Consider the following 144,179-nt stretch of genomic DNA (forward strand, 5'->3'; position numbering starts at 1 on the left):
GCAGCGAACGGGGCTTGACACTTCAGTTGATAAACTCGTTACATGGATGACTGTTACCCTTAAACTCTTAACGGTAGCTCAGAAATGACATCAAAAGCCTTTGCTGTCAGTAAGGCATATTTAAAGGTAGGAATGGAGTACTTTACAATAAAGTTTATTCTAAGAGATAAAGTCATCCAGAAAGAAACAAGCTCCTTAGTCTATTTTCCTGCCAGCCTAAGGCCATATTGTCGAAAGGCATTACTTCCAAGGGAGCCATAGAAAAGTAGTCATGGATAATACACATCCAGTGTACACATCTTTCCAGACAGCTACACAGATAAACACAAGACGGGCCCCCTATGGGACGCAGAACAAAAAGACTGAGTAAAATGAGGAATCAGATTTCACTCTGACATCTCTTTGGGAATGCCAGCCTACAGACCTCGATGTGACAATAATTAACTTTGGGCATCAGGAAAAAGATAATAACCAACTTCCATTATCTGATTTGGAAGTTATCTTTTTTTTTACCTACCACTAATTATCTTTAAAAGAATAATCTCCTACAAGCTTTGTCTTCGTTAATAATCAATAAATATGAGAAAGAATCTGTTTCTCCTACCTTTGTAACTGTACACAAAGATGTATTCCAGCACGGAAATCACTGTTTGGTTTATATTCTAAGAGGAGAAAGGTCAGTAAGAAAAATATTTGCTCCTGCATGTACCATTCTACAGAAAGTAAACATTAAAAATATGGAAACATGCCAAATTATTATTATTCGGGGAGTCAGGACTAACAGCCCTTTCACAAACTAAAACCAAGCAAGCTAAAATCCAAGTCCCAAGTCTGCAAATAGTTTATTTGTATAGTAATATTAAGGACATGAGGAGTTTTATTAATTTCAGTGGGATAGTTCACACGCTTGCAGTTACACATTGTGGGATACGTCTGTCAAAGAGACTTGGAGGTTGGCAGAATTTACCTAGAACAGCTTACTCTCTTAGCAGGTTTTAACTTATTTTATATGACCAAGGAAATTCTTAGAACTCTAAAGAGAAATAAAATAGTATGCTCTCTTCTCCAGTAAATAGCCTGGAGTTTGCACTGACTGAAATTCTGATTTATACTTTTGAGCAAAAGCGAAATCATAGGAAACGAGGACAGGCAGGAAGCCTTCTCTGAGTTTTGAAATACAAGTGGCAGAGCTTGCAAAGAAATAAATCTCATGTATGCTTCCCCCTTGCATTGTTATTTAGGATTTACCTATTCCAGGAAAGAATCATCATCTTCACAAAACTGTGAGTGACTTGGTATATTTGGACGGGATCAAACTTGTCAATCAAAAAGTAAATACCTGCTACCGACCTTTACTGAATTGTACAGATATGCTATTTACCTTGGAATATCTGAGACATATAAATTCTTAAATTTAATAGGATCGCAACAGACATATTTGAAGGACAGAGTGCATAAATCTCAAGGATCCTAAAAAAGTTTGGGTTTTTTTAATATATTTGTTATTTGTCTTCCAGGCGGCTACACCAATGAACTTCATTTAAAAGAAATTCAGTAAAAGTAAATTAGCGTTTTACTTTGGTAGCGTTACCACTGGATTACCCAATCTAACTGCCTTTTTATTATTTCTGATGAATAAAGATTAACAGACTTACAAAAAGGTTACGATGCTTCTGGTAAGAACTGATTACAGTGAATCCTTCAGTCTATCTAAAATTCTAAGCATATGCCTGTGTATTAAATTAGGGATTCAGATTAAAATGAATATAAATGTTTGTAAGAATTTATATGGTGATTGATGTAACGCAGATATTAAGGTAGACATGCACACACTGGTATTCTAATGAGTACAGTGAGTTATAAATTTCAGTAGTATTAGACAAATTATATTAAGCATGCTCACTCTGTTCAATATTCTCAATGTTTAATGGGTGTAATTTGAAGTGGTAAGCAGTATTGCAATATTTGGATTTACATTCCAATTTGCCAGTGAATGCTCAAGTTTATTTAACCTAGAAGAAAACTAAGAATGCATTTTCCCCTACCTGGGGCTAGAACCATTGTTCTCATCTTGGATTAGTTACACATAAACACAGAAAGACCACTATTTTAGTATCAAATAAGAATGCTGTGGATTGAGTATTTGTGCTAAACGTTTTAACATAATACTAGAATGTTGTATATTAAATGTTAATGTTGAATGTTGCAATAATTAAACACACTGATTTGGTTGGTTTTGCACTTCATCAATGTGGGAAGACTATGAAAATGACTTAACAAGTGATGGAAAAACCAGCCTCTGACATATCCATTCCAGCTCTCAGAGGGGCATTATGAAACTTGAGGAAACTAAAGCCGTGTGGGTGAGAAATTCATCAGCTGAAGAGGGATCAGCCTCGAAGAGCAACGCTGCTGGAAGAGGGAATACGGACCGATGGACGGAGGAGTCCCAGGAGGCGCACGGTCCGGCTGGTGCCTCTGCGGACAGAAGCATTTTATTCACCCTTCTCTTTTCTTCACCTCGGGAAGCTGCCGGCAGGCCACAGCGAGAGAGATGCCTCACGCCTGATTTTACAGCAAAAGGACGCCGGTTACGTGTGGAAAGCCGAGCTGCGAAAGCCCGTACTGCTGCGGGAAGCGCGGGCAGGGCAGCGGGGCTCCGTGGGCTTCGGGCACCAGGCTGCCGTGAGGCCGAGCCCCGCGCAAGGAGCGAGAAGGCAGCCAGCCCTCGCCCTGACCGCTGCTCGCCGCTCGCCGCTCCTGTACCGACCCCGCCAAGCAGACGCCTGGAGGGCCCCCAGCAACCCGCGAGCCGGGGCCTTTTCCCGCGGGCAGCGCGGACTCCCGCGGAGCCCCGCTGCCACCGGCTGCCTCAGGCGGGCAAAATGGCGGCGCAGGCCGAGAGGAGGGAAGAGGGGGCGGTGCGGGGAGGGGGCCGCCGCGGCACTACCGGGCCTCACTGCCGCCGTTAGCCACCGCCTCCTCCCCTCTCGCCGCCGTCCGCAGTAGCAGCAGCAGCAGCAGCAGCAGCGCCGCGGCGGAGGGGGCACGGCCGTGGGGAGGAGCGCCCGGCTGCGGCCTGCGCCGCTCATACTTCCTCAGGACAGCCGTGGGGCGGAGGGGAGCGTTCCGCCATTCTTTCTCCCGCCGCAGGCTCAGCCTAATAGCTCATCTTTCCCCGCCCCGCAAAGCCCCTGACCTGCTCAGAGCCCGGGCCCGAGGTAGGTGCCCGCCGCGCAGAGGCTCTTTACCGCAGCTGCCTCTCGCCGGCTCCGGCGGTTCGCCGTAGGGGTGCAGGCACTCGCTTCTGCCCGGAACGGCAGGAGCCGGGGTGCCGCGGGGCCCTTCACTGGAGCAGGCAAAGGCGGCAGGGCCTCCCCGAACTGCGGAGATCGTGGTGCGGGGACAGCCGGGGGCCGGTCGGGGGAAGCAACCCGTCCCGTCTGGCGTTGCCCGCTCCCGGGGTTGCCCACCGACCATGCCTCGGCGGGCCCGGTGGCGGCCTGCCTTCGCCTCCGGAGTTGACAATAGCAGAGGCTTTATTTCTGGTAGCTTGGTTGATTACTTTGATTTCCTGGGTGGGAAGCGCAGTGGCTCCGGTGGGAGCCCCTCTAGCCAGGTGCAGAGGTGTCTCGGCAAGGAGGTGGTCTGCCGCCCTTCTCAAACGCGGCTGTGGGATGCTCTTCCCAGAACCGGAGGGAGCGTGTTGGCCTAAAACTTTACATCCCTGGGGGATGGCATCAATGCCATGAGGAGGGGCCCCAGCCTGCTCTGTCTGGCTCCTGGGTTGGGAGCCGGCCTGCGGGACCTCTGAATCTTTAACCATGGAGCGGAGATGCGAGTGTCTGGCGCGCAGGTGGGCATGGGGTGCACCAGAGTTTGTCTGGCCCGGGCTCCCCTATGCTTCCCACACTGGTGTTCCTCCCTCCCATGCTAGCAGGTGGTTTATAACCGTTACTTAGTGTTGCATGAAAAGACCTGAAGACCACCGAGGTAAGTATTTTTAAGCCTTATGTGCTTCAGCAGCTTAGATGGCTGAGAGCTGTACACGTGCTCTGTAATCAGCTTGAAATCAAACCAAACTGCACTGAGCTGATCCACCATCAGTGGATATGAGAGATGATGTTTGTTTAGACAAAAATTCATGCCCTCGTGTGAATTTCTGCATGAATTTGAGCAAGATTTGCTTTGTTTCCTTTTGCGATGAGGACATATAGAGGATATTAGAGGGGGGAACTTGTTAAATTATGTTACGGTATTAAGTCCTTTTACCATCATTGTTACGATAGTATCTAAGTCACAGGGATCCCTGGTGGTGATGACAAACTGTTGTGCAGATTGTTTGGGTAACCAGGCAAGTTGTCAAAGTCAGGCCAGGCCTGTATGTTAGGAATGTATATTGAAGCCAGGCCCTGCAAACGCTCACCAAGTGCAGAGTCTTGTTGCTAGGGCTTTGCACAGAAACAATGAGACACTCAGGAGTGCGTCTTTGATGTCCTACCTGATTATTTGGAAGCCAGGATAGTCGAGGGTATCGTTTCCATAGTTTGTGAACTTCAGTCTTGGGATTTTCATTTATAAATAAACGCAGTTCTTTTTATGGCTTGCTTTGGAACATAGCCAAGAAGAACTGTATTGTTTACGTGCGTAGCTTTTTGTGTCTCACACAAAGATGTCTATTGTTTACACAGAAACTGTAAGACGAATGTTTTGTTAACTTTTTGTTAGCAATATAAATTGACAAACACAAATGCAGACTAGAACTTGAAACAAAAATAGTCCTTCCTAGAGCAGAAAAACACAGCTGCCAGAAAACTGTTTTTCAAGAAAAACTGTGCACCTACTGATTCTGTTTCTTTTAAAACTTGGCTTCTAGTGTTTACGCACCTACAGATCTACTGCATGTAACTTTTGCAGCAACTTATTTTAATGCCTAATACACCCCTCTAAACAGTGTTTATTTTTCTAAACAAGATGGGCTGAATTATGGTGGGGTTTTTTTTTAATTGCATTTGAAATTTGGTTTTAGTTGGGTGTGTCCCTGTTACATTTTCAAATTCCTGAGATGACTGTGATGAATTCCTCTCTCCATTGTCAACATGTGCCTTTTCCATTAAGACTGAGCCGCTTCTCTTTCTCTTAGGAAACTTTCAATGGCCTTTTATAGTATGAAACCTTCAGTGTTTTCAATATTCCATGTTCAATATTCTATGTGTAAAAATTCCAAAATGGAATGGAATTCCAAAATGGAAATAGAAAATTCACAGCCTACAAGGAGAGACATTACATAGCCCATGGGGCCCTGCTTTCCATTGTGCAGTGTATTGACTTAGTGGACCCTGAATGCAAATTTCCAGTCGTGATAATGCATATGAATGGCCTTTAATCTCTCTTGTGCTGTTTTTTAACTTAGTCCTGTGATGACCAGTATCTACCTTCAGTCAAGTGACTGATACCTGCTTAAATGTAAGGAGCAAGTTGTTCTTGGGAGCACCTAAATGCATTTGGTATTGTAGAAAGAAGCGATCACAGTAGTTTCAAAGCTCCATGGCAGCTGCATGTTTCATTTTTAATACCTCAGCAATTATGTCTAGTGGGTGTTCATCAGATTATACATGTCCAATAGAAGAAAGTCAGAATTTCAGTATTTGCGCATCTCCTACTGCATCCCAACATCTCTTTTTTTAGAAGTATTGTTGGAGTGCTTTAGCACTGTGTTTTTGTGCTGTTTTTTCAACCCATTTTTTAGTTTGACTATTTCTATCTGTCATTCATGGATTCTTGCTTTTGTTACTAGGAGAATAAAATTATATTTGAATATCATAGTTACCATTTGTATTCATTATTTCTACATTGCCTGATCCTCTAAATGAGTATTCATATCTGCTTTCTATTTGATGATTCATTGTAAATGGCTACACGTATCTTTTTTTTTCCCTTTTTTCAGCTTTCTCCATTGCCATATAGAAGAATATATGCTGATTCTGCTACAATTCACAAGTATTGTGTTTATTTTTTTATTTTATATGTTTTAGGAAGTGGAAAGTAAACAGTTTATTTTATGTTTTGTGTAGTACTTAGTACAGTGAGATCCTGTTCTGCAGCTAGGCTGTGTAAGGAGGACAGTAAAAATGCTGATGTGGAAAACAATTTTTAATGCTTCTACTAATATTTTGGGGTTTTTTTAGTTTATTTCGTAAGGCTTTGCTTTTTAGAGGGACCTCAGTGTGGCTGTATCCTTACACTCACGTGGCTATTCACTGAAATCACTGATTCTTCTGTTTGTATATGTAGATCCTTACCAGGATTGATTGGAATTAGAGGTCTGTGGCAAGATGCGATTAGAACTGGAGCAGACAGAAGAAAATTTCATTTTTAGGAAGGTGGTCTGGTGTGGAGATGAGTTTGTTTTATCATCTCCGAAGAACAGATTATATGGTTTATTTGTTACCTGAAACCAGATTAAAGCATATGTTCACCTTTTAAAATAGATAGTCTTTTTCCAGTTTCGGTGTTTGCTTTGTAGTTGTATTGTAGCAGATTCTATGGGTGCTTTAGGATGGTGTGTAACACTAACATGTCAGAATTCCACTATAACTTGGTAAATGAAGATAGGACAAAATAATTCCCTGGTTAAGTTCTGAGTTCCAGATTCAGTAATATTTCCTTCTTTTTCCTTCTGTTCTCTTACAGGAAAAATGATATTCATCCAGCATTCCTGAGTAAGAAGAATGGGTCCAGATGTACCTCTGCTGAATGATTACAAACAGGAGTTCTTCTTGAAGCGCTTTCCACAGACTGTGCTGGGAGGTCCCCGGTTTAAATTAGGCTATTGTGCCCCTCCTTACATATATGTGAATCAGATTATTCTTTTCTTGATACCATGGGTTTTGGGAGGAGTAGGAACACTTTTGTACCAATTAGGCATTATGAAAGACTACTGTACCGCAGCACTTTCAGGAGGACTGATGTTTGTTACTGCGCTTATTCTTCAGATGACAAATCTATATGCAAAGCAGAAAACAGTGACAGTAGAAAGAATGCAAATTCAGAATACCCTAACAGATGAAGATGAGTTTGAATTTTCCAGCTGTATAGGTTCAGAGACAGTAAAATTTATTATTCCTGGCAAGAAGTATATAATCAACACCGTATTTCATTCCTTTCTGGCAGGGATATTGTGTGGGTTGGGAACTTGGTATTTGCTGCCAAACAGAATAACCTTGCTGTATAGCAACATTGGAGGAACTGTTATGATCTTTGTATTTGGATGGGTCACTATATGTATAGGAGAGTATTCATTAATCATAAATACAGCTACTGAAACAGCTACTTTCCAAGCACTGGATACTTATGAAATCACTGCTCTGATGAGACCTTTCTACATTTTTGTCTTTATTGCAGTGGATCTTGCACACAGGTAAACTTAATGCAGCATTTAGCTAATTAGAGTATTCCATGTATTTTTGGCGAGAAAAATTAAATTATTCTTCTGAGGAAAATTTATTTTGGTATTTTCATCAACTGTAGGAACTCCAAAGAAAGAAGCAAGGAGAGTACATGGTAAAAATTGAGGCATTACACTGTGCATGAGAAGTGGTTCTTTTTGTAGCATTCTGTGTAAATTAGGAAGAGTGGTTAGAGCAGTTTCTAAGTAAGGGACAACTAAAATTGTATTCTACTGTGTCAGTTTCAGTATTTTTGTACCAGAGCATTTGCATAAACATGCTTTTAAAGCATGTGTTCTAAAAACACATGTTGCTGACCTGAAATCATAGATCTGAACACCACAAACTTCAGGACTACTGGATTTTTATCCAGATTTCGTCCTGGAATATTTTCTAATTTAATCTCTGCAAAGTGATTGCAGAGGCTTTTAAACTACAGGCAAAAAGGAGCGTGAATTTGGTTTCAATGAATGGATAAGCAAATGTGAACATTGCTGTATCTTTGTTATATGGATTTTGAACTTGGATTTTTAAATGTTTTTGTAATACACAAGAACTATGTAAGTCTACAAATAGGAGACTTTTATATTTCCACTTCTCAGATGAGTGTCTTAGATGACATATTTGTAGAATCTCTTAAAGCAAAATGCTTTTAGATTTACTCTTGGATTCTTTCTCTCTGTCAGGTGATATTTATATCACTTTGTCATATGCATACTTTATGGTTGGGGTACTTCAAATGCATGTGGAAAAAAAAAGCATGTTTGATTTTACTTGTCTTGCATTCAGAGATGTCTTTGTTAATGGTTTACCCTAGTTGCCTCTTCAGTTATAGTCTGAGAAGTATACCCATGGCCTTGGACCCCAAATTCTTCTATCTAATTTCCTGAGGAGAAAATCCAGACATTATTGAAATTCATGGCAAAATTCCTTTGAGGCTTGCTTATTTATTTATTAAGAAGTGGAGAGAAACCAAATATCTTACTTTTAACTTAATTAGCTAGCTGGTAAACTATGTATGACAGAATTTATGCAGATTTGTAATACTGATCTTTGTATTTCTACAGGAAGATTCTAATACTTTGATGCAGAAAATAACATTTTGTATTCCAAAAGAGAGTTTATCCCTTGATGTACAGGCAACATGTCAGTTCTTTCAGCTTTAAGGCGTACCTCTTGGATCTTGGACTTGTATAAAGTTTCACTTTTGTAATTCTGAAAAAAATACTTACAATTTTTTGTTAAATGTTTGAGGTCTTGGAGCCTTTTTGCACAAGTATTTCTTGAGTGTATTATCACAACCGTATCAAAACAATTATGATACTTATATCAGGTTATGCAGATGAGTTAAGTGAAGGCTTCAGATATTTTGAATGAAAAATTAGCCTGTGTTCTGGTATTCTAATTGGCATCTTACTGCCCCAAGCATAAACGTATGTCCTTATTTTTGCTTGTAAAAGATAATGAGGTTTTGTAGATTGAATATGCAATGTTTATACTTCTGGATTTGCTGTAGTACTTAATCAAAAAGTCTTCCCACACATCGGTTATCTTTTCTTCACAGAAGTCAAATACATTTCTTCTTTTATCCAGGTTTGCTGTCAACGCACCCATTCTAGAACAGACAAACCAGATTTTGCACATTGTATTTCTCTTTCTGCCATTCTTATGGGCAATGGGAATTCTGCCCCCACTTGATGCACTTTTTCTATGGGGAATGGAACAACTGTTGGCGTTTGGACTAGGAGGTTCACCTATGTCAAGTAACACAAAGTAAATGTTTATATAATTGTAAAATATATCAAGATTGTTTATAACCTTTTTCTTTTCAAGCAAATCTTTTTTATTTTCTCCTTCACAGGTTATTAGTAATGTTTCTCATTTCTGCTGGAACAGCAATAGCATCGTATTTCATTCCCAGCACTCTCGGTGTGATCCTCTTCATGACTGGATTTGGGTTCATACTGAGTCTTAACCTAAGCGAGATTGGTTTTGCCTTCAAACACACCATGATCAGCCATTTAGCCTCCAGCAAATCTAAAAATATGCACAGAGGTCTTAGAATACAATTTGGGTGGAGGGAATTTATTTTTTATTTGACTGTGTTGACTTTTGCTCTCGTAGAAGCTAGCCTGCTCCATCAGTTTGCAGGCTTTTCATCATTTTCCAAAGGCAGTCCTCAGGCGATAGCAAGTTACATTCTTATCGTATTACTTATAATTATGTGGATTCTTAGAGAGATTCAGAGAGTGTACTTGTTTGGAGTCTTCCGAAACCCCTGTTATCCAAAGGATGTCAGGACTGTGACTGTGTTCATGGAGAAGCAAAGAAGGCTAATGAAAGTTGGTGTTGTCAGGAGGATTTTGCTAACACTAGGTAGGAATACGCACTGTCTGTTGTTTGTTAGATGATGCTTGTAGGAAGATTGAAACAACGCTAGAATTACTGTATGTGCAAGATTCTATGAATGAACTGAGAAAAAACAAGTAGATGGAAATATTTGTTGATGTTTTGCTAAATTGTGCATTGAGGTCAAAATTACTGGCTCAGAATATTTAAAAGTGATCAGTGATATTATTTATTCCTTTTTTCAAGGGTAAGCCTAAAAACTTGAGCTTTTAAAAAGTCCAGCTCAGAAACCAAGGCCTTTTAAAGGGTTTTAGTTATAAATGACATCAGTACTCACTTTTGAAAAAATGGCTCTTGTAGATCTTTTTAAAGGCACTTGGAAACAAGTGAGTTGAGAATCTTCAAGGTGACTGAAGACTTGGTTCTTACAACTTACTAGTAAAAAGAACGGTCTTCTTTCTGGTAGGTTAGGGACAAACGTATCTACATTGGGGAACCCAGGTTTGATCTGAATCATGTAATTTCATAAAGAAGCACCAGTTTGGGGAAGTGGATTGGCGAGTGCTGTTCCCATGTTTGTTGTTTTTTACTTGTTCAAGTCTTCCCATTCTCTTGGGGAAACAAACAACAACAAAAAAGTAATAGCAAGTAACATCTAAGCATCAATGTAAATCTTTGCCATCTCGGGCCATTAGTGCAAATACCCTGTTTGATATCCTTAAAGTGTAATACAAAGAGGAGTTTGTAATAATGGAGGGAACGGTCCTCTTTTTTATGCTAATATTTCCTTTCTGCAATAAGACTGCTTACCTCTGTATTCTTTAATTATGTTTTTGAAAGGAAATCAATGATTGTTTTATTTCAATTACAGTGTCTCCGTTTGCTATGATAGCATTCCTGGCACTAGACCGCTCGCTACAAAATCTTCATTCTGTGTCTGTTTGCATTGGATTCACAAGAATATTTAGGATGGTAATTTGAATTTTAAATATGTTAGCCTAAGAAATTGTATTGTATGTGATTTAAGTATTAGGGTGACCTGGAAGAAATATTCCAGGTCATGAAAGCAGAGATAGATAAATACATTTTTAAATGTATGTCTAATGTATCTCTATTTAGGTCTGGCAGAATACAGAAAATGCCCTAATGGACATAGTGATCGTGTCAGTAACACAAATGGTGGTGTTTAATCCAGACCTCTGGTGGAACAGGAGCCTTGATACAGGAATCAGACTCTTGCTGGTAATTGTCATAATGTAAATTTGAGCTGATAGTTGTCACTTACAGCCTTTGTTTCCTTGTCCTCCCCCATTAGAGAATTACAAAACCTAGCAAACAGAAGCTAAAAACCTGTGTCCTGTAAACTCTAACACCAGTCAGTGATAATCATGCTTCGTTTTCTTAAAACTATTGTAGATAAGGCAGCTTTGGCAATGCTGAATACATTATGATACAGGATACAAATAAACATGCTTATTGTATATATCTTGCAGGTTGGCATCCTACGGGATCGACTGCTCCAGTTTGTCTCAAAATTGCAGTTTGCTATTGCTATTCTTTTGACATCGTGGACGGAGAAAAAACAACGCCGTAAATCTACCGCCACCTTAATCACACTCAATGTTGTTTTCTTCCCAATCCTCCTGACCTTCATCGCCATCTCTGCACTCCTTTCTTCTCCCCTGCTGCCGCTCTTCACGCTACCAGTATTTTTGATCGGGTTTCCCAGGCCTATCAGAAGCTGGCCGGGACCTGTGGGCGCTACAGCGTGTGTTTGCTCCGATACCGTGTACTACCAGCAGATGGTTCCAGGTCTGGCAGTTGCTCTGCAGTCTGCGCTAGCAGCCGGCAGCCTAGGTAGGTACACTAGCAACACTGTGAAGGAGTGTAGCTGAATGTTTTAGGAAACAATTTTGCTGGAGACCAGGAGAATCATAGCATCTGATTTAAACCATGTTTCACAGCATAGGTTAAAGCTGATATTCAGAGTTTTTTCAATTGAGGAAAAAGTGATTACTTTCATCCTTCTCGTATATCTCTGTTACATTCGTTAGAAAAAAATAATTCTAGTTTATCGTTAAAATAAGGAGAAATTAAGTGGTGATGAAACAGTATCAATCATAATTATTTTATACAGAACAAAAAAGAATAGTAGGTATTCATCCCACCTCATTGGAGGGAATAAATCGACTTCTGTTGACCCGAGAACCAGGATGTTAAGCCTAGAGAAAAGGCGGCTCAGGGGAGACTTTATCACCATGTTCCTCTGTTTAAAGGGTGGCTACAAAGAAGATGGAGACTCCCTTTTTACAAGGAGTCACATGGAAAAGACAAGGTGTAATGGACATTCCTAGGTGTAAAGTTACTCCCAGGGAGATTTGATTTGACACTAGAGGAAAAATTTTCACAATGAGAAGAATCAGCCATTGGGATCATCTCCCCAGGGCAGTGGTGGATTCCCCAACACTGGACATTTTAAGATTTGGCTGGGCAGGGTGCTGGGACATCTAGTCTAGGTCATGCTTTGCCCAGAAAGGTTGGACCAGATGATCCTTGACATCCCTTCCAACCTGGTATTCTAGGATTCTGATTCTTAGACAAGGAGCAAATATCTACATAAGCCTCTTAGAAAATGGCCCATGACTAGAAAAATGGATTAATACTTGAAGGCAGTGGAAGTTACCCTTAATGACATCTTTCTGAAGACTACCAGTGTAGAGAAAGGTGTTAAAAAATAAAGCTAAGAAGCTCTTTTTCCTCTAAAGAAGAGGGACACTTCAGTTTGTCTACTGCATTGGCCTATGTATGGTTTTTACATATATACATTATGTATCTGTTTTATCTATACATATTTTTAATATATACTTTTTTTAATATGTATATCCCCATTGCCATCATGACTGTGGTGGCACGTATGCCTCAGATTAAATAATTTAGAACACTAGTCTTGAGGGGGTGAAAGTCTTTTCTTTAATGGGAAAATCTGTGAATTAATGTCTTCAAGCAAGAAAAAATGTGGTGTTCTCAGATGAGCTCAAAATGAAGAGGTACCACTTTGTGTGTGTCTAATTTAAAACCATCCTTTTTTCTGTGTAAAGGAGTTTTAGTAGCTTTAACAGCTAGCAAGAAAAGAATTAAAATCTTTGCAAAATCTTAGCAAGAAAATGCACTTCATTAGCTCAGTGGGATAGAAAAAGTTACTTAAATTTTAACTATAGCTTAATGGTTGGTTTCACTGATTTCATCTTACAACATTCTAAATCTAAAATTCTCTGTGCAAGTGAGTGATCACTTGGACGTGAGAGACAGCAGAAGCAGGTCATAAACTGGCAGCAAATGTCATGCTTAAGAGCAGCACCATTGTACTGGAGAAGCTGACAGTAGGCTATAACTTAAGAAATACAGTATAACCAGCAGTTGCCAGGAAGTTTGGCATTACACTTCTTATTGAAATAGGTAGAAAAATTAAAAAGTACCATTTTTTTGACATGTCGGCTGATTTTTACAGTAAGAGCCAGGTTTTGGGGGTTTTGAGTACTAATTACTTTGATGTGTGATGTGAAGTTGTTCAGGACTTGATTGTCAAATTCCAGTTTATTTTGCATGGCTGTACTTTCAGTAATGTCAAACAATACAGTGGCATCAGATATATTCCCACACACAGAGGTATTTCAGAAAGACTACAGATGATTTCTGCTGTATCTACTGTTACTGTTCTATGTGTATGCTACTGATTCACACGTCTTCAAAGATGAGCAGGTGCTCTTGCTCTGCTGCTATTTATGTGTCCATAAAATGGGTGTTATATTGTGTCATTGGTAAGCTGACACTTGAAAAGAATAATTTACACTCTGGATTTCACATCCTAAGGGATATTTTCATTCTAGAATACAGACAAGTCAATTTAGGAACTGGTAGTGTAGGTAACAAATCCCTTTGAGTTGCATTTTTATTTCTGCCATAACAAATAAACTTCATGCTCCACAGCAAATAGGACCGTTAAGGTACTCGTGCCAGATGATGATTCTTTAATGTATTTGATGGTCATAAGAATTTTAGATCTCTAGGTGACATCAGTGGGAACCGCGCAGTTGGAAATGCAACCAAAGATGATCTTTAATGATTAAAGCTGTCTCTACAAAGGGGCCTGAGGGTGGGCTGACCTAACCCCAGTCCAGTATGAATATTGTAGTCCTGCAGTTCGGGGGGGTTCCCAGTTTTCCACAGCTTTTTCAAAGATAGCACTGCAATTGCAAGCTCGAGCTTTGCAGGTATTTTCTTTAAGATTCCAGGGTACTAGTTAGCCAGTTTGAACTGATTTTGGTGGTGATGCAGAAGTATTTTGTGTTTGAATTCTTCAGTTGGCCTGTAGAAAAGTTTTCATCACTATACTACCAGTAATGCCATAGGTTTTGAGTTGTTCTCTTTCCTTGTCTAGGTCTCTCTCTACCTGGATCACATTACTTGTGCCGCTTTCAGGATAGACTGATGTGGATATTGGTGCTAGAAAAAGGCTTCACTTACTGTGGTGTTAACATTAAGGTAACTGCATGCTGAGGACTGACATTAATGTTTCTGAATCATACAGATGTTTTGCTGTATAACATGTCAGCAATGTAACTAATTAACCTGATGTTAAAGTTAATTGTTTAAGATGTGGGTTATTGCTATATTAACTAGTCTTGCAACTGACATATGCTTAGCAGATATGAGGTTTTTTATTATCTAGTTTGTGACACATCATCCTTAATAAGCTGGCTAATAAGATCTGTTTGAGGAAAAGATTTATTTATTTTTAGATATTGAGCTGTGTCTATTGTAGTGAGTGCTTTGCTATTACTATTATCTCTAGTTAGATTTGTAGGTTCAATTGTGGAAATACTGACAATGGAATTTTATATATTTTATATGGAGTTGTATATTTATTTGTTCGGAAAAATTTTGCTGCAAGAAGCCAGCTTGCTAGCATTTAAGGATGTGAACTGGTGAAGGCTAAAACCAAATCAGTTTTGTTTATGCTTTAGGGACTAGAATTGCAGGAAACATCCTGTCATGCAGCTGAAGCTCACAGAGTAGATGAAATTTTTGAAATGGCCTTTGAACATCAGGAGCACACGAAGATCCTCTCTCCTAATCACCATTTTGGACACATTTTGACTCCTTGTACTGTTCTACCTGTGCGGCTGTATTCTGATGCCAGAAATGTGTTATCTGGAATAATTGACTCTCATGAGAATTTAAAGCATCTGAAAGATGATTTCATTAAGGTGCTTGTATGGATGCTTGTCCAGTATTGTTATAAAAAATCAAAAACATGGGAAAGCCCAGGCAGTGCCGACAAGAGCAAAAAAGGATCATTTTCAGAAAACCAGCGCAGAGGTGCAGTAGAAAGATCCAGGCCTCTGAGGGAAGAAGATAGCTTTAGCGTTGATACAATTGAGGACTGGACTGATGATAGTGACATTTTTGATCTTGAACCCAGCAGCAGAATGAAGGACAGAAAAGAACCTGGGCCGTTGGGAGATACACCAAAAGTACATCTGTCTATTCCAGGATCTGTAGAAACACAGGGCCGAGGTGTCCCACAGGAAATGTCACCAGAAGATAAACTATACAGGGCTGTTGTGCTTGGGCTTCCTGCTGTAGACAAAGGGAAACAGCAAGAAGTTTTACCTCGGGTTGAATTTAGTTGCTCTTACTCAGAGCTATTGAGCATCCCTGAAGAATGGAGAACAGCCCCGGTGCCACCTTCCAAAGTCAATGAAATGAGGCAGAGGTTTCCAGAAGAATGGTACCACTTCATTTTGAGTCAACTTGACTTCTTTCATCTGAAAGAAAAGCCTTACAACTTACCTGAAGCCCTTATGAAAGATAAAGCTTTGAAAGACTTATACATTCATGGAGTATTGTCATGTTGTTTTGGTCTGTTTGGACTGGATAACACCGTGCCTGCCCCGAGCCATGTGTTCAGAGCATATACTGGGGGTATTCCATGGTCTGTTGGTTTGGACTGGCTAACCGGCAAACCAGAGCTCTTCCAACTTGCGTTGAAAGCATTCAGGTAAAAGAAAACATTCCCTCAGATTATAAAAATTATACAGAGAGTTCTGTGCTCTGAAAGTAAATAGTGCTTCACTAAGAGTAGTTCATGTTAAAACCCTATTATTTAAATACATTTGTAGCTTCTTCCTACATAAATACTGCCTGTAGCCCCAGGCACTGAGGAGAGGAATATGGAGATTCTTTCCTTCCTCCCTTCCCCACAGAAGCTGCCTCCAGCACTGGAAATCTGCTGTGTTAAGTGGGGAAAAAACAACCCATTTTCATTCTCCCCATAATCTAAGAGAATTGTGATGGAGTTAGATGTTTGGCACTTTCCATTATCAGGCAGCGGGAACAGCATTTGAGGTGAATGAAAGATGTTTGAGCTTAATGTGTTTTACATCTGGGTGAGCTTAAAAGCATACCTGTACCAAGTTCCAGTGACTCAGCTGACAAGCAGTAACTGACAAAGTTGCTAGTGCTTGGTAACATTTGATGGTGCCTCTCTGCCTTCTGTAGCCCGAAGAGGCTTTCTTCCTCCTGTCTTTTGCTGTGCTACTTACTATATGACTTCCTGTACCTTTCAGATACACTTTTAAGCTGATGGTTGACAAAGCAAGCCTGGGTCCAACTGAGAACTTCAAAGAGCTGGTTAACTATTTGGAAGAATATGAGAATGATTGGTACATTGGACTGGTATCAGATCTGGAGTGGCAGCAAGCAGTTCTTCAGGAAAAGCCATACCTTTTTTCACTGGGGCATGACCCAAACATGGTAAGCAGAAAAATGACTAGTAAGCAAGGTCAAAGTTGGGTTTTGTTTTCCACTGCTTTTGTGTTTTTTCTTGTGCGTTCCAAAACATGAAGGCTGAGCAAAGAAAGTTCAAGTTTGTACTGGAGAGGAGCTCCTATCGCTGCTGTTGAAAGTTCACACCACTTTGTTCTTCAGATGCAGCAATATTTCCTGATTATCTTCCTAGGCAGAAGAACTGAAGTGAGGAGACTGGTTTACACGCTTTGCCATTTTTAAAGGGATGATATTCATAGTATGTAGCCCTAAAGCTTCATTTAGTGCTTTGGAACCAAAATGTTTGGAGAATGTACTGAATGCTGAATGTTTTGATCTGTTTGTTCTTACAGGGAATTTACACTGGGCGAGTCCTCACGCTTCAGGAACTGTTAGTACAAGTGGGAAAACTTAATGACGAAGCCGTCCGAGGTCAGTGGGCAAATCTGTCCTGGGAGCTGCTGTATGCTACAAACGATGATGAAGAGCGGTACAGCATCCAGGCACACCCTGTTCTCCTGCGAAACCTGACTGTGCAAGCTGCAGACCCACCTCTTGGCTACCCCGTGTATTCCTCTGAACTTCTGCATCTGCCTTTGTTCTAGAATGTCAGTAGCACTTTCTTTTTTAATTGTTATTTTGTATTTTCCATCTGCATGTTGAGAATCCAGTGTTTGTGTAACATTTATACACTGCTCTCACAGTGGCGCTGGGTGGCGGTGCCAAGCCAGTGTACATGATTTGCACAGAAGTGGTGCTAGCCAGGACCTTCGGCAGGCAGGGAATTTTGGACGGTTTTCTGGCTGCTGGAACATATGAGACACCAATGCCTGTGTGGCTGATGAGCCAGGAGATGCTGGCATTCTCTTCTCCAGTTTAGAGAAGAGCAGCATAATTCTGATCATTAACTATTTTTGGTGCATTCTGATGTATTTTTATTTCTTCTTCTCAAGACAGGTGACTTGCACTGACAGTCAGGTTACAGCTCGCTGTAGTACTGTCAACCGCAGAGTTGGTAACCAAGTTGTACATACAACTATTTATATGATTTTTTTTTTTTTTTTTTATTCTTGCCATTTTGTATTGGACTGAGTTCAGTTTTAGCATTTGTTATAATATATGACTTCAGCTGATCTTCCTTGGCTGCAGTAAGCTACCGCTGTGCTTTAACAAAGTGAGTTGTGAGGGATGATTTGTACCAAAGTACTTGTTTTGGGCGCAAAGAGAATTTATGTATTAATGTATTGGAATGCACACTGTGTTAACCTGTGTGACCTACTGATGAAGTAAACCTATAATTAGGGGAGGGAAGGAATTTAAGTCCAAATGCATTAACTTTATCTCCTTCTTCCAATATCCATGTATTTTATATATATGTAGGTGGGTGGGTGTATATGTTGCTTGCAGCCGACATCCACAGCACTAACCAGTCTTCCACAAACACTGGGAGCGTTTGATAATGGGGGGCAGGATGGAAATGCAGCTATCTGTGCCAGAAGTAATTTAATTTTTTTAACCTTACCACAGGTTAGAACAGCATCTGGCAGTTGGTTTGTAACATTACAGGGCTCATTGAAAACAGGTCTGGGTCATCTCTCCAGTGGCTCATTTATCCTGTTTGTTACTACCAATCATTAGCACGTGTTTTCTCCATAGATCGGTAGTTACAGTGTATTTACTGCTGCATGTGCTGCAGGTCATTGTCTGTCTTTAACCTGTAGAATCAATTTAAATCAGATCTGCTCCGTAACTGAACTAGTACTGGTTTAGAACACCCAGCATTGTATTATCTGGAGCATGTTTATGACTTTTACTCCTCACCTTTAAGATGTTTTTGTATCAGATAACATGTGTCACAGGGCTGTGTACTCGGCTGTTTGCTGCTCTTTAGATCAGTGACCATAAATGATTTTTTTTAAAACATGCAGACGGTGCAGTGGACTTCAGAGGCGGTAAGGAAACGCCTGTCAAACTCCATGGTATAGCGCTTTGAGGTACGGTATGAAATCCACACCAAACATTAGTGGAAGCAGGTTTTAGAAGGTGATTGGCATACAGGAGTGTAAATAACAAAGTGCTGGTAACCTAAAATCACCTTGCTTGGCCATGAACTGTATCTAGAAATAGAGACTTATGGAAGCTGATGTGGAAGGGCTTTTAGAAAGCCCCCGTTTCAGCTCCAACTCAGAAGGAGCTACTCTTGGCAAATGTTTAATCGGATTTAGAACTTCCAATACCAGGAGCATCATGAACTCGTCAAGTAGTTCGCTCCAGTTCTTTGCTGCTGTTCTTGCAGCACTTGGGCTTTTGCTAAGTCTAATTTAACCTCCCTGCCTCTCTGTAAGCCGTTTACTACTTGTCTTCTGTATGGTCACGGAAAATTTCATTACCTTTTTTTCTTTGCATCAGCACCAGCAGTCTGTTATTAGAAGATGGCTGTATTTCTGCCCTCATTCTTTCTCTTCTGTAAACTGAATAAACTAACTGAGAAAAAACTGGAGTGCACTGTGATCCTTTCCTCTTGCTTTCCTCTGGTTCTCGCCATCTGGTACCCAGACTACTTGAAAAGCATTGCTGGTAGCTGGCCCTGGTGTTCCAGCAGAGATCCCGGTTGGTACCAGATGGAGGAACAGACTTAGCAATGTGCAGAATTCCTGTTTGTGCACGGGAATGTGGCGACGGGCTCCAGCACAGTGTAACATCCTGGCCCCTGCTGTCCCAGGCAGCGTGTCCAGTTTGTATGTTCCAGTGTGTTTTGCAACAGTATGACCCCGACTGACATTATGATTGTCTGGAACCCTCTTCAGATTCTTTATTTTGGCAGAAACACAAGTTACAGCCTCTTGTTCTGTATCACAGATTTGCGCAGCCAAGTGCCCCTGCTAAGCATGTTTTCTTGTTTGTGTGCTCTTGAATTGTTTCTGGTTTGTTCTGGAGCATTTATTTGTCAGGAATTTACAGCATCTTCAAACCTGGCTTTGTCTCTCATACATGCTGCTCTTCGGATTACCAACACAGTACTAGTGCTGGACTCAGTGTCTAGGACCAAGCTGACAACAGCCCACCCCACCGTTCTCCTGTGCAATCACCGAGAACTGCTGTTTTCTACTGAGGTTTGTGCATCAGCTTTACTTAATTCTTGTCAACACCTACTTGCTTTACAGGTTGCAATGTCCATCACACAAAGATAAGGAGAAGACAACTTCATCCTGGCTTTTTAAAGAGTTTAAAATCCTTACTAAAGGATTGTCACCCCCTTTTTTGAGCCTTTACCAAAAACATTAAGTCCTGGCGACTGCTTCTGTCCCATTCGTGTACCATAAAGCAACAGGAATCAGTTGAATGGCATGAAGTGTTAGGGAAGTGGCATTCGCAAATTGCACATGCTTTGTCCTTTTTGGAAAGTTTCTGCTTTGGCATTTTCCTTCACATCAGCTTCCTCTCTGACGGGTAATTTTGTTACGCCCTGATCCTCATCATCTCTGTTCTCAGACTGGTGGTGGCCACAGCATGGTCTGTGACAGCAGGTCTGTGCTTACATGTCCAGCACCTGGCTTCTGCTCAGGCACAAGAAGCAAGCTCCTCTCCGGGCATAAAGGCTGATGCTATTTGGGAAAAGAAAAGTGGAAACTGCGTGTGTAAACTGCGAGCGAGCCTTCTGTAGGGTGCAGTGCTGTCAAATCTTCTGTGGATTAGGAGATGGAAACTAAAGCATCCCATGAACATATCTGCATGTGTGTTGTAGTAAAAGTCACTGCATTTTGTCATGTAGACTTGCTACTGCCTCTTTAGCATGTTCCACAAACCACAGCACAGGAGCTGGTGTCAGCAAGTGAAGCAAACCTTCCCCTTTCCCAGAAGGGCATGGGACCAGATCCTTGTCACTTCATTAGTCTTTAGTTTTGTCCCTAGACAGTTGTTTCCATGCTTGTCAAATGTCACATTGAAGACATCGCTTTTGGCTTACTCTTTGCTGTAGTTGGAAAGTGTCAAAAATTTCTAAACGGGTGGTGGTTGTTTTAGTATCAATGATAGAAGTAAGAATTTTTCTTGCCTAGATAGTGCGTGGCCTGAGGTATGTCCAAACATTATTGAGGACTCTGTCAGCAGCAAGATCACCAAGCTTGTAGGTACAGGTGAGTTACCGTTACAGAGGTACTCCTTGCTGACAGGTGAACTGGGTGTCAGTGGGATGGTAAATCTTTTAAAAGCAGAGTCCTCAGTTCCTCCTGGCTGTTGCTGTCCAGGATACTGTTGGGATTGGCTTCTGCCCTGTGTACAAGGACCTGTTTCTGGGAATTTGGCTTCTATTTCATGCTTAAATTGCCTGTAATGCGATGTCTGCCCTAACTGGGCTCTGACCATAGCACTGGTGTCTTAGCTGTTAGTAGTAGTCTGCTGTGAAAAGGGGCTGCTCCTTAGTACTGTGCCCACTCTCAGCTGGAAACTGTTCTGCAGGAACATCCCCAGCTCCTCTCTCCTGCTGTCCTATAGATGTTAAGATGGGCCAGATTCAGAGCAAGGCCGAGCACTGCCTAAGGAGGGCTTATGCTTACACACCTGCACTCTTGCCCTTTCCCCTGCAGCTCTGTACACTGCCCATCCTTAGCCTTTACAGAGCCACCAGAAGACTGTGGACACTACAGTGGTGCTAAGAGATCTAAATGTTGTGCCAGAAGTTAAGGGATTTAGTCCTAACTATGCATTTTGCTCTCAGCAAAGAGGAAACACAGTCTCCGTTTCCCAAAGGAACCCTTCAGACACAGACTGCACATCCTCACCTTTTGTACCGCAAGCTTTTACCTGTAGGTTGTTTTTTCTTTCCTCCGTGTCCATTAGAAATGAAAGTGACAGAAACGGGATCCTGGGGCCATAGAATTTTTAGCCTGCACAGCAAGTATTTGCCAATGTCATAGCAGCAGAAAAACAAAATAATACTGCCTGGCCTTTTCCGCCTCTGTTCTTATAAGCTTAAAAATTCACCTTGTGGTAGTTTGACATGAAACAGGTATGTTTAGAAAGATTTTTATTTAGTCAAGTGTGTATACAGCTTGATAGATTTGTCGGGTTACATGATGACAAAGGTACAACAGATTAAAAAAGAAAAAAAAGCTGCTGTTTGCAGTCACACAATATGAAAATAGTTTCTCCACTTTAGCACAAGAGCAACAGGGTTTTGTACACGCTTCTCCTTACTTCTTCTTTCTTGAATATGAGGCATCGGCATCCTGCAGTGGCAGTACATCCAGTCAGTATTTCCCACCCTGCTTGCTTCAGCAGTTCAGTCCTCGCCCACAGTGTTATTTTGCTTGAAATGGCTTGTGACAATGGGCAGTTACAGCGTGGAAGCAGGAAGTCTTAAGCTGCATGTGCCACCCTTATTTTTGCATTTCCTACTTTTGAAGTACTTGAACATGGGGTTTTGTACCAAGCTCAACTAGACCACAGTAAGAATAAATACCAATTCTGTTCTGAAAGAACAGAGCCCTGCACTGCATATCTGTCTTTGGGGAGGATGATGTGAGTGAAGAGCCCCAACAGGCAGGGGTATCACTTAATGTACACCTGGGAGGTGCTCAGATTACATGCCTTATATAAAAAGTAGCTACAACCAGGGAGCTGTTTTCAATGGTCTTAATTCCAGGTTGCATTCAATAGTTTATGCTGGTGCCTTATAGCTCAGCTCTGCATTAATGGTGAGCTCTGAACGTGCAGATCGTGTGAGGAAGATCAGAGCAAGATGTTCTGACTTGGCTGTGCGCTGCCCATGCTGCAGTAACTCTAGACTAGCAGGCATGCAGCAATGGAGTCTGGCCTGGCATGAGCTGCTGAGGAAGCGAGGAGTGAAAAGAGAAACTGATCCAAAATGGAATCCCAACATTCCCATGGCTAAAGAGTCTGTCAGCAGAGTAAAAAAGAAAAATAAGCAAGGAGAGAAGAGAGGAATAAACTTACCACTCCGCTCTTAAAGTTCTGTATCCTCCTCTTGCCCATTTTGTTCATCAGCCACCATGCCCACGTGGGCGCGTACTGCCAGAGGTAGCAAACAGCCAGGTAGGGGTGGTCACTGATCCAAGCCTCCTTCAGGTCATTGGCTGTGCTCACCAGGATGAGCCGGACGCAGCGGTCGGTCGGCATCTTGTGGGACTGATCACCGCTGTTCTCTATGGACTGGAGGGGAGAGAGCGAGGAGGGATTAGGCCTGTATCTCTGTGAGCGACAGAGGGAGAGGAAGGGCCGAGCTCTGTGCCACAGATACACTCCTCCCAGTTTCTCCACTTGGCACAAGTAGAATAATCCAGCCAGTACAGCAGAGACTGGCACTGGGGAACCCAGCCCTCACTATCCTCTGGTTTTCATTATATGCTGCAAGTTGCTCAGTAAACAGGTTAGCAGATGAGACCATGTTCCCCATTATCTTAAATATTCCTGCCAGCTCTGCTGTGCAGGCAGCCACCTCAAAAAAAAGCAAAGCAACAGGCTTATTCAGTGACAGGGGTGTCTTAGTTGAAGTCCTGTGTATGTGTATCACTTAGTGGACTTAAGCCACAACCACATAATTCATGTACATATCACTCCAGTAATAACAGACTGCTCTAGCAATCCGTTCTTCTATTTCCCAGAGCAAAAGCAATTCTGGTCTAGATTTGGTCTTCTTCCTAGTGCTTTTGCCATGCTGAAATCTGAGGAATTTGTTTTGCAAGCTTTCCAGATTGCTCAAGAAGTACATCTTGTCTTTCACAGATGTATGAAGTTTTGCAAGCCAAAAAATCCTTTCAGAACTCAATTCACAATGGGAGATTTCCCCCACCCCTGCCCCCCCTCACTGGTGGGTTATCCCAAGCTTTAAGTTGATTGCACTTACGATATTACATTTTGATATATCATAGTAGCTATTTTGCCAGCTGTTTTCTTAGGTAAAAAATTAAATTGCTTATTAAAATCAACTGTGCAGTTGGAAGGTTTGGCTTTTTCTCCTAGAACAATAACTAACAGGAAAGGAATGCACGCCTTGCCCCAGCTGACTGCAGTGGCTTTGCCAACAGCAGTGTCAACCAAGCAGGGCACATCAGGACTAGGGCAAACAAAAAGCCACCTGGGCAGGAAGGGCAGTATTCTGCACACAGAACTGTGTCTAGAAAATCCTGGCTTTTCCCCTAGAACAGCAGCAGGGTGGCTGAATGGCAATTTTTACCAGACTGGGATTGTGTGTTTTGGAAGAGAGAAGGCAGAACAGTCTTCAAACTTTATTTTCATTTGATATGGACTTGATACCGCAAATAATTCAAGACCATACATAGTTCTGCACCAACCAAAGCATTTCTTGGTAAGAAGGTGAGGTCAGTCTATGCTAGGAGGAGAAAAAGAAAAGAAAACCATGGAAGGATCACAGATCCTGAAGCAAAAGTCAGGTTTATCTCAACAGAATTAGGTCCTTACCTTTGCAAGATTCTCCGTAAAGACATTTTGTATAATCTTGGACTGTACAGGCCCTGGGCATATGTTGATAATACTGATATTGGGGTAGTCGGTCAGCTCAGTCCGAAGACAATTAAAAAAGCCCTAGAAGAAAAGACTAAGATGTAATCCAGCTTTGCCATGTTTCCACACGTAGCAAGGCTTAACTGACTATGTTTTTACATAGTAACTCTATGCTGTAAAGGTAATTGTATTCCCTTAAAAGCAATTCCTAACACTTTCTTTGGCTTTTCACATTCAGTGGCTAATACCTGCAATTACAGACGCTGATATGTGTCACTGACCTCTCAAATACACAGTAGTTTCTCTGAACTACAGCCACATGCTGCTGTCCCTGTACCGAGGCCGACCCCAACAGTCTTGGTAGTGGAAGTGCCACCAATCGCAAGAACTGCAATATTGTGGAAATTACCTTTTGCTTTTTGTGGTGAGATTAAAGATTTTCAATTGTTTCTATCGAGGAAGTGGCACTAGTTCTATGTAAGAGGAGGAAAACTTTTCAGCATATTAAGTCAAAGATGCATCCTGCTATTTTTAGGGGGTAATTCTACACTGCTGAATTCACTGCAGAGATTAAAATTTGCATTCACGTAGATATAAATCTTATTTCAGCTCAGGAATACGCTACCAGTGTATCTAAGTTAAACTGTAATTACAAAAGCTGCAAGTATTTCTTTCCTTTAAGCTAACAGGATAAAAGTTTTCCTAATCTCTGTAGCAATTCACATTTAGACAGCAACTATTATAGACAATGTGACCAATTCAGGAAGGTGCTTCCTACCAAAGCTGCTGGTCAAGCACTGCAGAGCTATGATTCAGTAAATACCACACTGTGTCTTATCTTTGACCTGGGTAATAACAGTTCCCTGTTTATTCTAACACACAATTTTGTGTCATAAGAAAGCCAGCACAGGCTGATAAACTTCTCCCACTGTGGTAAAAAAGTGTAATTTGTTGTCCCATCCAGCTCGGGAAGAGGGCTGGCTGACCCAGAGCCCTTCAGAAATTGCAACACAGGGCTAACATCAGCCAGAAACACTCCTGTGGTGACACAGAAGTCATCAGCTGGGGTAATCCACTAAAGCCAGGCCCCAAGTTGCACACTGGTGCACACATATGATCAAGAACACCGGCTCTAGTTTCCCAGTTGCTGGTGACTAATTCCAGCTGACAGACTGCATAAATGGTCAGCTTCTTTCCAGTGTGTATTTAAAGTTATAAGTACCTGCAGGTTCCAATTCTGATATCGGATCTTCACAGTATGTTATCAAAGCCTAGATATGTGTAACTTCCAGAGGACTAAATTCTAACATTAAGACACATATGCCCAGGAGCCTGCTTCTGAACATATGGAAAAGCATCTTAGATCTGCCAACCACCCAGCTGTCTTGGATTAAAAACCTAGGCCCTACCCTAGACTGCCTCCTGCCCCGAAAGAAAGGAGCCTCCTCCAGCCCTGGTGCATGCCTTCAGACATGACACCAATACACTGGGCTCCATCCCCCGCTCCAGGCTAATGCTGCAGCCCCAACCTGCACTCTCCACATCCCCTTCATTCCATGAGGGGTCCTGGGCCCACTTATCTCAGAAAAGGCCCTGAAGCCGCCAAGTCATGGCACAACTTCTGTGACAGGACTGCGCCAGTTTTGCTGAGGAAAACTTAACAAGTATAAAGACACCAGACCCCAAAGGGGAGAGGGAGGCAGTTTGTGTCACGAGCATGGCCACATGGGCAAGAGGAAGATGTGGTGCTGCTCCTTGTTCACGAGTGCTTTGTATCCTACTCACCCCAGCAGTGACAGGAAGCCCAGGCTCTCCTAGAAACACAGCCTAAACAGTGGCCTACGCAGCCGTCCTCCCTCCTTTGGGCAATCGTTAGCTAATGAGCAGGATTGAGTGAGAGCTCTCCCAGCCCACAGCCCCTTGTCATACCCTGTGGATTTGGGGTGATGAGAAACAGAACTGAGTCCCATTTTGCCTGAAGGAGACAAACTCAAGATGTACTTCCAGAAGTTGAAAGGGTTTGTGTTTGGCAATGCTGTGATAGAAAGGAAGCCAGAAGCATTGCTCGGTCACTTGTGACAAAGCACTACATGGGCTCAAATACTGGCAGGCTTCTGGGATCCAAGTTCTACCTAAGAACAGCTGTCTGGAGTGCTGAGTAGCCACCAAAGGCACACAGCGCTGCAGGCAACCTCAGACACTCTCCTGCAGAGGGCACTGGCGGCAGCACACACCACCCACATCGCTGCCTCTCTCTCAGTATTCCAAAGGGAGCCCTGCTGACCTGAGCAAGTTGCAAGGTACCAAAAGCTGAGCATTGGTTCAGTGACCTATGTTATCTCTGGAGATTACCTTCACAGCAGCTGAGCACACAGGGCTGCCGAGGCTTTTTTCAGGGTGCTGTTTGAGTTGCACTGTCAAAGTCACTGCTATTTCATCATACAGGTGCACAGCCAGTAAACATGCAATGCAGGTAGCTAGAGATCACAGCTAGCTCCTGTTTCTGCTCTGTGGCCATTCTGCTATTCCCCTCCATTTCGAGGGGTTTGTGTGCCCCCTCTTTCCCCTGGGCCTTTCCAGCTTTGTAACCAAATCCTAGGAGATGCTGAAGGCAGCAAAGCTAAGCCAACTTCTACCATGACAGAAACATTCAGAAACGATCCCCTAATGACCAGAAAACAAAGAGAGTGGTGGCTGCTGCTCAGTGCAGTCCATGTGCTTATTAGACAAGTTCCTGATTAAGGAATATTTTGAAGGCCGCCGTTTCTGATCCACCCCACATGCCTCCAATTACATGAATTACAACTAGATGAATGGCACATGATCTCCATGAGCATCATCACACCAGGAGAGAAGCTGCACCAGTCACATGCAGACTCCCATGGCCTCAACTCAGAGCTCTCCCAGAACTGAAATAAAGGGTAATTTAATCAGTAGAACACTGTCATGAAGAATTCCAGTTGGCATGAATCAAAGCATGATAGTATCAAGCACAAATTTTAATTCTTAACAGAATTCCTTCCTTCCTCCTCCAACTGTCATTTAAAAGAAATTAAAAAAACAACAAAAAAACCCAAAAACCACAACCAAAACCGAACGAAAGGAAAAAAGAAGGGACTTTTTCATAAAAGGCACGAGTAAGATTGTATAAGATTGCAGCATTAACTGTGTCAGCTGTGGTAGACTCCACAGCATGAATTAAAAAAACCCCAAAACCGTAATAGATGAATTCATGTCAGATAGGCTTGAGTATTTAATAAGTGGTGGCCAAAATGCAATCTTCATTTCAAGATGTTAGAATATGGGTTGATCCATGCTGAGGAAACACAACAGGAAAAGCATCACTTTATGCTTTGTCATATCTTTCCCCTACCCTCTCTCTAGACATTTCTTCTTGGTCATTGTCAGAGCTGGGCTATGGGCTACTGGAGAGGCCTGCTATTCTGACAGATTTCCCTGCCCTGAACTTACTGGTGAAGTTTGATATTTAAAAAAAGTTTTTCTAGTTTTTAGGGGTTTCATGCCCACATCTAGCCATGACTCCAGACTGATCAGAGACTCTCAGACAGAGCCTTTCTGAAATCTACATTGCAAATCACATGTATTAACACCTGCAATTCTTCACAGCAGAACTGCTGTGAAACAAAAAGAAGAAAGGAAGGTTGAGGCCTGGCCAGGTTACTGAGCTAACAAAGAGACAAGCAGTTCAGTTACCTTATTTTAATTAAGCCAGAAACTATCTCCTTTAAAGCTTTGTCCATGTTTCCACCTTAACACGAGACTCAGAGTTCTGAGATTTTTTTAAAGCACCACATGAATTCCTTGTGCTCTGCAACTAATCAGCCATGCTTGGACCAACCGCACCACACCCAAAAGATAATTCAACTGGAAGAACACTTAATGAATAAAGGAGCATAAGGGGAATTCATGCTTCTGCTCCTTGCATTCTTCTAATTTAAATCTACTAGACTTAACCCAAAAGCTGGCCTCTAATGGGTAATTTCACTGCTGGCACTCAAATGTAGAGCAGCAGATCTCTCCCTATCACTAACTGAAAAGCGTTTATTAGCAGAGACCTGTCACTTTTACATCTTCATTCTTTCAAGTGTCTGGTGGCTTTGCAGCATCAGCTACTTGTTACATTTTTGTTGTTAGACAAACCATCAAAAGACATTGATCCCGTAGCTCAAGCAAAGTTCTTTACTCTGATTATGTGCTTAAACCCAGCAGGGAATAAAAAGGTGCTGGTTTTTCAAACCTGAGCACAGCAAAAGTTTATTCTACTGAGATCAAAACATACATTAGCCAAAAGTCAAACAGTGCTGAAAGACACGTGTCTGAACAAATCTGCTGTTTAAATAAGCGATTCTTCTAAGATACAAGCAGTCTTTCTTCCCCCATATACTTTTTTGAGCTCTGTGTTTTTCTACACAAGTGAGACTCCTGTCAAAAACTCTCTCCAAGCAGCACTGAAAGCTAAGTGCTATGCAGAGGATAACTCCCTAAGACACAGTGAGCTGCTGGTTCTTCACACCACAGCAAGATTCAGAACTGTTGGGAAGACTTGTTCAGATGTTCCCCACCAGATCAAGAATTCTCATCTCTGAGTAGTCTGCTTTACCACTCACCATTCTCGCTTTACTGTCCTAAAGACGGCCAGTAGTCTTAAAACTCTCACCAGTGACTTTTCTTTCTCCCTAACAGAATTAACATGAGAACATTAGGGTTTCTATATGCAACAGAATAATCCACTGATTTAGGTATTCCTTCATCTGAAGGCCAGAGGGCTTGTGTTTCTCATTGGTATTTAACTATGTAGTGGTTAAGCCCAACTAAGATGACATTTGAATTTTAGTTAGGAAAATAAAACTATACTGGGAACAGACATATTTCACATTTCAGAGCAAACAAATTCCAAAGGACTTTCAAAACCTGAAGAAGTTACATAATGTTGTGTGCAATTTCAGGTGACACTTCTGTTTTCTCTGCAGAACAAAGTCCTTTGCTATGGCACTAGCTGATGCTGGTCTATTACCAGTTATTACTGGTAATAATTTAAAACACAAGAAGATAATAATAAAACACAAGAAGATTTAGTTAACCTCAGAAATTTAACTTACCTGCAGAGCATGTTTGCTGGCACCGTACCCAGAGGCAAGGGGAGCTCCCATGATACCCATCACACTGCTCACAGTAACAATCCTTCCTTTTTTCCTTTGGATCATGTGATTCAGGACATGTTTTGTTAAAGAGATTGTACCCAGGTAGTTGAGTTCCATTATGGCACTGTAGACATCCAGGTTTGTATCCACAAACAAGGAGCGCTGGGAACGTCCACCGTTGTTGACCAAAACATCAATCTCAGGAAAGATACAATGATAAATTAATAGAACACACCTCCTTTAATACCTGTGCTTCCTCAGGCACTTGTTACGTGGCTATTCCCTTCCCTCTAGTGTCATCTCTGCCATACACCAATAAGATGTATCAGCTGCTGAAGAAGTTTCAGCAGTTGCTCCCCCCCCACTTGGCATCCCCTTTGAATTGAGGGCTGGCTCATTTTGGGCTGAGTCAACAAGCCAGGAATAGTGTTTGACGCCAAACAAGGTTAACTCCTAGTACAAGAACACTGGCAGCTGAAAACTTGTTTTCCACATAACATTTTTTTTAACCTTACTGCACTGCAGCAAATAATGCTTGGGTGCTGCAAGGTGACCTCCGAAAACAAGTTTTGTGCAAAACCAGAAACCAACTGAAGTAGAGAACAGAAGAAATCAATCTGGTACCACTAATTTCAGTGTGAAATCAAGTGGTCTATAGGCTTAGCTTGAAGTTTTGCACATTGTTTTTAATACTGGCTAGATCTGACTGCGACGGCCTTAACTCTGTACCCTGGGTTAGCAATCAAGAAAACTGCATCGAAGAAGGCAAATGACCTTCTTTGACAACCAGTTTTGCTCCACATGGTTCTGAGCCCAAATTACATGCCTTACTGAAATTACAGAATAAATGTTCTGACTTTCACACAGTTTTAAGCTCTAAATTGCTCCAGTTGGCCCAGAAATTCAGTGATATCAAGCAAGTGAATTTTTAGTTCTTGGCAATGACCAATAATTATTTGTTCATTGCTGCATCTCTGCAAAGCCTGCTGAAACCCAGGAACAAGCAACAGAAGGGATGAAAATTCAGGTACTTTTTGGCAAATGAATTTAGCATATGACAGAATAGAAGTGAAACATGAAGAGAAATGCAAGTATAGGATACAGGGGAAAAAAAGAAGTTTAACCCCAGAAGCACACCTTACCTTGCCAAAATGCTTAAGAACACTGTTGGTTGCAGCTTCATGAGAGCTTCTATCAGTCAAGTCAAGACGCAGAACAAGGATGTCTTTTTCATCCAAGCTGCTTATCTCTAAAAACAACCATAAAGTAAATGGGAACCAGTAAGACTGCTAATGTAACAATTGTGGGAAATGTAATGAGCTTTTAAACACTGCATTTTCACTAAAAAGAACCCAAGAAACCACAGTATTAAGTCAGAAATAAAATGCTTGCTTTGTTTTCATTTTGGTCTCCACATAGAATCCATCTGTTCCTCCTAAGTCTTTCTTTTCTCATCATTATGTTTTTGCTTGTGAAAAGCTTGACTTTGTGTAGCTTTTCACTCAACTCAATTCCCCAAATAAATTACAATTTCTGCGAGTAACATGCAACTGAAATTTTTCACTGAGCCATTCAGAAGCACAGCGTATTGGCACTTTGTTTGTATGTTACCTGGTTAAGCATGTTTATTTATGAGTAGCTATGAGGCAGAGTCCAGAGAAGTTAGACTGTTGAAGAGTTACGGGAGGAGGTAGAAGGAGAAGGGTTTTGTTTAACTGACAGCTTTTAATATATCCATCTCCAGAAATAAAAGTCAGCTGTCATCAAGCCTTCATGCTGAGCGTTTTTACCACTGTCCCTTCAGAACAACTGACCTTTTCCACAGAAAATACTTCCTGAGCAGTGATTTGTGACCCTGGGGTTTTGGGGCAGATGACTCACAAAAATAAAATCTTCAAGGTTTATCTTTTCAGGGTTTTTTTAACTACATATAACATGATTTTATTTTTTCTACTTTTTTTATGTTAGTTTGATAGTGCTACTTTTGTTTATAAATTGATTCCTAGCCACAACTAAGTGTACCTGCTCCCTTTTAACCAGCTGCCCTCCTTAGTGAGCCAAAGGCTCTGACTTTTTGATTACTACTTCTCACATACACAGGTAAGGTTGAACTTTGTCTTTACAGTGATGTACAAATAAGGCGGTTAGTTAAATCTGTAAGCTGCCTCCATTCAAAGGTCATTAGTATTTAGGCTACTTGTTAAAATAAACCCATCTGTCTGGTTTACAGCTACCAGTATTTCCATTTATTGCTCCCTCCAACCACTCCCTGTGCATTTTCCCCTCCACTTCTTCCAGAAATACACCAGTAAAATCCACGTAGTTTAACTCCCTCTCTGAGAAACACAGCTCTACCTCATGCTCCCTCAAGCAGACTTGCACAGTTGAAACCTACTGAGATAGGGCACGTTTCTGCCTTGGATTAACAAGACCACAGGGTCAACCCAGCCAAGAAAGTTTTACAGGGAGGGGAGGAAAGAGCAGAGGAAGAGACAGAGACTGCTGATGAGGAATGAAATGCTCTTTTACATGATGTAAGAAACTTCAGGAAATACCAAACCAGAAGCATAGTTCTTGTTTTGGAGCAATCTGCAGTCCAATCTGACTTCCACCCCCAACACACTCAGACTTGTACATCTCTACCAGCTTCCTTAGTTCTTGTCTAGGGTGAGGAATCCTTGCTCTAGTCATGCCTCATAGGCAGCTTTTACGAAACTTCTGACATTCTTGTTATCCTTTTTCTATACTTCTACTGCCCGCTCATCCTGTTGTTTTTCTGGCAGATGACCTGAACCATGCACAGTGTTGAAGGCACATACATATCCCAATTCATACGTTGCCAAAATGATGTTCTCCTTTCCTTTTACTAGTAACCCCTAATATTCCACTTCCTTTTCTGCCTGCTACCAAACTGATGTTTTTAAGGGATCAATTACAATAACCCAGAAAAACACTTGCTCCTGAGTGGGAGACCTTAGTTTATAGTTCATCATTTTATACAAATGCTAACATACTTCAGCAAACACCCTTTAGTGATGTGTTTCAGCTGCAGCGTCAACTGCACACGGCCACCAGCTCTCAGGTGCAACATACCTGAAACTGGGCACTCAAAGCTCAGTCTACCCAGAACAATGGCCACTTTCACTCAGCTGTGAAACAGCTTTATGTTTCCTGGAGGTCCTTTAAAGTCTCTTTATGTAGCAGTTCTACACTAGATGGCTTCCGGTTGGGATCAAACTGCCCAACCACCAAGCAGCGGGTGTTCTGACTGACATTCTCCTATTAAGCAGTTAGAGGCTGCCTCTTGCCTGCTTATGGTCCATTAAGTTTTGGTTACTTTTTAACTAAAACATGGTTATAATCACCCAAAGCCAACTTGTTTTTCAAAAGATAGCTGCGTAAGTAATGTTGACTTAGAATAGCATTTTGTTACAACATCAAGTGTATACCTCCTTCCCCTAGAATCCCCTAGAGGTAGATTAACAATTTTTTTCAATACATGTTAATCCAGGTCAGCAGTTCCTTGTAACATGATAAACAGTATTACTTAGCATATGGCCTTTATTTTCCAGCTCTTCAGCATCTCCTCTTCTACCTTTTATTTCTATCTTCTATAATGGCCTTTAACAGATCATGAGCTTTTAGCAGAGGCTGAACAACATAACCTCATGAGGTCCATTCCAACCTCAATTACTATGTAATTCCACAACTTACAGACTGTCTGTCATTCACTTGGCCTATCCATATTTACATCCTATTTGAGCTTTGTCAAACCAAGAAACATCACCCCACCTACTTTTTTACTTTTTAGGGCTTTTGAGAGAAAACAGCCTGCAACATTACTGGTGAAATTCAACTCATGCTGCAGAGAGTGGTTGGGGGAAACAGAGAAGCCACTTGCAGGAACCATGTAAGCTACAGAAGCTGTTTTCTTTCCCTCCTGCAGAAGCGCAATGAAGTGTTAAATTGGCATATGCATGACTCAACAGGTATTACCATAGCTTTTACGGTATGTTCCTTCTCTCTCTCTCTCCTTCAGCTTTTAAGCAGTGTAGAACACATAAACATGTATCACAGGGTGGTGTCTCTAAATTGTGAGCAAGATGTATGTGCTGGTTTCTGACATTAATATACAAACCACCTAGTTACATTGCTGCTGCACATAGCACCTACAGCAGGCATGTTAAAGCCCATTAGCTCCAATCATGCCTCATAATTCAGCCAAATTCAAATTGATGTTACATGCTGCAGCTCAATCTTAATCCATTCTGCACTACTCAAACCTTACAGAATACTCTTGAACTCAGTTCCAAAAAGAAGACATGCAGGTGGAAGCAGGCACAAGCCACTCAGGAAGCACAAGGACCCACTGCCCAAGATGCAGGGATGGGATCAGGAAGATCAATTCTCAGACAGAGCTGAAAATGGTGAAACTGAAAGGCAACAAGGGCTTACAGGTACAGCACCAACAAAAGGAAGACAGAAGGAAGAGTGAGCTCATTGCTGAATCGGAATGGTGAGGAAGTGACAAAGGGCACAGAAAACCATGAGGTGCTCATTGCCTTCTTTGCCTTAGCCTTCGCTGGCAAGATCTCCTCTCAGGTCTCCTGCACTCCTGAGGCTAGACTCTGGAGGAAAGAAATACTACCAATGTCAGAGGAAGACCAAGTTAGGGACAAACCGCACATATAAGCAGGGCAATATATACATCCAAGATTCACAAGAGCTGACCAATGTCACTCATCTTTGGAAGGTACTTGGTAAGTCAAGTAGCTCCCCAGTAACTGAAGAAAACCAAGTGTCACACAGCCTAACCTCAGCCCTTGGCAAAATTATGTGGCAATTCCTCCTGAAAGCAATTTCCAAGTACATGAAGGACAAGAAGGTGACTGGGAAAAGCCAGCGTAGATTTAGCATGGGCATATAATGCCTGACCAACTTAATTGCTTTTTGTGATGAGTGACTCTGGGGATAAGCGGAGAGCAGTGGAGGTTCTTTACCGTGACTAAGTAGCTTTCTATGTGGTCTACCATAGCATCCTGGAAGCTATACTGGGGAAATATCAGGGTTCTAGGTGAGTGGATTACAACGCCAGTGAAAAACAGGCTGGATCACCAGAGCAAAAAAAATAGTAACCAACCATTCAAAGTCTAACTGGTGGCCAGTGGTATCCCTCCATGATCAGTATCTTTTAATGTCTTCATTAATGACCCAGACGATGGAACAAAACACAGGTTTTCAGCAAACTTTCAGTTAACATCAAGTTCAAAGGAGCAGTTGCTGTGCTGGAGGGTAGGACTGTCATTTCAGGGGCATGTTAACAAGCTGGAAGAACAGTCTGACAAACCTCATTAAGCTCAATAAGTCAAATGCAAAATTTCACACCTGGGACAGAGTAATGCTACGCAGTACCGCAGGCCAACGCCCAAATGGCTACCTACCAGCTCTCCAAACAAGACCTGATGTCCTGATGGAAGGACAACAGCAAGTTGAATGTAAGTCAGCAATTAGCTCCGGCAATTACGGATGTTAGTGGGCTGCACTAGCGAGAGCAGACTGAGGGAATTGATTTTTAAGTGCCTCTACACAGTATTCTAAGGCTGCATCTAGAGTATTGTGTCCAATTTTGGATCCCACTAGTTCAGGACAAATACTGATAAACTGGAGATAGTGTACGGGGCCACTAAGATGGCTGGGGGGGCTAATGCACATAATAATCAAAGAAAGGGGCTGAAGCTGGGTTTACATAGTCTTGAGAAGAGAAGGATAAGAGGGGAAGTGGGCCCAATTACTCTCTTTCACTACTTAAAGGCTGGCTATAGAAAATATGGAATAACTATGCCACTGAAGACTTTCAATATACCTAATCTGACCTATAGTTAAAGTTCAGTAGCATATACTTGCAAAACACATGGTTATGTAAGACTATAAAGCCAGTACATACCACAGCTAAGACATTTCATAGGGTCACTTAAAAGTCGGCAGAGGCAGAAATCATCTTAGATAAATTGGTTCACATGCATTTAAATACTATTCCTGAGTATTCGTTAGCACATCGCACTCTCATACAAGTGTTGCCTGAAAATGCATAGCCATGATTATGGCTCCTGCCAGCCTGCCTAGTGGGTTTTTAAAATGTCAAAAACAGCCACAGGCACAAATGTACTTGTGTACTTCTACTGACCACTAAACATTGTGCCATATAGCATTGGAATTTTGCCCTGACTAACTACCACTTAACCACACTGTCGCCTTACGTCCCATGCTCCTTTCTGAAGATAACTACTTGAGTGTTTTTTGTGAGCATCAGAAAATAGAACTAAGGAGCTGCACATTTTTGAGAGCTCCCTGACAGATTTTTGGAGTATGCCAACTTTTAGACTTCTAGAAATACTGAGATGCTAATCCAAGACAAACACTTCATTATTCACTAGCATACATTCCAAGTAGACTGTGGACATTCTATCAACATTACCAGGAATGAACTATGATAATATACTCAGTATAAAACACTGCATACTGAGCTATGGAGGATAAATACATTGATAAAGGTATGTTAATCACATTCAAAACCTCTGTTTATCAGCGTGAATTAACTGTCTCTTTCACTGTTGAGCAGAAAAACAGAAAGGAAAAAGAGAGATTGGAGAAATGAAAGCCTACTGACTCAGCAGGCATATGAAAGATAACTGGAATAGTTCAACATTCTGCTTTACGTTTGTTCCTCTCGATCTACAGGCAATCCTTTCCTACACTTGCTCAGAACAACTTTTTCTGAACATTTCTATGGATTCCTTTTCCAAAGAGGAAAGTCAGTTGCCAGTCTGCCTGTAACATGCACAAACCTGAAGAAAGGAGACTTCTTAGTAGCATGCAGCCATACAGCTTGGTTCTTAATAGGACGATACCCCTCAGACTGTTTTCTCCATTCCCCACAGTATTTATTCCTTTTCTTAATCTAGTATCTTACAAAACCACTTGCAACTGATCATGAGATATTTAGGTAACACTGGCTTATGAAGGAACTCATAATGCAAGTCTGTACAAGGGCTTCTCACAAAAAGAAAACACCAGCTTCAAATGTACAGCGAAGCTACGTATAAAGTTTACTTTCATGGTTAAATTTATTCCTGCAATATGTGGATTAGTATCTCTGCAGCAACTCTATGAGGCCAAGAGCAGAACTGCCCACAAGAAGTAGTAAGTTGTACTTACGAAGGCATTTCTTCTTCACTCTTTCCAGCTCATCCTCTCTTCTTGCTGAGATGGCAAGCAAGGCTCCTATCTTTGACAGCTGGTAAGCCAGTTCTTCTCCTATTCCACTCGAAGCTCCTGTCACCCAGACAACCTTGCCACGCAGTTCATTTTCTAACAAAAGAATCAAGACAGCAGTTCACACACTGCCAATGCTAGGATAAACATGAAGTCACTGCAGGGGTATAATCTGATAATGCTTTTAAGAAACATGTTTTTTTGGAGGGACTATTACAAAATCCTGACTTCTTTATGTTTTGGTCACATGCACTTGTGAAATTGTTCACAGGTGTTCTGTTGCCACTTGAACTTTGTTCCAAGGCTAATCTGAATAAACACTGCTTATCGACCTGACAGTAGCACAGCATTTCTGCAAGCCACCCACATACAGCAATTTCACTAACCTCATCAAAAAGAGCTTCAGAGGAAAAGGGACAAGAGAATTCTTGGAAATGACAGGAAACAGTTACTGTATTGCAAATCCAAACATAAGCCTATGCAAACCTTTCCCAATAGTGTTCTACCTCAAAAATGTTCCCAAGTAATTGCCGACAGAATAGAACTCTCTGAACAAAGACAGCTAATCGTAACAAACCAAATGGGTGTTCATCCACTTCGGTTTGTATCTGATGCAGGTTAATTCCTGCATTGGACGGAGCACAGTACACAGAGTTCCCAAGGTGTAAGCTCATGCGTGAATTTTCCATGTACTCATAGTCTCTGCCCAGGCATGCTTTTTCGACTGGTAGTAAAAATTACTCCTTTTACTCCTCTGCTTATATGCCTGTTCCCCTTGTTTGCAATCTTCCCCACTTCATGATACACCTGAGACCTGGGAAAAGGCTTAGCTTTCCAGACACACATCCAAAATAATCAAATACAACAGATGCCCGAAAAACACCCATTTAACTCTAGAATGTGATTTAAGGATCTGTTGATGTCCCGTTCCTGGAAGTGTTCAAGGCAGGGCTTTGGGTAACCTGGTCTAGTGGAAGGTGTTCCTGCCTATGGAAGGAGAGTTGGAACTATATGATCTTTAATGTCCCTTCCAACCCAAACCATTCAATGATTCTATGATGAATGATCACTGATATCAGAGCACTTTCCAGAACACATCATTGCCTAACACTTGTATGTGTTCAAGACTAGTAAATGTTAGTTTTACTGAAAATCTGACTCACGTACTCAAAGCACTGCTGACAGGAGCTCTTCCTTCTATTTCACAAGTTTGTAGAGAAGAGTATTCCAACAATATTACACCAAGAAAGTTTTCATGGTATCATTCAAACAGCAGAGCCAAATACAGTTCCTGAGAATTAAAGCCAGCTGTATTCTTAAAAAAAGCCAGAATAGCATTTCTCAGCTCACTGAAATTTACCCACTCTTAAGTTAGCGAAAGTACTTCTTCACTGCAGCCACAGGCTGGAAGTGCTTTTACTTCCTGCTTACCTCAGTAATTAGTTCCTGGTTCTTTCTACAACACACTGTGTTTCAAATTTCTACTTTCAGAGTCTTAATGACATAAATCCCATGAAGAGACCAGCACCAAAATGTTCTACCCTTCTGACAAGAGCAGAGAGCACTCAAGACTGACTATCAGAGCTCAGCTGGAGTTTGTGGGACTGACAGTGAGTATTGTTCATCTCTTTTTAAGCTGACTGTATTTTAGCCAAAGAAAAACCCCTCCTAAAACCAAGCTTTGATGGTTTGGGGTTGTTCAGGGTCTCCCCCTTCCCTCCCCCAAAAACAATAGCAGCAACAACAATCACTTTCTAAGTGAGAGATGTATTCTAAGGTTATGAACCTGGGAAGTGGAAAGGGGTGCTGCTGAAGTTGTAGGAATGCTCACATTATTAATCATTATACCAAATGGCTGCTCTCTACAAAGCCTATTCACACTCTTTCCTACAGTTTTATTCCAATACATTACAAATTATAGAATCATAGAATCGTAAGGGTTGGAAAGGACCTTAAGATCATCTAGTTCCAACCCCCCTGCCATGGGCAGGGACACCTTGCCCTAAACCACGTGGCTCAAGGCTCTGTCCAACCTGGCCTTGAACACCACCAGGGATGGAGCATCCACAACCTCCCTGGGCAACCCATTCCAGTGCTTCACCACCCTCACTATAAAGAACTTCTTCCTTATATCTAGTCTAAACTTCCCCTGTTGAAGTTTGAACCCATTACCCCTTGTCCTACCACTACAGTCCCTAAGGAAGAGTCCCTCCCCAGCATCCTTGTAGACCCCCTTCAGATACTGGAAGGCTGCTATGAGGTCTCCACGCAGCCTTCTCTTCTCCAGGCTGAACAGCCCCAACTCTCTCAGCCTGTCTTCATATGGGAGGTGCTCCAGCCCTCTTATCATCCTCGTGGCCCTCCTCTGGACTCACTCCAACAGCTCCATGTCCTTTTTATGTTGAGGACACCAGAACTGTACACAGTACTCCAAGTGAGGTCTCACGAGAGCAGAGTAGAGGGGCAGGATCACCTCCTTCGACCTGCTGGTCACGCTTCTTTTGATGCAGCCCAGGATACGGTTGGCTTTCTGGGCTGCAAGCGCACACTGCCGGCTCATGTTAAGCTTCTCATCAACCAACACCCCCAAGTCCTTTTCTGCAGGGCTGCTCTGAATTAACCACAAGAAACATGGGGGTTCATCTCTCCTGTTACTTTTTCGTCAGAAAACCCATGTAGACAACCACTACATGAACAAAACAACACATGGACATACTTTCGACGCTGCTTACCACACTCATCTATCTCCTCTTGCTACTGAAAACAAACCCACTTCTCCCTACCACTTAGTTTTGCTGTTCCCAACCTGTCTGGGGCAGCTTCACTGCAGTTATTCAGGATCTTGTTCTGTGGATGGAATAATTAACTGAGCTAAGGAAAGTTTTCCACTGATTCCCCAGTGGTGACAGTTATTAAGCACTGAGCTACTTGGAGTTAACATAATGGAAAACCTAGCTCAAATGACAATGTAGAACAAGTATCAAACCACCAGCTTGCTTCACAACAAATGTCCTGTTGCTACTGGAAATAAGTTTAAAAATTAACCTTGCCAAATTAAAAAATAAAAGCAGATTATGACTAACCATTAACTACTGTGTTACAAGGGATAGCACACAAGAGGTTGAACAGAGTAGTATCGCAAATAATCCAGGCAATGCTTTTGTAGCTCTATTTAGGGGGGTTTTTTCCAACATTTTATAGCTCCTGTAGCACAAGGTTGCCATGTCCTTTCATTTATGAAAAAAATTTGGGGTGGGGAGGTTTAAAGGAGAACATCCTCCCCACAGCCCTAAAGAATCATACCATTATTCCCAGCTTTAGGAGCTGGCTTTCAGATATGTAAGCTTTCATAGGTAAGAGGATCCTCCTTAGCTTGATAATATTTCTCTGCCTGTGAAAAGCACACCGTTTAGAGCAACTGCTGTTCAGCTAATGAAACACACAATACACCAGGAAAGTCACCCAGCACACAGAAACCCTTGCCTCCCATCCACACAAGTGTTTAGAAGATGGGAAGCAATCCAGCACCTGCCAGTGACACAATCCAAAACTGAATTCTCCCTATAGAATTGAATGATTAAAATAGAACCAGTCTAACCTATATTAAGACCTTTCTCCATAATTACAGTTTACACCACAAGAGAAAGAATCATAGAACCACAGAATGGTTTGGGTTGGAAGGGACCTTAGAGATCACCTAGTTCCAACCCCCTGCCATGGGCAGGGACACCTTCCACTAGACCAGGTTGCTCAAAGTCCCGTCCAACCTGTCCTTGAACACTGCCAGGGATGGAACAGCCACAGCTTCTCTGGGCAACCTGTGCCAGTGTCTCACCACCCTCACAGTAAAGAGCTTCTTTCTTATATGTAATCTAAATCTACCCTCTTTCAGTTTAAAGCCATTACCCTCATCCTATTGTTGTCCAAAAAACAGATTCATGCCCAGCATGCAGTAAACCAATTCCACACGCTCAGGAGAGATACTATTTATTCAGGCCTGAGTGCTGCATGGACTGTTCCACAAATCAAGCACACCAATGCTGGCTTTCTTCTGTACATTTATACACAAAAGCTACTACAAAAGTTACACATCCAGTTACAGTGATTGTTTGTAATCTACATATAATTGTAGTATTTGCTGTAATACTTCAAGTTCCTACTCATGCTCACGGGAAGGGTCTCCACTGGGGCCATGGTCTTTCTGAGCTGTGGGTGTGATTTTTAGTACTATAATGAAGACAGGACACTCAGGCAATTCGAAATGTTAGTTCTCTTGTCAAACTAGTTAATGGAACGGTCACTTTGCCAAGCTGCCAAATAACATCCTTTTGGCGCCACCAGTCCTGGATGTTCTCCTTTGATCCTTCAAACATAACCAGAATCTGGTTGTGCCCATAAGTTCCTCATTGTTTTAAAAGGGTCACTTGCTCCCAGGACCAAGATGCAGTAACTGTGACTATGGCTACCAACTGCAGGTGCACAACGCAGCAAGCAACGTATCTTATCACTATTACTACAGGCCCTTGTAAAAAGCATCCTCTTCTCTTATCAGCCCTACCTTCGACACTGTCCCTGAATCACATGCTCGCCAGGCAGCCTCAGTTCCTGCGCATGCTGATGCCAGAACTGGATATCTGCCCAGAAACAGTACAAAACAAGCCTTTTGGGGCCAAACAAGCCAGCCCTCACCACAGATCTGCTGGAGCTCACTCCTGCTGTCAAGCTGCTTTTAGAACTGCTTTATTGGCATGATGGGCACTGCACACCTTGCTGGGTAAGGGCAGGAAAATTATGCTTTGGGGGTTATTTTTACAGACGAGCCCTTGGGGCAGCTGCTGAGGATTGGTTCTGCCGAGCTTGAGGCGACTTCATCCCCATCCCTGGGGACCTCTCTCCTCCCCTCCCCACACGCTGCCACCCCCTCTTCCCTCACGGGGCGCCCCAAACCCGCCACCGCGCCCCGCCCCAGGCCACCGCCACCCTCCCGGCGGCTGCTGGTGGGCGGCTTTACCTGGCTTCTTGCCCCGCCACTCGGCCCACAGCAGCGTGAGGTCGCCATCGGCCCGCAGCCAGCGCAGTACCTGCACCAGCAGGGCCAGGACCGCGCCGCCCGCCAGCGCCAGGTACAGCGAGCAGCCCCACGCCATGGCCGACACCGCCGGACCGCCCGCGGGGCCGCTTTATCAGGGCTGCGACGCGTCGGGAGCCGCCCCGCTGCCTGGAGCCAGTGCCTGCCCCACGGCAGCGCCGGCCTCCTCCCCGCCTCCCGCTTCCCCTTTCACCCCGTTTCCGGGCCAGGCAGGGCGGGCGGGTCCGCTCCTCATGCGGCGTCGGGCCCGACGCGACCCGGGCCGGCTGGTAGCTCTGCGCGGGGGCTGGCGCAGTCAAGGCTGCGGAGATAAGCGCGGGGTGTGTAGGGGAGAGGCCACACGTGTGACAGCCGTGAAGGTCGCTTCCGGGGAGCAGAGCACTCTGACTTTCCCTGGACGTGGCCCCGAGGGGAGAGGAGGGTCGCCCAGCCTTTCTCTGCTCGTAAACAACGCTGGCCGCTGCACGACTGCGGGCGGCGTTCAGAGATCAAGCCGTGATGTTTAGAGATCAAAAGCCAGTGCCCGCCTTACTGAGGAAAGCTTCACGGCTGACCTTTGGGGACTGCAGCGATTCTGCTCGCCCCGGAGCTCCGCGGCGGCACCCAGCCCAGCTGCAGCACCCCCCTACCCGGACAGAGGCCGTCCCTTCCGCAGTGTGGACGCCTTCCCCTCCCCGGGTTCCTGCAGCAACCCTGTCATTGGACAGCCTCCCGCGGCGCCGCCTGCCGAGGCACACCTGGTTCTGACATGCACCCACTCTGGCCAACGTTTCAGATCTTGGGTTTAAACCCTGGGCTCCAACATTCGTGGTGCTGGATACCCACAAGTGCAAAAAACGCAGGGACTGCGGCATTTCTGGGCATCATGTCACTCACCTACAGCTCTTCACCACTGCATTGCTAGTGCTTATGTGCAGGGGAGAAAAACTCTGTTCCAATTACCTGGATGTTTAAAAGTCTTTCACATCAAGGGGTACAAATACAAAAGGGGAACCCATAATAATTCCTGCCTCCTTGCCAGACACTCAACATAAATGCATGCAGAACTTATGCAGAATATGCAGACTTACATTAGATACTAGGAAGTTCTTCCCTGTAAGGGTGGTGAGGCACTGGCACAGGTTGCCCAGAGAAGCTGTGGCTGCCCCGTCCCTGGCAGTGTTCAAGAGCAGGTTGGACGGGGCTTTGGGCAACCTGATCTAGTGGAAGGTGTCCTTGCCTGTGGCAGGGACATTGGAACTAGATGATCTTCTAGTGCATTTGTACACTGCGCAGTTGCCATCAGTGGGGATTTTGCTGCCTACCCCCAAGACCGCACGCATGGTCTTGAAGTGCCTGCTCAGTGCATGAAGGTATGCTCAGTGTGAGATTCAGCATGGAAATGAGAGAACTGGAAAAAGTCACAAGGTCCTGTACAAGGTAATGTCCATTCTTGCTGTTTTCCCACTTATAAATAGTAAATGTGCTCATCTCATTAGTATTATCTTAATGATAAATATACTTCAGGAATTTTCTTAATTATACACACCCAAGTCTATTAAAAGATCTCTTGTGATCCCCACCATCTAGAACAGTAAAGCCACCACAGGCTGCAGCTGTAAACCATCCAAATCATGCTGGACTGTGAGATTTCTTCTCAACCTCAAAGCAATTGGCGAAAGATTGACGGGAGTCCAGGACTGCCACTTCCAGTCTAACCTTTATTGCCAGCAGTGCTCTGACTTTCCTTCCTGGAAGTACACCTTTGACTATTGACATACACTTTGACTCTGACCTTTGACATACACTCTTTTTGGTGTTTCAGAGCCAGCAACTACTTAAAGAAGAGCTGTTTGATCAAGAACCAATGCATAGTGAAACATCTCTTAAAGGATCACGTTGTAATGAAGCACTTGGATTTGACTGACATCTGAATTCCCAAGGAAAACCAAAAATATGCCTCTTTCTAATGCCTGAACTCAGTTTCCACATGAGAAGCTCATTTTCACTTTCTGAGGAGGCCATAACTAACAGTTTTTAGAAGTCAACCAAAGTCAACCTGAACATCAACAAAATGAATGACAGTTCTGTTGCACTTTGTCCTGTGATTGATGCAGACAGCACTTCGGCGTTCAGTAAACATACTCTGATATCCATACAAAGCACTTAACTGCAGTTGTGAAGTACAAGAGCCAATGTAAAGCTGAAGTACAAAGCTCTGGGGAAAAAAATATCAGGAAGAGTTACCAATGTGGCACGTCACAGTCTTGCTCCACAATCCTGCTGTGAACCTTGCTGTGGTTCCCTGTGTTGACTCTGTGGCAGCAGATAACAGATCAATTAAACTCGGTGCGTAAAATTATAACATGCCTTATTCTTAAGAGTTACACAAATTATATTGACACACTCAATGTAAATAAAAGGAAGATAAGCTGCCTTCTGTCTCCAAAGCAATAAGGCAGAAATAAATGTTTGATTAGATTGCTGTTTCTGTATTTTTTTGTCCAGTTGTGCAGTATTGAGAAGACCTTGTGCAATGGCACAGTGGAACTGAGTGATGAATGGATTGAGAGCTGTCCTGCAGAGAAAGACCTGGGGATACCGGTGGATGAAAAATTGGGCATGAGCCAGCACTGTGCACGTGTAGCCCACATTCTGCCTCCCACCCCTTGAAGTGCTGTGTCCAGCTCTGGGGCCCCCAGCACAAAAAGGCATGGGCCTCTTGGAGTGATCCCAGAAGAGGCCACAAAAACGGTCAGAGGGCTGGAGCATCTCTCCTATGGAGACAGACTGAGAAAGTTGGGGTTGTTCAGCCTGGAGAAGAGGAGGGTCTGGGGACACCTTATATAAAGGAGGCTTATAAGAAACACAGAGACAGACTTTTTATGAGGGTATGTAGTGATAGGACAGTTTTAAACTTAAAGAGGATAGATTTAGATTACATATAAGAAAGAAGCTCTTCACTGTGAGGGTGCTGAGGCGCTGGCACAGGTTGCCCAGAGAAGCTGTGGCTGCCTCATCCCTGGCAGTGCTCAAGAACAGGTTGGATGGGACTTTGAGCAACCTGGTCTAGTGGAAGGTGTCCTCGCCTGTGGCAGGAGGGTTGGCACTAGATGATCTTTAAGGTCCCTTCCAACCCAAACCATTCTATAGTTCTGTAAAATGAGTACATTTTCAGAGATTTATGGGTGAAGTGCTTCCTCTTCGAACATTCACAAGGGGGCCTCAGATGACTTGATGCCAGCTCTGGTAATAATACTGCGAGAGCACGAGTGTGAATATTTCCACAGTACCACCATGCAATTTCTTTGATCTATGCTAGAGTAAATAAAGCCCCAGAGCAATTACCTGAGATTATTTCAGTGTCTGTGTAGAATAGATTTGAAAAATGTTCTTAGTTCACTAAATTATTTATATGGGTACAATAACATTAAAAAGAATAGCAGTAAGTACAGCAGCACTATATTCCCTTTTCCTGTATTTCCTCTTCCACTGTGAGGAAAACAGTACAGCTTCTAAGGAGAAAAGCTCTTTGCTTTGTTTAGGAAAACAAAACTTTAGGGAGAACCCATCATAAAATGAGTGTAAGTAAAGTAAGGCTGTTTGCTTCAGAATGTTACCTATGCCATATGGTTTAGTGTTGGTAGAAGAGGAGACAAACAAACTTACATCCAGGCAAAGACAGTCCCACATAAATGTAACAGAGTGCCAAAAATGCTGCCTACATAAATCTGTCTGATTGGACAGTAGATAAGTACCTTCTTTCTATAGTTTTTGTTTTATATCTGGTTTAACCACAAATTATTATTTAAGAAAATGTTGACTCTTTTGTAATAACATTTACTGAAAACTGAAAAAATCATCTTAGGTAAGGGACAGTTATTTGGGGAAAATAATCTTAAGTCAGGGACAGTCATTCTTTAAATGCAAGAATCATTTTGATCGACGCTGGTGTGAGATACAATTCTGCTGTCACTATGTCAGCGACATGTTTCCATGTTGCTTACAAAGAGCACAAGCTGTCTGTTTTCAGCGTTACCTTCCTGAGTTCAAGTCCCTGAGTTTTTGTGTGCTTAAGTCTCTGCATTCCTACCTACCCTTATCTCTCATTTCAGCTTTTAGCATATTGCTCCATCTTCATGGTTTTTCCCTCCTCCCTCCCCCCCGCACCCAGGCTACTTACAGAGACTTGAAGGAAGTAACTTCCATCTTTTCTATGTTCAAATCTCTCCTTAATCTTACTTATGTATTGCATCCTTTTCATTTCAGTCTGTTTAGTTAATGTCTTGTGTGTGAGCTCCCATTAATTTAAAACCTGAAGTCTAGTTCTAATTAGGGCAAGTTGAACTACCATGTCTGCTATCCATTTTTAAAACAAGTAAATGAAGCTGTTGGTGCTGCCTTCCTGACCACTGCATTACAGTTCAGTACAACCTCTTCCCAAGCAATAGAAAGTAAGCCAGAAAAATCACTTTTTTGCCAGAGTAAGCTACATCTATACCAGTAAATGAAACAGGGCTAAGGCAAGGAGTCACACAGTGGCACAGCTGATCATCCATACTTTTAAACAGTTATTGTGGTTCATGGTATGGCTTTGCCCACAAACACTGTCCCAAGGAAGGTGGTATATGTCTGAGCAGCATCAGCTACAGACACGAGCCAGGGCAGGCCAGTTAGTCTCAGGACTAGAAAGTCCAAAGATTGTTTTACTAGCAAAGACGTAGCAAAGATGGTTACACAAGTCTTTGCAACTGTTAAGCAAACACCAAGTTAAAGTGGTGTAACTGTGAGTAAATGATTCTTTCCTCCTCTTCCCTCCCTACATCTCACGGTTTCCTCCCTCAGAAAACCATAGTAAAACATCTCCTAACAACAGAGCATCACAGAAAAATACAAAATAGTAATATAAAAATACAGTGGCAAGACCATTCTTATTCAGACAGCCAGGACAAATACAGGAAACATCTTCAGACACAGAAGTAGATGATTCCTAATTGTTAGTCAGTGACTTTCTGTGGCATCCCCTGGGAAGGATTTCCTCATGAGAGCCATTTCCTATCCTCTACCCGGTGTGACACTTGTGTTTGAAGCTGTAGAACTCCACAGTAATCCCAGCCACCTGCAGTGACACTCAGCCCTGCCCTTCTTCTGTATTTCAAATCCATGACTTTCCAATTAGATTATAAACTGCTTGGCTTCATTTTTCATTTGCAAGTGCTCCACAAGCTTTTACTGACACTGCATTAACTGTATCTGCTTAAAAGGGGCATGTTACTTTTTAAAGGATGTTTACCTCCAGACAAAGAGCTCCTGGGCATCAAGCCTCCCTCACTAACCTAACTGGGTATTTCAATGTGACTTAAGTGTTCCAGATTCCTCCTTCACAGAAGGGTGAATTCTATTCAGGTCTGCCTGCCTGAGCTCTGCTCATTCCTCTAGACCACACTACTTTGACTTCTCTTTCTATTTATTGAGATTAAAAGCACTTTTATGCAGAGAAATAATAAGAGAAACTCCAGAAAAACTCCAGTCTTTGCTGCAAGAGATGGGCCATTTATATGAAGATAAGATTTGTTGAGCACAATGGGACAGTGATGGAACCCAGATTCCTTGACTAGTATTATCCATTTCCTTTTCATAACATACTTTCTTTAGTTTACATTAAAGGGTGTGACTGCATCACCTGTGTTTATATAAATAACAGAAATACAGAACATGTTCGGGTGGGTTGAACAAAATTCCATTTGCTGATAACGCCACTGTGTGACATTACTTCTACATAATGCTGCATGATTATTCAATCAAATGAAATATTAGGAGTCATCAAGATGCAAATATATAAGGACTTTTCCTCTAGAGGAATAGCTATAGGTAAGGCTAGAACATAGCTGAACAAACCATGTTAGATGAATCTTAGGTGGATAACTGAGGGAAAGGAAGTATTTAATGTTTCTCTTTTTAAAAAAAAAAAGCTTTCTTGCTTTCTTCATGTAGAACAAACCTCTTCTGATGGTGAAGAAGAGGCAGACTTTATCACTGATATGTACATTCTGATTCTTAGATCCCTGTTCTGCATCTATCCTCCCGGGCTAAGAGTTGCAGGTCATGAAAGTCAATAGAAAGATTTGAATCCCCTTTCCACATCTGGAATTTTCCAGTTACATATATAGATATGTGTCGTGGTTTGAGCCCAGCCGGTAACTCAGAACCACACAGCCGCTCGCTCACTCCCCCCCCCCCCCCCTTCTTCCTCCCCCCGCTCCCGGAGGGATGGGGAGGAGAATGGGAAGAATGCAACTCCCACGGGTTGAGATAAGAGCAGTCCCGCAACTAAGGTATAACACAAAACCACTACTGCTACCACCAATGATAATAACGATTAGTGAAATAACAAGGGGAGAGGATACAATTGCTCACCACCCGCCGACCGATACCCAGCCCGACCCGAGCAGTGATCTGGGCCTTCCGGGTAACTCCCCCCGGTTTATATACTGGGCATGACGTGCTGTGGTATGGAATACCCCTTTGGCTAGTTTGGGTCAGGTGTCCTGTCTCTGCTTCCTCCCGGCTTCCCCTCCTCCCTGGCAAAGCATGAGACTGAGAAAGTCCTTGGTTGGAATAAACATTACTTAGCAACAACTAAAAACATCGGTGTTATCAGCGTTGTTCCCAGGCTGAAAGTTAAAAAACACAGCACTGCACCAGCTACTAAGCAGGAGAAAAATGACTGCTATAGCTGAACCCAGGACAATATGTAAAACAGTATTTATTCAATTTAAATATATTGTGATGAATCTATAAATGTTTCTTTCTGCATGGGCTCTCTGCACTGGTACTGAAAAGACTACTCATGAAAGGAACTACCAAAAACTTTCTCTCTTGCAACATTTAATATTAAGTGAGGGACAAGAGAAGGAGAAGGTGGTGTCCAAATGACTGATTCTGCTGAGTTTTGTCTCCCTGAGCACCCACTATACTCAGCAGAAACTAACTTCATTGTCGGGTGGCTAGGGAACATAAATTAGGAACCTGCTGTAAATCCTGCACTGAAAGATTTTCTCTTGCTCTGTCCCCTTACACAGAGGTAGCTTACAGAGTAGCTTATGGAGGGAATGTCTTCCCAAACACAGGGAACCAGTCCTTTCGTAGCTGTTAGCCAATGACAGAATCAGATAACTCAAATTCCTTTCCTAGTCTCCAAATACTTTTTCTCATCATTATTAGCACTACTTTTTAGGTTTGTAGTAGTGCAGATTTCCTAAGACAGTTAGTTTCTCTGCATTTTCAGGAATGTACTCCTCTTTGGTTTTAATAGAGAAGGAAATTAAAGTTTATTTCCTTTTTTACACTCACATTGTTATCAATTCCAGCACAAATCTAGGACAGGGTTTGCTCTCTAGTTCAGGCACCCTCTGCTGGTCCTACCAAAGCAGAACACAAAATAACAGAGAATGATCACTGCCAACATTTTAAAGAGAAAAATCCAGATTTCTGTTTCTTAACTTTTTACTATCAGAATATAAATTATGAGGAAGATCAGTTTTGGGCCTGTAAACTGAGCATGGGGAGAGATTTTTAATGAATTCAAGAAAATAATTGCATAATCAAGCATGTGAACCCGTGGAATTTCTCAGGCAAAAAGTTCAAAAGTGAACATGGCCTAAAAAGCTGATTACAGCCTGACCTGGCTCTTAGCAGAACCCTGTGATCGGCATTTTAATGACGATGTTCTGTAAGGAGCCCTAGAAGCATACGCTACTTGGGATGGGTTTTTTCCCTGTGTATCTTAGCAAAAGTCACGGGCAGTAGTCCTGCTTAGATAGTACATATTTTAAGGAGGCAGAGATAAGGAAATACAGTGGCTAAATTTTAGTTTCCATTCCAGCAACACAATAAAACAGAAAGCTGATGTAATTATTCATCTCAGAAAATCCCTGAGTGTCAGAGAAGTAAATTAGAACCCAGTGCTTTCTTAATCAGCTGAAGGGTAGGACATGCTGATGTTGGGAGAGGGCAAGTTCGGTGCACCTGGTACTCCAACAGTTCCTTTCTGGTACCAAAACCAAGAAAAGGCAGCTTTAAGACCACTCTCAATACTACCAACATCTAAGCAAGCCTCTCGCACTGCACAGGATCAGGCAGATGTGGGTCTGTCAGGAGGATGGCCCTGTTCCTCTTCAAGGTGTGTAGGATGGTATGCTGCAAGAAGTTTTGTTTAAAACCTACAGGAACACAAACCCAATATGTGTACATGATTTGATGAGCATTTCACCTATTCCACTTTCTGAAGCCAACTTCTACTTGACATTAAGCCTCAGTGAAAGCAACCTTTGTTGAAGATCCATCAGCTTTCTGTGTATGGTAGCATAGGTGTCAACACAGAGAAGTTCAGGAGAGTCACAAAACATAGTAATGTTTTATTTTGCATAGCTGAGTTTAAAAAGCATGTTATATGTCACAGCAAAAGGCAAAATACTAGCCACAGGTATTTAAATCAAAGCTATTTAAGCAGTCTCCTGGTACCTTTCCTGGGTAAGTAGATTCTTCAACATACTGGAGACAGACACCAAGATGAAGAGAGACTTGGAGAACCATCTTTGTTGAGCTGTAAGAAAAGAAGGAAAAGGGAAGATTTTAATTGCTGACTTCAAATGCAGACTCTTCAGAGGTGCGTAGTGATAAGAAAAGAGACAACAGACACAAATGGCAACGCAGGAAGTTCTGACTGGAAACAGAAACAGGTGCCCAGAGAGGTGGTATTTCCATTCTCAAAGATATTAAAAACTCAGCTGGACAAAGACTTAAGTAACTCCATCTCATTGGACCTGCCTTGAGCCAGGCTAGATGACCTCTAGAAGTCCCTTCCAACCAAAATTATTGTATGATTTTATGAAAAGTGACTACTGTATCATTACTCCAGCTTAAACTGATGAAAGTTATTTTGACAGTAGTAATGCTTCCCTGAGCAAGTAAGAAATTTAAACCCAATCCAGACTCGCTGACATCAGTGGGAATCTTGAGTTTACTTGACAGGCTCTGGAACAACTTCAACACTTCTAGGATTCATGTTCAGAAAAGATCCTAAACTTTATTTTTGTCAGCAACACCAGAAATTGCATTAGGATGGCGTTGGTTTTTAGTGTGGGTTTCTTTGCAGGTTACTTTCACAGCAAGATGAGAACGAGGCATTGCACATCAGCTATTTTTGAGTATTCACAATTTCTGCCTAGAGAGCAGCAGAAGGAAGTGTCTGCTTAGTGCTTTGCAGGTATGCAACTTTGCTCTTCAGTTTGCACTTGCAGGAAAATTCCTGTTTGCTAACTGTTACTGGTCATGAGCTTCTCATGTAACTTGGGTTCAGTTCAGGTCAACTGCTACTTTTGTGTTGAGACACTGTCTATATTAATTGAAATTTATGTCATAAAATGGCAATCTTGTGACCTCTGTAGAGTGCGCTAATGATTCAATCCTGTTTTCAGCAGGCTGCTGTGAATTAACATCACCACTGCTTTCCCTTTTTTACTTCATCATTTTTCTCATGGTTTTAAGACAAGCTTTTTTCCTCTTCCTCATCTTGTCTCTAACAAGGTATTATATTATTTATTTTGGACATAAAATAGAGCCTAAAACATCACAAGGGAGTAATGAGAATGCGACATAATAAATGTCAAGTACTAGCCAAATATTTTGATTATTCCTATAAAGGTTAAAAAATGCAAAAAAGAAATGTGTTTGTAAAAATATAATGTATGCCTTTACACACACAAATATAATGGAAACACAAATTTATCTTCATAAATACATAAGTGATATACAATAAATTGAAACAATCAAGAAAACATATTTCAAATCTTTAAAAGAAAACACATTCCCAAACCTCTCAAAAAGTAGCTGGCCTCCTAATCCACTGGATTAACTGAAATTTCCCAAGAAGGAAGGATACCTTTCTGTTTAGGCTGGAGACTTGGATCATCTCTAAGTAGCATCCATGGTTTGAATAATACTCTGAGACAAAGCTGTATCACATGACTTGCACTTAAATGTTCTACAAAATAACATATGCTAAAGTGACCTGCAATTCATCTTCCTTTCCCAATAGGTTCCTCCTTCTGAAACTCTGAGCTTGACCTGCACAACAAGCATATTCTTTTCACAGCGGTAATGCTTTGCTAGTATTTTGTTCTGCACCATCCCTAAAGAAACACACCATCATGGGTTGTCACAAAAATGCTAAAAATCCAAGTTATACTTGTTTTGCTTGCCTAAGAAAACCATCAAATATAGCTTGTGATCTCATATCCCTTTTTATCATGTCCCTTATGCCAGCAAACATGACACAATGTCTTTACTTTTGACAGTCATACCACATCAGCTCCTATGTAATGAAACTAAATTTAAACTTCAGTTATGTTGTCAACTAAAAAAAAGATGTAAGTGAAGTGGTAAAATCCAGCTCCAGGACAGGATTATCCTTTAAATCCTGGACTCTCCAGAATCCTTGGCACTGTGGAAAACTTTTTTTGAAAAATACTACGCAATGTTCAGATTTCAAATATCTCCACATCTTGGCTGTTTGATTCTGACATGTTGCTTTTAGTGTACTTTAAATGTTTAACTCACACACACACACACACACAGAATTATCTCCTCAGCTGTGTCCCAGCTAACAGGCTTGTTACGAGACACAATTGATTTGACAGATTTATATGAAAGACTATAGCAAAAAGTAAGTTGTGTTTGGGTGTACAAAGAAGGCAAATAGATCCAGCTATTTAAAAAAAAGGACTAGTAATACAAAAAAATTGAGTTTAAAGAATATAAATTTTATCATCTCATCAGAGCATCCTTCACATCTGGAAATTCCAGTCTTTTATCAAATTTCAGGATCTCTTGCTTGAATGTTAATAATTATAAGACTCTAAGAGCATCACAAGACTCTTGATGACTCAGTATGAAGTATTCTTATGCATCAACAGTCTGACATGTAATTTTAGCTGTGATTGCTAAGCTAATTTTTAGGTTAAACAACTGACAATTGTAGGCAGGTCCATTAAAATTGGCTGGGATAACAGCTATTTTTACAATATGCTAATGACTAAGGGTTTGATCCTGCAACACTGAGGTCAATGGAAGCTTTGTCCCTGACTTCAGTGAGGATACAGGCCTTCATGCACAGACTACTAATAGCAAATGAAAACAGCAACTTGCATTTACCCTCACATTTTCAAAACAGAAGAACCATCTAGTGAACGGAACGGGCTAAAGCCTAGCTGATAAAATATTCTGGTTGTTTTCTACTTCACAGCTCATCCTATAGCAAAAGAAGATCCTGCCAAGAAAATTAAACTTTCAGCAATTGAACACTAAGATGTTGTAAGCATTGACCACTGACAGATGAAAATGCAACAAGGTGTATCCCCTTCAGCTTGGAAAGAACCGCAGAAAAGTACCTATGCTGGAGTCCTGTCATGCGTCAATTCAACCCAGCCCTTAGAGTACTTCAACGTCTGGTTTTTACTGATGTTGCTTTAAGCTGGTTGATGGTTTCTGCACTGAAGAGCAATGCAGACAATCCCAACAAGACCATTTACATAGTACCATCATGAATATGGTAGATGCACAGCAGCCAAAATGAACTGGCTTACTCTGGCAGGCCATGCCAGCACTTCTTCAGGCATCAAACATGTTATATAAAAAGGGGCAAACCAGATTAGTTCAGGACAAACAGGCTTTCTAGCAAGACCTTTGGAGAGACATCAATTTGATAAATGGACCACTCAGTGGATAAAGAACTGGCTCGACGGCCGGACGCGAAGAGTTGTGGTAAATGGCTCGATGTCCAGTTGGAAAACAGTAGCGAGTGGTGTCCCTCAGGGATCGGTGTTGGGACCAGTCCTGTTCAACATCTTTGTCGGCGACATGGACAGTGGGATTGAGTGTGCCCTCAGCAAGTTTGCTGATGACACCAAGCTGTGTGGTTCAGTTGATACGCTGGAGGGAAGGGATGCCATCCAGAGGGACCTTGACACGCTTGTGAGGTGGGCCGATGCCAACCTTATGAAGTTTAACCAAGCCAAGTGCAAGGTCCTACACCTGGGTCGAGGCAATCCCAGGCACTGCTACAGGTTGGGTGGAGAAGAGATTCAGAGCAGCCCTGCAGAGAAGGACTTGGGGGTGTTGGCTGATGAGAAGCTTAACATGAGCCAGCACTGTGCGCTCACAGCCCAGAAAGCCAACCGTATCCTGGGCTGCATCAAAAGAAGCGTGACCAGCAGGTCGAAGGAGGTGATCCTGCCCCTCTACTCTGCTCTCATGAGACCTCACTTGGAGTATTGCGTACAGTTCTGGTGTCCTCAACATAAAAAGGACATGGAGCTGTTGGAGCGAGTCCAGAGGAGGGCCACGAGGATGATAAAAGGGCTGGAGCACCTCCCGTATGAAGACAGGCTGAGAGAGTTGGGGCTGTTCAGCCTGGAGAAGAGAAGGCTGCGTGGTGACCTCATAGCAGCCTTCCAGTATCTGAAGGGGGCCTATAAGGATGCTGGGGAGGGACTCTTCCTTAGGGACTGTAGTGGTAGGACAAGGGGTAATGGCTTCAAACTTAAACAGAGGAAGTTTAGATTAGATACAAGGAAGAAGTTCTTTACAGTGAGGGTCGTGAAGCACTGGAATGGGTTGCCCAGGGAGGTTGTGGATGCTCCATCCCTGGCGGTGTTCAAGGCCAGGTTGGACAGAGCCTTGGGCGACATGGTTTAGTGCTAGTTGTCCCTGCCCATAGCAGGGGGGTTGGAACTAGATGATCTTAAGGTCCTTTCCAACTCTTAACTATTCTATGATTCTATTTCAACTACTGAGGTAGCTGAGATTCTGGGGAAGGGGAGGGGGACTCAATATTTAAATGGTTCTCTTTTTTCCCTCATTTTTCATTTTCTTTAAAGTGCTTGTAGACTATATTGACATGGTTTTTTAATTTTGCCATTTCACATGAAAAGCAAATTTTCCTGGCCACTGGGTCTTCAGTAACATTTTGCTACACATAGAACGAAGCATGTGAAATGCAGGCGATTTGCAGATGAGCTCTGAGAACCCAGACAAACCACAGTTATCTTCCTGAGCTGCCTGTATTTTTGTCATCTTACTGGACATTTTTGCAGAAAATTTTGAAGAAATTGGAAGGTGCCATGTTTTTCCCATATTTCACATAGAAAACTGGAAGAGAAAAATGGAGGGACAAAAATAATAGCAATATTCTAGAATAAAACTTTATATTAATTTTCAGCATAAAAGGATTCCCCTCTATTCTATTTCTTACTGGAAAAATAAAACTCATAACCAAGAATTGCTTTCTTTCTCTCACAGCTAGAATAAGAAAACCATGTTGCAATGCCCTAATAATTTTGTACCTAATTTTGTAGATTGAAAATTACTAGCATTTGTTTTTTGACAAATGTGCTAATGGTTTGAAACTCATTTTAAAACAAGTTTCTCCTGCTCTATCAGGAGAGCATAGATTTTGTCTTGGAAGGGCCAAAGTGTGGCAGTTCGCACAGCACTTTCCAAGACTTCAGCAGAAAGCGAACTGTATCAGAACTGCTGCACTTCAAGAATGTGGGATGTTTGCATATGATGTTCTTCAAAAGACCAAAGTTTTCGTGCCATCTCTCAGGTAAATTCAGTTTGGTTACAGGATACACCCTAGGTGTGTGCTTTAGATGATTTAAACATCATGTGATTATTAATCATAGCTACAGTACTGGCATTTTATGGAGTTTCCAACGGCACGGCTGCCTTCCCAGGTACCTATGCATGTCAACACACCACGGTGTTGCAGGAATAGTACCAAGAAGACATAAAGCCTGCACCAATAGTCATCCAGCTGGCACTGAGATTCCAAAAGCCGGAACAGCACGCTGGAGAAAAGATGGGGCAGGGCATCAGTATTTCACAAGCCAAGTATAAATTTCTGGCAAGTTCATGATCACACTATGACAGGCCCTGCATATTATTAATATTAAGATTTCTATTAGATAACCTCTAAGCACCACAGGTAAGCCACCTAAATTTTAGCCACCTAAAAATTAAGGGTCTAGTCTAGGTGGTCATCTCAGAATCTTCAGTAGTCACAGAAAGCATAGGAGAGAAAATTCACCTTCAGAAGGCAACTCATCCAACCTGCTTCAGACACCAGTGTAAGCACTGCAGTAACAACCATGTGAAGGTGCCTGTGTCCTTTCACTGGACCACAACAGCCTGGACAACAGCTTAATTATAATCTAATATTTAGATAAGTATTGTTAGGTGATACAAATCCTATTCCATGCAAAACAAAACCCCACAGTCTACCAGCTCTTTAGGGTGCAGAGTAACTTCAAATATATTATTTCCCACCTATATCAGACAATATAGAGAGGGGAAACTGGGACGATAAGTAAGGGAAGCTGAAACCTAAAGGTTCTGCTTTTTCTGACCTTTTGAATGAACTACATGTGAAACACTGAAAGAAGCACAGCTTTTTCACTTAGGGATCAAGAAATCTAAATCTTGCAACTTCACCTGGAGTACTGCATCCAGCTTTGGAGTCCTCAGTACAGGAAAGATATGGATCTGTTGGAAAAGGTCCAGGGGAGGGCCACAAAAATGATCAAGGGGATGGAACACATCTATGACAAAAGGCTGAGAGAGTCAGGGTTGTTCAGCATGAAAAAGAAAAGACTCTGGGGAGACCTTATTGCAGCCTTTCAGTTCTTAAAAGGGACCTATAAGAAAGATGGAAAGAGACTTTTTAGCAAGGCCTGTTGCAACAGGATGAGGGGTAATGGTTTTAAACTGAAAGAAGGGAGATTCAGGTTGGATGTGAAGAAGAAATTTTTTAAAATGAGGGTGGTAAAATACTGGCACATGTTGCCCAGAGAGGTGGTGGAATGCAACCATACCTGGAGATATACAAGGCCAGGCTGGATGTGGTTCTGGGCAACCTGATCTAGTTGAGGATGTCACTGCTCATTGCAGGGGGGTTGGACAAATGACCTTTGAAGGTCCCCTCCAACTCAAACTATTCCATGATTCTATGACAGTTAATATTTGTACTAAATGTCCCCTGTTTAAAGAACATACAGTCAAAATTCCCATACCTTGTGATATGCCTTGTAATAAAAGAAGTTTAATCAACTGGTATTAAAACCTAAAGAGTTAAAAGGAGCTTTGGGCAATACCAACATGCAAAGATTACAGCAGACTCAGACAGAATATGGCCTTTGCAATGGAAACTGATTCCACACTGGAATTAAATTGCCATGTGATCTCAGTAACAACTGCAGTCCCATATTCTTTTTTGATGGTAAGTGATGCTATCAGGAACAGCTTCATCAGGAAAAGTGCGATATTTTCTAAATTGAGAGTTTTAATGAATTCATTGGACAAAATCATCCTGCTGCCTGCAATAACCAAGAGAGCATAAATATCCATTTATTTAGATACATAGGTTTTGTTTAGAAATACTCTTGGCAAATACCATCCATCTACAGACATTTCTAAAGCTGTAACAGGAAGTGGAAAAAAAAACCCTCTAAAAATATTCTCTAAAAATATACCATGGAACGGCAGGTCATTTTAAATATACCTTACTGTGCTAATAGGGTTTTCTTGTTCCAAACAGTGTAATATGAATCTTTGATAATTCAGTTATGGTTTATGATGCAGTGCTGAAAGTTTCAATACCGGTTGAAACAGTGGTTCTTGTTACTGCTTCATTGACTGTAATAAGTCTAGTGACCACAGGTTCCAACCATCTGTATCCCATCTTGATCTACAGCTAAGGAGAAAATACAGAGTTGTATGTTGCGATATGTAGTCTCATCAGCTACAAAGATGCATATTAGAGGCATACATTATACACAGCTGTTGTATCCTAATTAAACGTGATGTTTGAATTTCTTGTAAATATTTATTCTCATTGTCAGTACAATGGGACAAGCAAAACCAACAAACTAAAATAAAAGTTACACTTTAAGAAAATACTGTGGTAATTTGACTCCATCCAATTTCCCAAGAAAAACGTAAATAGAAAATGACAGCAGCAAACTCTCTGCTGTCATTACATTCCAGTAGCTTAAAACTAGGGCATCACAAAAAAAACCTGGGCCATGTTCTCGTTCACTTTCACTTAAAAAAAAAGCAAATCACACAAAATCACAGCTGTAGGTAACAGAATCTAAATGAAATCCACAATTGTATATAATTCAAAGTGTTCGGAGAGACTTATTAAAGTGGAAAAAGAGGGTGAAAACTTAAGTGCAGAGGTCAAAGAAGTGCCTGCAGGAACAATCCTGCGTAACCTCTGCCTTGTCTGTACATTGTAGAAAGGGGATTTTGGGGGGGGTGAGGGAGAAAATGCAGTTTTTAAAATCTGAACTGCATCAAAATTGTAACCAATTGTCTTTGGATACCAAGAGAGGTTCAAAATTGCATTGATGAAGATTACGGTAATTACTTAATCGTGACCTTCCAAAGTCTCCCTCTTCTTGTAGAATACGCTGCATACATTCTGCTCTCCCACAATGGATTTTCATAGTCTTTTACATTTAAATCTCCCGAAAGGTTTGTTTCCGCTAACAAGTTTTGCTGCATTTAACTAGAATTCAAAGGTCTGGAACACCTGACACAACATCGGGCACTACTGAGCGGCGTTCAGTACCACGCTAACAAACACCATCGGGATATCGACATACCGTTCCGTCAGAGTCAGCAATGGAAACTGGAGAATTTGTCATCACACCAAAACATAGTTGATTTATCTGTTAGAGGAAAGCCCTACAAGGATGAGAGTTTGTTATATTTGTTACAGCTTTTTTAGCTATCTCCGGGAATGGCTTTGCTGTTTTTGTAGCCTTATCTGCACAAGAGCCCTCGATTAACTGCCTGCAGCCGGTGGCACACTCGGGATGAAGCTGCACCGATTGTTATCTCCAGTGGCTAAGGGAACATAACCAGCAATTTGGGGCTTTCCAGACATTCCGTTTAGGGAAACCTTAACACAGGGCTGTTTACTCTATTTGCTGTTAACGATGGAAACTACTTAAAGCAGACAACCTTTCCGATTCTTTAGCTAAGTACCCACGTCACCTCCGGAGTCCTCTTCAGTATCTCTCCCTCTGTAGTTCTTTCTTCACAGCCTCAAAAACTACCATGCATTCCCAATCCTCCCTTTAAAAGCACTCCTCCTCGCATCCACTCCTTCTCAAAAAGCCCCAGACCCGTGATTTAACCCTGGCATGATGGAATTAGCCGCACGGAGCGTGTAGTTCCCCCTCCCCTCCCCCGACCCACCCCTCTCACAGCCTCCTTGAGTATCCTTTCCCATAGCCCAACATTCATCGTCGTGGTGTGTCGTCCCCCCCCCCCCCCCAAAATAGAAGCTTGCGTAACAGCTTCTCCTCTAAATTTGTTCTCTGCGGACTGGAGAGGGGAGTCGCTCCCTGAACATACTCCTGCCCCTTTTGTCAACAGGCCAGCCTTCATCAAAGGGTAACGCATGGGATTATTAAATCCATTATGCGTTCATTACTGGTAATCCGCTGCTGATTTTGCCAGCGGTTGTGCTTCCAGCGGGGCAGCCTGCAGGGATCTGGTTTAGGCAGCTAAGAGGATATCCCAGCGCATCCCTGCGGCGGTGCGCCCGCCCGCGGCTTCGGGAACCGGACACGAGCAGGGCGGCTTCTCCACAGCCCGTCCCCGCCGAGAAGCAAGAAGCGCTGCTCCTCGCGTCCGCTGCCTCCTCAAGGAGACGAGACACGCCACTGCGGCCGATACCGCCTGGGCTTCGGCCTGGGCCCCGCTGCCTGCCTGCCTGCCTCCTCCCTCGGCCGTAGGCGAGCAGCGACTGTGAAATGCTGCTGCCACCGCCAGGGGACCGGGACCGGGACCGGGACCGGGACCGGGTCCAGGTCCAGGCGCGTACACTGCCCGCACTCGCCTCAGCCTCTCCCCCCGGGGCAGGGGGCGGTCCCGCTACCACCTTCGCCCCTTACCCCGCCCGAGCTCGCGCCTCTCCTCGGCGCATGCTCGGTGCGGCGCAGCTCGGAGGGGCACGGGGCGGAGGGTGATGTAATACCTGTAACGGCCCCGCCGCTACCCCCCCCCGCGCCTTTGCAGCCCTCCCGGCCCTCACATCCGGGTACCCCGCCCGCTGCGCCAGAGGCGGGTTTTTGCCCTGCAAAACGGTGCTTGACGCGTTTTGGTGTTGGTTTGGGTTTCGCTAACGGGGGGGGGGGGTCGGGGGGGAAGCCGGCGCGTGCGCACGCGCCCCCACGGCGAGGAGCGAAAGGGCGAAGGGGCGCGCGTGCGCGCGCACTCGCTCCCGCCTCCCCTCCCCTGCGGCGCGCGCGCGGCGGCTCTCGGCGCGCCTGCGCAGAGGGAGGAGGCAGAGGCGGTGCAGTGTGTGCGCGCGCGCGCGCGTGTGTGTGTCCGTCCGCGGGGGGCGGAGGACGCTCCGCGGCGGTGCGCGAGTAGGAGCGGAGCTCGGGCGGCGGGAGGGGGCCGCGGAGGGGGGGCCGGCGGCGGCCGAGCGGCGGCGAGCGAGGAGGGGGGGGGAGAGGAGCGGAGGCGAGATGAGCGCTGGGCTCCCCCTGGGCACAGAGCCGCCCTCGACAGCCGCCGCTTGTGAATGAACTGAGGCGAGGCCGCCCGCCGGGTGCCCCCCTCCCCTCCTCCTTCTTCCCCTCCTTCCCCTTCTCCCCCGGCCTGCCCGCCCGCCGCCGGCCCCACCGCGGCCGTCCCCACCGCGGCCGTCCCCGCCTGCCCCCGGCCTCCCTGCCCCCACGCACCTTCGGGAGCGCGGCCCTGCCCGCCACAGCCGGCGCCGTCCACCGCGGCCGGGGGGTAAGTGGCGCTGCGCAGTGCGGGGCCTCCGGCGAGCCGGGCTGAGGCGGGTGAGGGGCGGCGGCGGGGCCGGACGACGCTGGAGGGGGCCGTGTCCACCGCCGACTGGGCCGTGGGGCCTGTAAACAAGCGGGGGCGGATGCGGCGGGAGGGGGCAGGCCCGGAGCGGGTGGGGGGCTCCTCGGTAGCGCTGGTGAGGAGGGCGGCGCCATCCCCGGCCGCAGCAGCCGGTACCGGGTCGGGCCGGCGAGAGGGAGGGAAATTGAAGGGGGGCGGTGCGGTTGCGAGCCTGATGTGGGATGCTGCTGCCAGGGGCCATTATACACACACTCCCCCTTCACCAGGGCCAAAGGTGGCCTGGCCGCGCTGCGCAGCCCCTGCATTGCAGGCGGCTTGACCGAAGGGCGGGGGATGGCACGGCAGCCCCTCGGGGCTGAACAGGGGCAGAGCAGAGGAGGAGGAGGGTGAGCAGAGGGTTTTGGGCCTGGCTTAGGTAGCAGCAGCTCCCTCCTCCCCCATTTCCTTGACCGATTCAGAGTTCATTTAATAATGGCTATAAACAGTCTTCTCTCCCATCACCACCCAAACGCTTGGGGCACGCCACTGGGGAAAAAAAAAAATCAACACGCATCTATTTATAAAGCACCCCACCCTAGCGAGGGTCGGAGCATCAAGCACTCCCCAAATAGTGACATTATTATGTAGCGGGCGGTTTTCCCTTGCCAACGCCTTTCAGGCGTTTAAAGTTTGAGAGAGATTTCGCTGTCTTTGAAAACAACGTCGTGAGCAAAGGTTGCAGTGATGAGCTGTGATCTGCCAGCATGCATGTTCAAAGTAGGTAGAAGTAAAATGCTCTCCTCGAATAAAAAGTTGTCCAGTGATGTACTGGATAAGTGGGCTTGTGTATGTTAAATAGCAGAGGTTCTGAGCGTATGTCTTTATTACATTAGCTTTTGTTATAGTAGATATGATGCAGCTTTAAGACTGGCTGCAAGTTAGTAGTTTCAGAAGAATTGATTTCATAGTCCTCTGTTCGATAAGGTGTTTATATTTATTTAGTACCATTAAAATACTTCAGTGCTGTATGGCAAAATTTTGCTGTTGCAAAACTAAGGTTTAAGTTTACCTTAGTGAGGAACTAATTTTTTTTTTGGCAGTACCTTTCCTCAAATGAGAAGATACTGGTCATGCTGGTCAGTCAGCTGGCCAGCGTGGTAACCTTAAGGTTTAAGGTCCTGTGTGTCATACAAAGGAATTTTTTAATTGTTTTTAAGCAGAAGGCAGTTCTAGATCCTGAGAGCAGGTGATATATTTTCCTTAGATTCTGATGTTCAGCATCAGAGTAAGTAGAAACATTTTCTAAAGTAGAAGTTCTAACTCTTGTGATTCTATGAAATTACTTGCCAAATAGGAGCCTATGTAGCACTTTCCCGAGCCTGTGCGTCTACTGTTTCAGTGGTTAGGTGGCTGAAGCAGGATTTTTGAAGCACTAGTGAAATTAAAGACGGCTGCTGGTACTCAGGACCCTGTGTGAATTGACAAATGACAAAAAATTATGCAAGTTCTAACCGCATTTCTTCTCTGATAGTTTCCCTCCTGTTACTATTCATAGTTTCTCTATGAATAACATCAGAGACACAGGGAAGGGGGAGGGAAACGTGGGTCAGGGATGTTTCACATTTTACCTATCCAATCAAAGTAGCAATTGAGGGAAAGGAAAACAGTTTTGATAGGTGTACCAGTGTTTCTCCTTGGAATACGGACAGCTGCTCCTAAAGGTTTCTCTTCAGGCCTTTCTGGGCCTATCTTTTGCGTGAGAGACTGGGCTAAGAGTTAGAGTTGCTGATCCATCATGCCAGTTATTAATGTTTTCCTCACGGACAGATATCTGATAAAACCCTCAGATAAATGTAGCTTGTCTGGAGAGAGCTGGTCTGTCCTCTCGCACTCTTTCTGGCACAGCCATGTTTTTCTCGTATACAGACAAGGCCTAGCTCTGGTTTATGGGTTTAGTGCTTTGGTTGGTGGTTGTCTGGTAAATCTCTCCCCATGACATACAGTAGAAAACTATACCTGTTTTCCAAGTATTTACTTAACTGTCTATAGGTAAGCTTGAGATACTTTTGAAACAGAGATGGAAATGCCAAATGACTGGTGAAGCTTGCAGGTCCAAACAAGCAGAACTCAGAGCAATTTGAATTAAAGCAGAATAAAAAAAAGTTTTTTCTATAAAATCAAGCTGGTTACTTCTTATCTGGAGCACAGCTTATGCAGTGAAGTTGAGTCATTCTTGCTGAGATAGCATTTTAAGAACTGTCGTTAAAATGCTTAGATATTTAACTCTGGCACAGTATAATTTGCAAACTTATGTAACTGGTATGTTTTTGAATGCAGCTGTCAATAAGAGATCTTATTGCACTTTTCTTTTTTAGTGGAACCAGGGAATATAAAACAGCTGCTCTTACAAGATGACCCAAATATAAGTCATTTAACAATAGTGTATTTCTTACTAAAATATTGTCTTTACTATTGACTTAATTTTTACATGTTCCTGACTATTTTGGTGTAAAAATACTTTTTTTTCTATGCAATTGGCTTAGCAGAACTACATTTCAATTAAATGATTGAATAATGCAGGTTGTGCTGTTAAATAAGCAAGTTTTGGAATGGGAAGTACAGTAAAATGATTGTATTCATTGTCTCTGCAAACCAACTCACTTCAAAGACTTGAATATTAACAATGTTTGAAGTCAAGACAGTTGTGACTTATAGTTACACCTGAGTCAAACAACATTTATTCTTGCTATTGCATGTGGCCTTTTGTAATTTTTGCTTATCTTTTCTCGTAAATTATACCTCACTTTTTAACTTTAACATTTGTGTATGATCTGTAACTTTTTTAAATGATGCAACGTGTAGTCTTATTTGTTCTTTGGAAAATAAAGCTCTTTTTGCGTGCTGCTTTGTTGCTGAATTCTTAGTCATCTCTGTAGTTTTAGTCACATGATCCAAATTTCAGTAAAAATACTAGGATAAGAAATAAACTTCTGTAAAATTTAAACATGTTTAACTACAATGCTCCTTGTTGAAAGAATGGGAAATTGCAAACTATAAAGTCTGTGTTAACAATATGTAATCCCTGAAAAAACGCCAGCGCTCTTGGGATATTTAGAATATGCGGGGAACATACGTAAAGTGTGATTTTTGTGGCATTTTATGCACATGCCATATCCTTGCATAAGAAGGATTCATGTGTTTGAGCCACGATGTGGTGTGGATCACAGTGGAGATAGCATTAGCTCCTTGTAGCTTCTTTAGGTTGCTCCTGTTGCTATCTATCTGTGCTGGAACAAATTAGGGTTTATTAAGATGCAGCACTGCTAGAGTAAATAATTTAAATCTTAAGGCTAGGAGGAATGTTTCTGCTGAGGAAGTTGTAATTGGGACAGGAGAAGAAAGCAAGCATGATACCATGAGAGTAAGTAGACTGATTTTTGTTTCCGGCTAGAGCTAGTATATGACTGTTACTGATGTGAAACCAGTGCTGTAAGATCTGCTTTTCTATATTTCTATCTGCTATAATGCCTACTTTTCTATATTTCTATCTGCTGTGTAAGGTCTGCTTTGCTGTATTTCTGTATGCTAAATGGCTCTTTGTTAAACTGCATACTAAGTTACAGATGTCTGTCGAGTCTGCATTAATTTTTTTCTGCTTGTGTTTGAACTTAACAAGCCTTTGTTTTACTGACTGTTCATTTTATTATTTTTTTTTTGTTTTCATGTACTGGTAAAATTAACTAATGGATATTTCAGCTTGTTAACTAAAGTCTACAAAACACAGCGTTTATAAATATGTGAAACAGTTGCTTAGGTTTTTTTAACAGCTCTTCTAAAAAGATGTTTAAATGTGACTAAAATAACAGAATAAAAACTGCCTTCATCTACAGATAGTTTTGATGCAGTACACTTACACTGTTTAGAGTGTAAGCTTTACAGCAGTGTACTAGCAAAAGAGCATCTAAGAGTGATACAAAGGGAAAAAACAAAACTGGCTAATCAGGTTTCAATATTGAAATGTAGAGTAATCGTAACAGTTTACACATAGAGGAAAAAGTATATTAGCTTCTTTATTGCTAACATCTTAGTTCTCATTTCAGGTAAAAATATTTTAATAGATAAAAAGGTCTCTAAAGTCTTTAAGATAATAGCTTACAAACCCAAGAAACTCAAGTGTAACATGACTTGTATTCTGATAACTGCAGTTTAAATAAAGCAAAGCACTTAAATGTGCTTATGCTGATATGCCACGTGCAACTGAATTATGTGGGACTACTCAGATGTATGATGTTGCTCTCAGGCTTAATGCCTTGCTGGATTGTGACCTAGAGGATGAAATGTGCTTTCATGTTTGGGTCTCAGCTGTAATTTGATAGATTTTCTGTATCTATGTATACAGTTCATTTTAACTGCCAACTGTACTTTTCATCTGGAATTTGAATGGTAGTCTGTATTCTTCTTAACCATATATCATAGCTATTTGTGCATAAAATTATTTTGATTTTTTTACTTATAAAATGCTGTTAAATGCAGTAGCCATGAGAACTGTGTAAACTGTGCTTAAGCTCTTTCTGTTTGGAGATGAGTTTAAGGAATTCTCCAGCTGTCTGCTAAATTAAGTAAATCCCAGTCTTCAGAAAGGGGTCCACAATGCAGAAAAATGTGGGCACGTAAGTGGTTAGTATTAAATTGTAGGAACATTTCGTGAAGAAAGAATCGGTTTTATCAATAAATAATTTTCTGGTTCCCCTAGTCTAATTATAGTAAGCATTTGGACAGACCCTTCTTAAAAATCTAGTATTTCTTCTCTCTGTAAAGAACCATTCTGAGGCTGCAGAATGAGGCCGTGTATGCTTAGAAAATGGTGGCATTAGTACTGCTTGTATTTTGAAGAACAGATGAATTTGTCAGTGTTCTCATTCGGTGACCAGAATATTTAGAGCTGCAATGAGTCTCAACTTTGGACTCAGGAGAGCACCTTACTGCCTTGTTTATCATGGGCAAATCAGTCAACTCTGCACTGATTCTGATAGAAGTGAATTTGGAAATTGGTGTGACCCTCAGAGGAAAGCCTTATGTCCTGAAAGTTATTGTCTGCATAAAAGGCTAAAGCAATGGGGTTTTTCCCTTGGTTTCTGTTTTTATAATTTTATGTAGTCATGGGGGGGAAGGGGAAATCTACTTTATTGCAGCAGTCATCCTCTATCCTTGCTCTTTGAATGAGATAGGAATGCTGGGGATGTGAGGGCAAAATAGCTTTGTAAATAAAAGCTCTGTGTGTGTGTGTGAATGAACAAACTCTGGCTTTTCCTAAGCTTTGAGGATTTGACTTCCAGGTCTTAATGTGATTCTGGCACAGTTTTGATGTCATTTCCTTGCAAGCAAAGCCAGGTTACAGCTCTACACTTCAGAACATTTCCTGTTTTATTCCCCTGTGTAGTCATCAGGCCTTATGTCTCGCATATGCTGCTTTTCATATATTCTCACTAGAATAGTGGTAAAGCTGCTGGGATTAGAACCCCACAAATATTTTCATGTAAAAGGAAGGGTATGGGAAATTACATATTGTCTGTCTTTGAATTATTTTTATAATACTGAGTACTTGGCTAAACAGGAAGTTTTGGGGCCTTCATGCAAACATCATCTAATCACTGGGCACATGCATTCTGGTTGTGTTTTCTCTGAATAGTTTATTTTACTCCCAAGCACTATTTGTGTTAACATTTTCATTTGGGTTTTATTCTTCCGTACTGATAAATAAATTAGTCGTAAGACATACCAGAAATAGGTGGCTGATGCTTACTGTTGAAGTTAGGAAGATACGAAGTTTGAAAGCTTTAATTATTTTTAAAGAACAGTGACCTTGGTGAGCAGCTGGAGGTGCAAAGACTGAAAACTGAAGAGGAGATGGTGTGATGATTCCATGTGTTCTATTTTCTTTAAGGTGTATAAGACTATATTAACTTAGATTTTAAAATGTTTGTGGGGAGGTTATTAGTAAAACAGTATGACAGAAGGATGGTGGGATTCTGTAAGAATTTGTACACATTACCAAAAGTGACAATACCAAATTATGCCAACTGTAAAAAAGTGGCAGTTTGCTGAACTTCATCACCACAGATGAGAGAGTGTGTGAGTAATTTTTTTTGCTGTATTTCAGAAATGATTTGATTAATGCTCTTGGTGTTCTCTTGGTTTTTAAAATAACTGTTATTTAAGCCTCCCTTTGTTTTTCGGAGTCTCAGTGAATAGTCCGCCTTCGGACTTTTTTCCATATAGCATCTTTTTCCTAGTTTAACACTTCAGATAAAAAAAACTGACAAAGACAAATTTGCAATAGCTTGACTTCACTTCATTGGCTTTTGAACAGCCTGAACAGTCCTGGTCATTCTCATAAGTCATTCTGGTCTAAAGGTGTTTTGCCCGATAACTTCACTTGCCTCTCTGTGGTTCTTCCACTAAATAAAGCATTCACCTATGAATCTTTACCTTTTTTTTTTTTTTTTTTTATGGTGTATATCGCTTGATTGATAATACTAGCAGCGAACAAAGATGCTGAGGCTTTGAGCTGTAAATGAGAGATCAGAAAAATGAAAACTGAACAGCGGGGGATTTAGCTATTTAATCATTTGATATGTTCAGATCTGTTCAATTCCTGGACTTACAGTAGCTTGTACTCAAGAATTGTCCATTAGGCCCATGATGTCTAGGATTGGGCTAATATGCTGTTACGATGGTCGATGACAGTGGCAGAGCACTCTCGCTATTACAAGTACTGGAAAAAAATGTAATTAAACTTTTAATGACTTACTATAACTCCATTCTTCTGTGGTGTCTTTTTTTGTTTGCTTTTCGCCCATGTGTTTTTCTGGTGAAACTGTATTGCTGTGCATAGTTCTGTTGGAATAGCTGCATAGAACTGTATACTCTTTCTGACATGAGCAGTTTAATTGGAATTCTTATTTTCAGTTGTTTCTATTGGTTTTTAAAAATATTTGGATCTTACTGAATCTCATTGATACATAAAATGAAGCAAGGCCTTTCTTCTGGCTTCTGTCTGCCTAGATTGCAGCTTCTTTGGATCTTCCAGTTCCTTTTTACAGTGCTTGCTTCAATGGGGCTTTGAATTTTGGCTGGAGTCTGCAGGAGCTTGTGTGCTATTAGCAAAGCAGTTTTCTAATCTCCGTGTCTGAAATGGGTGTCTTTTGTTTATCTTCCAACACTTTTAAGTAAGAAATTTTTTGAAAATGAAGTATAACCAGAAAGGTGCTGAACTGAACACCAGCATGGGCATGTTTTCTGCTTATTAATGCTTTCGAGCAAGGACCTTGGCGTTTTCATTCTCATACCGTCCAGACAGCAGCATATGAATTTATGCAGAGCTACCTCATTCATTTTCATAGTACTTGTTAATGCCATTTTGGTTATCTACACACTTTCATAGTGATTTGGTTGCTTGTACTTTGATGCTGCTGCCTAGTGTTTGGCTTTTGGTTTGATTCTTTTTCCTTATGCTTTCCCACCTCTAATTTATAGTACAAATATTTAGAAAGAAGCAAGAATTTTGTCTGGGCCGAGAAATACTAATTTGTGTTCTCAGAGTGCCAGTCGTTTTCGGATCCTGATGAGTAACTGGTACTTGTGGATGCAAGTTGTATCTCCTCTCAAAATCAGTGTAGTGATTTTTGTTCCCAGCAGTGGTCCTGGTGATTTTGGAAGGAAGTTATTTTCTTCAGTAACTGACTATATTGCAAAATCATAGAATCATAGAATAGTTAGGGTTGGAAAGGACCTTAAGATCATCTAGTTCCAACCCGCGCGGGCAGGGACACCAAACACTAAACCATGTCACCAAAGACTCTGTCCAACCTGGCCTTGAACACCGCCAGGGATGGAGCATTCACAACTTCCTTGGGCAACCTGTGCCAGGGCCTCACCACCCTCACAGTAAACAACTTCCTTATATCTAACCTAAACTTCCCCTCTAAGTTTGATCCCATTACCCCTTGTCCTATCACTACAGTCCCTAACGAAGAGTCCTTCTCCAGCATCCTTGTAGGCCCCCTTCAGATACTGGAAGGCTGCTATGAGGTCTCCACGCAGCCTTCTCTTCTCCAGGCTGAACAACCCCAACTTTCTCAGCCTGTCTTCATATGGGAGGTGCTCCAGCCCCCTTATCATCCTCATGGCCCTCCTCTGGGCTTGCTCCAACAGCTCCATGTCCTTCTTATGTAAATGAAAACAACTCCATAAAGAAATCTTGAAATCACGTCACTGTGTTTCAGATTTCTTCAGGAACCACTTGTTAGATGAATTACCTTTTTCAATGTCCAGGGCTTTCTTTTTCAAAACTCAGATTACAAACATCTCCTTCAGAAAGAGTTTGAAACTCAGCCAGTGTACATTCATATCGAGAATAGCAGCTCCTAGTTTAACCTTGGAACAGGTTTAGGTGTCTGCAGGCAAGGCAGGTAGGAGTAGAAAAAGGTGTTTTAAGAAAGCTGAAACATGCTGTTGGAGGGAGGGTGTTAACTTAGAAATGGTTACCTTCTGTGTTCCAGAAGACTTTTGGAGACTTCAGCAATCCTCTCCTAAGTCGTACCTACCCTACCATACAGACAGATGAAAAATAAATTGTAGGAAAACAAATGGCATAAAGTATTTTGCTGCTTAGTACTGGGAAGCATTCATAAATCTGTCAGCTGTTAGCAAGGAAAAAGGATTTTAAGTGGAAGAGAAATTATGTTTAAAAAACCAAAACAACTCACAAAACAAGTTATCTCAGTGAAATGGCAGTGCCTGTGGACCAGCTATCAAGAGGTCAGAGCTCATAGTTGTCTGTGTCAGAGGTGCAGTGATTTAGTGTTTTCTGCTGTGTTATGAAGTTGTACATGTAATCACTGTTGCATATTAATTACAGGGAGAGAGGGAGGGTAAGTGGGTAAAGGTTGAAAGAATTCATACTTTCTCTTGTACACACAGAGTCATTAACTTGCTTTTCAAAACCTGTGGGGTTTTTTTGCCTTATATCACTTGTGTCCATGTGTAGACATTCTTGCCTGTCTGAAGGCCTGTTTCTGAGAGCTTGGATATCTCTCTTTACTTTCTTTAAATTAATGTTTCCAGCTGTCTGCCTTTTCCTGTTCCCTTCGTTTGCCACATGCCATAGCTCCTACATCTGTCCTAAAGCAGAAGAATTGTTATTACAAACTTCCTTGCCCATATGTGTAGTTTCTTTCTATGTTCTTCTGTTCACAATTGTCTTACTGAAGTATAATGTGGACTACACTTGCATTTCCAAGAAGCAAGAATTCTGGTGGGGAAATTGTGTGTTAGTCCAAGTTTGTTAAAATAGCATCATTTCTGTATTTTCTTTTACTACTTTTCCTAGACAATTCACATTTCCTAGTTGGCCATGTATTTCTGTGTCTGAAAGTACACACTCAGAAACATCAACTGTAATTTTCAGTACTTTGTTGATGTTGTTGAACCGTGAATGCCAGAACTCAGTCATATAGCCTCCAATAGTTTTTAAATAGTTTCATTGGCAAGAAGCTTTTTCATGACTTCATTCAGCCCATGACTGTGGTGTAATTATGTCTCCTCATCTGCATGTTCTGTTTTATTTTAGTCATTCTTCCGATCCCTGGGATGATCTCTGACATGTTGTTTGTTAACATTAATTGATGTGGGGCATCCAGTATGTACTGTCAGTTTTTCATTCAACGGGCACTAACTTCTGAACATGGTTCCACATAATTTGCACAATTATGTGCTGACTGGTTAGTGCATCCAGTCTGCTTAAGGTGAGGGGAAAAGTATCATGGATCACATGGAAGTTGAAGGGATCAAATGCTGGTTTGGTTGGTTTGGTTTTTTTTTTCCCCCTTCGCTATTCAGCAGCAGTCTGTATAATTTGGTGACTTGATCTGTGTCCGGCAGTTCAAATAAAAGTTGTAATCTTTCTTTATGGTGCTCATTACAACACGCAGGGCATAATGTCGCTTGGAGAATTGTTCCAGGAAATCGGAGTGTGGGGACATTTCTCAGCTTAGTTTGAACAAGCACCCATGACTTAAGCATGGTTCATATAAGCAGCTTATGCTAGTGGAAGGACTATAACTCAAACATTGTTTTAAAAGGATTATTACATTACAAATTGTTGAAGTACAAGTTTCAAATGGAGGTGCTTGGTTTTCTTGGACAGCGAGGTTAAATCCTTGTCTGAATTCCTTGGAAAAATAAATTGTCTTTTTACAGTGGTACGTGGAGTTATATTAGCTGTCCTTTGTGAACAATTTAAGATTTATCTTCATTTGAACCTTCAAGTAAATCAATAAGCAAATAGCAAAACAGCAAAATTTATTTTTGTGTGTATCAGGAGGCCTTATAGTCGTGCCATCTGGATAGCACAATTTGAGGGACAAATGAAGGGGCAAAGAGGTTTCCTGCATTCCAGTGATGTATCTGTGGTTGTCCATGGTCTGGTATACTAATTACCCTCCTTTTCTTTGCCACTCTGTTCTTCAGTGGCATCTATTTTCAAGGAGTTTAGCTGCTGACTCTTTGGCATGCTCCATTCATTATTTCAGTTTTGTTTCTAATGCTGCAGTCCTTTGAATTTTGGCACTCTTGTGTTTCGTCCAAGATCTCATTACTTGTGTTGATTTTTCTAGGCCCTGTACAGTATTCTTGCTTTTCTGTCTGCAAATCGCAACTTGAGTTTTTCATGCACTTGCTGTAGAGGCTGTCTTCAGCTTGACATCCACAAAATCACCATCTCAGAGGTCACGGTTTAGATGCATAGATGGGTCCCCTGCATATTTGGTTTTACATGTAGGGGTCTGTTTTCATTTTGAGTTTTGTTCAGAAGCCTCTCTATTCTTCAGAGCCAAAATCCAAGGACTTCGACTGCAGAAAACTCTTCTCTTTTAGGAGTGGGTGGTGTACATTCGCCACTAAACTTCATGATTAAAGTGCATTTTCTCTTACTTTGGCTTTAATAGGAGTAGGAAGAATGTCTCCTTTAGTACGTATGTGCATCATTGAAACAGCCTGAAAATTGAGCATTCCAGAGTGGAGGACTGTTCTGTCTCCCGCTATGAGACTGCAGTTTTCTAACATGACTGCAGAAATGTGTGGCTGGGCTAAGAAGTGCAATGGGAAGGGTAATAGAATTACTTGAGAATAAGGGTCATAAGATGAGGACTCTTGTTTAGGAAGATGCCTAAAGAAATACGCGAGAGGGCTGGATTAATCCATGTTGGGAATCTGTTGCTTTGTTGCACATCATGCAAGCAGACTGTTCTGGTTCTGACTTCTCTCTTTAGTGTTATTACATAAAGTCATGCTGTAACTTGGGTGCTGGCACTGCTGTAAGTTAGTCTGATTTGCATACAGTTATATGCTTAACTAAAGGTGTCGTTCCAACTAAATCAGCATAGTGCACAAACCACCTCCTGAAAGAACGAAGAATGTACCAGTGATTTAGGTAGACACTGATGGGTGCAGCATGTTTCTGTAGATACGGACTCAAAAACAGCCTAAAAGGTATTTTTAGCAGGAAGGAGGCAGGATTTTCTAATGTCAGCTTGTTTGTTTTCTTTTAAAACTTAAGGTGGTTTTTTGTTGTTTGGTTTTTGTTAGTTTTTTGATTTTTTTTTTTTTTTTTTTTTTTTTTTTTAAACCAAGACTCTTTAAATTCTGCAGGTTTTAGCCACACATAAAGGTGTGGGGGGAGAAGTAGTAGGTAGCCTTCCAATTTATAAGAATTCACAGATTGGTCATATTAAACTCAAATTTTTCTGAACAAGAATTGAAATTCCGGTAAAACTGAAGGCTTGGCATATTCATCATATCCATGAGTAAACTATACTTTCCCTTCAAGTTCATGTGAGGGTTTTGAAAACCTGGCTTACTCTATTACAGATTTAGACCTGTGTTCTGGTGGAAGTATGGTCAACTAAAGTGTTTGCAGAGAAGGCAACTGCAGTCTGTTATTGCAGTTTTCAGAAGTTGATTACTTTATGGTATGGGCTGTGAATAATTTCCTAAGTAGAAGTTACATGGTCACATCGTGGTTATCCTTCTGTCAGGTTGTATGTGCATCTATGGTGGGTCGCTCGCACCCTGGAAGGGTGTCAACATCTCACCTACAGAGCTTAATTTAGAATAGCAGCAGCTTTCAGTTTACCTTCTAGGAAGGGATAAAGCAACTTGATTTTAAATGGAGAGTGGATTTGTTAACTTTTGAAGTGTGCTAGCAGTTCTGTGTGAGTTGCTGGAACTGTATGTGACCTGACTGTGTGTATTTTTAATTGTGGTTTACATGACAAACTACTGAGAGGGACAAATAGCTTCCAAAGCACAACTCTGAATATTGTGTAATTAGTGGTGTGAGAAATTAGAAGGAAAACTGCCTTTTTTAGTCCAAATTTGGCAGTGCTTGTGTTCAGGTTAACTACCTTGTTCATAATGCTGTTCTGTTTTAAACACAGTAATAATGTAAAATATTTCACAAAAATGTGATGATTGCCAGGGCATTTCCTACTTTTTGAGCTCTAAATTAAGGTGAAATAATTGAATATCTGCATTCTATTTTATGTTCTCTTTGACAATAAGAAAGTGTTAGATGTTAGTTTAAACTCTGCTGCTATCATGGAATGAATAAGAAGTCTATTATTCTGCAAAATAATTCCCCATTTGATTTATGGCAGCATTCTGTAATTATTTTGATCACTCTGACTTCACTAGAGTTGCATGTGAAGATAAAAAAGTCTAAGTCATATTTTTTTCCTAGCAACTGCAGTAATGTGAACCTCATGCATGTGCTTAGGATACAAGACCAAGTGTACACTATATTTTGTTGGCTAGTTACAGTTTGCGTGGGCATCAATATTATGTGTTCACTTGAGAAGACACAGAACTTAAGAGCAGGGGTTGGGGGTGAGAGGTAACAGAGGTGTACCGCTGCTGACATCTCTGTCCGTACAGCTGAAGTATGTGTGGCTTTGTTTTTGCTAACAAAGCATGCGAGCCAAAGAGCGTATATCCAGTCCCTATGCCTCACACTTGAATCATTGTTGTGGTGAGATCAAATATAAACATTTCTTGACTGTTTATTCCAACACAGATGTGTTTAAAAAGGTTGATAGTGGCTGGAAGAAAGAATGTGAAAAGCTTTTTTTGGATATATAGCATAACTTATAGCTGGAGCTGTATTGCAATAAAAGCATGTTATCAAAAAGCAGTGTTATAACTTAGAAAACTGATAAATGTGTTCCACATAGAAGTTAAAACCTTCTAAATCCCCTAGTACTAATTTTTGTGCTAGTGCAGCTGCTTAGTTGAGGCCTCAGGTAAAATCTGTTTCAGGGACTCTTCTCACGGTTAATTTTTGTCCACTGTCTTCAAATAGAAAAGCTCATAATCTTGTTCCATTACCTTGTATTGTATAACAGTGATTTGCACACTCTTTGATGCTCCCCAGGGCTGTATTTGCAAGTATGTAAAATGTGTGACCTAGTTTGTATGATTTTTTAATAATGAATGCACAAATAAACTGATGTGGATTAGAAGGGTGGGTTGGATGGTTAGGGTGTGAAAACCATGAAGATAAACCAGTCAGTTTATGCTGCCTGCAAATAATAATTCTTATTTTCTTAAGCATGAATATTTGCTGCATCACATCCTAGTGAAGGGAGGTGGAGGAGGACAGGGTGTGCAGTATATTGGTCTGGCTTGAATAAAGAAGCATGAATTTACAACACATGTGATTTTATTTCCAAACAGATTTCCTTAGACTTGTCAGGGGCAGTTGTCTTTCAGTGAAGCATGAATACATTAAGGGTTTAAGTAAATGTGCAGCACAGACATCTGAGAAGCTTGCTGCGTAATTTAACTGAAAATCTAAGGATGAGCTTTCACAAGATGGCTGAGCCAAACTAATGGCTTGCTGCTGCCTAAAGGGACAGCTGCTCTGTTCCTTCTGAGTCCTGCTCCTAGTTATCCAGTGTTGCTTCTTCCTTTATGTAGATGCTGGCATCATCTCGATCATCCAGATCACTTTATCTGTTAAAAAAAAAAAAAAAAAAAAAAAAGGCACCAACCACCCCCACCCCCCAAACCAGTTTGCTTTTGTTTCCACATCTCCATTGGAGAAGTGGGGTGTGAGCCAGGACTTTATGGCCAGCAGGTAAGGATCTAAGGAGTGCCACTGTCCTGGAAACATTGAACTTTTCATTGGCTCGGTAATCACAGCTATTCAGATGTATGCCAGTTAACAAGTCCTCTTTCAAACTGATTTCATACAAGACATACAAGACTGATTTCATACAAGACAAGAGACGTTTGTCAGAACCATGAATGATAGTGGAATGTAAGTTTTTAAAGTAAAACAGCTGAAAATACTTTAAAAATATCAAAAGCACAGTTCAGCTACTAGCAGTGTCCTTGTTGAAATTGGATGAAAACAATGCAAATTTTACTTGAGATACAGAGTAGTCACCTTTTATCTGTGTATTTTTATCATCTTAGCATTATTTGGGCTATTATTTAATAGTTTCCAATAAAACGTGTAAACAAGATAATTAAGAAATCTTAATAATTCTTCATTGTTTTTCTTTTTTTTCTTTTTTCTTTTTAGAACTGAAGGAAGGCCATCATGGGAGCATTTTTAGACAAGCCAAAGATGGAGAAGCATAATGCCCAGGGGCAAGGGAATGGGCTTCGTTATGGTCTGAGTAGTATGCAAGGCTGGCGAGTTGAAATGGAGGATGCACATACGGCTGTGATTGGTTTGCCAAATGGACTTGATGGATGGTCATTTTTTGCTGTATATGATGGACATGCTGGATCACAGGTTGCCAAGTACTGCTGTGAGCATTTATTAGATCACATCACGAGCAACCAGGATTTTAAAGGGCCAGATGGGCCTCCATCTGTGGAAAGTGTAAAGAGCGGCATCAGAACAGGTTTTCTGCAAATTGATGAACACATGAGAGTCATCTCTGAGAAGAAACATGGTGCAGACAGAAGTGGGTCAACAGCTGTGGGTGTCATGATTTCTCCCCAACATACATACTTCATCAACTGTGGAGACTCGAGAGGTTTACTTTGTAGAAACAGGAAGGTTCACTTCTTCACACAGGATCACAAACCAAGTAATCCACTGGAGAAAGAGCGTATACAGAATGCAGGTGGCTCTGTAATGATTCAGCGTGTGAATGGCTCTCTTGCAGTTTCAAGGGCACTTGGGGACTTTGATTACAAATGTGTCCATGGTAAAGGTCCTACAGAACAGCTAGTCTCACCTGAGCCTGAAGTTTATGAAATTGAGAGATCAGAAGAAGATGATCAGTTCATCATACTGGCTTGTGACGGTATCTGGGATGTTATGGGAAATGAAGAGCTGTGTGACTTTGTAAGATCCAGACTTGAAGTCACTGATGACCTTGAGAAAGTTTGCAATGAGATAGTTGACACCTGCTTGTACAAGGTAGCCAGACTTGAGAGAAGTTTACTGTGTTTTCACTATTAGAAGTTTATGAACAAGTTAATAAGTGTTGAGTCCAGTCTATAAGTATCCAATGGTTTATGTTAACGTGACTTTGACAGTAATCACCATGATTCCCACAAAAATGGTGGTAGAGGGGAAGCAAACACACAACAGAAACAGTACAGCTTTCTGGGTGGTTTTGCTTAATGAGTTTAAAATCATGTGCAGTTATGTTGTGATCACTGGCAAACTAAAAGCTGATGGGAATTTATGGGCAAGCCAAGGACAATAAGTGCCCTTTTCTGTTCCACAGCATACTTTACAAAAGCTTAGCTCTTCAGACTTAAGCAGGCTAGAGAATATTCTTTCCCTTCCTTTCTTGGGCATATAGTAGTAACATTACTGTCATAACTACAGCAAGATAAATGCAGAATGAATGAACCTTGACTTCATATTTTGCAGTTTAAAATTTCTTCTTGACTATATGAAGATCTGACTTCCTAAGTTAGTTTTTATTCCGGTTTAATGACTATTTTTTATTCAGCATCATGTGATACAACTCTGAAACTAGCTCAAGTAGAAGAAGGTGGAAAGGTTTTTTTTTAACACATCTGTGTAATTTTGTCTGCAATAACTTCTACTTTGTATTAGTAAGTTGCAGGATGGTGCAGTTACAGGAGGGAGTTTCATAGCTTGACACCTAATTTTGCAAGGAAAGCTTTCTATAAGAGCAAGTAGTGACAAGAGATAATGGCTTTAAATTGAAAGAGAACAGATTTAGATTAGATATGAGCAAGAAATTCTTCCCTGTGAGGGTGGTGAGGTGCTGGCACAGGTTGCCTGGAGAAGCTGTGACTGCCCCATCCCTGGCAGTGTTCAAGGCCAGGTTGGACGGGGCTTGGAGCAACCTGGTCTAGTGGAAGGTGTCCCTGCCCATGGCAGGGGGTTGGAACTACGTGATCTTTAAGGTCCTTTCCAACCCAAACCAGTCTGTGATTCAATGAAGAAAGCCAACATTTTTGATACTAGAGAGACAAGACAGCATCTCCGTTCTTGCCATGTGGCTGAGAAGGTCGTTGTTTCCCTTTTGGAAAAATGTAATTGTTTTCCAACACTTTGGCAGGTTGATAATACATATATTTTTGTTTACAATTTTCATCTGGTAATTCTGAAAACAAATACCTGGGAAGGAACAGTGGCTTGTGGATGCTGTAAGCTTTGCAGTAGCCAACTGTCAGCACCTTGCCATATGCCCGTATACTCTTGTTCTTGCTTATTTCAGTGGATTTCATTGGTGTTAAAAGTTAAGCATATGGATGCATGCGTGTAGACCAGAGCACAGGGATATTGAAAGCAAACAGTTACTTTTCATAAGCAGAACGTGTTTGTATTTTAATGTATTCAAGTATTAGGGTTCTGTTTAGTTGGAGTTTTAAAAGTTTCCATTTCAAAGAATAGTTTTGTAAAGGCCTGGGCCCCTTCCAGCTGGTCTTTTAACTGATTCTCTCCCTTGTAACTTCTTTGTTTTAAAAGAGAAGAGAGGAAAAAAGAGGGGAAAAAAAAACCCCTGATAGCTGCGGTTTTAAGTGGAAGCACTGTCTGAATTCACCTCTTCCCTATTCAGTGCTTTTAAGTGATAATGGTTTTGTTTACCCATCTGATACTCAGCTGTTTTCCCAAAATGATTGGGTAGTACTTAAAATAAGATGGAACACAACTTTGTAATTACACAGCACTCATTAGTAATGTCTGTTTTTCAAAGACAATGGGGCTGTCTGTCGTTGGTCTCATGTAGTCTTCAGACCATAAAAGTGAAGAACAAAATGACTTAAATTGTGCTGAAAAAATGGGCAGACTTCTGGAATTTTTTGAGGGGGTAGGAGGAAATTAAGGATAATGATAATATTAATCCATAGTAGTAAAAGTTGTATTCTAATACCATATGACTTGTGAATTTTTGTGTGTAAAATGCTTTGATGTGTATTTAGCCTGGTGTGTATACATTCTCAAATCATTTTTTCTTTTCCACCAGGGCAGTCGAGACAACATGAGTGTGATATTGATCTGTTTTCCGAATGCACCAAAGGTATCGCCAGAGGCGGTGAAAAGAGAGGCAGAGTTGGACAAGTACCTGGAAAGCAGAGTAGAAGGTGGATCATTTAAAAAAAAATAAGTAACTTTGTTTCTAAACAGACCCCCTGGCCCCCTTCCCCTTCCAACAACTAAACTTTTAACACATTCGGGCTTTTTAATAGACCTTCAAGTGCCATTGGCCATCTAGCGTACATCTCTGAAAAAGGCACTCAGTCCTGCTATATGTCCTGAAAAAATCTACCATGAAAGCGCAGCAGCCTGTGGCCCTGAAAGTTACTCAGAACAGCAGATAAATAATGCATTTGTGCTCTGTGTTCTTCATGAGTCCATTGACAGCACTAACTTCCAACCAATAAATTTTGGTTCCTGTTATATGAGTTAAATGAAATAATCAGAATATCTTGCAAAGAGTGAAGATGGTAATTTGAGTGCCATTTTTCCGGATAGTTAAGTACAAATCAGCCATAATATTATACAGTTATGGTAGGGTTACAGCTTGATTACTGTCATCTTTAAGGCACCTGCTAACGTATTCATTTATTTGAAAGTACGTCAGAAATTTGTCAAAGCTAATCTTTAAGCATTCATGATGAACAAAAGCTGGGAGCTCGTCTTACACTGATAATAACTGCAGAATTTTGCCTCAGATTTGTATTTGAGGAGTTCTTAAGCTTTAGACTGAAACTGCAAGTCTTAACAAATTTTGGGTGACCTAACTGAAAACGATATTTGAAATCAATTTGATTTAAAAGATTTCTCATTATATCTGGATTTATAGTGCCTTTTGATATTTAAAAACAACCACAGCTTGGAGTTTGTTTCTGAAACATAAGACAAGCTGTATGCATTATTTGCATAGGTTAAGTCTATTTTTGAAGTGGACTCCTCTAGACCTATATGTTACAAGTCTAGTTATGTGTATATACTCCACAAGTCCTCAATAGCACACAGGGCACAATACACAGAGTTCTTCACAACTACGATATCAGTGATTACTAAGTTAGAGGAATATATTGTGCACTTTTTTCCTCTCCTTAGCTTGCATGAAGATGACAGTGCAGCTTCAGAAATTTCACAGAGAACTTGCCTACGTGGGAATTCTGGGTTCAGATAAATCAACGTGCAATTTTAAAGCACTTTTTACCTGTGTAGGTGTTCCTTCAGAAAGTACCACCTTTTTTAAAGGCCTTATTCGCCATGTCTTGGCAAACTACATCTGTTCTGCCCCTGAACAAATGTCCAGACATACATTTCTGTGTTTTAAGCTAACACTTCCCTAATAGGAGAAGTTGGTGCACAGTAAGCGATAGTGTGAATCTTTTTGACAGGAATATCCAAGTGCATGGTAACACTGCATGAGTTAAGTGTCAGATGGCTTTCTCCATTTCAAAGCAGTGAGCAGTTTTGCACCAGGCATTTGAAGAGCTTACTATGTATGCCCACCCACAGAATTTGTGAAGAGCAAGTGTGCTGTAAAGTCACACATTAACTTACAGCATGCTAACTCTCCTCATTTGGGCAAGTATTACCTTCATATCTTAGATATTTTGTCTGAATTCAGACAAACCCATGACCTACAATATGAAAACACATTCAAGGCTGCATCTTCAGCTGCCCTCATTGTACCCCAGGAATATATGATGAGGAAAGCTGACATTTTTGTACAGACACTTCATTTTGTAAATGAAGAACCTAAACACTGGAACTGTGTATGATTATGGTACATACAATGAATTTGGCTGCCAGTACTTTGCATTTATACAAAAACAAAATTTCAGGAACAAGCAAAGTTTGATATTTGTGTAGAGGCAGAAGGATTCTGTATGTAGTTACAAAGCACTTTAATACTAATTTATAGGGATGATGTCTGAAGAGTTTGAGGAAATATATTGTACTTCCCAAAAAGGTTTCTTTTTTAGAGTAATCCTCAATCTCTTGTCTTATCGTTGCACAAAGATATTATTTAAATTAATGAGTATGTAGTAAACACTATTCAATCCGTCAGGGATTTATATCAGCTGAGTGGAGAATTCGGCCTTTTAGGTCTTACTCATGAGGAAAGTTGAGAGCCTGAACTAAGGCAGAACTTCAAGACCAGGAATTTATTAACTTTGTTACTTTGAACTTTGTAATTCTCAGCAGTTAATTGTTTCCTGGTGTACATGGATAGTGCAGTATGGCTAGTGAGGTAGGGCAGCTGCAGCATCTGAAGCTTTCAACACTACAATGAATAATCTTGCAGTTATCCTAGGATACTTTAAGAATGGCAGTGCTTAACTTTAAAAGCATAATCTACAGCTGAAGGAACTAGAAAATATAAAGAGTACTTTTATAAAGATCTCACTAATCTGTAACTTCAATTTAAAGTTAAAATAGAAACTTGATGAAAACACATATCATGTATTTTTATGCATTTCAGTACTCAGTGTAATCCAACAAGTAATGATGCTTACTAATGGGGTTTTTTTTAGTTTTTTTTTTCCTGGTTGTGCTTTTATTCCCTCAGCCTAGAATATAACTTTATACCATTAAGAAGCAGTGCAAATTTTAAGAATGAATGGGGTTTAGTACTGATGGTCATCTTGAATAAGGAGAGGTGATTCAGGCTTTTAGAAATGTAGAAAGTTTTGTACTTACCATCCCACCTAGGACTCTTCTTTTACTAATTCTGATGTGTTTGTGGTCCAGTTTCATAGCTACAATAAATAATAATGGAAGAAGCAGCAAGTGTGGAGAAGCATCTTTGTGCCATTACTTGCAATAAATCAGTGTTACTTCTAAAGTATCGTGTGAATTTCATGGTAGAAGTAATCAGTCATTCCAAAATGTGTTGCTATTATTTGCACTAGTATGTGTTACTGATGTGTTGACTCTAAAAAGAAAGTTGTCTAAGCTTTTTTTGTTGTCTTTTTTTTTTACATAAAAACATTCCATAATAGATAATCCTTGCAATATTTATGCCTATATAGAGATAAATAATTTTAAGTTAGGCATTATATGTTCCTTCCCGTATTTTTCACAAAATCAAATCTCTGGCTTTTCCTTAAACTTTCTGTGGAATTCCCATTCAGAATATCAAAAAGCAGATATGTTTTGAATCTCTTATTTTAGGGTTGTAAGTTCGTTTTTCCAGTACTTGATGCCATGAAAATGTGTAGAAGGTTTAAAAGGAAATTAAAGGTTGGAGGGAGGGTTACAAGATGTATTGAAAGAAGATAATTCCAATAAATTCAACACAGCTAGCAGACCGACTCCATTTGTTGTGTCTTCAGTGTTCATTCAGTCTGTATCTATAGTTTTATCAAAATATAAATGTGTTCATTTAGTGGAGACTGTATGTTAAATGTACTGCAGTTACAGGTTGTGAAACTGTGTAGTATAGGTAAACTATAAATTCCTTATTTTTGTACAGCAGAACTTCAGCACTAGTACAATGTAGAATATATTAGATGTTCAAAATTGCACAATAAAGGAACTTGGCAAACGAAATCTGAGATCTTTGCTTTTTATTGAGATTTAAGAGTGTTAGATTATTTGTTTTCTGAATACTAGATGGTAAAACGAATTTTGGCTATAGATGTTGAGGAAATGGCAAGTTTTTGAGGTGTCTATGGTGTGTGGTGTCATGTATATAAAAAGTAGGTTTGGAAGTAAATGGCTAAAGGCTTTCTGTTTGCAGAGTTTGACGCTGGTTGAGGGCTAGACAGTGCTTTCACTGTACCTGGCAAATAATTTACACAGCCTGACTGCAAAATAGAGCTGATGCTTTTTGTAAACACACACAGCCCTGAAAAACTGTTACATGCACTGAAAGTAAGTCACAATTGTTGGGTTTTTTGGTTTGTTTTTTTTTTTTTCTTTTTAACTAGAAAGGACTGGATACATGTTGGTTTTTTAAAGCTTTAATGTGCCATATCTCATGAATTAAATTATAAAATAGGAACTCTGTATGCTTTTCTGGAATTACCATTTAGGGCAAAACCTAAATGCTAGAGTATTCTTCAAAAGCGGTACTGATGAATTCCAGCTACTCTTCAAGCTGCGTAAATACTTTATTGCATGAAAAATAGCGTGCATCTACATCTGTATATGTATATATGCATGTATGTACACATTATTGTGTGTGCTGCAGTATTCCCTTGAAGATCAACAGTGCCAAATCTGAAAAATTCATCTCTCTCACAGTTTCTAAGAGCTCACATTTACAGAGAAACCAGTGTTCTTTAAATTTCATAAAATCCCTATTTGAAGAGTGAGTCTTCAGAGGTGGTATGGTCTCTTGAGTTCAAATAAAGTTGTGTGCTTACAAAAAAAAAAAAAAAAGCCTAAAATAAAGACTGAATTTCTTAGCAAATGTGACTGTGGCTACAGTACAGATTCTCTTCACCCAGAAGCTGGAGTGGATCAGCTTTAAATAACTGCCCAATATTCACATATCCCTAAAGTGAGTTGAGGATGGAACTGTCTCTTAGATGTGATGTCCCTGGCTTTTAATTTGTATGTAATAGTTCTTAAAATTTGCTTGTTGCTGTGATGCAGTGAGGTACAAGTATTGGCTAATACACATACAGCCGCGGGAGTTATTTTTAATATGTCGAACTTTTTGCTTCTTGAAAATACTATGCTTTCTATGATGCCAGTAATCTTTTACCTTCTGTTGCAGCGATAAAGCTCAGGGCATTCTGTTGGGAAAATACTGCATCTTCTGTTCTATCTAATGTGTAGCAGGAAAGCCATTAAAGATTGTTTTTGCCTGCTTTTGTTAGGTAGCTGTGTACTTCTAAAAGCAGTGTGCATGTTAACAGTTAGGAATGTATGTCAAATCTGTTACAGGTTCTTTTTCTTACCAAACCAAAGCTAACAATTACCATGTTGAATATGGTCTGTCATATTTTTTTAATATATGTACGTTTACTGAAGCTAAGCTGCCTTTTTATAAAACTGAGTGTTTCAATCTTTTTAAGTTAAATTTGGACTGCACTTACAAAAAAAGTACTTCTGATTCCCAGAGATCATAAAGAAGCAGGGTGAAGGAGTCCCAGACTTAGTCCACGTGATGCGTACGTTAGCAACTGAGAGCATCCCAAACCTCCCGCCAGGGGGTGAATTGGCGAGCAAGTGAGTTCACATCGGTGTAAATGTGGTTTTTCATTTAAATCAAATCTTAACTGTAAGGCCACTCTTAAAAGCGGGGGAGGGAAAAAGGGTAGAGGACGAAAGTTGATAATCTGTTCTCCAATTTGTATTACTCAGTTTTTCTGAGTGGACAGGACAAGCATAAGAACAGAATTAGCTATGAATCGCTACTAAAATTAAATGTCAAACTGTAGCTTTGGGAAGGACTGAGGGTTTTTTTAAGGGTGGCCTGAGTGTGTCTGGTTTTTTGTAATTAACTGGGTTTTCTGGGTGGGAGGTTACATTTGAAGATGCAAAAATAATGCACTGAGTTTAATAGCTACTTGGGTATGTCGTTCTACACTTTGACGAGAAGTGACATGCATGTGATGTTTTGCTTGGCAGTTTTCTTCTCTTGTCTGTAGCTAAAGCAATGTTGTAATTGCTTAAAGTTTGCTTTTGTATCTCTCTGCTGTGACAAATCTGAAAACTAGATAGAAGTCTATGAAAAAAGAAAAGTGGGAAGTTAAATTTACAGCCTTACATAGGCTGGCTTTGTCCTTGAGGAGTTCAGCATTGATGCTTTGTGGCTTCCCAAATGGATGTTCAGTCTTTAAGGAAACAATGCGCTTAGCTTGTTTGCACACCCAAACCAACTGCTTTTTGGTCCAAAAGATTGTTCGTGAACCCATGCTGTGTAAAAATGGATTTGGCGCATATGTTATAGACTATTTTTAATCCTTCAGAATATGATTTTTGTATTGTTACACAAAAACTGTGAAGACTCTAGGTATGTAGTTGAATAAATAACTGTAAAATGACTTCTACAAAATAAAATTGTTCTTGTATGAATTGTTTGACTAGGAAGAGATGTCAATTTTATGTATAATAGCATCTATTTAGGATGTGTTGGTATAGTCTTGAACTATCGATGAGTCATTTACTCATGAAGTGAGTGGCATACAAATTGATTTTTCTCAATCTCCTTTGGCTAGCAGTAGTATCATGGTTGTGAGGTGGTGCTGAAGTGACTGACTTCCATTGGATTTTGTGTCTTAGTGATGCTAGTTTGAATAGGGATTGATAGAAGTATGGATTTAATTGGATGTTAGTGTAACTCAAAGCACTACTGACAATTTGGAAAAAAAAAATAATGCTTTTCAAGAAACCACCTTTTATTTGTAATCAAAGATACCTATTTCTTGAAAGATAAGGGAAACTTTCCAGTTCATATGTGCAATGTACTTTGTGTGTAATTGCTTGATTTTATTGCTTTAAATTCAGTCTCTTCTTCCGTGCCATGTAATCATTCACTAGATCCACTGTGATGTTTCTACTGCTGCATGGTAGTTCCTGACTTTTAAGTGTCATGAGATGATTATAAAGCCTATCATCTGCTTTTTTTCTTCTGCTGCACTCCTTTGTGATTGTGCTTCATGCATTCATGAGCAGTTAAAAGGTTGTTCTTTGAAGTTTGTTTTGTGTCACAGTTGTAGTCTCCTACTTCCTTATACTTGGTTCTGCAGAGGGGGATTTGGAAGAAAGTTACTTTTAAAGTCCAATCTGTAATTCCTGTGTTTTACTGCCCTCTTTCCTTCTTACTCCCCTTTTTCCTTCCTGCTCCCTCTCCAAAGTTGTTTCCTTATTTTCTGGGTAAGGCAAAGGCTCCCTCTTCCTTCAGCCTCACATTGTTGGGGTTTTTGGCTTTGAGTATCAGTTTTAAAGAAGACCTTTGCACCATGTGTAACAAACAAAACAACAAACCACAAACAAAGTGTTCCTTGTTTACATGTTAATTGCAATTTTTCTATTAATATTTTATCAGTCTTGTTCCTATCAATATTAGAAAAGTCGAGAATCCCAGAGATGAAAGTTAATTACAGGCTATCTTAAATATGCTAAGCAAATTTTTTTAAAGGAGGAAGCTGACAAAATTCCTGAATTTTTTAAAAAGATTTTTTACCAGACAAAATTCTGCTCAGTCTGAAGATGTGATACATAGACCTGCTATATGCATTTCACATTTTTTTGAGAAGAGTTGCAGGAGAGTATTGGACGTATTGTTAAAGAGTTAGTTTTGCTTCATGGAAAGTACATTTTGGAATGTAACATGAACAAAAATGTATTTCAGAATGCAATTTGTGTGCATCCAGAAAATAAAAACCCCTACTATTTGTTAAAGTGCCATAACACATGAAGTACTACTGCAGTGTTCATCAAACACACAAATGATGAAGGTATTCAATGTCCATCAAGTTTTCTGATGTCCTTTCTCAAAGTCAAAAAGTCTAGCACCAGGCAGCACTGCAGCCTCACCTGGATGTCAGATTGTGCTCTTCTCCTGCTGAACTCTGAGTGGTATTCAGCCTTATTTTTCCTGAACCTAAAGCTTTTAAAGGATACCATAGCTGTCTTCAGTGTTTAATGACACTTAGTGCTAACTTGCAGTGAACTTGGTTCTGTGAATTTAAAACATTTTAAAGTTTACATTTTAAGTAAAAATTGTATTTAGAGAATTTGACTTAAAAAAAAAAAAAAAAAAGGCACAACCTTAAAATCTTGTGGGTTTGTTTTTTGCTCTAGACGGAGTGTGATTGAAGCCGTTTATAATAGACTGAACCCCTACAGGAATGATGATACTGTAAGTATCCTTTCTCTTACATTATCTTCACCACGCACACAGTCCCAATTATTTCAGCCGTTTTGTAAAGAAACATATTGCTAGTTATTGTTAAAAGCCCCCTTCCCCTGAAGAAGCCGTGACAATGTTGTACTCTTTGGACTATGTTTTTTACTTGTTTTCTTCTGCCTTCTGCTGATCATAGTCTCAAACCCCCAGTATGGTTGATTCTTTTGTCCTCTAGAATTTCATTATTTGTCTCCTGTCTGGGTTTCCAAATGCTTTCCTGCCAAATGGTGCAGAGTCATGTATGGGGTTTTATTCCTTCTTAAGGGAGATTTTTTTTCCCCAAATACCAAGAATAAAAAGGCTGTGCTTGTAGGTTAAGCGGATTTGTAACTATCAGCTCTAAGGATATACTAATTTTCCAGATGGACTGCGTAAGTGCTTTTATTCTTAAGCATAGAACATCTTGCAACAAGCATACAGTTTAGGTTCTTACCTGTCAGTAGCCAGACTGACAAAAATCGACAAACTAAAATATGAACAGTGATCCCAGTTGCAGTTAGATCGCTGGAACCAATGTTCCGTCACCAAAAGTGCTGTGCTTCATAAAACAGTTAAATAGTTCCCTTACCTACCAGCAAAAATTATTACATGCTTAGGTGTGAAATAAGTGAAATGCATCCAGACATAAAGAATTGTGTGTTGGCTTTACAACACGGTGCTAGTTTATTTGGCAGTTCTCATTATCTCTTTAGCATAAAAAATCCTAAATAGTGGCTGAAAGATGCTTTACCTTCAAAATTCATTCTGTAGTATGTTACTGTTGTTGTGGATGCTCCATCCCTGGCGGTGTTCAAGGCCAGGTTGGACAGAGCCTTGAGCCACGTGGTTTAGGGCAAGGTGTCCCTGCCCATGGCAGGGGGGTTGGAACTAGATGATCTTAAGGTCCTTTCCAACCCTTACGATTCTATGATTCTATTCTATGTATAAGTGTACAGTACACAAACTACTAGTTTTGTGATGATATTGGCAACTTGGATACAGAAATTTGCATACTGAATAGTTGGCATGCAGCTCCTGAGTTTTTACTCACTATTGCTTTTATTCTTCATCTTACACTTGAAACAAACACAACCATTTTTGGTCTTTCATATAATTGCTCTCCTTTGCTACTCTGGTCCAGAAGAAAAAGCTGGAGGTGGTACTTTTGCAAATGGTAATTTCAGTGATTTGGAGTTTTTTACTGCACCTCTGTGCCAGCTGTTCTTTATGATTTGTAATGAATTCTGTGTGCAAGTTCGAATGAAGGGTACAGAACTTTAGTGCTAAGAAATTGTCATGTGTGGCATTGCTAGAGACTTAATTAGCCTTTTTTCTCTCTAAGGAATCAGGCACTGCTTTTAAAGAGGAATAATGTTTCTACCACCTTCAATCTTACTAATGATAGGGGAGTGTAGCTATGGAAGCACCAGCATATGCTGTTGTTAAGCCCATCTTGGCCCTTAATTACTTAGAGGAAGTAGCAGGTAATGCTGAAACAACCAAGATTGCTGTACAGAAGCAGTTTGCTTCTAGTTGCACTAGAATCTGTTAAACGCTTTTTCAGCGGTGTGGTAGTTACACAAAATCCACAGTTGCCTGTGAGCCTAAATGGACGAAATTTTACGGGTAATTGGGTATTGGTTGCATGGTTGTTATGCCATGTAGTGTGGCCATACAGTTAGGATTTAGAGCATGGCATGTTTCCACTTCAAATATTTTTATGTTATATACATATCCTTGCGGTTTTATTACCATCCAAAATTAGGGTTTCCTGCAGTTGCCCTAAGTACACTTCTCTAACCTGAAATTATAAGTGTTAAAATTGATCTGAATTACAACAGGGTGTCAGTTGATGACTGTATCTTCCTGTGCAGTGAGGGAGGGCTGAAAACACAGAAGATGGTATTGATAATAACAAATAGCATGAGGCACATCGTGCTCTTTTAGCACACATGTGTAGTTAGGGTGTCCATTTTTTATTACTTCTAACTACTTCGGGAATGTTTTTGAATGATGTCCTGGGATATTATTTTGAGGCTTAATAAGGCTATTCTAAAACACTTGGTAAGATTTTGAAGTGTGTTGGTACTAATGCTTCATAAATTAGGCATATGTGGGGTTTAGATACTTAAATGCTGTTTCTGAAAGGGGAGAGAAAACAGACTCCCAAAGTGATTTAAGTCTTTACCCTTTTCAGTCTGGATTATCCAGAAATTGCTGTAAATATGGGCACTCCAGACTTTAAAGGGTTCCTTCTTTTTTCTTTAAGGATTCTGCCTCAACTGATGATATGTGGTAAAACTGCTCATCTAGCTGTGGAGTTCACGTTTCATCCTTCAAATGAAAGTGCAGCCCAACCTCAGTGACCCTTCTTAACATCCATCCTCAACCTTAATTAAAGAAGGGAATATGATGTGTTGGTGAGAGCGACTACAGCAGTACGACGTCTAGCCCAGGAACTGATCTTTTTCTGTAAAACAGACTTCTGTAAACGTGATTTCAAACCATAATTCATGTTGTAAATCAGACTCCAGCAATTTATGTTGTATGATTTTGTTTTTGTAAAGTGCAATTGTCTTGTACAAAATGCTCATATTTAATTATGAACTGCTTTAAATCACTATAAAGGTTAGAAGAAATGTTTGGCTTGTGTGATGCAACAGTATATATCCCTTTAATTCATGTTGTGGTTTTGGATTGCAAGGAGCAGCAGCCTAGCCAGCTAGGTGCTCAAGAGGTGCACAAAACTGTAAAGACAACTTTTTATTTTATATGAAAGCTGACTTATGGGCAATTTACCAGAAACTACAGTGCGTGAATTTGCTTGGCAATGGAAAAGTAACTAAGAGTAGTGCACATTCTTCAGCAAACGTGAATCGTTTTCTTGGACGCACTCCTGCTCTCACATTGAGTTAAAGGGAGTTCTTATTTTGACTTCAGTGGGAGTTAAATCATGCTCTATTAATAGTATCGTGTTCATACGTGTACGAACCTTGGGATTAGAATGCCTTGATTCTTTGCACCTCTTTTTTCATTAACCCTTACCTGAAACTACTAATCATTGAGCACGAACAGACAGCTTTCTACACACTGTAGGAGTCTGCAGCATTTTTACAATCCTGATTGTCTGGGTCTGCTGCTGTTCCAAGTAAAATACTTTGAATTCCATTTTATCAATAAAGCTTGATTTAACAAACAAGAAATTTATCCATAAATGTGTAATTCCTTTTTTCCTGCCTTTTAAAATGTCAGTGCCATTGTAAATGATATTTTACTTGTGGAAGAATATTTTTATTAATTGGTAGCCCATTTTTAAAATGGGAAGGATTTTGATTATTGCCCAAGACATAGCCATATGCTAGAGGATGATGTGGGATTAATCCATTTCCCTATTTTTTAAAAGTGTGGGGTTTTTCAGGCTTTTTGGTGGTTTATTTGAGTTTTTCCTCCCCACCGAAGATGTGCATTGGTTTGAATTTGCCTACTGTTTGATAAAAATACATTTGTCAAAGCCTGACAATCTTTAACATTTTATGGTGTGTGTTTTTAATTGACCCACTTAGAATGAGAGACTAGTGGTTAAAACAGTACTTGTGATTTGAGATATAGCATGTTGACAATATTTAACTGTTCGTTGTTTAAAATTCTAATTTAAAATTTTATAAGATAATAAACTAATTTGATTTAAGCTTAGCTTTTTCCCCTTGAGCATACAAAAATTAAGTTTTCGAGTCAGTCGTGTTTGCAAAACTGCTGTTTTGTGCACCTTGTATTGTCTTTTTGGTTGAGAATATTGTATTTAATATGTAGTTTACTCATTTAGTAGGCAGATTCCCCAAAAGGAAAATCAGTAAAACAAGTAGATTGTAACATTTACTGCAGTTAAACAGAATCAGAACTTGGTGTATAATTACTTTTTGATAGGAAAATGTAGTACAATGCATTTTGCTATATTTGTCTTTCCCTAACTTTGAAATATACATATTTGTATATATAGCCTTAAAACTAATGCAGAGTTAGGGAACACTGAACAGTGAAAAAGTAACTTATAGTGTCTTGGAACTAAGTATAGTATATACCAGCAAACTTTTCCTTTATCCCTCTTGTCTATGTGGGGTGCTTAAACGTAACTTCATTGTATTCAGTTTGTAATCTGTTCAAGCATGAATGAAGAAAACATAAGCACTATTTGTATTTATAAATTTATAGCAATTTTTGCTTAAAGAACCAGTTCCTTACCTACCTATGAATAAATGCTTAAAATGTCTAATTTTGTTGTAGAGTGCAAAACTATAATAATGTTAACTTATAGCTTCACAGGCACCTAATTAACAAGCATATTTAATAATACATGGCGTATTAGTGCAAAAAGCTAAACTTAATTTAGGACTAGACAGATAAAGTTCTGTCCTTTTTACATAGAGACTAAAGTTTAGTTTTGGAAACTGCAAAACCTTGAACTGGACTGTGGAACCTTTGAGTTTTAAACTAAAAATCTGAAGCAAAACTGTGGTCTGAAAAGCCATACTTCAAACAATAATCACTTAAACTGTCTCAGTGACAAATGATGTATTTGAAACCTCTTCTTAGAGGTCTCCTAAAGGTTAGAAAGAAAATAATTCTGCTATTGCTACAGGCGATGTAACTAGGTTTGAGGGTAGCAGAAGAAAGCCCGTTTCAGGCCTTTCTCTCTCCCGCCTATGTTCAGCGTTTTGATGAGGTCAGAGCACTGAATCTACTATGTATGCATAAACACTGCCATTTTAGATACAGATTTTGATTAATGATACACGGATTAAGTATAGAAAGCATCCTAGAAAAGAGGCAAGCTGTACTTTTCACTGCTCTGAAAAGGAAAAGGCACTTTTGCACCTTTGTGCATCTCCTTCTTGCACCAGAAACTTTTTTTAAATGCTAAAAACATTAGCACCTCAGGGGCAAGGCAGCAATTTTTTTGAAGTATTGTGTGCTATTTATTTCCCTCTTGGAAAAAGATTCCTGTGTGACAAAAATGAAAATTGTGTGATGTTAAAAGATGTATTTTTAAATACATGTTCGAATAGGATGGTCCCAATTTGCTTGTTTTTAAAAGGAAATTACATTTGTAAAGCTACTCTGCTTCGTATGCCATGCAACTTTGTTTTCCTTCTACATATGACAGCTTCACTGGCTTCAGTTTCTGTGCATTTTGTTATAGTCAGATTAAATGTTTCACTGATCATTCTGGGAGAATACCTGTACTGCTTTATGGACAACTGTTTTAAATCTCACTAATTCAGCATTGAAATATGTTCAAGACAGAGGCTTCTAAAATGTGTTTTAAAAGCAATGTTGGATTAACATTGGGTAATTACATGAAATAGGGTCCTAGATTTGCAAGGGTTTGTAAATTCGTTGTGTCCGTAGAGTCCTTTTCACATGTGATGGGGCATAAATGTGCAGGTCCAGTGCAAGTTACGAAGCCAAGGCCTTTCAGCTGGCACCACAAAGACCTTGATATGTGGTCATCACTCATTTTGATCTTCCTGCAGAAGTCAAAATCGGAGAGAGGAATTTCATCTGCTTGTTAAACTACACTGAACTTTGGTAGTCCTAGGTTGTGTCATACTAGCAAGGTGCCTGATGAATATTAAGCAACAGATGAGTAATGGTAGCGCTTACTTTGATAGTTCATGTAGGTGCTAAAGCACATAATTTCAACATGTACTTACGATAAACTGACTTTTATGTCCATTAAATTGTTCATTGCAAAAGCTGGTACTATTTCAACTGTAGGTTAAAATCAGAGCCATTTTGCTCAGTTCAAGAATTGGAAACTTGAAGTGGTGATTTAACAAAATTGGGGAACAGTTTTCATTTCAGTTGATTCCCTGATAAGAATCCCATCTTAATTTGATACACTGGGATAGGATAGACTTCCTATTGCATTTCATTTTTTAGTAATTTATGAACTAAGGATATGGTTTTATGATCAGCTTATAATCAAGACTAAACTATTGCTCGAAGTTTGCCCCTTCTGCCGTTTTTGTGCCGCTACTCATGCTTCTGTGGCCGTGCAGTTGGGTGAAAGACAAAAATCTGTACTCTTCAGCTGGGTAAGTTGGTAATCCAGTCACTGAATGATAGTCTGAGGGCAAGATGCAGATTGGGGCACAGGACTGAGAGCAAAGGAAAGGTTGCACCAGCCCTTCTGCCACAGTTTGGGAATCCAAACCCTAAAAGCAGATAAGTGATTGACCTGCATAGGGAGTATCAAAGCCTTTGCAGATCTTTCTTCACTCTATACTCAAGACAAATATTTTGCGTTGATAAATATTCTTTTTCTTAAAACTGAAATTGTGAGACTGGTTTTAATGCCATCTTGTGTATGAATTCCATGGTGACAAACTTTTTTTCTGTTTGCTTTCTCTAAACATAAGTACCTCTGTCCTGTGGGATAGACAGCATGGCTGCCACAAGGTTGATGATATTGTTGTTACAGTTTACCTTGTTTCAAAGTACATCAGGATTTCATCATGCTGAGATATTCACCTTTGGCTCTGCCTGCCCCTTCTTGAATTGGTTTTATACACATTTATTACTTGGTATATTTAAATTTCTTGATATTTAAACTTTGCCGTCTCTGAAATGGACTAACCTTTAGTAAAATGTAACCCTTTTCCTCATTGTTTGGCAAATACGGTATTTTAATATAAACCTGATGTACCTTGTATAGGTTCAGAAACAGAAAAACTTTGTAGAGCTATAGAGACATACCTGTTTTTTTTCCTGTAGAAAATAGAATTGTTACTCTGTACCAAGCTTCATGAGGTGTGGAAATAACATCTCCTGGACAGCTAGTGTAGCTCCTTGTTCCTACCACTGCATGTGTCTGAGATGATCATGACCTGAGCCTTTATGTACCAATACAGGGTGTAGAGTCTGCTTGGCTGGATATGCTTTTTAACTCTTCAAGTAGTAAAAAGAGGCTCCACATGTGAATTTCTAGGATGCTGCAGTGCATAAAATGGAAGTGATTGCTGCTATAAGCTATAAAAATAGATCAAAATTTAAAAGTAACAATCTGGGGCACTAAGTACTTTTGACCGACCTGTCCAAAATACTGATCAGAGAATCCGATCTGTTGGTGAGCTCTTTCTGAGCTATCTCTGTGGAGTGCTTGCAGTCTGCAGGTGTCTGCGGACCCAGGCATGCACCTTCTGAAGCACTCTGAGCCTTATTTTGCTTAATAATGTTACTTCATAAATGAGGTAGCAGTCACGTAGCATTTGTTCACAGAAGTTTGGGAAGCTGTAGGAAAACTTAAAGCTTGTCTTTATTCTCGTGGACCACTAAATCCTTTGAGGGAATATACAACATGCTAAAAGTTGAGTTTACATTATTTTCCACTGAAAACTTGTTTCCAGAAAAATCTGCTGTTTACTTAATATGTGGAAAAAAATGTCTGGAGCTTTAATTTCCTGATTTTGTCGGAGTTATTGACCTACAGTGACCTAGGCTGTATGAATATTCCTTGCTTTATCTATGTGTTTATTTGATGTTCCTCTGAGTAGCATTAAATGAAATCTTCTTTTTTTCCTCTTCCCCTCATGTAGACACCCTTCTATAGTCTTTGCTTCCAAGCTAAGAGAACAGGAGTGGTATCAGTGTCTTAGGAAAGGGTTTTGGAGAAGCTTGCTTTAAATGCAGCAACAACAAAACCCCTAACCATTGTAACCCCAAAATCTGGGCAAGTGGGCTTAACGTTAAAACGCCTTTTATAAAATTAATGAAATAGTTCTTTTCTGAAAGTGTCAAAACTTCAGTTGAGGTGGAATGAGAGGTCAGATTCCTAGAGTATATATTGGCTTATGCCTGGCCAGATTTTCACACTTAAAAAATATCTATTACTAGACAACTACTTTTTTTTTTTCTTCCTCCCCTCACTCCCCCCAAAAAAAAAGAGAATCAAAACCAATGGCCCTTACTACTGTGTAACCAGCCATTTATTTGCAAGGGTGAGTGCTGTGTCAGACTAACATTTTCCTGTAAGAGCGCTACATCGGCACATTGCAGCTCACCATAACACAGAGCCAAAGCTGGAATTCATTTTTGCTTCCATTAACTGGATAGCTCTGAAGAGCTGGGGGGAGCATGGTGTTTTACAGCGAAAGTAGACAGGATTCCCAATATACATTGTGAGTAATCTTCCAGAGTTGAAGGAGGTGCCATTGTTACTACTTTTAAGAAATATCTTTGAGAAGAAAAATGAGAAAACTGAGACTGGCAGGTCATAAAACATTCTATACTTCTACTTCTGTCAGTACAGTACATGTATGACTAAGACTAAGGCCCAGAGCTTAATTTCACATGCGTTACTGAATTCAACCCAATCCGAGCAATGAAAATACTGAGTAGCCAATTTCATTTTCAGGCTGAAGCATAGTATTTTTGTCCAAACTACAGGCAAAAAGTCAAATTAAGTCTTGGGGAAAATTGGGCACGTACTTAACTTTGCATCCTGCTGACATTGATGGAGCCTCACTCACAATATATAAATTTTGCACGTGTACTGTTGGAACCTTAACTGTCCCACTTTGGAATAAAAACAAAATGTAATCTTTATTCAGTTTAGGTTTTGAAAAAGCTTTTCAAAGCCAAAGTGAGGAAGGTGGTAATGTTAAAGCAGAATGTTAGATTGATTGGAGATACATTTTAAAGAATTATGAAATTAGTAAGTCAGCATTTTTTTTCTTTTAAAATGTCAGGACACAGTCTAAGAGGTCTGATCTTTGATATAGTGCTTTTAGCTGTAAATAAATAGAAGGATGAAACACAAAATGAGTTATCCGGGATAGAAAAACAATGAGACCCTAAAAATCTAGGAATAAAGGTGCTGAATTTACATAGCAGCATTTCCATGTCCAGTGATGGACCTACTGAAGGGATCTTTGTTTATATTTTTAGGGGGACTTTTTATTTTTGCAGAGTGTTTGATGCTGACAAGTCTGACAAGACTGACAAGTCTGCTGCAGTTTGAGATTTCCAGACTCAAATTGGAAACTGGGCATTATTCAGCAGAATCCCCAGTACACAAGATGTTGCAGTACCTGTTACCATGCGTTCTGCAGGCTAATGCCGTGCAACTGGTGCTGGAAGTTGGGATTTCCTAGCCCATTGCTGATGGTGTGATTTGCAATGACTTTGAATACCAAGAGTTAAGTTGTATTTATTAACTGGATCTCTTTGGTGCCAGGAATCTAGTTTTTGGAGTAAGTGCTGAATTATGCAAATGTCCTTGGCAAATTGTGCTGGGTAGTTCACTACTCGGAAAACTAAATTACTAGCAGTGAAGGGTTAATACGAGACAAAAGCCTCGATTTTCCTAGCCAGGGAATACTGGATATTTGAAAGTCTGAGGTTTGATTTCCAGGGCTGGCTGCTTTATAAATCTTTCAAAGCAGAAATTCTGGTTTCTAGCATCTGTCTTGTTACTAAGACCATGTATGAACATGCTGAATTAGAGAGTGTTCACCTGTCTTGTCACAGAATTGACTCCACATCTTATCATTAGAGTCTCGTTTGTAGTGACATGCTGTGCCTGTCTTTTTAGAAAATTCATGACCTCTTTATATCTATTTTGTGGAAAGTGTAACTTTTTTCATTGATGACCTGTATAAATGTGTGTTATGAATTGAGAGATTTAAGCTTGAAAAGCATGTTTGCAGATTACACAGCTTCATTATGGAATTTATAAATTGAACAGAGTAATATACAAGAGCATAACTATTTTCCTTAAGTAGAATGTATAACAATATATAATAAATTATTCTCCACGTAGTTCACCCACTATTTACAGTTTTACACAATTCAAACTGTGTGTTTACAGAAAGTTCAATAAATGTATATTTTGTACTATGTACAGATTCCTGGTCCCAAAGAAAATGTGTGAACTTAGTTTCTAACTTAACTTTTGAGATTGTACCTTTTTTTTTCCCTTTTTTCCCCCCTTTTTTTTTCCTTTTTTTTTTCTTTTTTTTTTTTTGGTTTGGAATCAGTTGAACAAACTGCGTTATGCCTGTCGATGGTGGAGGCTTGCATTGGAGAAAATGGGAATTGGAAATATTTCTAATCCACAAAAGTGATTCCACTAAATAAAACAGGCAATTACATCATGTGTGTGTATTTGAGTGGTATGCTATAAACCATTTTCACACCTGTTTTAGCGTCACTAATTTCCAAACTCAAAAAGGCCTCTTTCAGTTTTCTGATTCAAGTTAGTTATATTAAAACGGAATATTGAGTGCTTATTTTGATCATTTTTAGTTACAGTAATAAAAGTTCCCCTTTTCACTGTTTTTCCCCTTAAATGTTGACATTCCAAGATAAAGCAGCATGCACTTGGCTCCAGCCATGGCATTCCCCAGAAACTGCCTGATCTGGGGCTTTTGGGAGAGCTAGGGATTGCCCAGGACGCCCAAATTCTGGAAGAACCACATCGCACAGAAGCAAAATATGTTTGTGTCTTTTGCCCTGATTCAGTACCAGGAAATACAAGATAGACTTCTGTAGGATTTTGAGGGAAAATGAGCCTATATATTATCTGTCCCTGGAAATCTTTATAGCCAGAGAGATGGTAGGATGCTGACAAATGCAAATTTGCTCCCCCTGCAAATTAAGCCATTAAGCCAGGGGAGGGGACAGGAGGGTGTTCTGCTGTCACCTGTGACCTGGAGCAAACTCATCTTTTCTAAGGACTCAGCCATATCCCTTTAAGGATTAAAAATCGGAACTACTGTGTTGTCTTGCAAAATTAGGTAATATTTTCTGTGGATTAAAAAACTGAAATTGCTATGGTACGATTGATTGTTACCCTTGTTCTTATTAATGGAGCAAACAGGAGACACAAAGTATATTCCTTTGTTTTCTAGCTCAAAGTTTCTAAAAAAGATGTTTTATCCCTTCTAATTGAAGATCTACGTTTTCGTGTATTTTTCCTCAAAGCCAAAGAATACTATACTTCTGAATAGCGTTGTTGGTTTGAAATTAAACATTTTTTTAATCTTGACATGTAACAATTAATTTTAATATCATTGGAGCTGTTTAGGTAGAAGTACTAAGCTAATTTAAGCCACAATTCGTTGTGGCTGAATTTAATCATACTGCTTTTACATGGGCTAAATTGAAAGAGGTAGAACCCTGAAGCACACGTAAATGATTTAATTGATTTCAATTTTAATTTCAGCAATTTTTAAGAACATAAGATTTTCCTCTAATATGAATTTCTGAGGGAATTAAGGTGAATTTGGTAAAGAGTAGCAAGAAGAATTGTTCACAGTTACTGCTCCTTAGTAGCAGAAATGTCTGTGACACTGTCTAGTCCTAGATAATTCTCTTTAGGAAGTATCATCTTGCCAAGGCTGCATCATGGCTCATCCCCTCTACTCTAAAATTGTACATCGGAGTTTGCTACTGGCTCATGAATACCAAGTGTAGCTTGGTAAGAGCAGTCACCTTCCTCTCAAACTTGAATCCTGTCCCATGAACTATAAGAAGTACAGGATAAAACAGCTATGTATAATGTACTTCAACAAAATAATTCAAAGTATGTTACAAACAAGCAAAAAAAAAAAAAACTCAACACCCCCCCACCCCCCAATAAAAAACCACAACCAAAAACATTTACTGAAACAAAAGCTTTTCTGCTCTGTTTTTAAAATAACCTGTGGAGGCCCTAGACTAAAATCTAGGCAGTAGGAGTAGGATATTTGGACATGGCTGTCCTCCAGGTCTTCTGTAACTGTGCTTTTTTTTTTCCCTGCATTTCCTACTTAGGCAAATTAGTTTTTCCAAAAGGCCAGAAGCCTTTCAAAATATGCCTTTACAAGAGTAATCTGATTTTGTAGTGCTTGCTTCTGTCACGGATATAGTGGGAGCCTCACCTGAAGAATATGAAGTTACATGATCTACTTAAATCAGTCTTAATCCTAATGTTTCATTATAAGTATCCTGAAGTGCGTGCTTCGGAATGGTCTTGGATTTTTTAGCTGGTTTTGCGATGTTTTGTTTATTTGGGAGATTTTAATACTCACATTTGGCTATCTGAAAAGACTATATACAATTGGTATAGGAAAGTAAGTGAAGTCACCTTCCAGTTGGTTGCTGTTGACTCCCAGTAATGAACTGGAGACTGGCAGGGTTTCAGGGATCGGTTTCAGGGGGAAAAACCCCCAAACAAACAAAACCCAACAAAACAGAAGGCTGACTTGAGAAGGCCTTTACTGAAAATACTAATGATGAAATGTACAGCATGAATTGAAATAAAGTAAATATTTAATTACAGAAATATATTAGCGTAATGCTTTTAGACTCTTAAAACTTACATGAGTTCCAGTATGAAAACTTTATTGTTCTATTAGGAAACATTAATAGGTGGCCAGCCTAATAGGCTGAACCTTGCCCTGATTTCAGATGCTAAGCTGAGGGTGAGGGTGTCAATTTACCTGTGTCTGAAAACACAGGTTTTAATTTAGTTGTCATGGGCATGAGTACAGTGCTAGAAGAAAGCTGGTCCAGGCCACAGCCTGGCTTTTGATACCTAATCAAAGCTTTCAAATTAAAATTTGATAAGGGCCTGTACTCACCTTATCACCTTGTTTCTAGGTAGACTGGAACCTTTAGCCTAATTTTTATATTCCTAATTTTTATATTCCCCATGTGCACAAATCAGTTGAGTCTTGTTCCATGGTTGGTTCTTGCTTTGCATGCAGCGAAGCACATTCCTTCTGCCACCTCTCAAATACACCCAATCCCTTTGATTTCTCCTCCCTAACCATCTCTTTTAGCCTGAAGCTGCTGGACTATTCTGTAAAAGTCTTCAAATTCTCTGGGTGTTGTAATATTCCCTCTTCTGTGCATTTTCTACATCTCCTCATATTAGGAATAGCGCACACTTTCTTTCTATACCATCTGGTCTAATAGGATTTGTGGCTCTTAGGTGCACTGCTAAAAAGCTAAATGCTTTTTACCATGTCTACAGGCAGCTAATTCTTGCTGTAGTGTGAATACCTTGTCTCAGTTTATCTGACCATGAGCAGACGTTTTGTCCATTTCCACTTGGTAGGTCCTGCATTGGCAGAGCCCTGCAGCATATGCTGAACATTCCGTCCCAGCTGAAGACAGTGAGCTTCTCGCGTGCTTAAAAGTAAGCCCATTCATATGTTTGTGGCACTGAACTCACAATTCATTTCCTCTATCATTGCTATGGGCTTTTCTGAGAGAAGAAAGAGAAACAAAGGAAGACACGATTGTACAGTCTACATTAGTGAAGGCAAAGAAAAGTAATGGAGCTGCTTTTGACCCTTTTTTATCTTTTTTACTTCAGTATTGCTTGACTTCAAAAGATTTTTTTTCCACTATTGCCTGGAAAATATGTTTAGTCTTGTGAACTGGTGCCCCTATATCATGTTTTTCACGTTTGAAGAGTGTATGCTTTTAAGCAAGGTAATCCCTGTGATCTGATTTACAGTTTTCTAGAAGTAATGGTCTCCAACCTTATTCCCAATTCATAGAATCATAGAATCATAGAATCATTGTGTAGGTTGGAAAAGACCTTTAAGATCATCATCAAGTCTAACCGTTAACCTAGCACTGCCAAGTTCCCAGCTAAACCATGTCCCTAAGTGCCACATCTACATGTCTTTTCAATACCTCCAGGGATGGCAACTCCACTGCTTCCCCAGGTAGCCTGTTTCAATGCTTGACAACTCTGTTGGTGAAGAAATTCTTCCTAATATCCAATTTAAACCTCCCCTGGCACAGCTTGAGGCTGTTACCTCTTGTCCTATCACTTGTTACCTGGGAGAAGAGACCAACCCCCACCTCACTACAACCTTCTTTCAGGTAGTTGTAGAGAGCGATAAAGTACCCCCTGAGCCTTCTCTTCTCCAGACTAAATCCCCATTAGGTCCCTCAGCCATTCCTCACAAGACTTATTCTCCAGACCCTTCACCAGCTCCGTTGCCCTCCTCTGGACCCGCTGTAGCACCTCCATGTCTGTCTTGTAGTGAGGGGCCCAGAACTGAACACAGGATTCGAGGTGCAGCCTCACCAGTACCGAGTAAAGGGGGATGATCACTTCTCTAGTCCTGCTGGCTATGCTATTTCTGATACAATTTCTTCATCTTTATCAGGTTAAAAATGTGTTTATATGGTTAGCATAAATATCTTTTGTGCTTTAAGCACTGATGGAGAGAGCAGGCTTGATGCATGTCACTGAATCAAGAACTTTACTAGTTCTGCTGCTCTAATGGGGATGATGGAAACAGCTACTGGAAGCAGGCTTTCCCAAGTAGTAACACAACAAGACTCATTTTTCTGTTGGACCATCATGAGTCTTAATGTTGCCACTTCTCTGCTACCCCAATCACACTCAGTGGTGTTTGAATTCTCTGCTCACCGGGAGCAAAACCCCTTTGTTCTCATGCACTCGTCATGGCTTACACTGTCTAAGCAGAACAGCTTTGACTGGACAATAGTTATGAATCCTGAAGGATGCAAGAGAAAGTGCGAAAAAGGAGGCATTGGCAATTGGATATACCAGGTGAAACTCACCCCATACCACCAGTCCTTAAGACAAAGACAGTGGGCAGCCCAAGCCTTCAGGCCAGCTGTCTCTTTTGACATATATTTCAATAGGCAGTTGTAGTTTCAGAATTACACACGTTCTTTGTCTATTACATCGTGACCCCTAGCACAGCTGGTGATATTTTTTCGAAGAGGAGGAGGAAAACTGGGCTTCATCGATTTTGATCTCATGGAAATCAATCCTTTATGAAAAGAAAGCCAATGTTTTCCTCTTCTGGTCTGAAGAAGAATAGCTGGGACGGGCTGTTTCCATAGGTCCCCTTTTGCAAGCTATGGTGAGGATCTTGGGCCAGGAACCCTCGTACTTATTGGCTCAGGGAGGATGTAGCTGTTTTCCTTTTGCCATGCATAGATAGGGTCATAGACTGCATTCAGCTGAAGGCTGCCTGTAATCGATTTTCAAAACAGTCTGAGGTCGTTGCATACTGTGCCCTACGGCATCCCAGGGGTTTGTATATTGTGTGCTTTGACCTGATTCTTTTTTCCCCTCTCTCCCAGCACCCCGAGGTAGATCTGCCACGCTTTGTTGTCCCTTGCAAGCATCGGGGGGTGGGGTGGTAGAGATTTGATTTGATTTTTTAATTACTGCCTAGAAATCTACAAGCTTTTGGCTTTCCACCACCCAACCTTTGGTGTCGTTGCCCTGAACTGCAGCCCTGATGGGGCCTTTGCATGATGTGTTCAAACTGTTTGAACCTGTTCTGGCAGCATGTTCACAAAAATATTTATGAAGCCACAAGGCCATACCATGGGTCTCTAAGATGTAGAGAAAATACGCATTTTGAGTCATGCTCCTTGTTTCATTGAAAGATAAAGAGATAAAGGCATCACTTTGAGTAGATCCCTGGTCTAAGCCAATTAACTGAGCATTTGAGAGAGCTTTCTTATTCATTACACTCAGCTCAACATGTTTTGTTTTCATTTGATACCTGCATGAGTTAAAATGTTTATATGGATCTGTCTATGCATGTGGCTGGTGCTTTACAGTCAAACATAAACAGAAGGTACTAAAGGAATACTTCTCACAGCAGAAATTGAGAAATGAAGTTCACACAACTTAAGCGTAAGGAAAAATTGCAGTGAAAAGAACCTTTGAATAGGAAAATGTAAGTGTTATTTCTCTTGATTAAATGTTAATTAGATTAACATTTGCACATGCTGCATACTTATGGTTAATATTTGGTAGAAGTATGAAACTTTTTTAAATATAGTTTGGCAAACTGTATAAACATCTAATATGGTCTTTGTTTAAATGGAGTCACCCTGCTGTCAAAAGCAGACATAAAAATCTCAAGACATTACTCAAGCAAACGCATGCCTACATTCCAGTCTCATTTAGGAGCACAGTCTCTAATTGCAAAAGTGCTTTTGAAAGCTGTATTAGGAATTTTCTCCACTAGCAAATCAGCTGTTTTCTTTGCAGAGGAGAACAATAGAGAAGTGACCTAAATACACACAATTATGCAGGAAATTTTGCTTCGGGGCACAAAATGGAATTGTAGGCTGGGTATGAAAGTTAATTTGAATTTCAGACCAAGTCCCAACTGTTGCAGAAGGGAGAGTCAAAGGAAGCTGTATTTGAGGGATTTTTCTAGCCAGCTGTGAATGCTGAATTTTCCTGCAGTAGTCTCCTTTTTATAAATGAAACTTATACATGCTGATAAAATAGGTTGTCATTACTGACATTTTCTCACTCTCTTTCCTCCTGTACTTCAAATAACTGTCTGCCTGTTCTCAGGGAGATATCCTAGAATAGGATGGCCTCTTTCTCCTGGTTAGTGGTGAATGCTGGATCTGGGCTGTTGCCACTAAGTTTGGCTGCTGCAGAAATGAGCAGGAGAAAATGCGGCTGGTACGAAGACAAGGTCCAGACATCTCAGCAGTAGAAATCTGGACAAAAATTTAAGGGTTAAAGTGTGGCACTTGCATTCTCTTTCTCTTTGCAGACAGTGGATGGTTTCCAGAATGCAAAGCATCAAAGAGAGAAACAAGTTAATGAAAAAGAAAACAATCCCATGTAATGAAAGGGAAGAGGCCAGAACTGTCTATTCATCTCAACTGATTATAATGCAGAATGATGAAAAAATAGCAGAGGAAATGGAATAGAAAATAAAAATGGAAAAATTAATTAGAAGTTTATAGAAAAACAAATAAGGTTAATAAAAAGTTAATAGAAAATCAAATAGAATTAATACAAAATTAATAGAAAATAAAAATCTGGGGGGCTCCTATTTATCTACAAGCTAAATCTGTAGTCTCTGATAAAAAACTTGCATTTGAAGTATGCTCCAAAAATCAGGGTGTTGCAATATGGTAAGCCTACACCTTCAGTCTGCAATGCTTGTTACTGAGCAAAAGCTTTCACCTGGAGATATCAAAGCCTTTCCAAGGGGAGGATGACTCTAATTTTGCGCTTCAGCTGTAAAACAGCACTTCTTCTGGGAGAGTCAGGCAGAGAGACGTGGTAGGGTGGGACAGACAGACATGCTGTCGTCATGTCTGGGACCCAAGTGAACCCGAAGGCTCCAAGAATGCTGCAGCACAACCTCTTACCCGTTTCTGTGCTCTTTGTTTCAGCAGCTGAGGAAAACCTCTAAGGATAGTTGTGGGGTAAACTGGGGAAACCATGGAGAAACAGGTAAGCAAAAGCTTGGTACAGACTTGCATATTGAATGGTGGGCCCATTCCCTGCAGTGTTTGGGATCAAGTCCAATTTGGAGATGGGCAGGTTTTATTACTTTTTTTATGCTATTCCTTTCTAGTTTTAAATAACTTGTCCATGGGAGAAATACCTTCTGCATCAAACAGCAAGGCTGAGACTGTTATATCAAATGCCCTGGAAATGTCCCTCAAGAAAATTGTTTTCCAGTGCTCCTGGTTTTAACTCAGTAACACCAGTCTCAGTGGGTGCACAGATGGTCCTGGGCATGGCCAGGTGTACTGGGAGCTCTACAGGTAACTGCAGGTTTATAGGGAGAAGGTGGAGGTGATAGGAAGGAGGGACAGCTCCTCATATGCCCCAGAGGGAAGCTCAACTTCTCCCATACTGCAAGCTAAACCTTGGCGCCATGCACGTGCCTTGCTCATGCGTTAATTTCTTCAGGAATAATTATGCTTGGTGCCACTTATGTCTTACAGTTCATACAGATGGAGGATATAAAAACCCAATGGTGTAATGTCTCTGTGTGAAACATCTGCCCACTTCATCCTCCCGTCTGTGGGCCAGAGGAAACCATGTGAAAAACAGGCTCAAGGACATTCCTCCTGCCTCTGTCTGATTTCTGCCTTGACAGGGCTTGGACCAATGTTGCTTCAATTAATTGCCCAGGTGAGTATCTCCAGAGAGGACGCCTTTAACACCGGAGCGGGGGGAAGCACAGCGTCCAGGAGCTTCAGTTCGGAGCGGCAAGAGCGACCGAGGGAGCCTCAAGTCCTCGACAGGACTTGCCCAGGAGCCGGCAGCTCAGCTCACGCGAGCAGCTGACTCACAGGAGGCGGCGCCAGGAGTGACGGCACCAGCCCTCAGTGGGGAAAAACCCATCCCAGGGAGCGCGAGCGACCAGGGCGGGCAAACAGGACGTGGCACGTCAGTCAGGGCGTGGCGCGGCAGTTGGCGCAGGCAGGGCGAGCGGGCAGCGAGCGGGATGGTGAGCACTCGCCTCAGGACCAGGGCCCGCTCTGGGAGCTCTGCCCCGGCGGTGGCCAGCGTAGGCACCCAGACAGAGCCGATGAGAGGGGACGCTGCGGCGCAGACCTCGGAGTGTAGAGAGTGCGTCGACTGGTCTCTTGAGGCGAGGGTGCACAATGGACAGGGCTGCACTCGGTGCCCTCTGGTGGAGGTCCTCCTGCATCAGGTGGCTGAGCTGCGGGAGGCTGTTGGAGAACTAAAAGATGCCAGGGAAGCTGAGAGGAAGCTGGGCTGCTTGCTCCAGGCCCAAACTGTGCAGGGGCTGCAAACGTCCAGCATTGCTCACATAGGAAAGAAGGAGGGCAGCAACCCAGGAAGCTGGGTCACGAGAAAAACTAACAAAAAAAGGAGGAAGATGACAATTAACAACAAGGGGCTTCCTCCTAAATCTGATGTCCCCACCCAGAACCGCTTCCCAGTTCTGCAGGGGGCTAATGAGAAAGCACCCACCACACCTAATGAACATCCTGCTGATGCACCAGTAAAGAGGATCATTACTGGTGCCTCCAGGAAAAAGCGGAGGGTCATAGTAGTAGGGGACTCTACTTTGAAAGGCACAGAGGCACCCATCTGCCAGCCTGATCCAGTCTCGAGGGAGGTGTGTTGCCTGCCAGGGGCTCGGATCAGGGATGTTGCTGAGAGGCTGCCAGCTCTAGTGAGTCCTGCTGACTATTACCCCCTTCTGGTGGTCCATGTGGGTGCTAGAGATATAGATAGCAGTAGCCTGGAGAACATGAAGAAGGACTACAGAGCCCTGGGAGAGGTGGTTAGGGGCTCTGGGGCTCAGATAGCTTTTTCATCGATTTTCCAGGACAAAGGGGAGGACCTTAAGAAAGCTAGGCGCGTTTGGCAGGTTAATAAATGGGTAGAATGGTGGTGCCATAGTCAGGGGTTTGGCTATTTAGAACATGGGGCTCCATTTGGGAGGCCAGATCTACTGGAGGCTGGTGGAGCTGGTCTGACAAAGAAGGGGAAGAGCTGTTTTGGTAGGAGGCTTGCCAGGCTGGTCAAGAAAGCTTTAAACTAGATGTGTTGGGGGAGGGGAGCATTGATCCATCCCAACACTCCTGGTCAGTTGCCAGCACCTGTAATAAGTGCTTGGAGCAATGTAGAGATGTTCCAGCTGCCCCAGCCATTGAGTCGGCTGCATTTGGAGCTCGGCTCAGGTGCCTCTATACAAACGCCCGTAGTATGGGGAACAAGCAAGAGGAATTAGAGATGTGTGCAAGGCTACAGGAATATGATGTCATTGGTATCACAGAAACATGGTGGGATGGCTCCTATGACTGGAGTGTCGGAATGGAAGGTTACAGGCTGTTTAGAAAAGACAGGCCAGGCAGACGGGGAGGGGGCGTTGCTGTCTATGACAGTGATAGGCTAGAGAGTATGGAACTCTGTCTGGGGATGGGTGATGAGGTAACAGAGTGTTTGTGGGTCAGGATCAAAGGGAGAACAGGAATGGGGGACATTACTGTGGGGATCTGTTACAGGCCGCCTGATCAAGAGGACTCTGTGGATGAAGCGCTCTACAGACAGATAGGAGCAGCCTCACGCTCGCAGGCCCTTGTCCTCGTGGGGGACTTCAACCATCCTGACATCTGTTGGAGGGACGGTACGGCCTGGCACAAGCAATCCAGGAGGTTCCTCGATTGTGTGGAAGACAACTTCCTCTTTCAAGCAATAGAGGAGCCGACGAGGAGAGGTGCCATGCTGGACCTCGTGCTCACCAACAGGGAGGGACTGGTTGGAAATGTGATGCTCCAAGGCAGCCTTGGCTCTAGTGATCACAAGATGGTTGAGTTTGAGATCCTCAGGACAGTGAGAAGAGCATGCAGCAAGCTCACTGCCCTGGACTTCAAGAAAGCAGACTTTGGCCTCTTCAGGAACCTCCTTAGTAAAGTTTCATGGGATACAGTCGTAGAGGGCAGGGGGGCCCAAGACTGCTGGTCGATATTCAAGGATCACCTGCTACGTGCTCAAGAGTGTTGCATCCCGACTAGAAGAAAGTGCAGCAGGAGGGCCAGGAGACCTCCATGGATGGACAAGGAGCTGCTGAGGAAACTTAGAGGGAAGAAAGAAGCTTATAGAAGGTGGAAGCGAGGACAGGCGGCCTGGGAAGAATGTAGGAGCATTGCCCGAGAAGCTAGGGACCAGGTTAGAAAAGCTAAGGCCCAGCTAGAATTAAGTTTAGCAAGGGATGTAAAAGATAACAGGAGAGGATTTTATAGATACGTAGCATATAAAAGACAGACTAGGGACAATGTGGGCCCTCTCCGGAAGCTATCAGGAGAACTGGCTACCATGGATTTGGAGAAGGCTGAGGTTCTTAATGACTTCTTTGCCTCAGTCTTCGCCAGCAAATGCTCTGACCACACCATGAAAGTCTTGGAAAGCAAATGCAGGGACTGTGAGAATGAAGACCTTAGGCCCACTGTAGGAGAGGATCAGGTTCGAGACCATCTTAAGAACCTGAACGTGCACAAGTCCATGGGACCTGATGAAATCCATCCACGGGTCCTGAAGGAGCTGGCGAATGAAGTTGCTAAACCACTGTCCATCATATTCGAAAAATCCTGGCAGTCAGGTGAAGTTCCCGATGACTGGAAGAAGGGTAATATAACCCCCATTTTCAAGAAGGGGAAGGCGGAAGACCCAGGGAACTACAGACCAGCCAGTCTCACCTCTGTGCCTGGCAAAATCTTGGAACAGTTTCTCCTGGAAAGCATGCTAAGGCACATGAAAAACAACGAGCTGGTTGGTGACAGCCAACATGGCTTCACTAAGGGCAAATCCTGCCTGACCAGTTTGGTGGCCTTCTATGATGGAGCCACGGAGCTGATGGACAGGGGCAGAGCAGTTGACATCATCTACCTGGACTTGTGCAAAGCGTTCGACACTGTCCCGCATGACATCCTTGTCTCTAAATTGGAGAGACATCAATTTGATAGATGGACCACTCGGTGGATAAAAAACTGGCTCGATGGCTGCACGCAAAGAGTTGTGGTAAATGGCTCGATGTCCAGTTGGAAAACAGTAGCGAGTAGTGTCCCTCAGGGATCGGTGTTGGGACCGGTCCTGTTCAACATCTTTGTCGGTGACATGGACAGTGGGATTGAGTGCGCCCTCAGCAAGTTTGCCGACAACACCAAGCTGTGTGGTTCAGTTGATACGCTGGAGGGAAGGGATGCCATCCAGAGGGACCTTGACACGCTTGAGAGGTGGGCCGATGCCCACCTTATGAAGTTTAACCAAGCCACATGTAAGGTCCTACACCTGGGTTGGGGCAATCCCAGGTACTGCTAAAGGTTGGGCAGAGAAGAGATTTAGAGCAGCCCTGCAGAGAAGGACTTGGGGGTGTTGGTTGACGAGAAGCTTAACATGAGCAGGCAGTGTGCGCTTGCAGCCCAGAAAGCCAACCGTATCCTGGGCTGCATCAAAAGAAGTGTGACCAGCAGGTCGAAGGAGGTGATCCTGCCCCTCTACTCTGCTCTTGTGAGACCTCACTTGGAGTACTGCGTACAGTTCTGGTGTCCTCAACATAAAAAGGACATGGAGCTGTTGGAGCGAGTCCAGAGGAGGGCCACGAGGATGATAAGAGGGCTGGAGCACCTCCCGTATAAAGACAGGCTGAGAGAGTTGGGGCTGTTCAGCCTGGAGAAGAGAAGGCTGCGTGGTGACCTCATAGCAGCCTTCCAGTATCTGAAGGGGGTCTACAAGGATGCTGGGGAGGGACTCTTCCTTAGGGACTGTAGTGGTAGGACAAGGGGTAATGGGTTCAAACTTCAACAGGGGAAGTTTAGATTAGATATAAGGAAGAAGTTCTTTACAGTGAGGGTGGTGAAGCACTGGAATGGGTTGCCCAGGGAGGTTGTGGATGTTCCATCCCTGGCGGTGTTCAAGGCCAGGTTGGACAGAGCCTTGGACCACGTGGTTTAGGGCAAGGTGTCCCTGCCCATGGCAGGGGGGTTGGAACTAGATGATCTTAAGGTCCTTTCCAACCCTTACGATTCTATGATTCTATGAGTTTACTTTCTTTCAAAGCACATGTTTCAGAGCACTTCAGAAGCTGGATTCCCTAATGTTTCGTAGATCAGCATGAGTCAGAAGCATCTGCAGGAAAAGCAGAAAGGTGCCTTGATAGTGTTTTTCCGAGCAAGCAACAGGCATGCTTGTGCCAGAAGGAGCAGTGCTCTAGTAGGGGTAAGTCAGATGGCAACAAGGGGCTTTAGCCGAAGGCTGTGCTGAGTTCATCAAAGCTGCCTGCCAGTGCAGCCAGCAGCATACTGTTCTCCAAGTCTGTTGTAAGCTGCTGCTTTAGGAATGTTCAGAGAAAGCAACTTCTGTACTGCTGCCCTCCCCTGAATTTTCATTTTGCATTTCACAATAGATTAGAAACCCGAATAAATGGAGAAAATATAACAAGTCAATTTGCATATGTGCAGGAGCACATCCGACCCTTCCTTTTCCTCTGGGAATCTCTCCTACAGCACTGCCTGTAGCCTCTGGTTTAATGGCCATGCAGCTGTCAGCAGAGCTGAGGTTTTGTGGTGGGAAACCTTCAAGCGTCTGAATGGCAACACAACCCTCTGGTGTGTCTACTACTACTCCAAATTTTATGCCATTTTGAAACTTGCTGAGGGGGCACTCCTTCCTGTCACCCAGGTCAGTAATGAAGAGGTTAAACAGTATTGGCCCCTACCTTGACCCTTGGGGTACACCACTTTTCCAGGTGCGACATGAGAGTTATGGTGTGGTGGTCCTTCCCTGGTGCAGCTGCCGCTGGCCTCCTGGTTGGTGGTCAGACTAAGAGGTCAGACAGACTGCTCTTTTTAAAAGGGCAAATCTGGGGCAGGATCACAGAAAGTATGGCCAGAGCATAGAGCATATGCGTTGGGAACTGGAACTGCTTCTGAAAAGAAGCAACCGGGGCTCCCCCTGCCTCCACTCTAAGTCTAGATGAGAGAACAGGGGATGGGGAATGTAGGCTGAAGTTGAACAAGCAGGAATTTCTCCCCTGTAGCATCCAGGACTCTTATCACACACGCTTTATTATGTAGCTTATCACACATGCTTTCCAGGGAAGAGAAGCCATGAGAAGTGATGGGAGAGTCAGTGTTGATCTGGCATCATTGTCTCAGTATTTTTATTTGCATCTCTGTGTGGTCCATGACCTTGGGAATTTTTTCTGTGAGGGAAAGACAAGAGACACCTTTGATTTAGGTAGGTGAAAAGGGATTGCACTTGCAAGCAGCTTCACATGCAGTGGCACGTATGCTACATAGCCAGGGCTAAGGGGGGAGCACTCAGACTCCCTTCATCTCCTGGCTTATCTGTGCCTGGGCTTGCTACATCAAACCAAATCAAAGGAGAGTTGCTGCAAACTAAATAATCCCACTTCTCACCTTCCCCTCATTATTGTTGTCTCTGTTTTTTTGTTTTACAGCAGAGCCCAAGGGCATCTGTCATGGATCAGCCCTGGCCGGGGAGGGTTCCTGGCTGCCCACAAAGGGACAGGTCCTGCCCGTTGTGGGTGCAACAGACAAATTCCAGGAGCTTCAGTGAAACAAAGAGGCAGCATCATGAGATGGTGCCACGAGACCTGAGTTTTCAGAGCATTTCTATTACCGCACCTGATCCTGAATGCAGCCATCAGCAGAATCTGGGGCAGCTCCATGCACAAAAAGCCAGATCACACAGTGTGAATCAGGCAGTGATGGGGCAATCTTCCGTTAGTGGCTGGGAAGAGGTAAATGCTGCTTGACTTGAATATCCTCCATCAGTGCCGAGGACCCCGCCAGCTAAAATCTTTCATTAGTTTGAACTTTAAGTAGTACCAGCAGCGTCAACCCGAAGTAACGGCACAAAGCAGTGTTGTTGCACACAGCCATGGGCTGCTGCAGATGTAGCTGTCTGCCAGCACTGCTGCCATGCTCATGGGTTTTATATGACCCAAGCCTTCCGTCACCAGAGACCCTGCAGGCAGCTCTGTACGTCACCTGGGATTAGAGGCAGGGAGCACTAATACCCTTTGTTCACTGGGTAAATTCTATTTCCCTTTCCATTATGCCATGCCTCTTGTCAATGTAACGTTACACCCAGGGTAGGAGACTTGTACAAAGAAACTTCAGCGAAGGCTGGCAAATTACAATCCTTTACTTGTGAATAGGGACGTCATAAGAGATGGGTTGAAGCAATGCACCTGGTGTAAATAATTACATGCTTGAAATGAGGAGAAAGGGCTGAAGGCAAGCTAAATGCCAAGTAATTGTTTTGGATGGCAAAGGAAGGACTTTTCATACAGGAAGAACAAATGCCCTGCTTTGGAGTCTGCTGGTGATGGAACGATTAACCTTTTCTCTTTTCCTCCTCATTCTTTCCTTGACTTTTGGGGGGTTTTGTTCATTCTCTGCTACCTCCCCCTTTTGTTCTCATTCCCAGAGCAACACCTGGACGCAGGGGCTGCCTTAGGAAAGGAACCCCATGGTGGCTCATTCCAACCAAGATTGTATTTCAAATAGCCTGTGTCTTCACTTTTTCCAAGACCCTTTTGATCTGCAAGCTGCCCTTAAAATGATTGAAGCAGGAACCTAAATGCCAGTAAATTTACTTTACCAGCCACCTGAGGTGGATTTCTTAGACCTGCAGCAACCATGCTGTGCTAAACTAATGTTGTAAGCGATCGTGGTGGTCCTTGACTTGCAGAGAGATGTGTATGCAGCTGAGCTTACCATATCAAAGCCTTTTTTTTTTTTTTTGCAATTCTCTCTGCCTTCTGCCACTGCAGGAATCAAACAAGCTCATGTGGGTGAAACATGAAATACAGAAGCATCCTTTCCTGGGAGAGTAACACTCTACTCTTTCTTTTGAGAAGGAAAGGAATATGGGGTTTTTAGGGGTCTCTGGATAAACCCTGGTTCTCAGTAATGTGTGTGCACGCAGGCATTCATCCCTGTTCCACCCCTCATCCCCACACACGTGGGAAGAATGATGTACCTGTACTCAGTGTTCTACAGTCCTGGGGGTTGTGTTGCAGTGAGCTACACCTTTTCTTTCCAAATGTTGTTTCCAATTACACTAATTCAATTATAACATTTCAATTATATATGAACTGATACAGAAGCTGTTGATCCTTGAACAACAATCCTGCATCTCCAGAAAAGATCGTGAAGAGTTGTTATGATGCTTCCATGACGCTTCTAGACACAGGGGAGGACACCCTGAGGCCAAATACACAAAGCTTTGGTTGACTTCCCAGTGGTGGAGCAGCAAAAAGGCTGGTTAACAAATCTCCCTGCTTGTGTTAGGGCAAATCTGTTGTGTGGTGCTGCCTTTCCAGGTGAATTTTTTGACCCTGAAATGAACAACATGATAGAACAGGCATTGTGGAGATAAGACTAATGATGGAAGGTAACTCAGCCCGTTAGGAAGGATTATTTATAACCCCTTAAACCAGAAAAATGTGAATTCTGAAACAAAGCCCTTAATTTCCATCTTCGTTTCTTGGTATGCTTGGTTTTTAAAATTTTAATATAAAACACCAGAATAATAGTAGTCATTGTACATTCTCCCACTGTGTGATTTTTTTATTAATCTATTTATCTATTAAAGTTCTTCCCTCTCCTTTCCCCTCTCCCCTAGTAATCACCATAACTCAAGGGGAAAGAGTCAGGATTCTGGCAAAACCTGTTTCTAACTAAACAAGTGAAATCCTGCCCCCCACTGACACTACTGACATGTTTGCATTGCCTCCATTTGGGCCAGAGTTTCACTAAACGCAGAGTTTAAACTCCATTTTTGTTGATTATTTTGAACTGGGCATCACTGAAGAAAATCATTTGGAGGAAAAGAAAAATGCAGTTAGGAGCAACCTATTGCCCCAGAGCAGGTGTAAGAGCATACAGAGGCTGAGGGCTGGCCCCTTTGAAACCAGTCAGCAACAGGAGAGCAGTTAAATGTTAGGGCATCAGCTGCTTTACCACCCGTGGCTGTCTTATTCATTGTGCAACATCTACCTCTACAAAGCATGCTTCAAAAAAGAGCGGTTTTGAAGGAAAAATAAGCCCCCTTTAAAAGCATTTTATCGCTTTTCATGTTTAAAAAGTCTGGGGAAGCAGAGGGGCTGGGGAAACCTGGATGTTTCCACGCTCACAAGGTTATTTAGCTCTTGTCATGCTCTGTTTCTTCATGTAGCCATTACGAATGACTAATGCAGCAACACAGCGCTGAGCGTGGCTCTCCCTGGGGCTGGGGATCTCATGTCAGGAGGGTACGATCCAATTCACATTGAGATGGATACATTAAATCTTTTTACTCGATGTCTTGTCAAGAAGAGCTGATCTGCCTGTTACCAAATGCACAGAGAGCGCTCCAGCACATAAAAGCAGTTTTCTGTGCTCATTGATACAGAATAGATTGTCACTAAACCTTTCAGGCATTGTTGTCAAGGTCAATAATACTGATCTATTTTAGCACAACAGGGAGGGTAAAAAGGAAATTCTGTCAAGATATGACCTTTAAAAGACCTCATCCCTGGAGAATCAAAATAAGAAAAATATGTGGAAAGGATGTTATTTTGTTACCTTGGGGCTTATCTGAACTGGGAGTAATTATACACGTTTAGCAAGAAAATAGCTCATGAAATTATTTGGTTAGTAGCAAGATGTTCCAACCAGTAGGGCAACCAGTGCACTGATTTGGTGAGTTCACATAAAGATGTTTAAAAATCATTTTGCGAGATGTGATTTTTAGCAATATTCAGCTAGATTTTCCTTAGTGGAACGCACAGATTGCACATCCAACTGCGCTCGCCCTTCCCTTCCACTCCCATTACCCAACGCTACCGAAAACCGTCCAGTTTGTCTTCACACCAGGGACCACGCCTGACCTGCAAAACTCTTGGGTCCCAAGTGGGGTCATTGTGCGCTATGGAGCCATGAAGCATTTGGTGGGGGTCATACATGTGTTTACATGTTGGACAGTCTTCAGCCATGGAGGCAAAGCAGAGACAGTGGTAGGGGTCGTACCAGACTCACTGTGTATGCTGAAAGCAGTCCAGGTGTTCTAATCTCAGGCTAGGCCAGTTCCTGTTGTTGAAACAGACACAAGAACTGAGTTCTTTATCTTCTTCTATACAGCACTTATCAGGCCCTTGAGGTTGGACATAAGGGTAACCACTTTTCTCCAGTTTTTTGTTGAATGTAAGCAGACTTCATTGCAATTTAACACTGCTATATATGGATCAGAACATGACCTTGCAACCTTCCTTTAGGTACACAATTATTTCATCACTGCTTTTCCCCCCTTTGTAAGAATGAGGATAATTGGGGTGGAGTTACATGTCTTAACCGATGATTCACTGCCAAGTGCTTTAACTCACACGTTACATTAGCCAACATCTGCAGACATTTTTGTGTCTAATAAAAAGACCTGATATGCAAAATCACCAGGCTAGTTAGCCTTACTTGGAAAGATCTATAGATAGGAGAAGAACAAGCGTATAGAAAGAGCAGTTTTTCCAGCCAGCATAAAGAAGTCATTGCCTACTTTGCTTCAGGGAGCTAATTTTTCATGTGCCACCAACACTAGCTTTTTTGCTTGACTTGATCTGTATTGTGGCATATGCAGCAAGCCGTTCTCCCTTCCTCTATGATACATTTATTTTAGGCCAGTATAAATGCATTTCCAGAAACCTGCAGAGAAGGGAGTCTAAAGGTCCTTCATGCACTTTCTTAAAAAGCTGGTTTTACACGATGGGCTCAGGACTGCCATCCTGTAGCCTGCAAGCAAAATCCCACCTGCTTCCAATATTTCGTGTCTACTTCAATATCAGTCCACCCTGCGTGCCTTGGCCATTCTCTTCTAGGTCTCATCTTCAGCAGTAGCAGTGGCAATCACAGGTCTCATGTCTCTAGTGACTGGGCAGGGGATTAAGGTGGCTGTTTCCAGAGGTTCATCTATAAGAAGTTTCCCAAAGAGATAACACGTAATTCTTTTAACTTCCTTTAAATGTGAGTAGTGTCAGGGCTACAGAAGTGCTGGCAGAATCCATACAGCAAGTGACAGAAGTTCCTTTGATCATCCCAGGTAGGCAATGCAGAGTTACTGGGAGCTTCTGTATCTGCATGACATCTGCACACACACCAAGGAAGTTTTGTCTGAACAGTTCCTCTCATTCTGACTGTCCTGAGGCCTCTGTCAAATCTAATGTTAGATGGGGGATCACTGAGCACAGGACTCCCTTGGACTGTGACAGTTTAGCCATGTAAAAGGGGACCTTTAACCATTATTTTACCTGGAAGCTTTTTTTTCCTACCAGTTCTAGCAGAGACCAGGGATTGCAGCTATTTGATTCCTGCTCAGATGGGAAGACCAAAGACAGTTGGGATCTTCCTTGTTGTACATGGAGCAAAGTCGTACTTTGACAGAGTTCTCCTGAGTGGAGAATTTCCTTCCACCTCCTCATCTTCTGGTATAAATGTCAGGTATTGGATACTTAGAACTCTATTGGAGGAATGACTGCATTTGTCTTTTTGCATAGTTAGGCAGTATTGCATGATTAGGAGCTTTCTGCAAGAATCTGGCTCAGAGATCACAGTACCACCCTGAATCTGATGCTGAAATGAATTTCCATCCCAAGTCTTTTGCTCTTGGTCACTTAAACGTCTCTAGGAGAAGCTAGTCTCAAGATAATTGCACTGACACTCTTCAGCACTTCAACTTGGCCTTATCCTAGCAGCAAAATCCCTGGCCCATGATTGTCCCATTCCAGGTTCAGCTCCAGGCTGTATTGTGAAACTCCTCTCTCTCACCTTTTGGAGCAGGGCAATGACAGCATTCAATTGGAAAGTATTTCTTGGGTCACTGAGCTAAACTTTCCATCACAGGGAATCAAGTCCTGTAATCCTGTTGATAGACAAAGGCATACACAAGAAGGGAAATGGCTATTAGTCTTGGATTATCTCCTAGCATATAAATGGACAGACATATAAATGGATGACTAATTCAGAGAAGTGAGTAATCACAGGATAGCAATATTTCCATAGTTTGGGAAAGTTCAGTCTATGTGTGCTGTTTGGTGTCAGCTGAGATGAAAAATGGTGGGTTTAATAGGTCAGCTAAGATACACCCACACAGGAACATGGCTTTTGATAAAGGAAGCAAACACATGCAATGCTGCCTAGCAGAAATATTCCATAAGCCCCATGCATTATACTTTCAAAAGAGACACCATACGTACAATTACATGATAAAGTTTAACAGGATCAGTGAGCTCTGCCAGTGTCCTGAACCATGAAAGCTACAGATATTTATAAATGTCAGCAAGATCTCCAGTGAAACCATAACATTGGTATTTACTTCAGGACTTCATCACTATTTATTAGTGTATAAGATCATAGATTTGAAAGTATAAATAGATGGAGGAATTTTCTGTGGACAGCAAAAGCGTGATTTGGAATATATGCATCTGGGAGGCAAGTGGAATATCTGATGCATAGGAAACATTAAACAAAGGCTTTTTCTTGGAAATCTTTTTATACTCTCTGGTTCAGTTTATATTTCCACCATCACAAGCAGGGCCCAAGCATGGGCAAGGAGGAATTACATAACTTTTGTTTACATTTCCGTTATTTTAGTTGATGTATTTAGAACAGTTTGATAAATTAATCATGACTCATGGTCCAATTCACAAAAGTGTGTTGGCCAGTTTGCATTCCTGCGTTTACAGAACTTAAAACGTGATGCACTTATACTTGGGTGTCCGGGGTTCAGCTGCAGCAATCATTTTTCTCCTTCTTAGTAGCTGCTGCAGTGCTGTGTTTTCGACTTTAGCCTGAGAGCAATGCTGATAACACACCGATGTTTTTAGTTGTTGCTAAGTAATGTTTACTCCGATCAAGGACTTTTCAGTCTCATGCTCTGCCAATGAGGAGGGGCACAAGAAGCCAGGAGGAAGCAGAGACAGGACATCTGACCCAAACTAGCCAAAAGGGTATTCCATAACACAGCACGTCATGCCCAGTATATAAACTGGGGGGAGTTACCCAGAAGGCCCTGATCGCTGCTCGGGTCAGGCTGGGTATCGGTCAGCGGGTGGTGAGCAATTGTATGCTCTTCCCTTGTTATTTCCCTTATCATTATCATTGGTGGTAGCAGTAGTGGTTTTGTATTATACCTTAGTTATTGCACTGTTCTTATCTCAACCCATGGGAGTTACAGTCTCTCGATTCTCCTCCCCATCCCTGCAGGAGCAGAGGGAGGAAGAAAGGGGGGGGAGTGATCGAGCGGCTGCGTGGTTCTGAGTTACCAGATGGGCTTAAGCCACAACATTGGGACACTTGGAAAATTGTCTCTCCATTGAATCTAACCTATGCTGAGTGCTTCCTGTCCTATAACACCTGCTCAGAGTGCTACAAACCAGGAATTCAGTGTCCACATCACGGTTCCTGTGGCAAAAAAAGGAATTACATTAGGTTTATGCAAGATGAAATATTTGCCTTGTTAGGGAGCTACTGGCTGACTGCTGTCTCCCTCTTCTTCCATTTGTGCTAAAAAAACCCCAAGGTGACCATCGTGTCATTGAGAGAATTACACTACAGGTCTAGTCACACAGGGATACATTTGGTTGTATTCTTGTTGGGTTTTTTTTACCAATGGGATATCTTCTTCATATTTCCTTAAATCAAATGAAAAAATTCCTTAAATCGAAAGAAAAAGTAGGATTGATTTTAGATCCAGAATTTTCCTTGCCACTTTTTCCTCTGCTGCTCATTAACCACATGTTTCTGAGGGGATGCTCTCTTAGTTTCCTGGAATTGCTAACTTGCCCACTAGTTTGTGTCTGTTCTTCAGACCATCTGTCCCCAGAAGTAAAGAAGGTTCAGCTCCAAAAAGTGCAAAAGAACTTGTCATTTTCTCTCCAGGTTTCCAGCTGCTTTAGCTCCTTCATATTATCTCCCTGACCTCACTGTCAATTCTCATGTATTCTCGACAGTCCTACAAGCAGTAGCAGCTTGTGACATTGCAGCGCAGTGTCACAGCTCTCCCTGACTTCACTCTGCCCCCTGCCCCCATGCCAGATGCTGCTGGCCATCCTATTCCATGATGCACACTGCAGAAGGCTCCTTGCGCAGTAGAAAAGCTATGAGCAGGTGGGGACTGCCACAACACAGGATCTTGTGCGGTCCTGCCCAACTCTTGGCAGCGTGGGGCATGCCAAGCTGTTAACCCTCCTCTTCAGCTTCATATCACGTGGTGTGGTATGCTGTGATGGATGGCATCGGCTCATGATGATCTTCACCCCTCGAAAGGGGCAGGAAAAATGCACACAGAGCTCCTCCTGGTTTGCCGTGATCAGTAGGTTTCAGCACCATGTTCTTCAGCACAGCCTTCTTAAGCCAAGAGTTCCTGATTTACAGGCACCAGAGACAACCCTCAGCCACCAAATTATTATGGATCAACTGAAACCACGCCTCTATTGGAGGATTTTAGGAAATCTCTGGACTTATAGGGAAGATGTTAAATATGTACGCAGAAATATTCCACCAGCAATGGAGCTGCTGATGTATTAAAAGGAAAGTACCAAGCAAAACAAAGTCAAACAAGTAAGGCACAGATGACACATTCATAGGCAAAACAGTGTCTGAGGAACAGGGAAACAGTACAAGAGATGTTTTAAGACTAACATACAGGACACACAGCTTTGAGCCCCAGAGCCCAGCAGGGTCCCTGGGTAAAACAGGGAGAAAGATTTAGGGGCAAAATCTCTTGGCCAAGACAAATATCAAATAAATAAACAGTCACTGGTTCAGCTATTTCAGAATGTTGTTAATCCTGTAGATTTTATGAAGCTGTTCATAGAAAGCCATTTTGCAATTAACAAAATTAAACATTTCAATTTCTATGAAAATTTTTCATTTTTAGTGTCCTTAATTTGAGAAAAATTATGCCAAGGAACTTTGAAGAAAAAGAAGATTTGCTTTTCAAATTAAATATAAGATTTAATTAAAACTACAAATGAAAAAAGAAACCATGACTCCTTTTATAAATGCAAGCTGCAATCTCAATGGACGGAGGAAACGGGAAGAGGATCAGGCCCTTTGGGTCAAATTCTCCCCTCAGCCAGGACCAGTAGCTCGAGGGGCTGAGCAGGTATAGCTCCATCAGCTTCCCACTGGGCAGCTATCTAAGGCATCCAGCCCATCCAGGTAGCACCTGGCCTATGAGCAATTCCATACAGGTGATGAAGCGAACTATGAGAAGATGGAGGTGGTAGAAGGGGGTATTTGGGGTCAGGAGTTTTTCAGCAGCAGAAGGAAGAATGGATGCTCTAATCTGGATGTAGAAAGAAAGGCTGGATTGCAAAAGGTGATTGAAGTATGAAGTGCTGCAGAGGTCAAAGGAGTTAAGGGATGGTAATTGTTTAATGGTATACATTATTATCACATCCATCATGTGGTTTTGTTAGTGTGTGCTTGACTTAGTGGGGAGGAACACGTGTGCTCAACCAGGGCCTGGGCTGAGGCACAATGCCATACATGCAACATGGGTTATGGTGCTCTGCAGCTATTAATAGGTAAATTTATTCATGTTTGCCTTTTTCTTTTCATTGTGAATGGGTAATAAAGCATATTTATTGCTCTAATGACTACAAAAACAAGTGTTAGCTATTTTCTGAGACCACTAGTATTTCTACAAGTGACAGATGACTTTGTACTGACCTTGGGCTTGGGATAAACGTTTCATTTCAAAAGATGCATCCAAGAGGTAAATGATGGGAGTGCTGCCACAAAGCTTTTTCAGAGCTGTCAGGTTTCTGAGGGCCAGAGTGTCTACATATCCTTTTTTAAATTTTTAAAAAAATAAATGGAAAAGTACTGTAATCTGGGCTTGTTGGCTTGTCTCAAATTGTGCTGAGTGCAAATATCTTAACTATAGATTTGTAAATAAGGCCATGGCACTCAGTAAAGAGACTGTGGAGTGTTTAACATGCTACTTTATTCAAATCAGCAAGTCCCATTACAGTACATTACTGTAATGTCTTCTGTCAGAGCCATCCTTCTTTGCTTCGTTAGATCGCTGTGTCTCTTAGACACACAGCTGCTGTTTGCATGAGGTATTAGCAACTCTCTCTCAGTGAAAGGTACTATCGGCATCAATTATTTCCATTTCAGCTGTGCTGTAGTGAAAGTCAGCAACTGCATACTGCTGTTCAATCCCTCATGCGCTCTGCAATCCAGACAGTAAACGCTGAAATACCTATACCTTATCTGTTCCAGTTGTTGTTACTGCAATCTTGAACCATAAAATATCATTTTGTCTGTAGGTGTTGTATTTAAGCACAAGCAGAGGAAATGCATCACTTGCTGAAGACGCTTTTGTGTCAAATTATAATCACGATCTTTGACATATGGTGAGAACCAGGAAGCGAAGTGGAGAAAGATCAAACATGACCTTGACCTGTACTGAATATATATATCTACACTGCCAACCTAATGTAGACAGAATTTTTTAGGTGATTAATGCTTTGGAGCATTTTTATTAATACTTCTTTTTCTTTTTTTTTTCAAGACAACAAGTGGAAGCCTCTTTAAAAGGCCTGAATTTTGAGTGGGTGCCTCAGCAGTTCATAAAAAGCCATATTGCTGTATTGTCTTACCAGCTAGGAGCTTGGAAAGCTCTAGCTGCTGCACAGAATTTTGGTCTGTGGCTTAGGCGCTCTCTTTCACACAGGAAACACATGGTCTTTGCTTGGATTTAGAGATGACAGTGTGCAATGAAAGGCATAACATTTGCACCTACTTCTTTGCTAGTGAGTACATTGTCTAGGAAAGTCTTGGGTCTCAGTCTTCCAAGTGTTGCACTGGTGGCTGATGGGGCTCAACTCGAGCTGATGACCTCTCTTCTGCCCTGCTGTCAAAACCCTCTTCAGAATCTGCTTCCTTCATGGGATCTTTTAAGGCTGACTTTCATAGGGAGTGCGTCTCTACAAGGCCACATACTACGTGATGTTATCCCATAGACCGTGTGCCTCTGAGCTAAAATGTGAGCATTACAGGGCAAGAACTTTGTCATCCCACAGATCTGTAAAATACTGTTGCAATTTACAGCAAATAACAGCAACAGAAACAGCAACAACAATAATGATAAATTAAAAATAATAATAGCACTAATGACTTCTAATAAAATTGCCTTAAAAGGCACAATACAGAATTAAGATCCCTGTCTAGACAGTATTGGAAACCTATAGCTACGCTTAGGAGCATAGGTAACAATTTTTTTAGGATGTCTTGAATAAGTCTGCAATAGAAACAAATTAAAATATCTTTGAATAGATTGTTTTATAGCAACTTTCATCAGAAGGGTATAACAACAAATAAAAATACCTCCCATATACAAACCTAGGTTTTCCCCAACTTTGAAAAAGTGACATGATTGTGGTTGCATAAATAATTGTTTCTCAAAATGAAATACTGGTACTTGTATTTAAAGTAGTTTCAACATCAGCTTTCACCATCAAGCTGATATCACTAAAAGAAGCAGAAAAGCATCATTTATGAATAAAATTAATGAAAAATAACACCAAATTTACATCAATTTCAAATAACCCCAGGAATTCTCAGTAATTAAAATGCTGCCTCCTCCAAAGTATGTGCGCTGTTCTACCATAGCCACACACTGAAAGATCTCGGGTTTAGGGAAACACCTTGAGTTTCCCCTCAGTGGAAATCAGTCATTTTGCACAGCTCTGTAGCAGGTGTGAACAGAGATTGGGTTTTTCCACCCAGCTTTGAAATTCAAGTGAAATTGTAAGCCCTACAGTCACCACTACTCTTTCTAATACACGCTTCCTGTGTAACTGGAATATATTGTAGCCTATTCATTAAACTCCAGTGATTAAAAAGCCTCCTTTTGCAGTAGCTGAGATTAGAGTCATCTGGGTTTCTGTCATAAGATTCTTTTTATTTATATTTTTGTAATTAAGTCTGTGGCTTTTGAAGCTGAAATCGATTTTGGAGTATCATTGTGTGTAATGTTCCTACTAAAGCAAAGACAAGCAGTGCAGACAGATTGCTATTAATAGCGGCTCATCCGCAGCATCCTGGTGAAGCTGGGGTAGCTTAACCTAAAGGGATTTCTAAGGGGATTGTTGCAAGCTTCAAAACTCAACACAAGAGGGCTCCAGTTCCTTTAGTCAGGAGAAACATGCCCCCTGATGAAAAGAGCACAGCAAGGCTGAGAGGAGCAGTTCCCTCATGGTATGGTGTTGGAACTCGGTGACAAAGAGCAGCACGTAACTGCTGGCAGAAGATGTCTTGTCTGTGCCTGGCTCGCCGTTCCCCAGGGGATGGAAACAGAAAAACCTGGAATAATCACAGCACGATGTATCTGTGAAAATGAATGAAAACGTGTGTGAATGAAAACGTTTTGTGCTCTAACACTGACAGCTTAGGAAAAGATCAAGATGAGTTCACCCTGACTACTCTAGCTTTTGCAACCTGCAGCCTGACTCAGTCTTCACCTCCTCTTCAGACACCTCCGAACTAGGCAGGCCATCAGCATGCACTGCCATTGGCCCATGTGTGCGGGCAGGGAAGCCGGTGGCTTTGAAGGTCCCTGGCACCAAGCTCTCAGCTCCAGAAGGCACAGCATCCCACCTGATCTGAGGGAAGGTTGTCTCAATAAGTTGTGCCACCAGTGTATTCCTTAAACAGTGCTGCAGCTGCGTACCCACCACCTCCTGTGTTTCACAAGCCCTGCCTTGTTTGTTGGGCTTCACAAGGTGAAGACCTGTCAAACAAGACTTAAAATGGAGGCATCCTAAATTTGAATAACAAGGTTGCTATGATATAGGCATCAGCAAACAGTATAAAAGTGGCTTTACCACCTTCCCTAATTCTTGTTTGGGGGGAAGGAGCAGTGTGTCCTTGGTGCTGGAGCCATTGCTGGGGAACTCTTGTGCCTTTTCTTCTGTTCTTGGTTGTACGATGACCTCCTAAATGACCAAGGGACTGATCATTTCTGCCTGTGAAAAGGAGGTAGCAATGCTGCCATTTTAAGGTGCTTTGAGATCTGCTGGTGAGAAGAATGCTGTATAAGAGCAGTGTTTTACTGTTATTAGCATACATGGAAATTGCTGCTGAAGCATCTTCTGGGAAGACCTGATCATGTTGGAACCTGCTCTGCCTCACCAGACTCTCTGGGGCTGTGCACGGCTGGTCCTTTTTCTCAGACTGCTTTGGGAATGCTTTTGGTGTAAAACAGTTGTGCAAAACCACTGCCATCTTTGTACATACAGAAAGTAGCGGCTCTCCAGGGTCTGTGCACTTGCCAGTAGCGATAAAGGAGGAACTGCATATTTTCTAGAAAATAAGTGGACTTCAACGAAGCAAGTATGAAATACATTGTCAATCAGCTCTGAAAATACCCAACAAGGGAAGGAAGGAAGGAAATGGATACCGGTCATTTCTGCCACTCATCTTACATTTCCCCTTGGAAAATTTTATTCCAAAATCATTACAAGGCAAATTTGCTTTCTGGGAAACATGTTCAGAGCTGCCACTGCTTTTCTGTGCTACAAAGCATTTGAACTACATTTTTTAATTTATACTAGTAATTAAATTATTTCCCATGTGATGGGTTTCTAGACTGCGTGTTCAGGGCAAGAGGCATCTCAAGGAAGTGTTGCCTTCCAGACAGGCAACTCAATGCACCCAGAGAGGATCGGGAGGGGGAAATTACTTCTCCCTGTGGTCACTGGCAGGTTTCAGCAAACGGGTTGGTTGGGCTGAAAGCTTTAGTGAGCCAGAATGAAATCATGCAGCACTTTTTGTATCAACCATGACAGCATGACCAGGCAGAATGTGAATAATTAGGATGATGATGATGATAATAATAATATCTAATAGAACTATGTATTGATTTTTAATTTGAAGTACTGCATTGAAGTATGGCCATGGCACTCAAAAGGACTCATAGCTGGACCTTGCCGAAGCTCATAGTACATTCATAACAACACTGATTTTAAATACTTTCTGAATGTTCTCAACACTGGACCAGTAGCACAGGGAGGAAAGCCCCATTTCCAGTTGTACTTGAAGGAGCTCTCTAAGTTATCTTCATTATCATGCAGCCCTGGTCAGTGGTTTGCCTCATTAAGGTTTGTGTTCTGCACACCATCGGCACCAGAACTTGTTCCTGAAAGGTGAACGCTCTGCCACCTTCTGCTGTCTCTGCTGCAGAAATCACCTTTCTGCTTTTAAAAGAGCTTTTCAAACTTCTTAAACTTCTTCCTGCTGCTCTGACCCTTTGCTTTAGTACACTAGCAAACAAGTGGCGGAGAGGGCTCTTGCTGAAGTAAGGGTATCTCACCCGACATGTATCCCCTCCTTATATGATATGATGTATGAATGAATGAGTGTTGGCACAAGGCAGTGTATATGGTCAGGATTTTAACATGCTTTTTACAAGGAGGCAGCTCTTGTGTCTCTGATGGGAGGGATTATGTGCACTTAGCAAGTTCCTGGTATTATGACATGGACATGTGCACATGAAGCTTGCATGGCTGAGTGTGTTATGTCACAGGCCATATCCTCAACTGTGTAAGCAACTGCAGAGCCATTTCACTGTCAGACCCGTTAGCACTTCATTCCTTAGGAGCTTAATCTTGCAATCCTTCCTACTGCTAGTAGCCCTTACTCATGTGAGTAAGCAGATCTTCCACTTCAGCCCTCATAGCCTGTAAGCTGCATCGTGTTCCTAGAAAATCCCCAGTGCCAGTAACATCCTTAGTGTCGTTGCTGTTGTGTTCTTTGCAACTGTAATATTTATTCACTGAAAGCTACTTCGTTCACTCTGACCTGTCTCTTGAATGAAGATGGTGGCAAAGAGCCTGCTGGCTTTGGTTCTGTAGGCTCAGAGGTCCTTGCCTAAGGAGCTGCATCTCATAAACTGCTGAGCACTGTCATCAGGTCCAGGCAAAGGCTAAGCCATGGGCCAAAAGGTTAATCACACACACTGACTCCACTGCCGGTCTCTGAAAATCACTCCCATGTCGAATTCCTGCAGACAGCTTGGCACTGTCCAGGGTTTAGCTCTGGTAGTCGATAATTTGCAGGGTTCCGTGGCACCAGTTATTAAGCTTTCCAATTTGGTTCTGAGCAGCCCTGGTCCCTTAAGTATCACCTCTGTATAAACCACATTGTCTGGCCCTCAGAAAATTCAGATTCTTAAGGAAATTCAGCTTTAGGAAATGCAGGTGTTGCAACACCTGCTTTTACTCAGACAGCATGTTAACACAATTGGCTTTCCAAAGCCTTACTGTATGGGAAGAAATGCACACGAGAGCTCGAGGCATTGCTGTAAGCAGTAAGTATCTTTTTTCTTTCTGGCATTAGGAGACAAAAAGTTTCATGGGTGGTCCTCAGTGAAGGGAGTAATCTTTTCCTTTCCTTTTCTTTTCCCTCTTCCACAAACAAGCAGTAAAGAATACATTGCTTTCAGTAGGCAGAATGTCCCTATCACTTTTAATTGCACCTTTCAGTGAATTTACTAACTGCTCCTTTGCCATTTATTAGCCAGGGGCCAGAGTGTGAAAGGTGGTTATCTGGAGTGTGCTCTGGAAGGCTGAACTTGCTATGAGGTTGGTGATATCCAAACCTGAGGCTTATTTGATTACACTCATGCCCAGTCTAAGAGGTATATTTTTGCTCTGCAATAAAAATAAAGCCAGGAAGTTATATGGGATTTAATTTTATTGTTTCTTAGACAAAGCAGCTGCCCACATTTGGTCGGATTTGAAGTGAATTGCATGTTTTGTATCGCCTTTATTACATAGTCACAGGTTTCACAGATCTTTATGTTTACTTAATGCCTTCCCATCTGCATGCCATATCTCCAAGTAGGTGTCAGTTTAATTTCCAGTGCGGTCTCTTTTGCTATCCCTTAAAGCTGGATCCCCATTCAATCACACTGCTTTATAACCTGGTGACCGTGGGAAAAGACTTCTTTTGCACTCTTTCACAATGTTCCCATCAACAGTGAAAGTCTGTGTCCAAGCCCAGACAGATTTTCGTTCTACGTGAGGAGCAGAGCAGCTGGCCCAGTGGTCAACCAGCAAGGCTCTATGGTTGGCACAGATGTGGTTTGCAAACAGAGATGGAGTTTCAGGAAGCTGGCTCACTCCTTGGCTTTGCTACAGGCTCCCTTTGGGGTTTTGCCCATGGCACATAGATACCTCCGCTGTCTCTGAGCGCCAGGTACTCTGGGCTTTCTCTGGGACATTTTGTCTAATCACATCTTATAGAATTAGATGTTGGCAGATGGAAAAGGTTCCTGCTTCCCCTTCTTGACCTACTTCAATGTTCATCCCATCGCAGCAGCCACACAGCGGAATCAGCTCCATCTCACAATTCAGTAGCACAAGCAGGTCCAAAACTCACAGCTTGTCCTGGGTTGGGGGAGTATAACTTCCTGAATTGCCACCATGCTTGACTTGCTCATAGCCTTCAGAGGAAAAAACCTCTGCCAGTCTCAGAGCTGGCACAGGCATAATATTTGATCTGGTAAATTCAGCCCCATGGAAGCAGAATGTGTTCACTCAGGGCTGAAGTCTTTCTACACTTGAAGCAAGTTGCCATTAACTTCATAACAGTTTTGAAAGATGATTTGCTGTTTGCTATAGTATGTAGAATTAGCAACATACTAAGGACCTGCACTCCCAGTTTGAATATGACTTGTACAACACCTAAAAATAGTTATTTAAGAAAGTAGAAAAAGACTCACAGGTTAAACTGACTCCTTCTACAGCTGGAACAGATGTTATTAGTATTGAAAATGTTTTCAGTTGTGTATTTCTTTCTGGTAAAGTGAAGCATGTACAAGTGTGACTTTAGCATAGCTGATCAGAGATCCAAGATTGGTTTAGTGCCAGGCAACGGCTTTAAGGGGGCTATACCAACATTGTAGCACTAGGACATGTCTGATAGAGACCAGCCTGTGACACATGGCAGACAAAGTCAAGGGGTACTCTGCCAATCTGCCCGCCTTTTGGAGCATCACTACCCTTACCTGAGAGAGAATGGAGAGAGCTGCTTAAAAACAATTCCATGCCTCCTTTTCACATTCTCCCAATGTTAAAAAATACAGCTTCCCTCACAAGATTTTTGTATATGCTGCAATAACATTTAAAAATTTAAAATTTTATAATATTTATAAAAACACGCATATATTTTATACACAGCTATTTTTTTGTATTTTAGTGCATTCTTTTTCAATTTCATCTGTCCCGAATGTGTGTTCAAAAGTGTTGTTTCCTCCTGAGGATTGTAATTTTTGCACTGTGGGCAAAGAAGCCTCAAAAGAATAAGGTTTTTCAGGCAAAATAGCCAGAGGACAATATCTGCTTTCATAAAACTCTGGACATGCTGTTTGCCATTTCCTAATCTTATTCCTGTTTTTTATGCTTCTGGAGACTAACTTCTGGTGGCAGTCTTTGTACAGAAAAAAGTGAATATTTTGACCAATAGCCTGAAATCACACATTCTTTCATTGAAAACAGTTAATTAGGAATTAAGCTCCGAAGTTAATTTCACCAAGGTCATTCACTGTTCTATTGGGTCCAGTGACCCTGTCTTAAGTAATCATGGCATTAACATACAAGGTTATAGCTTTCTTTTCAGTTGATGACATAATCTCTTTAATTGCTGTCAGGAGGCCTGCTAATGAAAGAACCATGGAAAACACCTATAGACTATAATTTTACTTTCCCCATTCACAGAGCAAATGAAACAAGCCTTAAGAATGTACTAGAGGCTCATTACATCTCCTAGCTTGTCAACACAGAACCCCTCCATTTCAGCCAAAGCATTAGGAATGATCAATTCTGTTTACTTCTAACTTCAGCCTGTGAACTATTAACCTTTTCAGCAAAACTGGTGAATAGTAAATGTCAGATAATCCTCTCTTGAGAAAGTTAAAAGGGTAGATAATGTATTTTAATTGATTAAAACTTGCATGAACAAAAGTTGAAAATATCAACAGGAGCATCCCCCACGATTCTTATTTTTGGTGGGATGTGATCCAACTATTCCACGTTGACCCCCGTGTCCACTTTAATTTTATCTTTACTGAGATAAAACTTTTCTAAAAATGATACCTGAAAACTAAAATCCTACTTAGCAGAAATTCTGCTTTTAGAAGACAAGGTCCCTTTGCAGCTGGCTCAGCAGGAGAGGAGCTACACAGAGTTAAGCTAGGGTAGGATTTACACAGGTTGTTATAGTAGGTAGATTTGAACAAATATCCCTTTTGACGATATTTACAAAGCTCCAGAAATGGGTGTAAATATTTCTCTGTGTTCTTTTCATTCTATAGTACTGGGAGTTACTCCTTCATTTTCTTTTTTTCGTTTTTTCCTTTTTTTGGCAATTTGGACTCTTGCATATTTTATGATTGATCCAACTTCTTCACAGGGAATTTTCTTAGTAAGTCCTATGAAAACTGTCAGCACCCTCTGAGTGACAGAGGGTCTTAAATTCTGTCGTAAACAACACTACACTGTTTCTGGAGACAGTAAGAGGTGTTTCACCAGCACCATAATTATTCTCATCATCTGCCTTTTTTTTTTTTTTACTTTTCCATTGCATTCCTCTAAACCTTCTACTAATTCAGGGTTTTAGCATCTGTCTGGGGAGTTCACATAACCCACTTTTTTACTATTGCACATTACCTTTCAATCATTCCCAGCTCCATGAAGCTTTCCCTTAAGTTCATGTTTTTCAGTTGAAATGATCTTCACAATTTTTGTACAATTTTTATTTTCTGATTGAAAATAATTTTTGGTTTTGTTTAAGAAGGGGAAGAAAAATTTTGAAAAAAAAATTGACTGTTTCCAAAGGAACAATCCCTTTTTTTTTTAAGATAGAAACCTTTAAAAATAAAAATCTACATTTTCTCAGTTGTGGGTGCACAACACATTCATGGCAGCCCTTCCCAATCCTGTATTTTTTAACAGGCTGTGTTATATCACATTGGAGTGAATACTGATTACATTAACTCTCCTTATCTTCAGAGCCATGGTTATTAAAATGAAGGAAACAAAGAAGGCAACTTGTTATTTAATACACAAAATAATGCAAAAGACTGGCAAAAGCATTCATATGGAAGAGACATTGTTAAACATGTTTCAGTAAGCCAGACAATAAACTCAGCATTACCCATCTCTTATTAGCAAAGCATTATTCCACTATTATCCTGTGAGATGATCCCAAAGGAAAGCCCCCATCAATTGCCCCTGGCTCTGTCACGCTGAGCCCAAAATAAACAAGATCTGGGTGTAAGTTACCAAGTGAGATACATCCATTGGCTACTCCCCCCCACGCCAACATGCTGAGGCTCTATGGTTGAAGTCAGCAGGGGAACAAGTGGTTAAGTGGGCAGAGCAAAGTTGAGGACCAGGTGAGCTGTGGCCAAATGTCTCCCCTTTTGCAGGCAACAGTGGTGGCAATACACCCACCGAGTGCCTGGTGGTGTTCAGCCCCACCAAGGGAAGCAGGCATTTGGGCAGGAATGGGCAGCTGGGGGTTATAAGTACAAGCAGGGAATGTGTTTTACCACCTCTGGAAATACCCACTGGGTAAACAATGGCCCTTGCCTTTCATCCCTTTCCCCTCTAGGAGAGCAGAGGGTGGAAACAACTGAGCTTGAGTGAAATCCAAGTGTGTCTGTTTTGATGAGATGAAGTATCGTACCCATCAGCCTTATCCTGGTCTGTTACAGCCTCCAAGTGATGCCGTTCTGCAAGCATCAGACATAGATTATACTGTCATCTTTCCAACTTTCTCTTAGTTGAGGCCCCAAGGTGTTTTTTTCAGTCTTTTGCATAGCTTTTTGGGGGACAAATCTCACTGCTGCATTTTCTTGTGCACAGAAAATAGCTTTTTTTTTCCTGTAATATACTGTAGAGCATGAAGTGAAGGTGGTTCTGATGTCCAGGGTGTAAAGTGCTGATCTACGTGCACCACCAGTGCTTTAGGCAGAGAAGTGATGGGTCTTCTGCCAGTGCAGGCAGAAGCTGGGTTTTCATGATGTCCCCTACTTGCGCTGTGCTCTGCTCTGGGACTCACTGGGATTAGTTCCTCTCCTTTGCAATCTCAGTTTTGTACGTAGGAATGTGCTCCACACTGATGTGCCAGATTAGTCTTACTCCACAAGGAACTCCAGATAATTTTGGGCATTACCACTGCTTTATCTGGACTTGCATAGTTGCAGAGTCAACTGGTTGATGTCAAGAGAAAACCTTGTCAGGTGTTACTGCCATTGTTTGCACTTGTGGAGCCATTGGGATGCTGATGCTCCACTGCATTGCTCTACAAACAGGAAAAATTAACCTCTTGCATCCCAAAGAGCTGAGTGTGTCAATTAGGCTTGAACCTCTCTTCAGTTTGCTGTGAGCATCCATGTGAGTTGGACGGACTATAGTTTCTCTCCCACTACCTTCTTCTCTCCTTCCACTAGCTTCTGGACCCAAGACAAGACCTACAAATAAGTCTTAGGAAACACCCCGCACTCCTGGTCCAGCACCCTCTGCTATCCTGGTGGTGGCAGCAGTGACACTGCTCTGTGAAGGGCACTCACTCAAATTTCTGCCATGGACCACAGTAGAGTTCACTGTGTCAAGACTTGGGTCTTTTAGACTTACTTCCCTCTTTATTCTTCATAGTTAGATAATAATTATCTCAAAGCAGAGTTCTGACTTCAATGCAGAGGTAGGGATGTGTGTGTCTGGGTGCACAGGTCATACGTGAGTTTGTTTATAACTTATTGCATGGATTTAGTAATAAAATGACTCTTCATGTCTGACAGTGGTACTTCTTAGTTACCTGAAACAATCATAAAATATATTCTGCCCTCCACACCACAGCTTCCCTTCAGAAGGAAGGCAGCTCCTCCAGCACATAAACACATCACAATTTTCTTATTTGTCTTCTCCTTTTTCAAACTTGTTTAAGTCAAGTCTTTAGGAGCCGGTCTTGCCCATTTAGCCACAAAATGCATGTGCATGCATGAGTGCGTGTGTGTGCTTCCAGTGAAAAGAAGGGAAAAAACCCACAGGTTTGAGTTTGTACAATGTTTGCCCCTTTTCCCAGCAGGGATAGGTTTTGAGAGCCAGGAGACAAAAAGCATGGCCTCAACAAGCTGAATTTAAAAAAGAACATCATTTTCATTATGTAGTCAATCTCAATTACAAGCAAATGTTTTCTCTGTTGAGACTTTTCTCTTTTCAAAGCATTATGCAAGCCTCTTTTGTGGGTTGAGAGAAAGGATCAGTGGTCAATAGGGAGCAGAGTGTTGTGTACAGTGGATTTTTGTATCCTTTAGTCTACTACATAATGCGTTTTGTTGGGAGAACAGCCCAACATCCTGAGCAGATTTGCTGAATTAAAGAGCACAGCAGGGATAGGAAACTTGTTGCTAGGTGACTGACAACTGCTGCATGTCAGTGTCTCTGTGCCGGAGGTTACTCTTCCCTTTTCTTCCACCACTCAGTCTTGCCTTTTAATCTGCATCTATAATTAACTCTCCTAATACCGTGCAGCCATTTCTTTCCCTTTTGCTTCAGATGGCTGTCTTGCCATTATTTAATTTTGAACAGAGAGGAAAAAACTATTTAATTTTTGTGCTTCACTTGGCGGGGTGAAGTTGGGAGGTTTATGCAGCGCAATGTCTCATGTCTGCACTGGGATGAGATGGCTCTTAAAAGGCATTTCAGAAGATATATGTTCTTTGTTCATCTTAATGCTCACTGAAACATTTCTGTGTTTACTGTTCTTTCTAAAGCCTGTTTGTTTCAATTCAACTTAATTGAAACACGATTGCTTTTAACTGTTTAGGTTTGGTGACCTTCCAAGCTCTTTCACTTGTGTATTTTGCAAAATAGATTTTCTTTATATGAGGCTCTTTCTTCAATGGCTGGAAATCCAGGGCTGCATCTGGCCTGGATTTGTAGTGGCAGAAGTCAACTAAACAACAGTGTTTACCCTGCTTATTTTCACTCTTATTTTTCATGCACAGATCAACCGTCAGTCACATTTGTGAATCTCTGTGTTGTTCTGAGGATGGATCTGTATTCAAGAATTACATCCCTGGTTTACAGCCATCAGTCGCTCTTGAAATACATCTATTTGCATTTTTGTTTTTATTCCAACAGATGATCCAAAATATGTGGTATTTAGTGAATATCCTAATTGCAGGAATCTGAGTAATTGCTTAGTTTTTATTAGAAAATGACAAGAAAATACATGTCAACCTTTTTTCTGGGCGCTCTTTAAAATAGCACTTTTTTCCCTGCATTGTATGTGCATGTGTTTTGGGGCAGCTGAATGCAGAAGTTCAAAGGAATTAAAACAAGAATGAAAGCTCTCAATTTTTCTTGCAGGTTTGTAATAAAGCTGCAATCATAGAAAGCATGTACCTTAGACACTCTTTATCCTGAAAATTAGAGAGCAATTTAAGAAGAATAGCCAAGTAGATGTGAGAAGTGCTGCTGGTGAAAATAGGTGGCAGTTGTTGCTTCTAGCGGACTGCCGCCTCTTTGCTCTATAGAGTGCCGAACTTGGGTAATTTGAAGAAAAAAAATCCCAAAGGCTCTGAAGTAGCTGTTTCTAAGCAGGAACTCTTTCCTCACCAGTGCAAAAAGCTTTACTGATACCAGCAGCTGTAAATTATATCACTCTCTATCAGCTTCTGTGAAACAGGTCCACTAAGGGCAGATTTGGTCACTGAGAGCAGGGAGCGTAATGAGCACTATCTTATTAATGTCCATGATCTTCGACTTCAAGTTTGTAGCCTGGGGATGTGAGTAGAGGGACTTTCACCACTAACCGTGATGTTGTTTCTCCTTCCCATTAGCCAAGGGCAAAATCATACCTTGGGAAATCCAGCTTCACCCCGGAGGAGAGAAAATTCAGAGTGTACAGAGGAGCAGCACATGCAGTCGTAGGAAGGGCTAGGAGAGGGCAAGCAGTGAGAAGATACCAGCGTGGGGCTGCGTCAACCAAGCCTTGAATACGGGGTATGAGAGAACCCACAGGGGCTGATCAAGAAGCACCAAGCACCCATAAATGATTAACCTATTCAGCTAAGGTTTTCTAACACAAACAAGGCACAAATTCAGTCGCACCTTTACTAGCTTCTTGGGAGCTAGAAAAAGGAGATAAAGACCTTATCACTTAAGGCAGAAGTCTGGAACTGAACTGCAGTAATTTCATCCTTCTTTGTGCATGAGGAAACCAGCACCAGTGCTGAATAAAGCAGCTTTGTCTTATGCTCTTCTGACTGCTTTGAAAGCCGAGTTTGCTCTTCAGTCTTATACAAGGTTCAAGTGTGTGCTGGGACAGGCATACAAATCTGGGGCAGGCTGGGGTGGGCTGCATGGTCTGAAGGAGTCTGTCATGTACAGTGCATTGTGGTAACATGGTTTTGTAACAGGTGATGTTTGGCGTGTCCTAATTTCTTTTTCTATGTCCACGCACATTTGTGCTGGCATATTTTGCAGTGAATTTTGGCCAAGTGGAGCAAACACTGATCCTTTTATGTGATGTTGCAGATCAAGTTCTGCTTTCTTTACTCAGGTAAATAGTCTTTTTGAAGCCACCTGAAGAAGGTGAGTTGGATTGAGGCTGGAATAGGATTGGCTAGGAATTCAATAATGGTTGCAGTAGTTAGTCTGAATTGTAATCTACATAGTTATTGATTAATATTGAAAACCTGATAATTAAATTATATGCTGTTAGTGACAGGGTCAAGTTCATGGCAGTCCCCCAGCCTTGGGCTCGTGCTCTAAGCACAGAAGCAAGTTCTTTTCTTTCTCTCCCTGATTCGCAAGGGTGATGGACACACAAGTGTTATGGCAAAGTAGATTAAAGTGGGATCTTCCTGCTAAGTAACTAAAAGGCTGTAATTTTCTTGAGTGGAAGCTCTAACCTCAGTGAAAGCAACTGCAGCATCGCACAACCCACTGATGTTTGCCTTCACCAACTCCTGCAGAAGTGCATTACTGCAGGAAAACAGGCTCTCCAGCAAGAAAAAGCAGGATAGACCACCTTCATTCCCATCTGACACCTTTCCTCCCTCACATCCTTGGCTTCCAAGCTCCCTCGTAGCTTTTTCAGTTTTTAACATACTCCTTGTTGCAGATGCAGCCGTTGCCAGAATCTGCCACTGCAAAGCTGAATGAGCCCTTTGCAGACACTGATCCCCAGGCATGAATGGGAGAAGAGGAGGGAAGATGAAAGGAGATGGTGGGAAAGAAGGAGCATGGACGGGGGGAGAAGATGACAGACAGAGGTAGCTCTAAGCAAATGCCTTGGTCCCTCACCCAACACTGACACTTTCGGACACAAGGTCTACCCCATATGGGGCTGTCAAGTGTTACACATACATCTATGATAAAATCTATGACCCTGCTGCTATACCTGTGTTGTCCTTGCAGGACAAATGCATTGTATGGGGCAGGAAGATCATGAGAGAAATAGGAGACATGCCTCTCAAGGCCAACTCTAGTATCTAGTACCTGAAAAAGCTTCAAGGCTTCTTCAGAAGAGAAGTTCTTCCCGCGCCATGTCATGCCTGTGAAGTATAAGGATATGAAGAAGGGCATTAAGACAGACTATGTCATTAACTACTCTGAGGTGACACCTGCTTGAGAGATTTAGTCCCTTCCTCCACTGAAAGGAACCAATTCCTGATTCATATCTCACCTCTCTCTTTTCCTACCTCGCCATGCAGTGGATTTCCTACTTGGCTGTATCCTCCTGCAGCACTGGAGACACATCACTTTTTCTTGATTTTCTGGATTTGTTTTCTTACCTGTAAAAAATCGTGAAATACCCAGCCCCCATACAAAGTCTGAGATAAAAGATTAGGAACTGTGTGAGAGATATGACTGAGCATCCATTTTCACATCTGCTTTGCAAAAAATATGCAGGAACCAGCTAGGGCTTCAAATAAACTCTCAGGGATGCTTTTCATAGGTAACACATAGGAAATACTACTTATGAAAGAGCATGTTACCCACTCGCTGCTGAAAAACCCAGGAATCCCAAGGGTGGAGGAGAAAGTGTAGAGTTACTGGGCTGGAACAAGAAGCCCCTCAGCATGGGGAAGTCCTGCTCAGGGCTGTCCCACCAGTTGCTCTTCCTCAATGCAGGTTTCTTCATAGTTAAGAGAATAAACCTAGACTTAGACATGTAAACTGGAGAGCACAGTATGTGTTGCATATCCCAAAACTATCCTTGACCCACTAAAAGGAGAAACAGCTCTGCATCTCAGGGATTTTTTCCTGACTCGTCTTGATCTCACTTATTAATAAATTTATAGACTCTTGAGATGACTCGGCCAGACTGTATTCTTGTCTATATTTAGCAGTCAATTTGGTTTATTGCTTCGGGGCTGCACTGAAGAAGAATCAACAAAAAAGCATCCATTTTTTTTATCACTGGAGTTAAAAGTGCATTTGTGTGAAAATGGATCTGAGCTTGGAAGTAACAGCAATTAATAATTTATTAAGCACACACTAGGGATGGGCTTTAAAAAAAAAAAAAATCACATCACACCTCTTTTCCTCAGAGTCACTTGTTTCTCCTTTGTCTGCTTGTTGTCTGTGTTTTGCACTGGGTCTGCCAACACATTCCCTGGACCCAAACGATGCTACAGGAGACCATGGGGAAGGAGTGGATTTCTCTGAGCTGACACAAGGGAAAAAGGTTCTTTCAGTGGCGGACTGATGTTGTAGCTTCTTTGGGACAGGTTTCTTCCATTTCAGAAGCCTATAAAGCATCTCCTGCATATTAAACTGCTCTGCTGAGAAATAAAATTAAATCCCTGCAGTGAAATCAATAGGACCAAGTAGAACTTATCCGGACCCATCTGCTGCCTAGTCAGAACACAAAGGGAGACAGTTTCCCAGATTATTCTTTCAATGGAAAATGAGTAGCAGGTTTTACAACAGAATTTCGTTTTGAGGGAAACCAATCAGAAATGCTTTTGTATCTGAACTTAGTCACTGGCTGCATCTCTCATGTCTCACTGAGGCTCCAGCTCTGGCAACTGTGAAAAAGTCTGCTGTTTTATTTTGTGGAAGTGGGAATTAGGTGAAGATCTCTTCTCTTTGCCCCAGTTCTCAGTCATTTGAAGAGTTGTTGGTTCAGTTCTTATTTTAACTCATTTTCAAGGCTCACGCGTGTTGCAGGATGAAAACCCTACTGGGTCTTCACTGCAGTCTCTGGTCCCTCTTCTTTTCTTCCTATTTACAACAAGACTCACAGGCTGAGGACTGCGCAGAGCCCGGATTTACTGCCTCCTGCACCCCTTCTCCTGCACTGCCCTGATTGTGGCATATGGGTGTCAGGGCAGAGCAGGGTGCTGGGTCATGCAGAGCAGGAGCATCAATGAGGGTGAGCCATAGAGTGAGCACCAGCCGCACACACACAAGTATGTCCTGTGCTTAAGTCAGGACAGCATCATCTGGCTTCAACTTTGCACCCAAGGAACTGCCCCAAGGCACAAGCGCACACAGAAATAGGTTCACCAAGAGCAGCTCAGTCTGCTTTGGCCAATTTTCTAGGGCCTTCTTATTATTTAATGAAGGGAAAAGGGCAAAAATAATTAAATTCTTCTAAAAGGTCCCCAAAGCTCCATTGTTTTGGCTGGTGAGATGTTGGTGAATGTTCTGTTGAGCCCATGTTTTTCTTACTCTTTATTTCAAAATACTCAGGAGTGACAGAAATTTAGAAAATTACCAAAACTGGAATTTCCATTCATCTTTTTCCTGTTTGAAAATTAAATCCTTTAGAAATGTAACCAAACTTGTATTTGTTTATGGAGCAGGGAGCTCTGATGCCATTAAATTAGTTGTGACATTTTAATGTAATTAGACAACATTAGTGTCAGATAAGATTCATTAATGGACCTTGATCTTTGGTGATTGTTCAAAATAATAGATTTTTGCACTGGAAATCTATGTTGGATGGAGGAAAAAAAATAATCATAAATTCACCTTTCTGCTAAAATGCTCAGCTAATTGACATAAGTACATTAATGAGAGCAACACACTAATAGGATTATATCAATATTCCCCCTGCATCAGTTAGAGATCCAGCAGCAGTGGTCAGTAATTATTGCCTTACAGTAATCCTTGGCAGCTTTTGCAGGAGTTGGATTGTCCTTCTTTGAGAAGATCTTCCTTGATTTGTTTTTTTTCCCAAGTTTGGGGCTTTGCTCTTGTTTATACCAATGTAATCTCATTGGTCAAAACCTCAAGCATGGAGTGCCTAGTATTAGTCTCCTAAACCTATACTTTGATCTCTCTCCAAAATATGGTTGGATTTTCTTCTCTCAGAACAACTTCAATTCCAAGGCATCAAGAGAGACATATTTAAAACTCAGGATGCTTTTGGAGTCAGAGAGTAACTATGCATTTGAAGGGGATTTGCAAGAGCAGGAGAGGTAAGGGTTCAATTCTCACTAAAACTCAGATTTTCTTAAAATAAAGAAAAAACCTATTTTTCCATGTTCAAGCTGAAAATGTATAAAGATTTCAGCAAAATTATTCTTAGTTTATATTAACAACTTTTTATCCTTTGCATCGACTGCATTACACCAAAATAAGATGTTAATACTACTGAGTTTTAAATACAGGCTAAAAGTGATAAAATAATTATGGTTTTTTGGGAATGGCTTGGGTTTGTAATGTTAAAAACCACACTGATATTTAATCTTTAAACATGGGTTTAGTGATCCTTCTTTATCTTTTACACCAGTTTTTGCTTATCATCTCATTCTATTTGATTTTTACCCCACATAGTGTAAAATAAAGCAGCTCAGTGTCTGTTAGCACACGGGGCTGCACACAGTTCAGCATTTTAAGTACATTTCTTCCACTGTTTCTTTCAGAAGAGAGAGTATCTATATTTATATAAAACAGCAGAGATAGATACAAATAATCCCACTTCTATGTACAAGAAACTGTACATATATTACTGATACCACATGTCTGCTCAGGCAAAGGCAATCTAAAAATAGAGAAGATTCCTCTGTTTAGAAAGTAGTTCATTATATTTTAATTTAATCCACAGTGTCAGAAATCTTAGGAAAAAAAAAATGCTATTAATTTCAGGTAGCTTTGGACCATGCTCTGTCTGAAGGGAAACATTTCCACTTGCATATACAGCTCCACCAGCGATTTTCCTTTCAGTCTGAATCTGATGCACAACAAAAATGTTTGCTGCTGCAGTCGAGGAGCTCGCACAGAAGTACGATCTGAGATGAAAGGGTTGTTTCTCTGTAAATATTTTGAAAGCAAGTATTTTAAAATACGATCTTATTATGAGCTTAGAACATTGGTGTCAGTGAACATAAGTTACTACAGCAGGTACAAGACACCTTTGTGCCATCAAGCACAAGTAAGTTACTTTCCAAACAGCATGGAACCATTGAGCCTATGTGACAAGATACAGTGATAATCCTCTCCAAGGAGGCAGGACAAATAGATATCTCTGCCTCAACCAAAAAGAGACGCAAAATTAACTGAAAGGTTCACAATTTGAGAATTATGCAGTGGCTTGTTCATGTAAAAGCACAATTAAATGAAGATAACAACATAATGCAGGGTAGTGAAATAATACTGCAACATGAAGCAGTGATACTGCACTTACAGTGGGTATGTGCTCTTTGTTCCCAGATTTCTCCCCACCGCCATGCCCCCATCTGCCTCTCTCTCTCCAGCTTCACCTTGGCTTGGTCATGATGCTGCCTGGACAAACACTCACGTCCGAACACTGTGTAACAACCAAATCCTGCCTGTACTTCCTTTGGTGGGGGAATAACCTGCCTCTCTCTTCTGCTCCTTCTTGGCAAAACTGTAAGGAAACTGTCAAACATGGTTGAAAATCACCAGTGAGTTCAGAGGTTGGGAGAAACACAGTGTGATTCCCTCAAAAAAAAATTCCAGTGAAAAGGTGGGATATTTTCCTTAAAATGACACGAGGGAATGGACATGCCTGAACACCAGCTTCACTGCTGAGTCTATCTACCCAGTACTTTTTTTAGATAAACAGCTCATGTTTTTATTATGCTGAGCCTTGAACGTGAGCTTTGAGAAAGATGCTTGATAATGGTACAAATTCACACCACTACCATGCAAATCTGCTAGAAAGGAAACCAGATTGATGGAGAGGAAGAGTGGAAGCAGACTTTGTTTCCCAGTCTGCAGAAGACTCAGTATGCAATAGACTGCCTGGGTAGGTAGGTGCACACATAGAAAGACAGGGAAGCCTAAGGGCTTTGGACCAGAAGAATGCAATTCTATGCATTTAGTTTCCCTCTGTTCTGGGTGATGATTCTAGTGAGATCATCATCTGCACAACATATATAATGGCCAGTGTGATTTTTCATTGTTTTACAACATACACAGTATCTTGCATAAGTGCAGATGAGCACAAGAAGCAGCTGCCTTGTTTTATAACCACTTCAAACTCCACATGCAGAAGAGATCACTGCTCTTTGCTACCTCCAGAGTGCATCCTTGCTGCTGCAAGAGGCCCTCAGCTAGCACAAGCCTCTGCTAAGGTAGCTTTAATAGCTTGTCTGATCAGAGGAAGCTAACGAGTGGTAAACATTTTCCCATCAGTGGACTGAAGATCCTCAGGGATTTGTGTGTGATGCTTCAGAGACCCATAGTGGGCAATTAAGAAAAATTGGCATTTAAAAGGCATGATATATCAGTGCTCAATCCTGATGGAAGAACACATTTATCAATCAAAACAAACTGAAAATCTTTTTTGCAGAGACAGCATAGCTTAGGAGTGTTTATTCTGTCTGACTTTATGAGCCACATCCCAAAATCCTCTTGTGGACAGGAGTAAGCAGACCCTGTCCCATGGAGGTCTGTGGGTAGGTGGAGCTGATAAGACATCAAGGGCTTCCCACTGTGGGCAGGGGACCAAAACCTGTCCCAGACTGACCCAAGATCCCAGCTACCTCTCTCCCTTTCCTGGTCCTACACCTCTCCCACACCATATCCCTCCTACAGGACCCACAGCTCACAACAGAAGCACCCTCCTGCTGTTACTTTGAAGGCACCCAAATCCACGTGCCATTCCACACAGTGCAGGTGGGACCCTGTTCCTGTCCCACAGAACTCACAAAACGCTTCACAGCAGCCGCCAAGATGGATGGGCTGGGGAAGCACAGTCAAACGCACCAGCACTTAATCTACATATTCAGTGAAGCTAATGCAAAGGAGAAGTGACAATTCCTGCTGTCATGTGATAAGTGGATGAAGCCACCAGAAGTTGTGTTTAAGGTCATGAAAGTAGGTGAGGGGGGACGATTTTGTGAAGCACCTCGGGAAGGCTGTGAATAGTGGCAGGAGGGGAAAACGCCAAGAGATTTGCTGAGAAGCAGATGCACAGGATGCTGAAGTTGATACGTAGGGCATGGAGGATGCATGGGGGGTAGCACGCGAACTAGGGAAGAGATGGAGTTATGAAGGGCACAGAGGCAAGGACAAGGAGCTTGAACAAAATGCAGCAGAGAAACGGGGAGTTAGTGAGTGATTGAAAAAGGCTGGCCTGCTCTTGGCAAAGACAGAAAGGGATTTCAACAGCTATGTTCTGCCTAGGTGGCAGGGAGGATGGAGAAAAGGAAGTAAAATAGAAATAACTAATAAGCAAATAATTATCCTGGATTTTTAGCAGTGCAATTTGAAAGGCAGAATTTAGCCCTTTACTTTTCTTTCTCCCCACACACAGACTTTGTTTGATTCCTGCTATTGCTGGAAAGAACTTTGGCATTTTATTCAGCCTTGCTTTCATTTGTGTTGAATTTTTTACCGCTACAGGTTGGTCAGAGAAGAGACTCGGAGCAGCCCTGCAGATTAGGACTTGGGAGTATTGGTTGACGAGAAACAACATGAGCCAGCAGTGTGCGCTCGCAGCCCAGAAACCAACTGTATGCTGGGCTGCATCAAAAGGAGCGTGACCAGCAGGTAGAAGGAGGTGATCCTGCCCCTCTACTCTGCTCTCATGAGACCTCACTTGGAGTATTATGTACAGTTCTGGTGTCTTCAAAGTAAGAAGGACATGGACCTGTTAGAGCAAGTCCAGAGGAGGGTCATGAAGATGATAAGGGGGCTCGAGCACCTCCTATATGGAGATAGGCTGAGAAAGTTGGGGCTGTTCAGCCTGGAGAAGAGAAGCTGCATGGGGAAGTTCAGGTTAGATATAAGAAAGAAATTCTTTCTTCCTCAGCCACACACATGGTAAATGTTTTCATTTCATCCTGGCTCCAGAAGTGCTCAGGACCCACTCTGATCTCTCTTACTCCAGCTCTGCACCACTACAAACGCATCAGTAACATTGCAGTTGCCCCAAATTTTCTACAGATGTAAATGCAAGAAGCGTTAAGCCTTGTATTTGGCTTGTATATCCTTGTCTATCAGGAGGGCTGACTGTCTTTTAATAGAAGCATAATGAAACCATCAAGAGTTTTCATTCAATTAGATTTTTTTCCCTCTGGCAAATGATTATAACACATTTATAGTTTAATGGGCAATTACTTTATACTCCTTGTCTGTTGTCATCTTATTAAGTCTACATTTTCTGTCCCTAACAAAGAGATTAGATATAATTGTTAGGAACTACAAAGAATACATAAGAACTACCAGAATACATTTAAGCAGAATGAATATATATCTGCTAGTGAGACGCATGATATGTGGTGGCAGATTCTCCACTCCTTTCTTCTCTGGGGAAATCTCAATTACATATTCTTTTATTTCTTCATACATTAACTTTTTCTCTGGTGTCAAGAATGATCTTTGTGCTGAGTGGGTGTGGGTTATATTCTGTGCTTCTGAATATGAGACTGGGAGATGCAATGAAGGCTGCAGAGGAAAGTTTTACCCCTGGGAATTCTGAAGATATGTGCATCGCTGGAGTTTTTTAAACCTGTAGCTGGGAGGCAGGGCAGAGGCAAGAACTGATGGAGTCAGCTCAGTTGTGAAGCACAGCAGATAGTTCTAAGGATGCTGATGTTTTCTATAGCTCAATAACATTTCTTATCCAGCCTCTGAAGAACGTGAGCCTTTCTGCAAGGTTTTACTACCTTAGGATGTCCTGGTGTCAGGCAACAGGCAGATGCATTCAGCATGAACAGGTATTGACAGGAGCTGTGTGTGCATATCCCTGGGAGCAGAATACAGTCTTTGGACTGGGGTACTTAGCAAAGCTCTTACGCAAGGATTTTAACAGTAGAAATCTGGTAGAACATCATTTTCGAGCAGCAGTCTGCAGAATCCATTCTGGTCACACACAAGCTGCCACTTGCCACTCACCTGTCTCAGCAACAGTCTGGAGGTCTCATGCACATGGCATTAATTCCCTTTTGAGTAACCCCGCTCACGCTGCTGCAGTGCTCAAAAGGTTTAGGGACATTGGTAGGTGGTGGACCAGGAAGCATCTCACGGCTGCACTATCCTTGGTTGCTGTCACCATTGCTGAATTACTCTGCCTGGAGATGTATTATATCAGTAAGACATGAGGCTAGTGGTTGTGACAAACAGTGTGAACTTGTGCGGGATGCATACAGGCCATTGCAAATGCTGTGAACTTGTGTGGGACATGCATGGGCTTTTGCAAACTGTGGATCTTCACCTAACTGCTTCTCTCCCCGTCCTCACTGGTGTTCCACCTCATTGCGTTAATGTTCCTAATAATTGTACTGTGCCTGTCTCTTTACTGATAGATTAAAGGGTGACAAACAGTACATACAAAGACCTTTCTCACTTGCTCTTTCATTATTCTCTGTGATTACACACCCATGACTGACAGGATAAGCAACATCACATACTGACACAGTTGCCAGGGAATCCTGAGCACACGCCAGCAATTCCTACCTGGCTGCTGCAACAGTTTACAGCTTAGGAATCATTTTACAAAGAGCAGCTTTAAGAAACAGCAACAGCATAGTCACCCAGAAAGAGACATTACTCACATGCTCTTATCCACAGTGTCGGAGCAGTGGGACAGAGCTTGGTCTGTGACAACTTCCACAGCAGTAGAGTCCATGCCAGGACTATGGGACGTCTGAAGGAGGAGATGAGATCAGCAAGTCAGGCAAAAACACTTCATCTGCAGGTCCAAAAGCCACAAATAAAGACTTTTAACCTGAACACCCTAGTCCTCACTCTTCTTTATCTGCCTTGTACACCTCCCTGGAGCTTGAGATGGGTAGGGCCACACTTGTATGTAAGGTCTTCAACATTGTCGTTTCAGTACCCTCACCCAAACACCAAAGTGCTTCTCTGTTTTGAATGCTCTTTGAGGATAATTCTGACCATGTACAAGACCCTAAAAGGATTTTTCTCTCACCCTTAATGCCCAGTCTGGGGGGTTGGGTTACTTTTCTCCAGCCTCTTCTGAAACATCCACATACAGATGGATTTTCATGTGAGTTAAGTTGGTGCTTCTGCTGATCCCAAGAAACCTCTCAAGTACTGGGTGATTTATCACAAAGTCAGGGTTGAACTGATGACAGGCTTGGGGTCAAGAAGGAATTTGTGCCATAAATCAGACGGACACGTGCCATTGGTTTAAGGCTGCAGTTTTCTGCTTTTACGCATAAAGCGGGGTAAATCTTCTCCCCAGTGTCACCCAAGTTCTCACTGGCACACAATAAAGGTTTTAAACACACTGAAAGTGTTAATTTAACACACTGGAGGTGTTAAAATTGCTATCAGTGTCAGAGAGGCATGCAGGGACCAGCATGTGTGCTGCGCTGTGAGTCTCTCTCAGCCTAACACCTATTCCCAAACTGCTCATGATGCCAGGGGTGGACTTTGGAGAAATGGGGGTCTCTTTCCAAGCCTCTGTCCCATATATCTGCATTCCACTATAGAATGAGAATGCAAATATTTGTGCCTGTGCCTACTCTTGGCTCTTGTTTCTTCCTCCCATAGATTCAAGCATTACTTTTTTCACACTCTACCTGAATTATCCATTTCGCACCCATTTGTCACATATTTCTAAGGCAATTATCTGGGTATTCTTAAATCAAATACCTGCATGCATTCTGTTTTCAGAGTAAATATGAATTTCATTATACTTTGGTTATTGTTTAATAGCACTGGGGACATGACATTTGGAGGCAGACTGAATTTTGCTTCTAAATGTCAGGTCTTTTTCTGAATAGCTCCATCAACTAGAGACCTTCCCGATCAGTTCTTTCATAAAGTGAAAGGAGACAAATGGGAGGGTAAGCTAACTAGGAAAGAAAGAGATATTCTTTCCCTTGACCTAGAAGCCTGGCAGGACTCTTTTTCAATACAGAGTATTATGTAGTGGTTGTCACTATTATGCATATATTTAACAACTGCCACTCACCAATTTGCAAAGGGAATAGGGTGGTGAAAGATGGAATTCAAGGGAGGAAAGAAACAGGGGATGTTTTGTCTCTGCTTTTATATTGCAAAGATTGCACTGGAATATACACAAGAATATATCTCCATTGTAACAGTGGGACTCTAGCTTTTAATACTTTAGGCATCTCTCCATTAATATACTTCCTGGTGACATTTCTGAACAATGAAACCACTTCAAACTGCTGTCAAGACCAATCAAAAAGCAGCTCTAATTACAAGCAAAGGTTAAAAGATGTACCACAGTGCAATGAGGAATGCAGCAGCCTACCGAAGAACATATACCAAAACAGTCCTCATCCACCAGCTGGAGAATACATATTGGGAAAGACTTTCCAGAAGCTGGATTTTGAGCATCTTTTAGGCAGGTTATTTTTGCTGGGTTCCTACTTTGTATGCAGTACGTATACTGGCTTACAAATAACTTTCACCAATAAATTGTGGCATCTCAAGTGCTTGGTACCTGCTAGTGTTTAGAT

At 41.7% G+C, this 144,179-nt stretch overlaps 3 protein-coding genes and 1 long non-coding RNA gene across 8 annotated transcripts; 3 read left to right on the forward strand and 1 right to left on the reverse strand.

Moving 5' to 3' along the window:
• The first annotated feature begins 2,974 nt into the window (after positions 1 to 2,974).
• On the forward strand, positions 2,975 to 19,601 carry PCNX4 (pecanex 4). 4 transcript variants are annotated; one of them, XM_030485188.1, is made up of 12 exons: positions 3,015 to 3,221; positions 5,948 to 6,000; positions 6,694 to 7,420; positions 9,042 to 9,221; positions 9,310 to 9,824; positions 10,669 to 10,769; positions 10,917 to 11,039; positions 11,291 to 11,654; positions 14,236 to 14,339; positions 14,822 to 15,858; positions 16,427 to 16,613; positions 16,979 to 19,601. In XM_030485188.1, the coding sequence occupies exons 3-12, from the start codon at positions 6,732 to 6,734 to the stop codon at positions 17,228 to 17,230; spliced, it is 3,552 nt and encodes a 1,183-aa protein (XP_030341048.1). In that variant the 5' UTR covers positions 3,015 to 3,221; positions 5,948 to 6,000; positions 6,694 to 6,731; the 3' UTR covers positions 17,231 to 19,601. The 4 variants fall into 4 exon arrangements, with proteins under 4 accessions (XP_030341046.1, XP_030341049.1, XP_030341048.1 ...); XM_030485186.1 differs by lacking the exon at positions 5,948 to 6,000 and having other exon boundaries at positions 2,975 to 3,221; XM_030485189.1 differs by lacking the exons at positions 5,948 to 6,000; positions 9,042 to 9,221 and having other exon boundaries at positions 2,975 to 3,221.
• Positions 19,602 to 21,634: 2,033 nt separating this feature from the next.
• On the reverse strand, positions 21,635 to 42,223 carry DHRS7 (dehydrogenase/reductase 7). The gene is made up of 7 exons (XM_030485193.1): positions 41,553 to 42,223; positions 36,485 to 36,637; positions 30,412 to 30,518; positions 29,228 to 29,467; positions 24,066 to 24,188; positions 22,581 to 22,796; positions 21,635 to 21,853 (listed from the first exon to the last, which is right to left on the reverse strand). Exons 1-7 carry the CDS (start codon positions 41,686 to 41,688, stop codon positions 21,818 to 21,820), a joined length of 1,011 nt encoding a protein of 336 aa, XP_030341053.1. The 5' UTR covers positions 41,689 to 42,223; the 3' UTR covers positions 21,635 to 21,817.
• On the forward strand, positions 41,149 to 44,090 carry LOC115607651. The gene is made up of 2 exons (XR_003991309.1): positions 41,149 to 41,315; positions 43,435 to 44,090. It is a non-coding gene; the product is annotated as an uncharacterized LOC115607651 (long non-coding RNA).
• A 15,926-nt stretch (positions 44,091 to 60,016) lies between these two features.
• Positions 60,017 to 96,066, forward strand: PPM1A (protein phosphatase, Mg2+/Mn2+ dependent 1A). 2 transcript variants are annotated; one of them, XM_030485191.1, is made up of 6 exons: positions 60,017 to 60,485; positions 75,187 to 76,038; positions 78,071 to 78,188; positions 83,142 to 83,250; positions 85,831 to 85,888; positions 88,185 to 96,066. In XM_030485191.1, exons 2-6 carry the CDS (start codon positions 75,205 to 75,207, stop codon positions 88,212 to 88,214), a joined length of 1,149 nt encoding a protein of 382 aa, XP_030341051.1. In that variant the 5' UTR covers positions 60,017 to 60,485; positions 75,187 to 75,204; the 3' UTR covers positions 88,215 to 96,066. The 2 variants fall into 2 exon arrangements, with proteins under 2 accessions (XP_030341051.1, XP_030341052.1); XM_030485192.1 differs by lacking the exon at positions 83,142 to 83,250 and having other exon boundaries at positions 88,185 to 95,816.
• Positions 96,067 to 144,179: the final 48,113 nt, after the last annotated feature.

The sequence above is a fragment of the Strigops habroptila genome, chromosome 4 (genome assembly GCF_004027225.2).
Source record: "Strigops habroptila isolate Jane chromosome 4, bStrHab1.2.pri, whole genome shotgun sequence".
Lineage (NCBI taxonomy): Eukaryota > Metazoa > Chordata > Aves > Psittaciformes > Psittacidae > Strigops > Strigops habroptila.

Coding starts and splice junctions, on each gene's coding strand:
- PCNX4 (XM_030485186.1), top strand. CDS start 6,732: ATGGGTCCAGATGTACCTCTGCTGAATGATTACAAACAGGAGTTCTTC. Junction 7,421..9,041: donor GCAGTGGATCTTGCACACAG/GTAAACTTAATG, acceptor TCTTTTATCCAG/GTTTGCTGTCAACGCACCCA. Junction 9,222..9,309: donor CCTATGTCAAGTAACACAAA/GTAAATGTTTAT, acceptor TCTCCTTCACAG/GTTATTAGTAATGTTTCTCA.
- DHRS7 (XM_030485193.1), bottom strand. CDS start 41,688: ATGGCGTGGGGCTGCTCGCTGTACCTGGCGCTGGCGGGCGGCGCGGTC. Junction 22,797..24,065: donor TTACGGAGAATCTTGCAAAG/GTAAGGACCTAA, acceptor TCTCCCCTCCAG/TCCATAGAGAACAGCGGTGA. Junction 21,854..22,580: donor AGAACTTTAAGAGCGGAGTG/GTAAGTTTATTC, acceptor CTGCCACTGCAG/GATGCCGATGCCTCATATTC.
- PPM1A (XM_030485191.1), top strand. CDS start 75,205: ATGGGAGCATTTTTAGACAAGCCAAAGATGGAGAAGCATAATGCCCAG. Junction 83,251..85,830: donor GGGGGTGAATTGGCGAGCAA/GTGAGTTCACAT, acceptor TTTTTGCTCTAG/ACGGAGTGTGATTGAAGCCG. Junction 85,889..88,184: donor CCTACAGGAATGATGATACT/GTAAGTATCCTT, acceptor TTTTTCTTTAAG/GATTCTGCCTCAACTGATGA.